Genomic DNA, 144,179 nt, shown 5'->3' on the forward strand with positions numbered 1-144,179 from the left:
AGCGTTACTCGAGTTTGCCTAGGGTGCTCGGGTATGCACAGGGTATCGCGGGTGCTCGAGTTACGAGTCCTCGCAGCTGCATGTTTCGCGGCTGTTGGACAATCACCAAACATGCGGCCGTGGGGACACAAACGTGTCAATCGAGCACCCACGATACTCGGAGCATACCCGAGCACCCTGGCCAAACTTGATTAATGAGCTCTTGTGCTCATCACTACTTTTAACGATTCACTAAGTCAGTTTTTAATCACGTGATGTCGAAGAACTAATGGAAAAGAGAATAATTAGCTGGGTAAAATGAGCAATTGTAAGTACACAGTGCTATACAATATGATTCCAATATATTAAGAGGATAAAAGTTGATGGGAGCACTTCTTCAAAGGGGTTATCCGCTACTAGGACAACCCCTTCTTAAACTAAATGTATGGCCCAGATAAACAAACAAACCTCGCGGTCCCAGGGCTATGATGCGGTGTAATGACACGTGACGCCCAATCAGCGCTGGTATCTCTGTCCCCGCCTTCGTACAAACTGAACATGAAGCGGAAGTCCGGCTGCAGCTGATCCTGGACTTCCTCTTCATGATCATTTCGACAGGAGGTGGGGACAGTGACACCAGGCATCACGTGTCATTCCACCACATCACAGCACTGGGACAGAGTACAGATACCACTGGAACAGAGCCAGCATGGGAGGCGAGTAAAGGTTTATTTTATCGGGGCTGAACATTAAGAAGGGGTTGTCCTAGTAGTGGACAACCCCATTAAGCTGAACTTGCGGCGGCGATCGTGCAGGCATAGCTCAAGTCAAGAACCCCTTCCAGACCATGACGTAAACTTACAGCCATTATATAGTACGTAGCAGCATTTGATGTGTCTGACCAAGTAGGAAGATGGTCAGCACATATTGCAATTCCTGGCCAAGGAAGGAAGAATAAGCGATTATACAGATGACATAACTATGGTTTGCAGCTGCTGCTTTCTGCGAGGTAAAACATTGCCCCTATGTTTTATCATAGAAGTGAGTGTTTTTGCCCAAATCACTAGTCTCCAGAGTTATTTATTATTATAGCGCCATTTATTCCATGGCGCTTTACATGTGAAAAAGCAGTATAATACAAGAACAATTACAATAAACTTGAACACAATGTGACAGCGACTGGTACAGGAGAAGCGAGGACCCTGCCCGCAAGGGCTCACAATCTACAAGGGATGGGTGAGTATACAGTAGGTGAGGGTAGAGCTGGTCGTGCAGCGGTATGGTGGAGCGAGGACCCTGCCCGCGAGGGCTCACAATCTACAAGGGATGGGTGAGGATACAGTAGGTGAGGGTAGAGCTGGTCGTGCAGCGGTATGGTGGAGCGAGGACCCTGCCCGCAAGGGCTCACAATCTACAAGGGATGGGCGAGTATACAGTAGGTGACGGTAGAGCTGGTCGTGCAGCGGTGGTTACTGCAGGTTGTAGGCTTGTCGGAAGAGGTGGGTCTTCAGGTTCCTTTTGAAGGTTTCCACGGTAGGCGAGAGTCTGATACGTTGGGGTAGAGAGTTCCAGAGTAGGGGGGGATGCACAGGAGAAATCTTGTATACGGTTGTGGGAGGAGGAGATCAGAGGGGAGTAGAGAAGGACATCTTGTGAGGATCGGAGGTTGCGTGCGGGTATGTATCGGGAGACTAGGTCAGAGATATATGGAGGAGACAGGTTGTGAATGGCTTTGTATGTCATGGTTATGGTTTTGAACTGGAGTCTCTGAGCAATGGGGAGCCAGTGGAGAGATTGACAGAGAGGAAAGGCCGGGGAATAGCGCGGTGGGGGGGAGACGACAGGTGGATTAGTCGGGCAGCAGAGCTTAGGATAGATTGGAGGGGTGCGAGAGTGTTAGAGGGGAGGTCACAGAGTAAGAGGTTGCAGTAGTCAAGGCGGGAGATGAGGAGGGCGTGCACTAGTTTTTTTGCAGATGCATGGTTTATCAATGTGCGGATCCGGGAGATATTTTGGAGTTGGAATCGGCAGGAAGTGGAAAGGGCTTGGATATGTGGTTTGAAGGAGAGTTGAGTCCAGGGTTACCCCAAGGCAGTGAGCTTGAGGGACTGGGGAGAGTGGGCAGCCATTGACGTTGATAGATAGGTCAGTTGGGGGGGTTGAATGAGATGGCGGAAAGATGATGAATTCCATTTTGTCCATGTTAAGTTTTAGAAATCTGGCAGAGAAGAAGGATGAGATAGCAGACAGACATTGTGGGATTTTGGTTAGTAAGGAGGTGATATCGGGTCCAGAGAGGTAGATCTGTGTGTCATCAGCATAGAGGTGATAATGAAAGCCATGAGATTCTATGAGCTGTCCCAGGCCTAAGGTGTAGATGGAGAAGAGCAGCGGTCCTAGAACTGAACCTTGGGGGACACCGACAGATAGGGGGCGAGATAAGGAGGTGGTGTGTGAGTGGGAGACACTGAATGTCCTGTCTGTTAGGTATGAGGAGATCCAGGATAGGGCCAAGTCTGTGATGCCGAGAGATGAGAGAGTGTAGTAATATGGAATGGTCCACTGTGTCAAAGGCAGATGACAGGTCTAGGAGGAGGAGGACAGAGTAGTGTCGCTTAGCTTTGGCGGTTAGTAGGTCATTGGTGACTTTAGTCAGTGCAGTTTCAGTAGAATGGTGCGGTCGGAAACCAGATTGTAGGCGGTCGAACAGGGAGCAGGAGGAGAGGTGGGAGGACAGCTCAGAGTGGACATGTTGTTCCAGTAGTTTTGAGGCATAGGGGAGAAGTGATATGGGGCGATAGCTAGACACAGAGGATGGGTCAAGGGAGGGTTTTTTGAGGATGGGTGAGATTGAGGCATGTTTGAAGCATGAGGGGAAGACACCAGTTGTTAGTGACAGGTTGAAGAGGTGGGCTAGGGTTGGGATGAAGATAGTGGTAAGGTTTGGGATGAGGTGGGATGGGATTGGGTCAAGTTCACAGGTGGTGAGGTGTGATTTGGAGAGTAAAGAGGAAAGTTTATCTTCAGAAATGGTGGAGAAGGTGGTTTTGGAGGAAGAGGGTTGAGTAGGTGTGGGGAGGGGCTGTCGGGGCTTTAGGCAAGAGCTTTGTCTGATGGTGTCAATCTTCTACTTAAAGAATGAGGCAAAGTCTTTGGCTGAAATAAGAGGAGAGGGAGGAGGCACTGGGGGAGGAGAGAGTTGAAGGTGATCAATAGTTGTTTAGGGTTGTGAGACAGGGAAGATATGAGAAGTATGTTTGTTTTGCTGCAGTGAATGTGGACTTGAAGGTAGTGAGGGACTGTTTGAATGCGATGAAGTGCTCATTGGACTGGGACCTTTTCCATCTACGTTCAGCAACCCTGGAGGCCCGTCGCAGTTCTTCAGTTAGGCTGGTGTGCCACGGTTGTCTGTTGATTGTGCGAGCCTTGGTATGTGTGAGGGGGGGCGACCGAATCGAGAGCTGCAGCGGTTGTGGTGTTGTATAAAGTGGCAGCAACATCTGCATCATGTAAGGAACTAATGTCTGTGAGAGGGAGGAGGGATTCAGAGAGTGAGTGTAGGTCAAGGTGTTTGAGATGTCTGCGAGGGTATGCAACTTTGTGGAGTGGGGATTGTTGCCCTGGAGAGGAGAGAGAAGAGAATGTGAGTAGGTTGTGGTCAGAAAGAGGGAGAGGTGAGCTAGAGAGGTTAGATAGGGAACAGAGGCGGGTGAAGATGAGGTCCAGTGTGTGGCCGTCTTTGTGCGTGGGTGTGGAGTTCATCATAAATCAAGTAAGCTGACATTAGGTGTCACTGACTTGATTTCCAATATGAGCAGAGTGCTAGAGACGCAGCAAAAGAACTGATTCCTGTAATAAAACAGGTAAGGAAATGTTTTGCCTCACAAAAAGAATCCGCTGCAATCCCATGCTGTCCTGTCCGTATACTTTTTTGTATCCTTCCCTAGCAAGGTGCTGTGGTATGATCAGACACAGCCATTTAATAGTATGTAGCAGGTGCACATTTATAAGATTATCTCAGCACAGGAACATTTTAACAAATCAAATTGTGGAACTTATTATTATACCAATAGACATTGATTAAAATACACTTTGTTTATGGGACAATCTTGTAAGTATTTTTGTAAGTATTTTTGAAGAGTTATTGAAGTGTTTTGAAAACTTTTACTTTGTTGCAGCTATTTGATTCACAGTGTCTAGTAGTTTGGATCGGATGTCATCAGAAGCCACTTCAAAAGTAGTGTCATGCACTTTTATTCCACCAAACATTTTTTAAAACCTGAAGCGGAAAAAAACTGCATATAGAAACAGTAAACCGGTTCTACAATAGAAATGAATAGGAAGAGTCTCAAGCATTTAAGTGATATTGCAGGTTTTTTTTAATGGACCAACTTTCAAAAACCGTGTGAATGTTCCTTTAAAATGTAGCAGACTTTCTGTGCACAAAATAACACATCAGAAAAAATGCAACATTTACATTAAGTGGATTTATGGCCTTTGCCTTAAAAAGGTCAAGGATGCAGTAAATTTCAGAGAGTCATTATGGAAAACAATGATTAAGTTAAGAAAATGAAACTGAGTTTTATAATAAAAGTAAAATATTGTTAATTCTCTCATTTATTTAACATATTAAGAAGCTATAGATACATTTTTTACAAAACGATACAAAATAGAAAAAATGTCTGGGAAGAAAATTCTAATGAAATATTAAACTTCAAGCTTTTAAGACCATTTACAATAATTTATATAAATTATTCTTCCCAGTGAGCCGATTTTAATATTTTACACAGTTTATTTTATTTTACACAGCACATTAAAATCAACAACGTTCATCAATCATCTGATGTTCCTGCGATTGACTGGTTTTGATATAATTTTCCTTCTCCTGGTTTTCCTGGACTGCTTTCGATCAGAAGCTTTAGATTTTAAAGATGAAGGCTTTGTACTTTCTGAATCACCAGTTGCCTTTTCTGGGGGTGACAGCAGCTGAATCTTTATAGGAGGGTGATCTTCTGCCCTATAATATTCCAGAAGTAACAAGTTGAAGTGCACAGGAGTAGTAAGTACATTACATGCCTATAGTGAACAACGATGTGTTAACATTTTCTATGTATACAGGTATGGCTCTGCATCACGGATTGCCATAGCAGACACATAGTAGACACAGGACGAATAACTCTGCATGCAGCACTATCAAAAGTGAGGAACACCACAACAGTGCCCATTAGAAATCAACAAGGCCAGTGGGGGGTGCTATTGAGGTCAAATAAATAATCTGACACTGGGTAGTGGTTGCAGTTACTTATGGAAACTGCACCACAGATGTGAAAAAAGTCACATCTGAATATCCTTTACTGTGCCCCTTCTAAAACTTATTAGCCAAAACTTACTATGTTCAATGTGTCTAAAATGCAAATATATACAGAATCATATCAAACGAGCCCTTTGACGTTTCTGGTAAAGACAGCAGAGTAGGTCCATATAGCTCATACATTTGGAGAAAGTAGTGTGGAGGACAGAGAGCAAACCATTTCATTAAGTTCATTAAAGGGGATATCTGGGACATTAAAAATAGGAATGAAGTTGCTGAATCAGGCTACTACCTGCCTGTTGTACCCGGCGCCGGTCATTGACCGCTCCTGCTGGAGAGTCTGCTTCCCCCTGTCAGCAGAGCAGCAGTTTCTCCTCCTGTTGACAGGACGGGACCACTGGTGTCATGCTGATTGACGGCCGGCTTCCCCCAAATAGGCAGCAGAGCGCCAGCTGTCAATCAGCATGACACCAGTGGTCCCGTCCAGTCAACAGGAGGAGAAACTGCTGCTCTGCTGCGGTGACCTCAGTAGAAGCCTGTGACTGCTTTGGGCACAACAGAAAGGTACATCGCAACTACCTGCCTGTCCGTGGTTAGGCACTTTTTTTTTTCGAATCCCGTATCCCCTTTGTCATATTGGTGAGCACCATCTCTCAATACTGCGTCAAACTACCAAATTTACATCCAGATGTTAGTTCACTTAGTACATAAGTGTTCCCAAAACTGTAAAATGTTAGTGTATGCATACCGTGAGAGTCTCAGAGCAGAAATCCCACCTTTGTTATTAAACTATTCACATTAGCATATACCACTTAGAATAAATATAGAATAAATGAGAAAAAAAGGGGGAGAAAAGGGTCTGGTAGTAAAGAAAGTGAATAAAATGAAAGTTATTTTGTTAATTAAATAAAATATTAAAATACGGTATTTTTCGGACTATAAGGGTATGTGCCCATGATGCAGACTTTAAGCAGAAATTTCCTGAGCGTTTTTTCCTCTCCCTGGCAGAAAAAGGCATACAGATTTTACATGCGGTTTTTCTGCCAGGGAGAAGCGTTTAAGCGTTTTTACATGCGCTTTTCCAAGCGATTTTAAGCATCACTTGATATCTATAATATAACACTACAAGTGTCCCTCTGTCTGAAGCCTCGATAGACTGTGCAAGCGCGACACGCCTGTGCAGTCTGGCTCCAGACAGAAGAACGCATCCAGCCGTTACAGGTAAGAGGAGGGTATGGCACCGGAGATCACGGTATGCGTAGACACTGAGCACATACCACGATCTTCAGCGCCATATTTACCTGACCGGGAGGAGCGCTGCTGCGGCGCCTCTCTTGACCCAGAGATCGGGGCAGGAGTGAGGCATCGGAATCGGCACATGCGCATAGAGCTATCCGGCGGCATTTTACTGAAGACACATTTACAGTGTGTCTACAGCAAAATGGCGCCGGACAGCGCGGTATGGGCACGCGCCGCACTCCTCCACCGGCCTCCGGCAGAACAGGACACAGCAGCGCTGGAGCACAAGGAAGAAAGGCGAGTATAAGTGTTTATTTTTTTGTATGCGTACAGCGTGAAACTGATGAGGGGTAACACGAATACAAAGATTGGGGGGGGGGGGGGGTGAGGGGTACCATGCATACAAAGATTGGGGGGGTGAGGGGTACCATGCATACAAAGATTGGGGGGGGGGGTGAGGGGACCATGCATACCAGGATTGGGGGGCGAGGGGACCATGCATACCAGGATTGGGGGGCGAGGGGACCATGCATACCAGGATTGGGGGGCGAGGGGACCATGCATACCAGGATTGGGGGGCGAGGGGACCATGCATACCAGGATTGGGGGGCGAGGGGACCATGCATACCAGGATTGGGGGGCGAAGGGACCATGCATACCAGGATTGGGGGGCGAAGGGACCATGCATACCAGGATTGGGGGGCGAGGGGACCATGCATACCAGGATTGGGGGGGTGAGGGGTGCCATGCATAACGGGACTGGGGGGCGAGGGGTGCCATGCATACCAGGACTGGGGGGCGAGGGGACCATGCATACCAGGATTGGGGGGCGAGGGGACCATGCATACCAGGATTGGGGGGCGAGGGGACCATGCATACCAGGATTGGGGGGCGAGGGGACAATGCATACTAGGATTGGGGGCGAGGGGACCATGCATACCAGGATTGGGGGGGTGAGGGGTACCATACATATATACCAGGATTGGGGGATGAGGGGTGCCATGCATACCAGGATTGGGGGATGAGGGGTGCCATGCATACCAGGATTGGGGGATGAGGGGGACCATGCATACCAGGATTGGGGGGCGAGGGGACCATGCATACCAGGATTGGGGGGCGAGGGGACCATGCATACCAGGATTGGGGGGCGAGGGGACCATGCATACCAGGATTGGGGGGCGAGGGGACCATGCATACCAGGATTGGGGGGGTGAGGGGTGCCATGCATAACGGGACTGGGGGATGAGGGGTGCCATGCATACCAGGACTGGGGGGCGAGGGGTGCCATGCATACCAGGACTGGGGGGCGAGGGGACCATGCATACCAGGATTGGGGGGCGAGGGGACCATGCATACCAGGATTGGGGGGCAAGGGGACCATGCATACCAGGATTGGGGGGCGAGGGGACCATGCATACCAGGATTGGGGGCGAGGGGACCATGCATACCAGGATTGGGGGGGTGAGGGGTGCCATGCATACCAGGATTGGGGGTGAGGAGTGCCATGCATACCAGGATAGGATGGTGGGGACAGGAGGGGGCAGGACATACCAGCATGGGAGACCATATACCAATAAAAATGCTCGCCACCAGGGCGTAGAACGGGTTCAATAGCTAGTGTGTATTGATCCTTTAAAGGATAGCAATATGATTGAGACAGTTATTGAAGTGCCACCCAATAGAGAACAATGTTGCACTTTATTTCCTACAAATTGAAATGTTCAGGAACTTTGATACAGTGTATTATATGGAGAAATCTGTATAAGAAGCATGAGTGAATATATTACAGTATTAATGATATACTATATCCAGACTTTGAACAACAAAATAAGTTTAAGTAGTATAGAGGAAGTCCCCGACTTCCAAACATCCAACTTACGTATGACCCCTAATTACGTATGCCTGTTAAACAAAAACATACATGATTAAAGCTGACCTCTCCGGCTATTGTCTGATCCTCCTCTTTTTGCCATTGCGCGTTGCTTCTAAGGCCTTTTCATTATGGATTAGGACTTCATGACACATCCAGACCGCAGGTCACTGCATGTCATAAGGTCTTGTATGGAATTACTGGTCTATGGTGAAGAGACCGGAGAAACAGCACGCAGCGATGCAGAAAAGTGAATCGGATGGTGGGTGCCGAAGTGGTCAGGTATGACTGAGACTGCAGACTTGTGAATCCTCCCAGGGCACGCACTGTGTGCTGCGAAGATTCGCCGTTCTCTGCTCCGGGAACAGCGGTCAGGTATGTAATATGCATGCTTCCAGGCTGAACCAGTCTAGTGGGCGCGACCTCGCTCAATACAACTGTATTGAGCGAGGTCGCGCCCACTAGATGGGTTTTGCCATGGAGAATGCATGTAGAGTACCTTACCGCCGTTTCCGGGGCAGGAAACGACGAATCCTCACAACACACAGTGCGTGCCCTGGGAGGATTCACAAGTCTGCAGTCGCACAGAGTGACTGCACACTTTTCATTTTAAACCAGACAATCCCTTTAATGGAATTAATAAATAGGTGTTCATAAAAAACTGTCAAAATTGAAACATTTATTTTCTGCAAACCTATTCCTTGTATTTTTTCCCTCTTCCCCTTTATTCTATAATCCGTAAATTTTCAGCAATCAGGTCAGACCACCTAGATATTTTGCTCCTATTAAATAGACGTCAATCAGTAATGCCAGATTCTACTGGTAAAGCAGATCCCTAGGTGATATCCTAATAGTCCTTTTTTCTTAGCAGTGGTTTAGTTGCTTTAAGTCCATAATCAGTTTAATAATTTTATTATAGCTTTCTATAGACTTCTCTATATAACTTGGTGAAGGGTGATGTTTGAAATGCCAGACATGAACACTGACGGCGCCCAACAGTATAAGGTAATGGACATTGCTCCTAAAGCCACTGACTATAAAAAAAGATGAGGAGTGGAAAAGTAGACTAACACGCAAGACTGCTGTCAATCACCAATGTGCCTTATTGAAGCCATCCCATGGAGGTGGCACAAATATATTTTAGCATCTGCTGTTAAGCATACTTACCCTGTCAGAATAAAGGGCCAGATTCATTAAAACTGGAATTTTGTACACCAGTCTTAATGATGGGTGTGCAGAATTAAAATGTGCAAACCCCTTATGAATTCGGTACACCTCATCACGGACATGCATCTTGCCAAATATGCTACTCCAGCCAGCAATCATGCCAATACGTTCTCATGGATTACTGCGCATTTTATACTGTTTATATACTCAAAGCAGTAATCAATCATTGAAGAAAAGCGTAGGGCTTTATCTCCAGTGCCAATGTTTGAATGTGCTAGTCTGTTCTTACATAGGAAGTGATCAGGGAGTTCATAACTGGATCACTCTCAATGCTACATATTTACTAGCCAACCAATAATGATCCACTGATGAGAGTGCGATATGGGAATAGATGGTCTCACAACTGAGACTGGTTGATTAGATAACGTATAGAATTAAATAATATAGGACCCACTAACTATTAATGGGAACAAACTTTTAAAAAAGGGAGTTAATGTTAGTCGCTCATGGGAGAAGACTTTCATAATTGAGACTAATATTTAATACAGCATTCACAGACTACATTTGGTACAACATTTCTAGATATTTGTGATTCAGAATCACCTTATTTCTTAATAGAACTAATAATAGTTAGATTTTAATAATATGACTCCAATTGGATTAGATCGCGAATCCAGACAAACTGAAGTAACATTTCTGCTGTAAGGTATGAGCAATTTGTAATAAATTTGTCAAGCAGGTGTTGCAATATTCTGTCTCGCCCCAGTTCCAAGTAATTTGGTGTAGCGGCCAAAACTGCTGTGAAAACTGCAACATCTAAGGTATTTTAAGGCTGAATTCTGGTGGTTACACATTGATGAATCAGGCCCAAAAGTGTGTATATATGTAACAGGTTAGATGATTTTACCGAAATTAAGAAGGAATGAAAACACTACAACAAATACTTACTGGTCGTCTTCCTTTACTCGGCATTTTGAAGGTCTGCCTCTTGGTCGCTTTAGTTCTGGTGTGTCAGGAACATAAGGAGTCGCATGAAATAGCTCAACAGTTACATCCTAAAAATTAGGGAAACGCATAATTAGGGCTTAAGATTTTCTGCAATGTAAAAGGAAAGGAAAGCCCAGCAACATAAAACAATGATATCCGACCTTTTCTTCCAGCATTACACTGGTAGAGAGTTTTGTCCTTGTTGTCCTCCTTGTACTTCGAGATGGTGGAGAAAACAGGTACTCTGAAGCTATTGGTGCTGGCGTCTTAGTGGGAGAAATAAGGAGAGCTGTTTGCTGAGCTGCAGAGGGAACAAACAAGTTCATTACGTGAGAAATAGCTGTTCAGTTATTGTTACAAGTATGTCCATGTTTTTTAAAGTACTGGAAAGCTAAAAATGTGCCCATGGAGCACAAAGATTGAAATTTATGAAAACAGCAACACAGCGGCTTTTTTTCTAGTTTATTTGTTGGACCTGAAGACACAAGATTGGAACAAACTGGTTTCTTCCACATCAGGTTTCACAAATTAATGTAGCCAGAAGTGTAGGTTCACCCATTATTGATAACATAAGAAAAGTTTGGTTTGTAAATGCCACTTAATTATCCCGATTATTGATCCAGAGTTACATTCTACATAAATGAGCGGCACTCAAATAGCTAGAGTTCTGCTCACATGCAGCAGATATGTAGTAGGTGTCGGAGGCATCAAATCTGCTCCATAAAGCTTCCTGGGGCGGCTTCTCCAGTGTGAACATGGAGTTTTACACACAATTTAGATGAGGCTATGTTCACACATTGCGTTTTTTGCTGCGTGGTTTTTTTTTCTGCAGCAAAACCTGATCTCTTGCCAGGAGGTTTGTTCAGGATTTTCTTGCTTTTTTGCTTGTTTTTTGGTGCGCTTTTTTCACTGTCCTTTTGTCTCTTATGCATGTACATAAAATTCAGTGAAAAAATGACAGCACAGAACTAGCTGAGCCGTTAGTGCGGCTCTGGGTGATGATGCAGAGTAACTGGGAATCAGCACACAAATGTAACATTGATCATTCTAACTGTAAGATAATGTTTAAACAAAACTATGCTAAACCTAAAACTTGGTGCCTTAGATGAACCAGTAAAGTCTCATTCAGACATCTGTTTAACATGGTCTCCATAATCACAAATAGATCATGCAGCCATAAGTGTATGTGCACACGTTCAGTATTTGGGTGCAGATATTTCTGCATCTCTTGGCAGAAAAAAAGCACGGTTTTTGCATGCGCTTTTTTTTACAGCAAGGAATGCCTTTTGGAGCTAAAGATATTTGAAAAAAGATACGTGGGACATCGCTTTAACCCTTCTCTGGTTTTGCGCACCTTATTCCATGAGCCATAACTTTTATTTTTTTTCAACATGTCCATGTGAGGGCTTGTGTTTTGCAAGACGAGTTGCACTTTTGAACGACACCATTGGTTTTACCATATTGTGTACTGAAAAACAGGAAAAAAATTCCAAGTGCGGCGAAATTGCAAAAAAGTGCAATTCCGCCTTTTTTTTTTACCATGTTCACTCAAAGCTAAAACTCACTTGCCATTATGATTCTACAGGTCAATACGAGTTCGTAGATACCAAATATGTATATGTTCTCTTATTTGAGTGGAAAAAAAAATCCAAACTTTGTTATAAAAAAAAAAAAAAAAAAAGGCGCCATTTTCCGAGACCAGTCGAGACTATTTTTCGTGGACTGGGTGAGGGCTTATTTTTTGTGCATCGAGCTGATGTTTTTATTGATACCACTTTGGTGTAGATACGATCTTTTGATAACCTGTTATTGCATTTTATTGCAATGTTGCGGCGACTAAAAAAAATTTCATTGTGGCATTTGGATTTTTGTTCTCGTTACGCCATTTACCGATCTGATGAACACTTTTTTTATATTGATAGATCGGGCGCTTCTGAAAGCGGGATACCAAATATGTGTATATTTGATTTTTTTTATGGTTTTATTTTGAATAGGGCAAAAGTGGGGGTGGGAGTGATTTAAACTTTTAAAAACATTTTTTTTCTACTTTTTACTTGCTTCAATAGTCTCCATCTTCCGATCACCTGTGTTACACATAGCAGGGCATTAGTCCCGCTATGTGTAACAAAACTGCTCATCGGCTGTGAACGCCGACCGCCGCTCATAGCAGATTGGCTATGACAACCACAGAGGTCGCCTGTAGACTCCGGGTTGTCATGACAACCCATCGGAGACCCCCGATCATGTGACACGCTTCCGGCATGATCATGTTAAATGCTTTTGTCAGAATTTGACAGCGGCATTTATCATGTTAACAGCTGCGGGTAGATCGCGATTCCACCTGCGGCTGTTAGGGGCATGTCCAGATCAGCGGTCATTTGCCCGGAAAGGTGCAGGCTCAGCACCGGAGCCCGCACCAAAAGGGGAGACACGACATGCGCTGTACATGTACGGAGCATGTCGTGAAGGGGTTAAAGAAAGTGTTTTATTCTTGGCGTGTGTGTTTATTTCACTGTTTACTTACAAGTTTAGTAATAAGGGTGTCTGGCTGACACCTCTTCATTACTAAACCTTGGGCTTTATGTCAGCGACACCTAATCCCATTACCCTGATGCATCAGGAAGAATCTGGGCTAAGTGCCAGAATTGGAACATTAAATATGAAGTGTCATTTCTGGGGCAGCGGAGGGCTGGTATTTTTTAGCTTAGAAAAAGCTATTAGGCCAATATGTCCCCTGGCTATTAACAGCTCACAGCTGTTTGGTTAAGCCTTTAGGGCACGTCCCCACGATCAGGAACCAGCAGCGCGCTTGGACTACGCCCAAAATGCTGCATTCTAATGCTGCACTTGTTTTGTCAGTACATGTGGATCCACTGCATGTAATGACATTTCAATCGGTCAAAATCTGCAAATTGACATGCTGCGGGTGAGTTTACACAGCGTCAAAAACAAGCAGTGGGCATGGGATTTCTTATGAAATAAAATGAATTAAGTAAAATAAATGGTGTGGGCACCCGCGTCATTTTCATATCCAGCAGAGGGAAACCTGGGGGCTGATATTACTAGCCAGGGAAGGGGCAATTAGCCAAAAATGTTCCCTGCCTATTAACAGCCCACAGCTGTTACCTTCGCGTTTACTGGCTAGATACAAGAGGGACCAATGAAAAAAATTGACGTAGGGTCCCCATATAAAATCTGACCAGCAAAGGCTAAACCGACAGCTGTGAGCAGATATTAATAGCCAAGGAAGGGGCCATGGATACTGGCTCCCTCCGAGGCTAATAGTATCAGCCCTCAGCGGCCCTAGAAATTGCGCATCCGTAAGATGCGCCAAATCTGGTGCTTAGTCTCCGCTCTTCCCACTTGCCCTGTGGCGGTGGCAAGTGGGGTAATAATGTTGGGGTTCATGTCAGCCTTGCATTAGCAGCTGGCATGAAGCCCAGGTTAGTAATACCGGGCGTCTATAAGACACCCCCATTACTAACCACATAGTATGGTTTTGAAAAACACACGGACTGAAAAAAATCCTTTATTTGAAATAAAAGTCCACACGGTTTTAATCATTTATTTAAAAATAAACAGTTATATTTACCTAACGCCTAATCCCCTGAAGCCATTGTCATCTGTAAAAGAAACAGAAAATAAAAATACTCACCTAACGTCCAATCCGCTGAAGCCAGTCACCTGAAAAAAATAAAATAAAACCACAACCATATCCCTCATCTGTTCGAGGTGATGACATTATCCACAGTGTCCCACGAAGATTTGGGTCAGTTCTAGAGCAGTCACAGCAGGCTATACATGGACACAGGAGTATAAAATCGCTCCTGTGAGTGCACAGCACTGAGCTGCAGGGAGAGAAGTCACCGGAGTTCAATCAGCTGATAAGCTCTGGTGACCTCACGGCACCACTGCTGCATGAGAATTTTCTGACACAGCAACGGTGCAGTAAGTGAGGTCACTGGAGCTCATCAGCTGATTGAACTCTGGTGACCTCTCTCCCGGCAGATCAGCGCTATACACTGCCGGGAGCGATCACACTCCTGTCAGTGTATCGCTGGCTGCTGGATGATCTGATTGCCGTGGGACACTCGGGATTATGGCAGATATGTGAGTATATAGTGGTTTATTATTGTTTACAAGTGACATGGGCAAAGGGAATTAGGCAAAACCACACAAAGTTGACATGCAGCAGTTTTAAACGCATTGCAAATCCTGACTAGCGTTTTTTGCCCAATTCTTAGCGGAAAAAATGTTGCTAAAACGAACAGTGTGCACACAGCCTAAGGGTATTTGGTGCAGAAAATTCTGTATCTCTTGGCAGGAAAACGCAGCATCAAAAATGTTGCGATTTTGCCTAGTTTTTTCAGTGCATTCAATGGTTGAAAAACGCAGGCAAAAAAGCACAGAGAATTGACATGCTGCAGATTATTTTCTATACTCAACATGTGCATGACAGTTCAGGTTTCTCATTCACTTTGCTAGCACCAGGTTTTATCACAAATTTGCGCACAAAAAAACCTGCAACAAAAAAAAAGCACTAAATCTGCAACATGTGCACACAGCCTAGGGGTATGTGCACACGGTTGGGACTGGCAACACTTTGAAAGCAGCATACTTTATGCTGCGTCCAAATCGCTGCACGCAGGTGAATCCGCATGTGTAAATTGAACCATGCGGATTCACCGCAATCAATAAATTGTAGTGATCTAATTTCTGTTGCGGAGACTAGCCTGCTCTGCAAGAGAAATTAACATGCTGTGGTCTGGAAAGACGCACCGCATGTCCGAGGGTGATCCGCAGGTGCACAGAGACGCATAGTGGGAATGGGATATCTTGAAATCCCATCCACTATACTGTAACATCTGGCCACTCCGGATTGCACGCAGCGCTAGTGCGCTGCTTCCAATCCGCAGCGATTGCTGATTGTGCGCACGTACCCTTACACTGAAATAATTGACATGCTGCAGATTTAAAGCTGCACCAAATCTGCAAGTCACAAATAAGCAATGTCTGCATGAGACTTCAGGATTCTCATTCACTTTGCTGGCTTCAGGAAATCCTTCAGGTTGTGACAAATCTGCACTGAAAAACGCAGCAAAAATGGCAACATATGCACATAGCCTAATAGTCTATGGTGAGGATCACGTTTTTGTGTGTCTGATTTTGTTTAAAATCACGGATAAAATCCAATCAATACAAATATATGGATCTGAAAATGCTATCAATATGCAGTTTTTAACATTTGGAAGGTAGAAAAGGCTGTGATTTTTTTAATGCATACAAGAAAATTACTGCTGAAACACTGACTGTAAAAAGGGACATAATGACCAAAAACTGAGGAATGTCCGATTCAAAATGCTGATGAAATAAAACAGACATTTAAAGGGAACCTGTCACCCCCTGGGCGATATCAGCCCTCAACTATGGGCATACCGGGTATAGAAAAATAAATCTATACATACCTGTATGGCCCATAGCAGAGGTCTGATGGGAATCTGTCACCCCCCCTGGGCGATATCAGACCTCAACTATGGGCATGCAGGTTATAGAAAAGTAACTCTATACTACCTGTATGGCCCATAGTAGAGGTCTGATGGGAGTCTGTCACCCCCCCCCGGTGATATCAGACCTCTACTATGGGCATGCAGGTGATAGAAAAGTAACTCTATACATACCTGTATGGCCATAGTAGAGGTCTGATGGGAATCTGTCACCCCCTGGGAGATATCAGACCTCTACTATGGGCATGCAGGTTATAGAAAAGTAACTCTATACTACCTGTATGGCCATAGTAGAGGTCTGATGGGAATCTGTCCCCCCTGGGAGATATGAGACCTCTACTATGGGCATGCAGGTTATAGAAAAGTAACTCTATACTACCTGTATGGCCCATAGTAGAGGTCTGATGGGAACCTCTCACCCCCCCCGGTGATATCAGACCTCTACTATGGGCATGCAGGGTATAGAAAAGTAACTCTATACTACCTGTATGGCCATAGTAGAGGTCTGATGGGAATCTGTCACCCCCCCCCCCTCCCGGTGATATCAGACCTCTACTATGGGCATGCAGGTGATAGAAAAGTAACTCTATACTACCTGTATGGCCCATAGTAGAGGTCTGATGGGAACCTGTCACCCCCTGGGCGATATCAGACCTCAACTATGGGCATACAGGGTATAGAAAAATAAATCTATGCATACCTGTATGGCCCATAGCAGAGGTCTGATTGCAAAGAAAACCACTTTAATCAATTCTATTTTGTACAGGCTTGGTGTCTGGGGAACGCCAAGCAATCCCCACCGATCTGCTTATTATTCTCCAAAATTCCCGCCTCTCTGCTTAATTATCATATCCCCCCACTCCCCTGCACGTCACAGGACTCTGTGTGGTGCACTGTGCTCCCTGACTTCCGGGCACGCGCAGAGGGCCGCTCACATAGAGCACGCTTTGCTTCATCCCGGCCTCGACTCTCCGTGCACTGTGCTGCAGGGTTCTATTGCGCAGGCGCCGGGGGTCACTGTCACTTTCCGGCACCTGCGCAATATAAACCTGCGGCACAGAGCACAGGTAGACGGGGCCGGGATGAAGCAAAGCGTGCTCTATGTGAGCGGCCCTCTGCGCGTGCCCGGAAGTCAGGGAGCACAGTGCACGTCACAGGGTCTGTCACAGGGCCCTGTGACGTGCAGGGGAGGGGGGATATGATAATTAAGCAGAGAGGTGGGGATTTGGGGGAATAATAAGCAGATAGGCGGGGATTGCTTGGTGTCCCCCGGACACCAAGCCTGTGGAAAAAAGAATTTATTAAAGTGCTTTTCTCTGCAATCAGACCTCTGCTATGGGCCATACAGGTATTTATAGATTCACTTTTCTATAACCTGTATGCCCATAGTAGAGGTCTGATATCGCCCAGGGGGTGACAGGTTCCCTTTAAGGCCTTATACTTCTCTAGCAACTAAAACGCAATACATCTTCTGTGGTCAAGTTGCATCTTGCGTCTCGTTTCGTAACTACAGCCATGGATGAAGAGTAGGAGCCCACCAATATCGCAAATGTTCCTCTAGCAAAGCTTTAAATGATTAAATGAATGCAGCGTGTCTATGAAACAATATATGTGTGGGATTTCTGCACCCATGTGTTGTGCTACAGGTAGTTCCCACATGCACAGAACTGCTGTAACAGTTAGGAATTGCTATTAGCTGCAAATACACAGTTTTAAAACCTCAACTGAAGGATACAATTTAACAGGCCATACTTTAGTATATATACAAGTAGACAAGCTTTCCCCTACAAATTAACAGTAAACTTTACATCCAATGCTTTGTAAACCATACATGTTTCAGACACCCAAAAGAAAGAAGTGAAACACTAATGGTTTCACTGCATTTTCAGGTGACCTTTCAGAACAAACTGATGAGGGTACAGTACATTAGGAACACTATTTCTAGCCATTATGACTTGCACAGGCATTTTCAGCAGTTTTTACCTCTGAACTAGAAGATGCAGCAATTTCCCATGTGCTTTTCGGCTTTTATTTCCCTACAGTTTCCCTTGCCTGCCCTTTTATAACAGCAAGTGTAATTTGTTATCTCACCACAGACAGATCAGTATTGAGAATACATCAGTGCTGGGAAACAAAGTGGCTGATAAGTGGAGAAAGAATCATTTTTCTCTAATAAGATATATTACAAAAAGTTTCTGATCTCCATTTTTACTTTTGATTCATGAAACAAATAAGTGGTTTTAAAAATCAATGTATTTTCCAAATGGTCCTTTTGGAACGCAATTTTTCCTCCAAGCAAGAGAAGACTCTTTATATGATGTTTTATTACTTTGCCAGAATTCTTTTAATCTATACCTCATTCTATGTTGTTTTTGCACTTGCTATGTGAACACTGTGGTGCAATTATGTTAAGACGATCTTCCTCATTTCCTTTTTTTCCCCCTCTCTTTTTCTTTACTCTTCCTCCCTACCCCATTTTCTCTTTCCCTTTATTTGGTTGCCTTTCCTTTCCCTTCATCCCTTTCCAGACCCCTTGTTCGCTATACTGTAAAAATTTCCTAATAAAAAGAATTTTAAAGAAAAAATGTATTTGTCTAGAAGCCGGATATCATGGAGAATATCAGATGGCTGAAATACTCCTGCACGTTAGGGACTATGTCACAGGTTCAGCACCTATACATAGTATGAGTCTACTAAACCATGATGTTTCTATGGGGATCAGAGTTTTACCCAGTAGTACCATGATCCACATGTTGCGTCAACATTAAAGTTTCTTAGCATGGAACCATTATTTTAACAGGAAACGGAGGTCTAAACAAACCTTTTGGTTTTCTTCCACGTCTTGGTGTAAGTGATGAGAATGCAAATTCAACAGGAGTGGCATCTGGCATTGTAACAATGTTAGCTTTAGTCCTTGTTGAACGGGTTGTTCTCTTCTGCTCTTCATCGACATCAGCAGAAGCCTCTATATCTGTTTTACCAATAGACTTTTTTGCAGTTTTTCTAGAATTGACTGTGATCACCTCTTGTGCTGTGACAATATTGTCATCTGTATCTTTTTTATCAATCTGATTTTCTGATTTGACTCTAGACCATCTTAAGAGTAGCCTTTTAGGAGAATGAGGAGGGCTGGAGTCAGGTTTGTTGGAAGCCTGTGAGGCACCAAGCTCAAAGTGTTTGACCAACTCATTCACAACTTGTTTGTTCCTTAGTCCCCTTGTACGTGTAGAAACAAGTGGTTCAGTCTCAACATTCTCAATGTTTGATTCACTTTCCCTCTCTTGTAGTACTTTGGACGATCTAGTAATTCTAGTAGGTGTTGTCGGCATTACAGTTTTTACATCCACAATATCTCCTGTATTTATGTGGTTATCCAATGCTGCAGCTTTTCCTCTGCGGGTTCTAGCAGGAGAGGCTGGCATCTTTGTTACAATTTCTTCTGTAACAGTGGTTTCCCTTTCTGTGGACTGAGTTTGATCAGAAGCAGAATTTTTAGTTCTTCTAGAAATTCTTGTGGTAGTAATGGATGGTTGGTCCTCTTGTTGGATTGATAATGTTGTACTTAAGTTTTCAGGATTATCCTTGGTTTTTCTACTGCCTCTTTTAGGGGTTGTAGGAAGTGGAAGGGTATTGTTGGTATTGTCAGATACCTTAGTAGTTCTCCTGATACTTCTGCGAGGGGTTGGAGGCTTTATTAGTATAGTAGATTTGCCTTCAGTTGGAGAAGTCTGAAATTCATCCAGATTAAGCTTCTGCTCATCTACTTTTTCAGGGGGTGTTATCCTTAGAACTGTGTTAGAGTTTGTTTGCTTAACCTTGTTTACAGGTGTCCTAGCGATATCGTGTGCATTTCTGAGTTTCCTTTCAGTTTCATTTTCAGAAACTGAATCACTATTAACTTCTTCCGTAAAATCCTTATCCCTATTTTCTTTAAGAGCATCGAGCACGTTTTCTGCAATGGCTGCATTGATAGGTTCAGGCATAAAAGGCAGTGTTTCAGTAACCTTAGTCCCTTCCTCAGTGCCAAGAGCCAAGGCATTATCACAAGTTTCATCACTGCTAACTGTAGCTGTCAAATTGACCTTTTCATCACTGAGATCACATGGATCCATTGACGGTGCTTTTAAGGTTTTTAAGGCAGATTCATAATTGTTGCAATAATAACGGTCAGCATTATTCTCCCCATTAGGGTCCTCAACGGCTGAACTTATTTGTTGATATGTCACCTCTGGTTCAGGGTCTTTAATATTCACGGTGTAATCCAAATCCTGAGAAAAAAACAACTTATAGTGTTTATAACACATAGTGACAGTTGATAAGTAAAAGAAAAGACAAGTTAGCAGTCATTTTGCTTTGCTGTCTGCAGGAGAGGAACTTGGTGTCATCCGGTTGTCTAGATCAGTGGTCCCCAACCTTTTTTGCACCAGGGACCGGCTTGAAGCAAGATCATTTTTCCATGGCCCAGCAAGGAGGGGGTGGGGTGGGCAGGGCTTTGGTCATATGGGGGCGGGGTAATGGAGGGATTTGGAGTTTAGTGCATACTTATCATATAGTGTAGACCAGGTCCCCGCCAGGAGCTATGCCAGGAGCCCCACATAATGTGCTGTGCCAGGAGCCGCATCACTGAGGCCCCATCACGCCCTGCAGCAGGACAGGGCAGCTGTCCTGACAGCTGCTGTTCAGCTGCATTTACTTCATCCCAGGGGCGGACACAGACTGTAGTGGGCCCCTGTGCAAGAAATTTTTGGGGGCCCCCCCCGCCCTTCATAAGGCAACAAAGTTATGTAAACATAACCCCCCATGTGCATCTCTCACCCCCCCATGTGCAGCTCACCCCCGTGCATCTCTCATCCCCCTCCGTGCATCTCTCATCCCCCTCCGTGCATCTCTCATCTCTCCCCTCCCTCCCATGTGCATCTCTCATCTCTCCCCTCCCCCCATGTGCATCTCTCATCTCTCCCCTCCCTCCCATGTGCATCTCTCCCCTCCCCCCCATGTGGATCTCTCATCTCTCCCCTCCCCCATGTGCATCTCTCATCTCTCCCCTCCCCCCCATGTGGATCTCTCATCTCTCCCCTCCCCCATGTGCATCTCTCATCTCTCCCCTCCCCCCCATGTGGATCTCTCATCTCTCCCCTCCCCCATGTGCATCTCTCATCTCTCCCCTCCCCCATGTGCATCTCTCATCTCTCCCCTCCCCCCATGTGCATCTCCCATTCCCCCCACTCCTAGTTAATTGTATTTAAAAAAAAATAAAACTTGTTATACTTACCCCCATGCGATCCCTGCAGAATCCTGGCGCTCGTCCAAATCGCTGACACCAGGTTCTCCTGACTTCCGGCCATGTGACGGCGCCGTCACATGACCGGAAGTCAGGGGAATCATGAAGGTGCTGCCGCAGCAGCGCAGCGCTAAGATGTCCCGGACCCGGCGCTTAGCATGCTGGAGTCAGGGCAGTCATGCCCTGATGGCGGCCCTGCTGGAGGCTGGAGGGGCCCCCTCTCCCCGCGGACCGGCTGAAAAACCCCAACGGCCCGGTCCTGGTCCGCGGACCGGCGGTTGGGGACCTCTGGTCTAGATGACTACTTGCTCTTCCTTATAAGTGGAAATATAATTCAAAGTCAACAAGTATATGAAATTATTCATGCAATACAGAGGCGTAACAGAATATTGGTCTTGGCCACAAAAAAAGTAAAACCATACCTTTATGTCCCCTGATTGCAAAGCATTTTTTTGTTTGCACCTCTGTTAACATTACTCATTCATTTGTCTGATGAATGTAGTGCAGAGTGTCAAAGAAGCATGAAAAAGACGCTGACAATCATCATAGCAGCGCCAGCAGAGTAATATTTTGACATTTAGACTATTTTGTGTCCTCTTAGGACATCAGAACAAAGCAATTTAGCAGAAGACATAGAAGATTTGGATGCCACCAAGGAGAATCAAAAGCTCCAGGTACAGATAAAATAATCTTACGATAACGATTTCACGGGATGACACTACTGAGGCCAGTTGGACAGTCCCCATACTGACGGGTGAAAACTGTCCTGTTGCCAATTCAATCAAAATTATGTCATTAGATCTGCAAACAAATGGGGCTGCAGCAGAAGAACAGAGGCAAGCAAGAGAAAAATAATGGTCTGCAATCAGAGTAAAGGAATAAAGGTGTGGTGCTAGGTAACAGAAAATAGCAGCTAATATCAGTAACACAATACAACATAAGAACACTATAATAATGGAAACTCTTGTAGATACACTTATGACAACCAGCACTGCACACCAGAAAGCTAGCATTATATGAATACAAGGTCGTTGTAGGTTAAACCACAGCGGTAAGGTTTGATTTTATTTAAATATTATAGTGTTTAAAGGGAAGCGGTCACCAGTGAATCGGGCTCTATGATTGCAGTCAGGTATGTTCTTCCAGTAACTGCTCTGACATTTCAGAGCCGGCTTCTCCTCCTACTGGTTTAGTTGATTGAAAGGCACACAGATGGGAAAGTTCAATCGACGAGAGCAGCGCAAGGAGAAGTCGGCTGGGGCATGGCGTCGTACTAGTCAGGTCTCTCCTTATGGTCCCTGACTGGCTCTTCAAACTAATTGTTCTCTCAAACACCATTGTGTTTAAAAGAATGACATACCTGGCTGTAATACAAACGGAAAGCTCTAGGTAAAATGGTTTTGTTTAATAAAAAATGAACAAAAAAACCCTGTTAGAAACAAATTTTACATAAAAAAAAACAACAACAAAAAAGATAGACAATGCATCGAAGCCTAACTTTTTCTCACACTTCTACAGTAAGCTTAGAAGCAAACTGTGGTAACCATCATTACCTGAATCTCCGCAAAGTGAGAAAATAGGGGTGCGATAGAAGGAATTTCCTTAACAATTAGAACATTCTCCTCCATAATTTGCAGCTCAGATTCATGCGCTTTCTTTTCTTGACCAAGATTTTCAGAATGGGTACTCTCAATTTCTTCACTATCATGAATACTAATCACAGCTGAAGAAAAGAAATATATATAATTTTTATTTTTTTTTTTTCAAAAAAAGGGCCGCCATTCAAATACATACAAGCTGTTAATACTGAGAAGTGCAGATACCCCTGTCCATTTTACCATTTTCATTTCCAATCTGGTAGAACAGGGTTCCCCAACTCCAGTCCTTAAGGCCCACCAGCAGATCATGTTTTCAGGATTTCCTTACTATTATTTTGACCGATTGTAGTGTCATTATATGCGGTGGTTTCACATGTACAGACAACAAAAATGCGGTATTAGAACACAGCGTTTTGGACGCAACAAAAATATGCTGCATTCAAAGTGCTGCTGAGTGCTGATCGGAGGGACGTAGCGGCTAATGAACCAGCAGTGAGCTGTTATTTAATGGCCAGGGACCAGGCACCTTCCCAGGCTAAAAATACCAGCTCACAGCAGCCGCATAATTTACATGAATAGAAATGCTAATTAAGACTGGGTGAATGTGACTAGCTTTTGAAGTACAAAAACGTTGTAAAAAACGCATGTAAAACACCAAAGTTACTTATCGGTAGCCGGTTTTTCCTGAACCCATGACAGCACACCTTGAGAGGGTTCCGCCCCACCAAGGACAGGAAACAGTCTGAAATAAAAGGGAGGTACCTCTCTCTCGCTTCAGTTGGTTTCCTGTTCTTGATGGGAACCAGTCTGTGGAAGAAAAGAATGCTGTACCTGGATCTGTTCCGGTGTAAAAGAGTGGGCACCGGCCTGTGCACCGGGTTCCAGGCTTCAGAAGCGCCGTCCAAGGCGCAGTGGTCTGCGGGGAACCGGAGCCCTGCTCACCGCCTGCGCACGCTCGGACACGGCCCCAGGGAACCATGGACGGCGCTTCTGGAGCCTGGAACCCGGTGCACAGGCCGGCGCCCGCTCTTTCACACTGGAACAGACCCAGGTACAGCATTCTTTTCTTCCACAGACCGGTTCCCTTCAAGGACAGGAGACCAACTGAAGCGATGGAGAGGTACCGCCCTTTTATTTCAGACAGTTTCCTGTCCTTGGTGGGGCGGATCCCTCTCAAGGTGTGCTGTCATGGGTGAGGGGAAAAAACGCATGTAAAATCTGCATGTAAAATCCGCATGCGATTTATCTGCCAAGGAGAGACAAAAACGCTCAGGAAATTTCAGCTTCAAATCCGCATCGTGCGCAAATACCCTTACACAGGTGATGGAATTACTGCCTGTGCAGGTAATGTAATTATCACCTGAGCAATACTAATGAAATCCTGAAAACGTGACCTGTTGGTGGGCCTTGAGCACTTCAGTTTGGGGAAGACTGTTGTAGAACATAAACCCTGAATCGAGTTTGCACTGCATAGATAGTTGTAGATAAAATAGGCCATACGCTTCAGGTTCTAGATGGCTGGAAAAGCCCATTAAGATTAAACTCCATTTAGATGCCTTTTTATGACAGCTGAAGATTGAATGCAGATATCTTAAGAAAAATGCAAGTAAGTTTTGGATTTTTTGAGGGGATGTTGTTGGGTGCTGGCTGTAGTTGAAAAGTGTTTCGATGGCAGATCTGCATCGCATAAATTTATGCTGACACTAGGCCACAGATAACAGCAGAGAATGCATCATATTTTATAAATACAAATTGCTGATCAATCTTCTAAAACGACCATCTTTACAGTGCAACCATGACAGACGAGCCATTCAGGATATCCCTAATGGTTTGCTTTAGTGTTCTTTGAGGGTCAGCTCGCATATGATCACATGCATTCAAGAAATGGCAAGTGTAAGGGGAAATGACATGGTCTTATCATGCACAGCCACACTTTGCACATTGTATTGACAGGCTGATTTTACAGAGGACCCAGCATATCTGCTTAGTATCTGCAACAAAATGGACATGCTGTGCATTTCATTACTCAAAGACTGTCCTCAAATCAACACCATTCCTCTGCAAAGTGTGAATAGGGCTTTAACCCCTTTACAACCCAAGGTGGTTTGCACATTAATCACCAGGCCAATTTTTACAATTCTGACCACTGTCACTTTATGAGGTAATTACTCTGGAACGCTTCAACGGATCCCACTGATTCGGAGATTGTTTTTTCGTGACATATTGTACTTCATGATAGTGGTAAAAATTCTTCGATATCACTTGCGTTTATTTGTGAAAAAAATGGAAATTTGGCAAAAATTTTGAAAATTTAGCAGTTTTCAAAATTTGAATTTTTATGCCCTTAAATCAGAGCGATATGTCACACAAAATAGTTAATAAATAACATTTCCCACATGTCTACTTTACATCAGCACAATTTTGGAACCAAAATTTTTTTTATTGGGGAGCTATAAGGGTTAAAAGTTGACCAGCGATTTCTCATTTTTCAAACAAAATTGACAAAATCATTTTTTTAGGGACCACATCATATTTAAAGTCACTTTGAGGGGTCTTTATGACAGAAAATACCCAAAAGTGACACCATTCTAAAAACTGCACCCCTCAAGGTGCTCAAAACCACATTCAAGAACTTTATTAACCCTTCAGGTGCTTCACAGGAATTTTTGGAATGTGGTTGAAAAAAAATTAACATTTAACTTTTTTCACAAAAATGTTACTTTAGACCCAATTTTTTTTTATTTTCGCAGGGGTAACAGGAAAAAATGGACCCCAAAATTTGTTGTGCAGTTTCTCCTGAGTAAGCAGATACCCCATATGTGGGGGAAAACCACTGTTTGGGCGCACGGCAGGGTTCGGAAGGGAAGGAGCGCCATTTGACTTTTTGAATGTAAAATTTGCTTGAATAATTAGTGGATGCCATGTTGCATTTGGAGAGCCCCTGATGTGCCTAAACAGTGGAAACCCCCCACAAGTGACACCATTTTGGAAACTAGAGCCCTCAGGGAACTTATCTAGATGTGTGGTGAGCACCTTGAACCCCCAGGTGCTTCACAGAAGTTTATAACATTGAGCCGTAAAAATAAAATTTTCACATTTTTCCCACAAAAATGTTTTTCAGACCCAATTTTTGCATTTTCATAAGGGTAACAGAAGAAATTGCACTATGCAGTTTGTTGTGCAATTTCTCCTGAGTTAGCAGATACCCCATATGTGGGGGAAAACCACCGTTTGGGCGCGCGGCAGGGTTCGGAAGGGAAGGAGCGCCATTTGACTTTTTGATTGTAAAATTAGCTTGAATAATTAGCGGATGTGCCCCTGATGTGCCTAAATAGTGGAAACCCCCCACAAGTGACACCATTTTGGAAACTAGACCCCTCAGGGAACTTATCTAGATGTGTGGTGAGCACCTTGAATCCCCAAGTCCTTTACAGAAGTTTATAACATGGAGCCATGAAAATAAAAAAAATCAAACTTTTTCCACAAAAAGGATGTTTTAGCCCCAATTTTTTTATTTTCACAAGGGTAGGAGGAGAAAATGGACCCCAAAAACTTTTGTGCAATTTCTCCTGAGTACACCAATACCCCATATGTGGGGAAAATACAGTGTTTGGGCGCACGGCAGAGTTCAGAAGGGAAGGAGCACTGTGTGACTTTTTGAACGCAAAATCGGCTGGAATCGAGAGCGGACCCCATGTCGCGTTTGGAGAGCCCCTGATGTGCCTAAATAGTGGAAACCCCCCACAAGTGACACCATTTGGGAAACTACACTCCTCAAGGATTTTATCAAGGGGTATAGTGAACATTTTGAACCCAGAGGTACGAGACAGAATTTGATGACATTAGGTCATCATATTGAATAAGTTGTCATTAGTCTTGAGCGCAAGGGCTCGCTGCTTGAGTTTGCATCGGGTACTCGGGTATGCACCATGTATCACGGGTGCTCAAGTGAAATGCTCGAGTCCCTGCCCGCATGTTTCACGGTTATTAGACACCCCCAAAAAAACATGCTGGGATCGCTCGTGCATGGCAGGCAATCCCCACAAGGTTTTTTTGGCCACGAAGTATGTGGGGCGGAGACTCGAGCACCCGCGATACTCAATGCATACCCGAGCACCCAATGCAAACTCAAGTAGCGACCACTTGCGTTCAACACTAGTTGCCATATCGTCATTTTTTTTTTTCTTTTGAAAAAAAAAAAAAAACAACCCTAACATTAGCACAACCCTAACCTCAACCCCAACCCCAGCGTTTATTTTTCACGCCGTTCCTAGTGCGGTATAAGTGATTAGACGACTTTATTCTTTGGGTCGGTGCGACTACAGAGATACCAGAATCATATCGGGTTTTTATGATTGACAGCTGTCACACACTAAAAGACACATTTTGTAAAATCTAGTTTTTGCATCGCCATATTTTGAGAGCTATAATTTTTCCATATTTTGGTCGGCAGTCATGTGACTGCTTGCTTTTTGCGGGATGAGTTGACGTTTTTTATTGGTACCATTTTCAGGCACGTGCCATTTTTTGATCGCTTTCTATTCCAGCTTTTGGGAGGCAGAATAAACAAAAACCAACAATTCAGGAATTGTTTTTTTTTTTAATTTTTTTTTATTCTACTCCGGGTGTGGTAAAATTGATAAGGCAGCTTTATTCTTCAGCTCCATACTTACTCCATACTCCATATTTATTCAGCTCCATACATCTAGTGACGCAGCCGTCCAGTGAGCGCAGCCTTACTTCATACACTTGTATGCAGCGAGGCCGCGCCTCATCTAGTGATGCAGCTGTCCAGTGGACGCAGCCTTGCTTCATACACTTATATGGAGTGAGGCTGTGCCTCGTCTAGTGACGCAGCCGTTCAGTGGGCGCAGCCTTGCTTCATACACTTATATGGAGCGAAGCCGCGCCTCGTCTAGTGACGCAGCCGTCCAGTGGGCGCAGCCTTGCTTCATACACTTGTATGGAGCGAGGCCGCGCCTCGTGTAGTGACGCAGCCGTTCAGTGGGCGCAGCCTTGTTTCATACACTTATATGGAGTGAGGCCGCGCCTCGTCTAGTGACGCAGCCGTCCAGTGGGCGCAGCCTTGCTTCATACACTTGTATGGAGCAAAGCCGCGCCTCGTCTAGTGACGCAGCTGTCCAGTGGGCGCAGCCTTGCTTCATACACTTGTATGGAGCGAAGCCGCGCCTCGTCTAGTGACGCAGTCTTCCAGTGGGTGCAGCCTTGCTTCATACACTTGTATAGAGCGAAGCCGCGCCTCGTCTAGTGACGCAGCTGTCCAGTGGGCGCAGCCTTGCTTCATACACTTGTATGGAGCGAAGCCGCTCCTCGTCTAGTGACGCAGCTGTCCAGTGGGTGCAGCCTTGCTTCATACACTTGTATGGAGCGAAGCCGCGCCTCGTCTAGTGACGCAGCTGTCCAGTGGGCGCAGCCTTGCTTCATACACTTGTATGGAGCGAGGCCGCGCCTCGTCTAGTGACGCAGCCGTCCAGTGGGCGCAGCCTTGCTTCATACACTTGTATGGAGCGAGGCCGCGCCTCGTCTAGTGACGCAGCCGTTCAGTGGGCGCAGCCTTGCTTCATACACTTGTATGGAGCGAAGCCGCGCCTCGTCTAGTGACGCAGTCTTCCAGTGGGTGCAGCCTTGCTTCATACACTTGTATGGAGCGAAGCCGCGCCTCGTCTAGTGACGCAGCTGTCCAGTGGGCGCAGCCTTGCTTCATACACTTGTATGGAGCGAAGCCGCGCCTCGTCTAGTGACGCAGCTGTCCAGTGGGTGCAGCCTTGCTTCATACACTTGTATGGAGCGAGGCCTCGTCTAGTGACGCAGCTGTCCAGTGGGCGCAGCCTTGCTTCATACACTTGTATGCAGCGAGGCCGCGCCTCATCTAGTGATGCAGCCGCTCTGACCGTGAGTAAGCATAACACCCATTGTAGTCGATGAGCATGCTGACATCAATTTTTTTGTGGACCGATTGCCTGCAAAAAAAAATTGAAGACAAATATACGAATAGAAACATGTCTGCTTCTGATCTAATTTGTACATCAAATTCGTCCCCTAAATGGATCCATACAAAATAAAAGCGAACCCTCGGATCCATGTGCTCTAAATGGATGAGAATTGAAACAAACTGATGTAGTCTGGCTTTTTTTGTGCACAAAAAAAAAGAGGGGGACTCTAAATTAATTCTTAGTCTTATTTAATGCTCATGCAGAGGTTCTTGAAACTTGGTCTGAGCGCAGACCATAATGCACAAGTTATCTGCGGGTCTCACACCTTGATATGAACAACCTCATAGGCATAAATGTGGCAGAGGAGATATAATTACATTGCTAATTATGGTAAAGATTTCCTCCAAAGCCACATGTCAATCTCTGCCGCCTCTATACAATGGTGTGTGAGTATTTTATGCGCTGCTCTACCTGCAATCAAACATGAGCACACACAGGACATCATGGATGTGACATACCTTTCTCTGGTGTCTCCAGGGCTTCCACAATTGGGTGGTGGACATCTCCAGTTACTAGCACACGGTCCAGCTCAGCATGTGGCTGCTGTTCACTACCTGAAGAATTCACAGTTGTTGAAACCACCTTGTCCTCAGGTGTTGGAGCATCATGATACTCTAGTGTTGTCTGGTTAGACCTTGCAGACACATGGCTTGCGTCTTGGCTAGCCTCCATTTTGCTTGGGCTTCCATCTTGAATTCCAGATGAAGATTCATCCATTTCATCATTGTCTGTATTGGCATCATTTTCGGTAAGCATAGCCACTCTTTCTGCCCACATAGTGTCTCGACCAGACTTCAGAACAGGAGAAATTCTGGGCTCTTCTTGCTCAGTTGACAAAATCTGTTAGTAAAATATTGCTTAGTATTAAAAAAAAATGATGCGACAAAAAAAGAACTAGAGGAAAACTATTTAAGGTGTTAACGAACACAATTTTTTTTTTTTAACATGACATAAAAAGGTGCTCAATTCATAAATGTTAAAAACAGTGTAATATACTTACGTTAAGCATGCCCACATCAAATCAGACCACTATGCATAATGCGAGACTTACCCCTTTACTAAATTTCTTGCTAATTTGCTCCATAAAAGAGATTTTTAGTTGTCTGGACCGTAAAGGAGGTGCAATTGATCTTCCAGGGGAAACTGAAGGAGAGGCCAAAGGAGTTGTGTGTGTACTGGACCTCAGAACAGATTGGCGAGTGCGTGCAATATAGTCAGAAGCCCTTGTGCTTGCCATCAAGGCTTTTGCCTTCTAGAGAGAAACGCACAAAAAAAACGTTACTACAATAAGATTTGATGAGCAGCATCAACAAATGAACAGACCGTAGAACAAATGTTAGGACTCAAAGCCCGAGTAATTAATGGAGTAGAGCATAAAGCTATTATGCGATGCATCTCAATCCTTTGCTAAACAAAGTAAAAATGTATGATGCTGAACCCTTACCTTTACCACCAGAGGTGTCTGCAGCAAGCTAAACTCCGATGCTTTGGAAAGGTTTTTTATCGGTGTAGATTTGAGAAGACTTGATTGGACAGGGCTGGAAGTCAGCAGGAAAGATCTGCAAGGTGTTTTGTAACCGACATTTGCAAAATCTGTGCCAAAGGAGGGTTCTGCCAGGACAGGGTGGACGGGAGAGTCCAACAGCCTGTAACATACAAACAACTAGGTTTATAAAAGGCATCACAATTACACATGATAAAAAAAATGCTATAACAATTAACAAGGTTGGTCCACACAGGACATAACTGATTACGGACGGGGAGCCCTTCTGTGTGTACAAACCAATCCAAAAGCACAGTAGGCAGCAGCATGGAAAAAAATGTACCACTAACCTGGAGTCTCTTCTAGTTTTCAATATTGGTTTACCAACAAAAGCATCATGTATTTCCATTTTGGCATCTTGAGAAACTGGACTTGGGCTTTCATCTGTCAAACTGAAGAGCAGAAAAATCACATTCAGCTATTTCCATCTCTAATAGGGTTATGGAATGGAAAAGTAATTAAAGAGTTTTTTCATGAATGGACAACCCACTATTAAATGGTCCCAGAATGGTGCTGCACAAAAGGAAAAAATCTTTTTTTTCTATTTCTATTTTATTATTATTTCCGCTTATTTTTCTACTCCCTTTCTTTTACCTTCTGGTATTTTCTCGGCTTTATTTTACCTTGGCATTCTATCTTTTCATTGCTTCCCCTACACAACTCATTCCACATATCCACATACACATGCCAGGAAAATATTCTCCATTCTCTCCTGTGGGAGGATCTCACTGCAGGGGGCATCTTCTTAAGTGACCACTTGAGACATAGTGATATGTCACCTCTGGTCACATGATCTCCACCTAATGCTCCATTAAGGCGACACGTGTTGTGCTGGAGCGCAACGTCACATGTCATTAGAGGTCACACGCCTTAAACATGGCGCGGCCCACATTATCAGCTTTCTAGATAAAGCAGCAGATAACACTTTGCGCTCTACGCACTGAAAGTTATGCCATTCCTCAGCGCTGTTGCCACAGACCTTGTGCTATGTCTTTTCTCTCAGTCCTGCAATCTAGTAAAATAATAATAATCTTTACTTATATAGCGCCAACCTATTCTGCAGCGCTTTACAATTCAGAGGTTCACACACAACAGTCATAAGTAACATAGCTAAACATAATACAATAATTAAAGCAAAAATAATAATGACCCTGCTCGTAAGAGCTTACAATCTACAATGAGGTGGGGGGTGACACAAAGTGCAGGGGCCTATTCACAATAATCGTCCAGCCATCTTGAGGGGATGAGCGATAGATAAAGGCTGCATGAGCTCGTCAACAGCCAGAATCTGTAGAGCTTTTGGGTTCGGTGGAGACTTATGTTTGGAGAAATAATGAATGGGCTATAAAAATATAAAAACACTTCGATTAGGGAACGAGATAGGCCACCCTAAACAGGTGTGTTTTTAGGAAGCACCTAAAACCGTGTAAGTTGTGGCTCGTCCTAATTTCTTGGGGTAGAGCATTCCAAAGAATAGGTGCAGCTTGGGAGAAGTCTTGGAGCCGGGAGTGGGACGTATGGATTAGTGCGGATGTTAGTCGATGGTCGCTTGCGGAGCGTAGAGAACGAGTAAGCTGATAAACAGAAATGAGGGAGGAGATGTAGGGGGGTGCTGCACTGTGTAGAGCTTTGCGGGTGAGAATAAGCAATTTAAATTGGATCCTATAATGTATAGGCAGCCAGTGCAATGACTGGCATAGAGCGGAAGAATCTGAGTAACGATTAGCCAGATAGATGACCCTGGCTGCAGCATTAAGGATGGACTGGAGAGGGGAAAGTTGAGTGAGGGGGGGGCCAATTAATAGAGAATTACAGAAGTCAAGGCGGGAGTGGATCAGGGCAAAAGTGAGGGTTTTTGTGGTTTCCAAGGAGAGAAAGGGGCGGATTCTAAAGATGTTCTTCAGGTGCAAGCGACAAGACCGGGCAAGAAATTGTATATGGAAGGTGAAGGAAAGATTGGTGTCAAACACAACGCCCAGACAGCGCGTCTGCTGGCTCAGCGTCATTGTGGTGCCACACACGGAGAGGGATATGTCAGATTTAGGGAGGTGAGTAAAAAGTGGGAGCAGAAGTTGTTCAGTTTTAGAAAGGTTGAGTTTCAGATAAAGAGCGAACATGATGTTGGAAACTGTGGACAGACAGGATGAGGTGTATAGTTGTGTGTCATCAGGATAAAGATGTTACTGAAAGCCAAATTTGCTGAAGGTCTTTCCAATTGGGGCAGTGTAGAGAGAGAAGAGAAGTGGGCCAAGGACTGAACCCTGAGGAACCCAAAAAGCAAGAGGAAGGGGGGGGAAGAAGTGGAGCCAGCGAATGATACACAAAGAGCGGTCAGATAGATAAGAGGAGAACCAGGAGAAAGCAGTGTTTTTTTAAGCCAATTCAGTGGAGCATAGAGAGGAGGTGGTGGTCAACGGTGTCGAAAGCTGCAGAAAAGTCAAGAAGAATGAGCAGAGAGTAGTCACCGTTACGTTTTGCTGTCAGAAGGTTCATTGGTTACTTTGAGGAGTGCAGTTTCTGTAGAATGTAGAGGGCAGAAGCCGGTCTGTGATGGGTCTAGAAGAGAGTGAATGGAGAGGTAAAGGGTAAGGCGGGAGTAGACCAGGCGCTCCAAGAGTTTAGAGATAAAGGGGAGATTGGAGACTGGTCTGTAGTAGTTTGTGCAGGAAGGGTCAAGAGAGGGCTCTTTTAATAATGGAGTAATGATGACATGTTTGAAGGAGAAGGGGAAATTACCAGATGAGAGGGAGAGGTTGAAGATTTTAGTTAGGCGAGTAGTGATGACTGAAGAGAGAGACTGGAGTAGGCGAGAGAGAATAGGGTGCATGGACTGGCATGAGAAGAAGAAGAGGAGCCTGGAGACTACTTCTTCTGTGACTGGGTCAAATGTGGAGAGTGATCCAGAGGAGATGTGGGGAGGGATGGGAGTCACGGAACATGGTGGCTGGTAGCTGATTTCCTGATAAATGTTCTCTGCGAAGTAGGAGGCCAGGTCGTCAGCACAAATGTCTGTGATAGGGGCCAGCACTTTAGGACTGAGGAGGGAGTGAAAGGTGTCGAAGAGTTTTTTTGGGTTGTTGGATAGTGAAGAGATCAGGGTGGTGAAGTATGTCTGTTTGGCAACATGAAGAGTTATAGGTTTTTAACAAATTCATAGTGGATAAAGTTTTCTAGTGTGCGAGTTTTCCTCCATAGGCGTTCAGCATTCCTAGAGCATGTAGTGCCGGCGTCCCTGCCCTCTGCTAGGCAGGGACGCTGTTCCCCTCACCGCTCTGCTCCGTGCCCGGCGTCCCTCTCCCGCTCTGCTGGCAGCGCGCGCTCCTTCCCGGCCAATGTGCTTAGGGCGCGCGCGCGCGCCCTCCCTCCCTCTTAAAGGGGCCGCGCGCGCCGTCCTAAGGAGTCCCCGGCCAATGGCCGGAGGACTTTACCATATATAAGGCACCTCCTCCAAAATGGAGGTGCCCGAGCAATGTTGTTTGCACCTGTGTCTCACCTGTGCTTCAGCCCTCAGGTCCCGTTGCCAGTTACCTGCCAGATTCCTGCCAGATTACTTGCTACCTGCCTGCTTGCCTGTGGTCCGACGGTCTGCCTTCCAACTCCTGTCAGTCTGTCTATGGACCAGCTTGCCCGCTCACCTGGGAGCGCATATCTGCTACCTGCCTGCTAGCCTACCTGGAGGCTCCGCCGTCACGTGCTGTGACCACCTGCCTGTCCAGTGACTCCTGCCCGCTCACCTGGGAGCGCTCATCTGCTACCAGTCTGCTTGCCTACCCGGAGGCTCTGCCGTCACGTGCTGTGACCACCCGCCTGTCCAGAGACTTCTGCCCGCTCACCTGGGAGCGCTCATCTGTCGCCTGTCCGCTGGTCTTCCTGGAGGCTCCGCCGTCACATGCTGTGACCACCCGTTCATCCAGAGACTCTCGCCTGCTCACCTGGGAGCTCACGTCTATCTTCAGCCGCCACAGGTCGTACCAACCCTATACCTAGAGACTGCCCCGGTCACTTGCCGTGACCTCCAGCCCGTTCACTCAGAGACTGTCCCGTTCACTCAGAGACTGTCCCGTTCACTCAGAGACTGTCCCGTTCACCTGCTGAGACTTCCAGCCCGTCTTCCCTGGTCGCCACCCGCTCCTTTACAAGGACCGCCCCCTTGTATAGTAGCTCAGAGGTTCCGCCTCCCAGACCCGTTACAGAGCATCGCTGGAGAAATCGGGTTTGCGGTGTCAGCCAGGGCTGTTTTACTTTGTGTTTAGAGGTTCTGAGGGTGAGGGGCGCTTGTTGGTCCAGGGTGCTTCTGAGAGTGTCATTGTAGTGATTTACAGCCAGATAAGGACAGGAAAAAGAGGAGATTGGGGACAGTGATGAGTGAAGGGAGTCTATGAGGGTTAATGGCTTGTAAATTTCTGAATGTGTGATAGGTAGGAGTGTGCTGGGGTGGGCAAGGATTTGTGAGCGTGAAGGAGAGACTTATGATCAGAGAGGGGAAGAGGGGAGTTATCTAGGTAGGGGATTGAACAAAGCCGTACAAAGACCAGATCAAGGGAGTTTCCGTTGTTTTGTTTCTCAGAGGATGATATTCAGATGCGATTCCAACTTATTCTTTGATTCATGTGTTTCTGGCAATTCTGGTTGTTCTATATATGCTCTGTTTCTGGATGATGTGACTGGCATAGCTCATAGCAAGCTACAAAAACATTAATCTACAGTGGGTACGGAAAGTATTCAGACCCCTTTACATTTTTCACTCTGTTTCATTGCAGCCATTTGGTAAATTCTAAAAAGTAATTTTTTTTTTCTCTCATTAACCCCTTAAGCCCCACGGGTGGTTTGCACGTTAATGACCAGGCCAATTTTTACAATTCTGACCACTGTCACTTTATGAGGTAATTACTCTGGAACGCTTCAACGGTTCCCCCTGATTCTGAGATTGTTTTTTTGTGACATATTGTACTTCATGATTGTGGAAAAATTTCTTCGACATCACTTGCGTTTATTTGTGAAAAAAACAGAAATTTGGCGAAAATTTTGAAAATTTTGCAATTTTCAAAATTTGAATTTTTAAGCCCTGAAATCAGAGCGATATGTCACACAAAAGAGTTAATAAATAACATTTCCCACATGTCTACTTTACATCAGCACAATTTTGGAACCAAAATTTTTTTTTGTTAGGGAGCTATAAGGGTTAAAAGTTGACCAGCGATTTCTCATTTTTCCAACAAAATTGACAAAACCATTTTTTTTAGGGACCACATCACATTTGAAGTCACTTGGAGAGGTCTTTATGACAGAAAATACCCAAAAGTGACGCCATTCTAAAAACTGCACCCCTCAAGGTGCTCAAAACCACATTCAAGAACTTTATTAACCCTTCAGGTGCTTCACAGGAATTTTTTGAATGTGGAAGAAAAAAATGAACATTTAACTTTTTTCACAAAAATGTTACTTTAGACCCAATTTTTTTTATTTTCACAGGGGTAACAAGAAAAAATGGACCCCAAAATTTGTTGTGCAATTTCCCCTGGGCACGCAGATACCCAATATTTGGGGAAAAAACACTGTTTGGGCGCACGGCAGGGCTCGGAAGGGAAGGAGCGCCATTTGACTTTTTGATTGTAAAATTTGCTTGAATAATTAGCGGACGCCATGTTGTGTTTGGAGAGCCCCTGTGTGCCCAAACTTTGGAGCTCCCCCACAAGTGACCCCATTTTGGAAACTAGACCCCCCAAGGCACCTATCTAGATTCATAGTGAGCACTTGGAACCCCAGGTGCTTCACAAATTGATTCATAAAAATGAAAAAGTGTTTTTTTTTTCACTTTTTCATTTTTACGAATCAATTTGTGAAGCACCTAGGGGTTCCAAGTGCTCACTATGCATCTAGATAGGTGCCTTGGGGGGGTCTAGTTTCCAAAATGGGGTCACTTGTGGGGGAGCTCCAATGTTTGGGCACACAGTGGCTCTCCAAACGCAACATGGCGTCCGCTAACAATTTGAGCCGATTTTCCATTCAATTTGTTACCGGACACCATGTCGCGTTTGGAGAGCCCGTGATGTGCCTAAACAGTGGAGCTCCCCCACAAGTGTCCCCATTTTGGAAACTATACCCCTCAAGGATTTTATTAAGGTGTATAGTGAACATTTTGAACCCAGAGGTACGGCACAGAATTTGTTTACATTAGGTCATCATATCGAATAAGTTGTCATTATTCTTGAGCGCAAGTGCTCGCTACTTGAGTTTGCATCGGGTACTCAGGTATGCACCATGTACAGCGTGTGCTCGAGTGACATGCTCGAGTCCCTGCTCCGCATGTTTCACGGTTATTAGACACCCAAAAAAAACATGCGGGGATCGCTCGTGCATGGCAGGCAATCCCCGTAAAGTTTTTTGGCAGCGAAGCATATGGGGCAGAGACTCGAGCATGTCACTCAAATACCCACGATACTCAATGCATACCAGAGCACCCGATGCAAACTCAAGTAGCGAGCACTTGCTCTCAACACTAGTCGCCATATCGTCATCTTTTTTTCTTACTTTTGAAAAAAATCCCAGCCCCAGCACAACCCTAGCCCCAGCACAACCCTAGCCCCAAACCCAGCCCTAACCCTAGCCCAATCCTAACCCAAGAGTTTATTTTTGACGCCGTTCCTTGTGCGGTATAAGTGATTAGACGACTTTATTCTTCGGGTCGGTGTGATTACAGCAATGCCAGAATCATATGGGGTTTTTATGACTGACAGCTGTCACACACTAAAAGACGCATTTTTTGTAAAATCTAGTTTTTGCATCGCCATATTTTGAGAGCTATAATTTTTCCAGATTTTGGCAGACAGTCATGTGACGGCTCGTTTTTTGCGGGATGACTTGACGTTGTTATTGGTGCCATTTTCAGGCACGTGACATTTTTTGATCGCTTTCTATTCCGATTTTTGGGAGGCAGAATAAACAAAAACCAACAATTCAGGAATTTTTTTTTTTTTTTTTATTCTGTTCCGCGTGTGGTAAAATTGATGAGGTAGCTTTATTCTTCGGGTCAGGACGTTTACAGCGGTACCACATTTGTATCATTTTTCTATGTTTTGGCGCTTATACACAATAAAAGCTATTTTATAGAAAAAAATATTTTTTAGCATAGCTTTATTCTGAGAGCTATAACTTTTTTATTTTTCGGCTGATGGAGCTGTATGGCGGCTTGTTTTTTGCGGGACGAGATGACGTTTTCAGCGGTATCATTTTTATTTATATGCGTCTTTTTGATCGCGTGTTATTCCACTTTTTGTTTGGCGGTATGGTGATAAAGCATTGTTTTTTGCTTCGTTTTTTTTTTTTACCGTGTTCACTGAAGGGGTTAACTAGTGGGACAGTTTTATAGGTCAGGTTGTTCCGGACGTGGCGATACCAAATATGTGTGCTTTTATTGTTTTTTTTTTTGTTTTTTTTTTTATAATAATATTTATTGATGGGTACATTATATTTTTATTTTTGGTGTATTATTTTTTTTATAATATTTTTGCACATTTTTTTTTTTTTTTTTTTTTTCCCACTTTCACACAGTTTATACACTTTATTACTTTGTCCCACTCTGGGACTTTCACTTTTTTTTTTCTGATCGCCTGCATGGCACAGGAATGAAGCACCATCCCTATGCCATGAAGGCTGTCAGAAGTGCACAGTGTGAAGATTGCTTGGAGATGCACTGCGCATGCCCAAGCAATCTTCCTGCTCTCTGGTAACCCGGATGTTGTCATGACGACATTGGGTCGTCATGGCAACACCCGGGAAGCCTTTGCAGACTGCGCTGGAAGCCGGAAGAGGAGGTGAGTATCGCCGATCACCTCCCCTTGCCCCCGCAATGCCGCGATCGACTTCGATCGCAGCATCGCGGGGGTTAATGTGCTGGGAGCGGTGCAGGACCGCTCCCTGCACATAGTACCGGGTGTCAGCTGTGACAATCAGCTGACACCCGGCGGCGATCGTGCCCGCACAACCTGTGTGCGCGCGCGATCGCCATGACGTACTAATACGGGTCTGGCTCTTAAGTCCCAGGGCACAGACGCGTATTAGTACGTCAGATGTTATTAAGGGGTTAAAAGTACTCTCTGCACCCCACTCTCTGCACGGAAAAAAAAATCAGAAATTAATAAATTTGCAAAAATTTCTAAAAGAAAAACTGAAATATCTCATGGTCATAAGTATTCAGACCCTTTGCGCAGTATTCAGTAGAAGCACCCTTTTGAGCTAGTACAGCCATAAGTCTTCTTGGGAATGATGCAACAAGTTTTCACACCTGGATTTGGGGATCCTCTGCCATTCTTCCTTGCAGATCCTCTCCAGTTCCGTCAGCTTGGATGGTGAACGTTGGTGGACAACCATTTTCAGGTCTCCCCAGAGATGCTCAATTGGGTTTAGGTCAGGGCTCTGGCTGGGCCAGTCAAGAATGGTCACAGAGTTGTTCTGAAGCCACTCCTTTGTTATTTTAGCTGTGTTCTTACGGTCATTGTCTTGTTGGAAGGTGAACCTTCGGCCAAGTCTGAGGTCCAGAGCACTATGGAAGAGGTTTTCATCCAGGATCTCTCTGTACTTGGCCGCATTCATGTTTCCTTTAATTGCAACCAGTCGTCCTGTCCCTGCAGCTGAAAAACACCCCCAAAGCATGATGCTGCCACCACCATGTTTCACTGTTGGGATTGTATTGGGCAGGTGATGAGCAATGTCTGGTTTTCTCCACACGTACCGCTTAGAATTATCACCAAAAAGTTCTATCTTCATCTCATCAGACCAGAGAATCTTATTTCTCATAGCCTGGGAGTCTTTCATGGGTTTTCGAGCAAACTCTATGCAGGCTTTCCTATGTCTTGCACTGAGGAGAGGCTTCCGTCGGGCCACTCTGCCATAAAGGTCCGACTGGTGGAGGGCTGCAGTGATAGTTGACTTTGTGGAACTTTCTCCCATCTTCCTACTGCATCTCTGGAGCTCAGCCACAGTGATCTTGGGGTTATTCTTTACCTCTCTCACCATGGCTCTTCTCCCATGATTGCTCAGTATGGCTGGACGGCCAGGTCTAGGAAGACTTCTGGTGGTCCCAAACTTCTTCCATTTAAGGATTATGGAAACCACTGTACTCTAAGGAACCTTGAGTAATGCAGAAATTCTTTTGTAACCTTGGCCAGATCTGTGACTTGCCACAATTCTGTTTTTGAGCTCCTTGGGTAGTTCCTTTGAGCTCATGATTCTCATTTGGTCTGACATGCACTGTGAGCTGTGAGGTCTTATATAGACAGGCGTGTGCCTATCCAAATCAAGTCCTATCAGTTTAATTAAACACAGCTGGACTCCAATTAAGGAGTAGAACCATCTCAAGGAGGATCACAAGGAAATGGACAGCATGCGACTTAAATGAGCAAAGGGTCTGAATACTTATCACCATGTGATATTTCAATTTTTCTTTAATAAATTTGCAAAAAATTCTACATTTCTATTTTTTTCAGTCAAGATGTTGTGCAGAGTACTTTAATGAGAAAAAAAATTTACTTTTTAGAATTTACCAAATGGCTGCAATGAAACAAAGTGAAAAATTTAAAGGGGTCTGAATACTTTCCGTACCCACTGTACATGATACACTATAATTTATGGGATTTATACCCTACCATGCTATTAAAATACTCTGCCTCCCTATTTAATAGTCTACTGAGCTACCACTGGGCGATAGTATGTAATAGTAATGTACTTTTTAATTATTATTCTACCGCATCCCAAAGCCAATTGGGAATTATGTTCTTACATTCCTTTGTATCTCATGCATACCAGGTTTATACTTATACTTGTTATGCCTAAATTGTTAAATTTTTGATTATTTTGTTTTCTTTTGTATCTTTCAGTATTGATAAATGTCTAATTTTAGACTGAAGTGTCAATTTTATTTTTTTTTTACAGTGGATAGCTTTTCTAAATAAAAAGTATAGTTCATCAGCATTTACCCTGGAGTGCCAAGTTCTTTGTAACACTGTTCACTAAATGTACTTCGCTTTTCTTTTTCCCCCACACTTACTCTACCACCATGCTTGTATATACCCTTACAGTTTTTGTTCCACTAATCCTCACTCCTTTGCTATCCCCAAACCCCAGCATCCTCTATCCAAATAATAATCTCTCAATCCCTCTTACCTCCCACCTGACCTCATCTGCAGACCTGCTCCTCAACCTCAGATCTCGCCTACTAAAACATAAAACAAGCCGGCCTCTTTCCTTTCACCTGCTTTCTTGCACTCTGCTTGTCCTCACTGCTGGCGACATATCTCCCAATCCTGGACCCCCACACAGCTGCTACCTCCCTCTTATGCCCCCTCATATCGCTGCCTACCTAATATGAACTTCCGCAATCTCTCCTACATTAAACACGTCTCAACGTCCACCCCCCTGCTCCCCCTCTCTGGAGCACTCTGGAATGCCTGCTCTGTCTACAATAAGCTCCATGTGATTCATGACCTCTTTAACTCTCGCAATCTATCCTTCCTGGGCTGACACCCTCCGACACTGCCTCCCCTGCTGCGCTGTGCTACAGCAGCCTCCACTTCACCCATACTCCTCACCCTGGTAACAGGCATGGTGGAGGAGTGGGTCTTCTTTCTACCAACTGGACCTTCAACCCAATATCACCTCTACAGTCCCTAAACCTCCCTTCTTTTAAAGTCCACACTGTCCGCATCTACTCTCTTTCCAACCTCCAAGTGGCCGTCATATACCGACCTCCCGGCCCTGCCACTGCCTTTATTGAACAATTCTCCACCTGGCTTCTTCACTTTTTCTCTGCTGACATTCCCACCATCATCATGGGTAACTTCAACATCCCCACCGACACCCGCCAGTCAGCAGTCTCCAAACTCCTGTCGCTTACTTCATCTTTTGGACTTTGTCCTCCTGAGCCACCCACACAGACGGACACACACTAGACCTCATCTTCACTCGACTCTGCTCCCTATCTAACCTCACAACCTCCCCTCTCCCCTTATCTGGCCACCATCTACTCACGTTCTCATCCCTGTCCTCTTCACCTGTCAGCCATGTCCAGCAACCATAACACCCCCCGCAGAAACCTCGCACATCTAGACACTCACACACTCTGACTCTATTCTACCACTAGCATCCATATCTTCACTCCACGACACAGTCAGCGCCACTGCTTTCTACAATGCCACTCTCACATCAGCTATTGTCGCGGTCGCCCTACTCGTGCATGGCAGAGTGCGACAAATCAAAAGAAAACCCTGACACAATAACCTCACTAAAAAGATTCGGCAAGTGTCCAGGGTTGCGGAGCGGTGTTGGAGGAAAACACATTCGAAAGAGGACTTCACTGCATTCAAACACGCAACACTCGCACTCAAATCAGCCCTCACCTCTGCTAAACAGGCCCACTTTACATCCCTTGTATCTTCCTTATTCTACAAACCCAAACAGTTATTCAACACTTAACTCCCCTCCTCCGTCCAGCACTGTCCCCTCCGACCTCCCTAATCGCTGCTGAGGACTTTGCCACACACTGCAAAAATAAGATTGACCAAACAAGGCAAGTCTTTATTGTTCGACCACCACAAACTCCTTTGCATACCAGACTAATGCCCTTATGCCATAACCACCCTCTCGATCATCAATGAAGGTGAACTTCCTCATCTCCTCTCCAAATCACACCTCACTACTTGTGCACTTTACCCCATCGCATTCCACCTCCTCCCCAATCTCACCACCACACTTATTCCATCCCTAACCCATCTCTTCAACCTATCACTAACATCTGCTACCTTCCCCTCTGCTTTCAAACATGCCACAATCACGTCTATCCTCAAATAAACATTGCTCGACCCAACTGCTAAGTCCAGCTATCGCTCCATATTGCTGCTCCCATTCGCCTCCAAACTCCTTGAACAGCAGTTCACGCTGAACTTTCCTCTCATCTAACTCTCTTCGACGACCTACAATCTGGCTTCTGTCCTCACCTTTCTACTGAAAAGGCCCTGACCAAAATCACTAACTTACTTATAGCCAAAGCTAACAGACAATTATCAATACTCCTCCTTGATTTGTCATCTGCCTTCGACACAGTTGACCACTGCCATCTACTACAAATCCTCTCTTCCTTTGGCATCAAAGACCTTGCCCTCACCTCATACCTTTCCAACCACACATTTAGAATCTCCCACTCTACCTCCTCATCCGGCCCTCACTCTGTTGAAGTCCCTCAAGGCTCTGTCCTAGGACCCCTACTCTTCTCCATCTATACCCTTGGCTGGAGACCACTCAAATTCCCATGGCTTCCAGTAGCATCTGCATGCTGACGACACTCAGATCCACCTCTGCTGTCCAGAATCCCTGAGTATCTATTTGCCATATCCTCCTCCTCTCACTTCAAGCTTAATGTGGATAAATCTGAACTCATTATCTTTCCTCCATCTCACATATCTTCCCCACCTGATCTATCTGTAGTAATAAACTACATCAAGCTTCCCCCCGTACCGGAAATCCGCTGCCTCAGAGTAACCCTTGAATCTGCCCTATCCTTCAAACAGCACATCCAAGCTCTCGCCACCTCCTGTTGCCTCCAGCTTAAAAATATTTCCAGAATCCGTCCTTTCCTAAACCCTCAATCTACTACATGCTTGTGCATACCCCATCATCGCCCGCCTCAACTACTGCAACATCCTCCTCTGTGGCCTACCTGCTAACACTCTTGTACCTCTCCAGTCCATCCTTAACTCTGCTGCCTGACTAGTTTATCTCTCTCCTCGCTACTCTTCTGCTTCCCCTCTTTGCAAGTCCCTTTACTGGCTCCCAATTCCCCAGCATATCCAGTTCAAACTTCTACTAACACTGACCTACAAAGGCATCCATAACCTTTCTCCTCCGTACATCTCCAAACTAATATCCCGATATCTTCCCTCACGTAAACTCCAGTCCTCCCAAGACCACCTTCTCTCCTCCACACTCATTAGTTTTTCACCCAATCGCCTAAAAGACTTGTCCCCAATATTCCCCATCCTCTGGAAATCTGGCCCCAACACGTTTGATTAGCCATCACATTCGGATCCTTCAGACAGAACCTGAAAACCCATCTTTTCAAGAAAGCTTACAGGCTGCCATGACCTTGCTGCCACCTCACCAACACCAGAGCTACTGCAACCCCTCAACCTACTGTCTCCTTCCCCATCATCCTGTAGAATGTAAGCCGCAAGGGCAGGGCCCTCTTCCTCCTGTACCAGTCTATCATTGTTAGCTTCTTTACTGTAAGTGATATGTATTTTGCATGTAACACCTTCTCATGTACAGCACCATGGAATCAATGTTGCTATATAAATATTTAGGGTAGAATCCTACTTGAGCACACACGAAGCAGGACGGACACTCATCTTCATGTCTCCTGAGGTCACATGACTGCCGCAGTCAATCGGTGGCTGCAGACTGACAGCAGCCTTCACATTTCTATCCTGAGGCGAATAAACTTTTTGCAAAGATGTAATTATGAAGATTGTAGTCAATCAGTGGCTTACATGAGTCATGAGACATTATTGTTCATCAAGACACTGGCGGAGTACACAATCTATGAGCAATGCAGATCCAGGAAGTAGAGAATTTTTTAATTTATGGGGCCAGCAATAAAGGAGTCTTTTAATGGGCAACCACTTTAAAAAAAAAACAAAAAAAAACTTTTGTTTTAAACAAGTCAGTTAAAGGGGTTGTCCGGTATTGGAAAAAATATATATTTGCAATGCATGTATGCACTTAAAATATGTATTTAAAAAAAAAAGGCATACTCACTTTCCAGCACATTACATGTCCAGGCTGACTGCTGCAGTCAGGGGACCAAGAGCACTTCATAAGAGAAACATACTTAAATGATATTTCTATATCAGACAACCCTTTAATGTCTCACTATTCTATTAATTTATACCATTTGAGTTTTACATGACTAAGCAGAACAAGACAAGTCTCTTGACTACAGCTACAGAACTCTACAGAAATGGTCTCCTACCAAAAGCATTTTAATGTCACTGTGCCACAAAAGATACATTGGTTCAAACATAGAAGAGCTTAAGTACTGTGTAGGAATGGGAGTACCATAAATGGATTCTCAGATGAAAGCCCAGGCACATTTCTTACCTTTTATAAGGAGAGAAGTCTCTACTCTCACTAGCTGCAGACACTTCCTTTATTTTCAGCAGCACGTTACGGATAAAGTCAGCTTCGGTAATCACACTCCCTGAGGGAGCCGGTTTTGCAACAGTAGATAAAGGTTTGGGTCTTGTCACTAGAATAAACAAGAAACTGTTGCTTAGTGTTGAATATTTTGGATATGTATTTGTATTTTAACAATGGTAGAGTAGTCAAACCTACAGACATTACAGGCCGCTATCCGGTGACAACTCTGCTGCCCGCTAGAACTGTCTGCCGTCACCATGTAACTGAAGACTGCCGAATCATGACTGAGTGCAATCAGCACAAATTAACAATTCTCCTATATTCTAAACAAGAGTGGGTGGTCATGTGCCAACTTCATTGAGAGTAGTGGCCGAGAGAGTCAAACCGGCTGCAACTATGCAAATTGTATAAATACCCAATTGAAAGGGAAATTGTGGCAGTGTGCACATTGTAAACTTATCACAATTCGGCAGTGTGCAGTCACAGACTGCAGAATTCTTTTTAGCCTGGAAAACTCCTTTAATACTATTTCATCTACACTGACAAATCATCTGAAGAATGATGAATAATGAAGCCTCTTTTCTGGCCTTCATAGGACACCATAGTCAGCAGCTATGACGTCACCAGCTCCTTCCGCCCGTGTGGTTACCAGGGATGCTACCGGACGGAGTGCCCTGGCTCTACATAGCACTTAGGAGATTACAGCTCCCTGCTTTACGGCATGGCCCAGGACCTGACAGCAGGTAACTGTGGGCTTCGGAGTACGTACAGGGGAGTAGACACCCCGCACTCTTTACTTACCAGGAATTCACGCCTCTAATCAAGGGACCAGCCCCACTAACTGTATGCTTTTACTAAGCACCGTGTATTCATTCTTACAGACTATGAGCTATTTAGCGGCATAGCAGGCACGTTTCCAATAGCAGCAGCATTTCTTACCATGCAAATGGACGTTAAACAGAGAAACATTATATTTATTAACGCTTTGCCTAAATATCATATATAGCTTGTCTCCTTAGGAATATTATTTTATTGTCCAAGTTAATTTCCATTGTGAAATTTGTTTAATATAAATTCTAGATATTACTTTCTGTTTTGCGTGCTCCTCTTTTCTATTCTCTGCTACCTCCAATCAGTGCGACAGTACCATCTATTTATGACTATTTACAGGCCGTCACACAGGACCCGTGCTTCTGGCTGCAGCCTAGTATTTCTTCCTTACCATCTCCTTTGGCGCTAGTATATGTTGATACTACATTTCTGTTTATTTTATGCATTCATTTTTGTATTAATAGGCAGACGACAATCCATAATGTTCCTGTCTTGGCATTTACACATTGGTCTATGGGCAGAACTTTTGCACATAAGAATTGAACACTATTTATCAAGCTGGAGATCAAGGTCATATGCGCAGTCCCACTATATATCGCTTTCTTTTCACTGAATACGCATTGCTCTTACCTGTACATTATACATTTACATTTGGTACTTCCATTAGTCATCTCTGACACATGCATATTGTTTTTATTTGTACGTCACACGTCGGTGCCCCTAACAGACCCATGTGGTGTATTGATCGGTCATTTCTTACAGAGCTCAGATCAGACCTGGAGCGAGGGGTGGAACATTTGAGGCTTTATATTACTTATGTGCATCAGTGCAGAGCCAGATGTCAGTCAAAGTGCTGTGAGCGGTGACTGGCCGGGCACACCTGTCTGTATGGCTTAAAGTCAGCGACTCCCTGGAGTAATATAGTTCATTTTCTCTAAGAAGCTGCACTTTCAGGACAAAGTAGCTTTAAAGGGGTTATCCACTACTTTACATTGATGCCCTATCCGTAGGATAGAGCATCAATGTATGATTGGCTGGGGTCCCGCACGCGGCACCCCTGCCGATCGGCTGTTATCGGTGTCAGGTGTCGCCAGCCGGAAGTCTCTACCTGCAGTGCCCGCCGCTTGTAACTGAACATCGGCCTCCCGATGAATGGGAGGAGGATGTGCAGTTACAAGCGGCGGCCACTACAGACAGACAGCCAAGCACCGCAGGCAAGGACTTCCGGCCGGCGGCCGCTGCACCGATAACAGCTGGTCGGTGGGGATGCCGCGGGCGGGACCCTGGCCGATCATACATTCATGCCCTATCCTATGGATAGGGCATCAATGTTAAAGCAGTGGGCAACTCCTTTAAGTCCTGCCCAGCCTAACTTGCAGATTAACGCTATATTGCCAGGTTTGTACCATTATTAAACGTGACAGTATCCCTTTAAATGTTTTTTAAACAGCTGTAATAGAAAGTAAGCAAAGTAACCTCAAGTTCATCTGACTTGAAAACTATGAATTTCCAGCAAATGCCAAAGCAATTCCAATATCTGTCCCCTCAAAATTAATGAAGGTGAAGTTAATAAGATATTACATACAGCCGAAAGCTACAACTTTCAGTTACCTTTCTTCCAAACAATAGAAGGATAGGATCTGGCCAGAGTTTGCTGCACACTTGGGAGTATTTTGACATAGTGATCCACTATAGAGTTTCTGGCAGCTCCTCTTTCCAGCTGGCATCTGTCAAAATCATTCTGCACAGAAAAGAAAAAGTATAAAAATACATCCATAGCTGAACACATTTTTCAGATACTCTCCTCACGAAATGCAACGTAATCTTTACATAGCAAAATGACTATGGGGGATTGCTTTAGCCAACAATTATTACATAATTAATAACCTGCTGATTGCCAAAATTGTCTGTGAGGTCTGCATATGACTCTGCAATTTAGTTTTGGAACATCCTTGCAGAATCAGCAGCTGCATGGAGATGTGCAGCAGCAGGAATGGAGAACTCCCCGTAAAGAAGGCAGAAATTACACGATCGCTGTATACATTGCTGAAAAAAGCAATGTATACAGATCAAACAAAAAGTTTATAAATTAAATGAAAAAAAGGGGTGATACGAGCGTTGCAGAGTATGACAGGCAGGTAAAGTCATCAACAGAAATTATTAAAGGAATACAAGGCTACATGTTTCAACATTGGACTGATTTCTTACTCAAGTCAGGGATGTATGCCATTTAGGAAGCCGTAATATCCCATTACACTTTGATCCCAGCGATTATATGACCAATTAGTGTCAGGAAGGAGCCAGACCAGATCGAGATGAGCTTTACAATGCATTGATGCGATAGATTTGCTCTGTAATGGGGGATAATATGCCAAGCCAACAATTAAAAAAAGAAAATCTTTTTTAATGATGTTAAAAAAATGTGTGAAACACAAAATAAAAAGATATTTTACATAATTACATAGGTTGCAAAAAAGACCTAGGTCCATCAACCTTCTTCCACCAATTGTACATTTTGTCACTAAATTAACTATAACCCACAAAGTTACGTGTATCAAGGAAATCATCCAGCCGTGTATAAAAGCTGTTATAGTGTCTGCCATTACTACCTCTTGTGGTCGGGCATTCCACAGTCTGACTGCTCTGACTGTAAAGAACCCTTTCCTATGTTTCCTGAAAACAGACACCTCCAACTGGGGGTGAAGCTGCAAGCATCTATATACTGTATTTAAAAGGGGCATTATAAGGCATGTATTCGGCGCTGGCACCTCACCATCTCAGTGTTCAGACAGAACAGTCAGAGAAACTATTTTTGAAAAGGAGAGATAGCCCTTCCAGTCCTTAAAAGACAGAACTATGGAATCACTTTCACTTATTGTTATTACTTACATATATATTCATGATACTCTTTAAAATGAAACAGAGGACTTACTAGGTGATAATTGTTCAGTGACTGGTTTAGCCGCAAAGCTGGTATGTAATTTGCTCTCTGTAAATGATGTACCAACAAGATCTCTTGATTTTGAATACCTCCGTTTGTGCGCAAATATGTATGCAAGTAATCCTATAATAAAAATAAAGATTTATTAAAGCATAAGGCAAAAGGAAACCTTCACGTTCTGTCTGAATCACTGTTCCTACCGGAACAAAAGTGACAATTCTAAAAGAAACGTCGTATAATCGCACAGGAAAATGTCCTACAATTTGTGGCAGTTAACCTTTTCCTGTCACTGCCAGTTTTAGCATTTCTGAATAGGCCATATAAAGGGTTTTTCGTGACACTGTGCTTTATTTCAGGGGTAAATTTAGGTGGATATGTCTTGAAAACAGCTGAAACTTTAACCCCTTAACGACTGCCGATACGTATTAGAACGGCAGTTGTAAAGGGGCCTTATTCCTGATTTGTTTTAAAACGGCGATTGGGAATAAGATTGTAGCGCTGCCCGTCGGCTGTATGCGACAGCTGACACCCTGCTATAATCGGCCCTGGCCGCTTTTGTAACTGATCGGGCAAATTAACCCCTCAAATACTGCTGTCAATCGCAACAGAGCTATTTAAATGGTTGTAAGGGGGTTGCAAGATCCCCTTTGTAACCATGGGACCCACAAAATGAAAACTGCGGGTACCGATGGTTATCATGGTACCTAGAGGTCATCTGATGACCCCAGGGTACGATGGTCCGTAAGATCTAGCTATAAGCCTGGTCTCACAAGCACACTCCGTGACTCACTGACCGTCTCATGCACTGCAGTACACGAAAAATGTCCCACAGTGGGACGAAGTACAAAGAAAAGTGAAAAAGTAAAATAAAATATGTAAAAAACACCCAAAAAAGCACACCCAAATCACAAAAAGTCATTTTGCCACTCAAAAAGCAGTGTTTGTGAAAAAAAACAACCCAAAAACCCCCACAATTGTTAACACCGTATCCAGAACGACCCACTTTATAAAACTGGTCCGTTATTTATTCCTTACGGCTAACGGCGTTAAGAAAATAAAAAAACCACCAAAAATGTCACTTTTTCATCAGACTGACTCACAAAAATTTTCAATAAAAAGCTTTCAAAAAGTTATATGAAGAAAAAAAGAATGGTATAAATTAAAATCGCCAAACCGTCCCGCAAAACAAAAACTGCAATATGGCTCATTCAGCAAAAAAAAAAAAAGTTACAGTTCTCAGAATATGGCAATGTAAAAACTAATTCATTTTTGTAAAACATTGTTTTTAGTGTATAAAAATAGCAAAGCATAAAAAAAAACAATATAAATCTGGTATCTCTGTAATCGTACCGACCCAATGGACAAATCAGTCTTATCACTTACCACACAGTGAACGGCGCAAAAAATAAAAAACATAAATAACTAAATTACTGTTTTTTGTTCATTGTGTCTGAATATCTGAATAAAAAGCAATCATAAAACATTATGTGCCCCAAAATGGCAACAAAAAAATCTGTAACTCGTCCCGCAAAAGAGGGATTTTTGGTACTCACCGTAAAAGCTCTTTCTTTGAGCCTTTATTGGTGGACACAGGTAGCCATGAGTGTATGCATCTGTCGCTGGGAGGCCGCTAGGCAAAAAAAGAATTAGCTCCTCCTCAGCAGTATACACCCATCGACTGGCACAAAGCTCGTCAGTTAGTGAACAAGCAGTAAGAGAAGCAACAAACAACCGAACTATATACAGGCCCAACAGAGGCACATAGGCCCAACATAGGCATAAACCAGGGAGGATGCTGTGTCCCCCAGTGAAGGCTCTAAGAAAGATTTTACAGTGAGTACAAAAAATCCTTCTTTCGTTATTGCTTCATTGGGGGACACAGGTAACCATGGGATGTCCTAAATCAGTCCCAAGGAGGGAATAGAATAACTGCCAAATCAGCTTGGACGGCAGGCGACCACCGCTTGCAGAATCTTCATACCTAGGCCAGCATAGACCAAGGCGTAGATATCTACTCTGTAGAACCTTGTGAAAGTGTAACGAGATGACCAGGTATCAGCTTTGCAAATCTGGGTTGCAGAGGCCTGTTGGCAAACAGTCCAAGAAGCCCCCAACGCTTGGGTGGAGAGCGCTCTTACTCCCAGAAGGGGTAGCCTGTGTGTAGCGCGATATGCCTCCAGTATAGCCGAGCGAATTCAGCGATGGTTAGATTTTGTAGCAGGGAGATCCTTGCGATGACCCTCAGATGACAAACAAGGTGTCAGAACATCTGAATGAAGCGGTCCTTGATAGGTAGACACAGAGCTCTGCTCAGGTCCAGCTTGTGAAGGGATCTTTCAAGGGGATGAACCAGAGATGACCAGAAAGAAGGCAGAACAATGTCCTCGTTGATGTGGAATGAGGAGACTACCTTAAGAAAGGAGGAACTGGTCTGAAAACTACCTTGTCCTGATGGAGAATGAGAAAAGGAGAGCGACTAGAGAGCTGCCAGCTCAAACTCTTCTGAAGGACGTGATGGCTACCAAAAAGGCAACCTTCCAGGAAAGGAATGACGACAAGATGTCATGGATAGGTTCGAAGGGGGCTTGCTGAAGGATGCTTAGACCAGATTAAAGGTCCCAAGAGCCTACAGGAGGGCAATATGGCAAAGCCAGGCGAGCAACTCCATGGAGGAAGGTCTTGAGCTTGGGACGAGAAGCCAAATTCCGTTGAAAAAGAATTGAGAGTGCAGAGATCTGAACCTTGAGAGTACTGATAGAAAGCCCAGAGTCGAGTCCCAACTGGAGAAAAGCCAAGATGGATGGAAGAGAAAAAGACATGTGAGCAGAAAAGGTTGTTTTCACACCATCAAAAAAAAAAAAAAGAAAAAAAAAAGGCCTTCCAAGTCCGATGTTAAATGCGTGAGGACGCGGGCTTTCTTGCTCTGACCATGGTCTGTATGACCTGGGATGAAAAACATGCTTCTCTCAAAACCAATGCCATTAAATTCAGAGACAGAGAATTCTGGTGGAAGAGGGGACCCTGAGAGAGAGAGAGTAGGTCCCTTCTGGGCCAGTCTACAGCCACCATGATTACTGGGACTCCCTCTGCCTTGGTCTTCTTGATGACTCTCGGGATCAGTGGCAGAGGCAGAAAGAGGTAAGGAAGATGAAAATGAAATCATGGAATGAGGAGGGTGTCATAACCGACTGCCAGAGGGGTAGCGAGACCTGGCTACGAAGTGAGGCACCATTAGATAGACGTCGGTGGTGCCCCATCTGTGACAGATCTTATCGAACACGATGGGGTTGAGTGTCCACTCGCCCGAGGAGAGTCTGATGACTAAGGAAGTCGGCGGCCCAATTGTCCACCCCCAGAATGTGTACTGACGATATTGCTGGCACGTGTCACTCGGCCCAGACCAGAATCCATGAGACCGCCGTGATAACGGATTTGCGGCTTGTTAAGCCCTGTCGGTGTATGTATGCCACGGCTGTGGCGTTGTCTGATTGAATGCATACTGGATAACCAGCTAGGAGATTCTACCAGTGGAGAAGGGAGATGTAGAAGACTCCATCAGCCAAAAAATAAAAAAAGTTATAGGTCACAGAAAAAAGCGATACAAAATTTTTTTTTCAATAAAACACTCTTTATTGTGTAAAAGCGCCAAAACATAAAAAAAATATATAAATGTGGCACTGATGTAAACGTACTGACCCAAAGAATAACGCTGCCTTATCAATTTTACCACATGCGGAAATGCATTAAAAAAAACAAACAAACAAAAAAAAAAAAAAACAATTCCTGAATTGTTGGTTTTTGTTTATTCTGCCTCCTAAAAATCGGAAGAAAAAAGCGATCACAAAATGTCACGTGCCCAAAAATGGTACCAATAAAAACATTCACTTGTCCCATAAAAAACAAGCCATCACATGACTGTCGGCCAAAATATGGAAAAATAATAGCTCTCAAAATATGGCGATGCTAAAACTAGTCTATGCAAAAAAAAAAAAAAAAAAAAAGCACCTTTTCGTGTGTGACAGCTGTCAATCATAAAAATCTGATATGGATCTGGTATCGCTGAAATCGCACCAACCCGAAGAATAAGGTCGTCTAATCACTTATACCGCACGAGGAACGGTGTAAAAAATAAACGCTAGGGTTAGGGTTGGGATTTTTTTAAAAGTGAAAAAAAAAAAAAAAGACGATATGGTGACTAGTGTTGAGCGGAAGTGCTCACTACTTGAGTCTGCATCGGGTGCTCAGGTATGCGCTGAGTATCGCGGATGCTCGAGTGACATGCTCAAGTCTCCGCCCCATATGATTCGTTGCCAAAAAAAAAAAAGTTGCGTGGATTGCCTGCCATGCACGAGTGGTCCAAGCATGTTTTTTTTTTTTTGGGTGTCTAACAACCATGAAACATGCGAGTGGAGACTCGAACATGTCACTCGAGCACCCGCGATACATGGTGCATACCCGAGTACTCAAGTAGCGAGCACTTGCACTCAAGACTAATGACAACTTGATGACCTAATGTTATCAAATTCTGTGTCGTACCTCTAAGTTCAAAATGTTCACTATACCCCTTGATAAAATCCTTGAGGGGTCTAGTTTTTAAAATGGGGTCACTTGTGGGGGGTTTCCACTATTTAGGCACATCAGGGGCTCTCCAAACGCGACATGGCTTCCACTCTCAATTCCAGCCAATTTTGTGTTCCTTCCTTTCTGAACCATGCCGTGCGCCAAAACAGTCTATTTTCCCCACATATGGGGTATCGGTGCACTCAGGAGAAATTGCACAACACTTTCTGGGGTCAATTTTCACCTCTTACCTTTGTGAAAATGAAAAATTTGGGGCTAAAAGATAATTTTTGTGGAAAAAGTTAGATTTTTTTATTTTTACGGCTCCATGTTCTAAACTACTGTGAAGCACCTTGGGGTTCATGGTGCTCACCACACATCTAGATAAGTTCCCTGAGGGGTCTAGTTTCCAAAATTGTGTCACTTGTGGGAAGTTTCCACTGTTTAGGCACATCAGGGGCTCTCCAAACACGACATGGCGTCTGCTAATTATTCAAGCAAATTTTACATTCAAAAACTCAAATGGCGCTCCTTTCTTTCTGAATCCTGCCGTGCGCCCAAACAGTGGTTTTCCCCCACATAATGGGTATCGGCGTGCTGAGGAGAAAATTGCACAACAAATTTTGGGCTTTATTTTTTCTGTTACACTTGCGAAAATAAAAATTGTGGTCTAAAGTAAAATTTTTGTGAAAAAAAAAAAATGTTCATTTTTTTCTTCCACATTCCAAAAATTTGTGTGAAGCACCTGAAGGGTTAATAAACTTCTTGAATGTGGTTTTGAGCACGTTGAGGGGTGCAGTTTTTAGAATGGTGTCCCTTTTGAGTATTTTCTGTCATAAAGGCCCTTCAAAGTCACTTCAAATGTGATGTGGTCCCTAAAAAAATGGTTCTGTAAATTTTGTTGGAAAAAAGAGAAATCACTGGTCAACTTTTAACCCTTATAACTTCCTAACAAAAAAAAAAATTGGTTCTAAAATTGTGCTGATGTAAAAGTCGACACGTGGGAAATGTAAAAGTCGACACGTGGGAAATGTAAAAGTCGACACGTGGGAAATGTAAAAGTCGACACGTGGGAAATGTAAAAGTAGACACGTGGGAAATGTAAAAGTAGAAACGTGGGAAATGTTATTTATTAACTATATTGTGCTACATATCGCTCTGATTTAAGGGCATGAAAATTCAAAGTTTGAAAATGTCTTTTTTTTTTTTTTACAAATAAATGCAAGTCATACTGAAGAAATTTTACCACAATCATGAAGTACAATATGTCATGAAAAAACATTCTCAGAATCAGGGGGATCCGTTGAAGCGTTCCAGAGTTATTACCTCATAAAGTGACAGTGGTCAGAATTGTAAAAACTGGCCTGGTCATTAATGAGCCGACCACCCTCGGGGGGTTAAAGAATCTGTCACCAAATTTTTGCTATGTAATCTGAGAGCAGCATGACTTAGAATTTGGAAAATTAGAAATTTTGAAACTCAGAATTTACTGTCATGGAGCCAGATAGCTAGGTCACAAAAAAATAGTTAAGCATTTAAGACGTTAACATAATTTTTCCAACATTTCTTTATTTTGCTTGGCTGTTAGAAGGCTTAAAAGTTAAGCAGCAATTTTTTATAGACATTTACAAAATCTATTTTTGAAGTGACTGAGGGGCATTTATATTGGAAACCCTCAAAAAGTCATGGTGTCCCCTTCCTGACCAGGCAACATTTTTCAATTCTGACCGATGTGTGGCAATAATTCTGGAATGCGACATCATATCTCAGTAATTATGACACATATTAGTGGTAAATTTAGGTCAATATGCTTTGTGTTTATGAAAAGATTGGAAATTTGACAAGTTAAAAAAAAAGTCAAACTTTTCATTTTTATGCCTTTAAAAAAAGATGGTCATACCACTAAAAATAAATAAACTAATATTTGCCACATGTCTACTTTACAAAAGCAACTTTTTTTAAAAAAATTTTTTTGTTACGTTACAATTGTTAAAAGTTTATCAGCAATTTTTCATTTTTCCAACAAAATAAAAAATGTTGGTTTTGTAAATTAAGTGACTTTGAGGTGCCTATGTGACAGAAAATACCCAAAAGTAACACCTTTTAAAAACTGCACCCCTCAAAGTCTTCAAAGCCACATTCAAGAAGTTTATTAACTCTTTAGGTGCTTCGCCGGAATTAAAGCAATATGGAAGAAAGAATAAATACAATTTTACATTTTTCCCACAAAAATGTTGCTGTGGTCCCAAATGTTTCATTTAAATCGAGAAAAAGGAAAGAATGTACCCCAAAATTTGTTGCAATTTCTCCCAAGTACACAGATACTCCATATGTGGAGGAAAACTACTATTTGGGCGCACGGCAGGGCTTGGAAGGGATAGAGCACCATTTGACTACAAAATTGCCTTCAATAGATAGTTAACTCCATGTCGTGTTTGCAGAGCCCCTATGTGCCTAAACAGTGGAATCCCCCTGACAAGTGACCCAAGTTTGGAAATTACACACCTCAATGAATATTTCTAGAGGTTTGGTGAGCACCTTGAACCCAGAAGTGCTTCACAGAATTTTATAACGCTAACCCGTGAAAATGAAAGATCACATTTTTCCATCAAATATGTTGGTTTTGCCCCAAACTTTTCATTTTCACAAGAGAAGCAGGAGTAATTGGGCAACAAAATTTGTTGTGCAATTTCTCCCGAGTACGTCGATAACCCATATTTAGGGAAAAACTACAGGCAGTGCTCGGAAGTAAAGGAGACATATTTGAATTTTGGTGTGCCATTTTGACTGGAATTTATTGGAGAAACCCCCCACAAGTGACCCCATTTTGGAAACTACACCACTTGAGAAATTCATCTAGGGGTGAAATGAGCATTTTTAACCCTCAGGTGACTCACAGAATTGTATAATATTGGACTGAGTAAATTGAAGAAATTGATTAACAAATTGGATAAATTTTTCGAGTTTGCCAATACCCCATATGTGGTTGAAAGCTAGTTTTAAGGCAGAGTGCAAGGCTCAGAAGGGAAGGAGCACCATAGGAGTGCAGATTTGCTGGAATGGTTTGAGGGTGCCATGTTTCATTGGCAGTGTCCCTTACATTGCCAGTTAAACAGACACCACCAATAAATTTCCACACATTACAAACTACACCCCTCAATAAATTCATGCAAGGGTGCAGTTAACATGTGGACATCACATGTGTCTCACAGCATTTTATACCATTGGGTGGTGAAGAAACAATTATCACATTTTTAACACTATAATGTTGTTTTAGCCTTAAATTTTACATTTTTATAAGAATTAATAGGAAAAATTGCACAACTACCTGTGAGGTCCATTTTTCCCCCAGAGCACCAATACCCAACATGTAGCAGGAACTACATTTCAGGCACAGTGGAAAGCTCAGAAGGGAAAGAGCACCATATTGTAGTACAGATTTTACTGTTATGATTTACGGGTGCCATGACCCACTGGAAGAGCCCCTGAGGTGCCAGAACAGCAGAACCTTACCAATAGTGACCCACATTTTACAAACTACACTTCAGTGAATTCACCCTACACCACGGGTGTGTCACAGAATTTTATACCATTGAGCAGTGAAGAAAAATAATTTAATTTTCCATTTTCACACAGGAAAATGGGTAAAAATGGTACCAAAATTTGCCACACAATTTCTTCTGAATGTGGCAATACAGCACTGCTTAGCCATACAGCGAGACTCAGGATGGAAGGAGCATTATTTGTCTCTCTGTGAACAAGTTATAGTAGAATGTGTCACAGAATAATACCTAATGAAGACACCCGAGCAGTCTCAAAAGATTGCTATTTGTTACCATCTTTTCAGTTAGCAATTAAAAGGCATCAACCACTGAGGACTCTTAAATTTGAATATTTTTCTATCTACTGTCTAACACAGTAAAAAGATATTTTTTATCCTGTATTCATACCACAAAAATGTTGTTTTACGAGGGAAAATGGGTAGAAATGGTACCAAAGTTTATCACACAATTTCTGCTGACCAAGCAATACCTCATATGTGGCTATACAGTACTGCTTACCCACATGGTGAGACTCGGGGGGAGGAAGCGCTAGGACTCTTTGAGAATAAATTATTGTAGAATAGTTTGTGGACTCCACATACAGAGCCCAACGTACCAGAAGGGCAGAACCTCCCCCTCGAGTAACCCTATTTTGGAAATTACACCCAATTGGGAATTTATTTACAGGTGTAGTGACAATTTTAATGGATGATGCAGAGTTAAAAATGCAAACCTGCCATTGTAGTGCCCATACATTATGCCCAACCTGTGCTTCCGGAAACATGTACCCCGTAATTTAAGCGGGCCCTCAACGCTACAGAAGTGCCAAATTTGTGGACGCTAAACGTGGTTTAGGCACATTGTGCAGCTTAGACGGAGGGGGGCATTTGGATCTGGGAGTGCAGAATTTGCTGGATTTCTTTTGCGGTGAGCAATTTCACTTTTCCAGAGCCTTTGTGCAACCAGTAAGGTGGAAACCCTCTATATTTCCACTGACAGGTGACGGACCTGAGTGGGGACTTGTTTTTTTGTGAATTAAATCAAAGCTTTTATTGGGAACATTTTACATAACATTTGGGATCACATCTATACTGTGCTCTACGTTGAGCACTTACATTGGGGTTTCCATCTAAATCTCCGAATGATGTGATTCAGATGAAACCCCTGAGGGATCCATTCTCCTCCATGATGATGCAACAGAGTTCCTCTGTACTCGGTCTGGTCTCTCATCATAGAGAGCAGGATAAATGTGAGCTGAGCCTTACTTAAATCTTTAGGAGGCAAAGTGAACAAATCAACAGAATTGGTTTTATTTTTAACGCCTTCACTGTGGGTCAGCATGATTACAGAGACACCAGGTTTATTACTTTTTTTGTGTTTGGCCACTTTTGCGCCCTAAACCCCCCCCCCCCTTTTATTAAAAAAAAACACAACAGTTTTTGCATCCCCATATTTTGAGAACTATAATGTTTGTATATTTCTGCTGACAGTCATGTGAGGACTATAGCTTTTTTTTTTTTTTTTATTTCTCCACTGATGAAGCTGTATGGCGTCTATTTTTTGAGGGAGAAGATGACGACGTTACCAGCTATTTAAATACGTCTTTTTTATTGCATTTTGTTCCACTTTTTTCAATGGTATGATGAAAAAGCATAGTTTGCCATTTTATGGTGTTCACTGAAGGGGTTAAATAGTGAGTTTTATAGTTCGGGTCGTTTTGGATGTGGTAATACAAAATGAGCACTTTTTCGTTTCTCTTTACAGACATATACATATTTATTGAATTATTTTTAATTTTTTGTTCTTATTTAAAATATTTTTTCAATTTTTTTTTTTTTTTTTTTTTACTTTACTTCATTCCTTTATGGGATTTTACCTTTTATTACTCTGATCACTGGGATAATGCATTACACCTGTCAGTGTTACACAAACAAAAGACTTTTAGGCCATCCTTCTTGCATGGTCTAACAGGCCACTGTAGCTGGCAGACAGAGGTCATTATTTGACCTCAGATTGCCATGACTGCCATCAGGAGCCCGTGTTTGTGTCGCAGGGGTGCTGATTGGGTGGGAGAGGGCTTCTAAAAGCTGCGATAGCGAGAACGAGACAGACAGAGTAAAGAAACTTTCTACAGTCATGGTTATGCTGGCTTTATGGCCTCTTACTTGTTCAGAATCTGTGAAGGCAAGCTTCAGCAAATCTTCCACAAGCCCCATTTCTTGACATGTTTCATACATATGTTTCAGCAGCTCTTCAACATTCAATCGGCTGGAGTGGAGCTTTTGCAGATTCCAGGCCTCAAAAATGTGCCTACAAATTGTGATAGGTCATTAAATATACAGCCAGTGGATACCATAAACCTATCGCTGTGCCCCAATTCATCATGATTCTTTAATTGTCTAAAGACAACTAGAAATTAACATGTGACAAAGGCAACAAAACTTACCTGTTTTCTAAAAATACAGTCATGTGACGTTTGACCTCTGCACTGTTGAATATTGGAGGCTTCATAGCTAGAATATAGCGTAGGGCCAGTCTGTGGTCTCCATGGCACATTAAGGTCTCTATAATCAGATTGTGCTGCCATGGCATTACCTTACTTGTGGCAGGATGGAGCAGACAGTCCACTGAATTCTAGAAGTGGAAAAAAGATCTGTTATTCTTTCTTAAAGGGAACCTATCACCTCCAAAAAACATATTTCTCTGCAAAATGAGTGGTAATAATGGCCCTCTGCAGACTGACTGGCTGCTCTGCAGAGCGTCAACTGCAGGGACAGTGATTCCAGTCACGCTCACTGTATGGACTAGCAGCTCCCTGCACCATCCTATGGAAGAGAGCAAAGAAAAAGGAAAAAAATCTACAATAAAACTTAACCCTTTCAGGGCATGGTGATTTTTTTATTTTTGCAGTCATTTTTTTTACCTTTCGCCATCAAAAAATGTATGAGGGCTTATTTTTTACAGGACAAATTTTAATTTTGAATAGTGCCATTCATTTTACCACACAATATACTGAATAATGGTAAAACAAGCTTCAAGTGGGTTCAAATGGAGGAAAAAAAATGCATCCCAATCCTCCATTATTGGATTTTATTTTTTTTGAGGGTGTTCATTTGGCGGTTGACGGCAGTCCGATTACAGTGATACCAAACATGCAGCAATTTCTCTATATTTAACTAGAGACTTTGAGAACATGTTTCATGTGTAACTGGACACAATGGTTGCAGTGAGGAATAAATATGGTTTTTTTCTCATTTTGGCTCTGTTGCGATGATATTAGCAATGTATTTTGCACCTAACAAGTTAACAATTGTTAAGTGCAAGGGGGTTGTGCACTTTTCCTCCAATCATAAGCAGGCAGCAACAAAGCATATAAAGAACACCCCCCACCATAGCTTAGAGCAGGTTTCTCAGTGTGCGATGCACCTCTTCTAGCCTAACCTCCTGCATGAGTGGCAGTGTGCAGGGAGGGGCAGTACAGCGGAGTTTAAAGGGAATCTGCCACCCCCTGGGAGATAGCAGACCTCTAATATGGCCATACAGGGGATAGAAAACGTGCTTTTATAAAAACACATATCTCTGCAATCAGACCTCTACTATGGGCCATACAGGTAGTATAGAGTTACTTTTCTATAACTTGCATGCCCATAGTAGAGGTCTGATATCACCGGGGGGGTGACAGATTCCCATCAGACCTCTACTATGGGCCATACAGGTAGTATGGAGTTACTTTTCTATAACCTGCATGCCCATAGTAGAGGTCTGATATCACCGGGGGGGTGACAGATTCCCATCAGACCTCTACTATGGGCCATACAGGTAGTATAGAGTTACTTTTCTATCACCTGCATGCCCATAGTAGAGGTCTGATATCACCGGGGGGGTGACAGATTCCCATCAGACCTCTACTATGGGCCATACAGGTAGTATAGAGTTACTTTTCTATACCCTGCATGCCCATAGTAGAGGTCTGATATCACCGGGGGGGGTTGCCGGATTTCCCATCAGACCTCTACTATGGGCCATACAGGTAGTATAGAGTTACTTTTCTATAACCTGCATGCCCATAGTAGAGGTCTGATATCTCCCAGGGGGGACAGATTCCCATCAGACCTCTACTATGGGCCATACAGGTAGTATAGAGTTACTTTTCTATCACCTGTATGCCCATAGTAGAGGTCTGATATCACCGGGGGGGTGACCGGTTCCCATCAGACCTCTACTATGGGCCATACAGGTAGGTATAGAGTTACATTTCTATCACCTGTATGCCCATAGTAGAGGTCTGATATCACCGGGGGGGACAGATTCCCATCAGACCTCTACTATGGGCCATACAGGTAGTATAGAGTTACTTTTCTATCACCTGCATGCCCATAGTAGAGGTCTGATCTCACCAGGGGGGGGGGGGGGGGGGGAGAGTGACAGGTTCCCATCAGACCTCTACTATGGGCCATACAGGTAGTATAGATTTACTTTTCTATACCCTGTATGGCCATAGTAGAGGTCAGATATCTCCCAGGGGGGGACAGATTCCCATCAGACCTCTACTATGGGCCATACAGGTAGTATAGATTTACTTTTCTATACCCTGTATGGCCATAGTAGAGGTCAGATATCTCCCAGGGGGGGACAGATTCCCATCAGACCTCTACTATGGGCCATACAGGTAGTATAGAGTTACTTTTCTATCACCTGCATGCCCATAGTAGAGGTCTGATATCACCGGGGGGGGTGACCGGTTCCCTTTAAATGTGTCCCATAAACCCTTCTGTCAGCTCTTTTCTAATCACTGATCGCACTGCAGACATAAACGGGATTACATCCTACTCACTGACAAACCTGCTCTACGCTATGGTGGGGCGTGTTTGCTATGTTGCTGCCGGCTTATGGATTGGTCAGCATCATACAGGTGTAAGAACCATACGTCACCAGTGACATCTCTGTGATAACTCATTAGGGGTAAAATTTAAGAAAAAAAAAAAAAAGAGGAAAAAAACACAAAACAAACATTTTATACTGCTCTGCAACCATTATTATATCCAGTTGAACATGGAAAATTTGGTGACCGGTCCTCTAAGTGGTCTTAGAAAGCAAAACATTATTTTGTGTTGCCATTTTCCTAGACTCTTGTGTGCTATCCTGACATTTTTATTGAAACCAATTTTGTGTACATATAATGCACGGTTTGCTTATTAATTACTTTTTTTCAGGTTGGTGAGGTGACCCAAAAAAATGAAATTCTAGCTTTTTTTTTTTATGGGTTAATGGGTTAATTCGTTACGTATTTTAATGGACTGTACTTTTATGAATGCAGCAACAACAAATGTTTTTGTTCCTTTATTTTTAAACTGAGGAAAAGGGGGCGATTTTAATTTATTCAACTTTTAAAAACTTTTTATTCACATTTTTGTGAAACCGGTGATCGTTTATAGCACATACAGTAATGCAGTATATACAGTGGGGAAAAAGTATTTAGTCACCAATTGTGCAAGTTCTCCCACTTAATAAGATGAGAGGCCTGTAATTGACATCATAGGTCGACCTCAACTATGAGAGACAACATGACAAAACAAATCCTGAAAATCACATTGTCTGATTTGGAAAGATTTTTTTTTTCACATTTTGGTGGAAAATAAGTATTTGTCAATTACAAACAAGCAAGATTTCTGGCTCTCACAGACCTGTAACTTCTTCTTTAAGAGGCTCCTCTGTCCTCCACTCATTACCTGTAGTACTGGCTCCTGTTTGAACTTGTTATCATTATAAAAGACACCTGTCCATAACCTCAAACAGTCACACTCCAAACTTCACTACGGTGAAGACGAAAGAGCTGGCGAAGGACACCAGAAACAAAATTGTAGCCCTGCACTAGGCTGGGAAGACTGAATCTGCAATAGGCAAGCAGCTTGGTGTGAAGAAATCAACTGTGGGAGCAATAATCAGAAAACGGAACACATACAAAGACCACGGATATTCTCCCTCCATCTGGGGCTCCACACAAGATCTCACCCCATGGGGTTAAAATGATCTCCAGAATGGTGAGCAAAAATCCCAGAACCACACGGGGGGACCTAGTGAATGACCTGCAGATAGCTGGGACCAACTTTACAGGCTACCATCAGTAACACACTACGCCACCAGGGACTCAGATCCTGAAGTGCCAGACGTGTCCCCCTGCATAAGCCATTACATGTCCGGGCCCGTCTGAAGTTTGCTAGAGAGCATTTGGATGATCCAGAAGAGTATTGGGAGAATGTCATATGGTCATCTGAAACCAAAGTAGAACTGTTTGGTAGAAGCACAACTCAGCGTGTTTGGAGGAGAAAGAATGTGGAGTTGCATCCAAAGAACACCATACCTACTGTGAAGCATGGGGGTTGCAACGTCATGCTTTGGGGCTGTTTCTCTGCCAAGGGACCAGGGCGACTGATCTGTGTACAAGAAAGAATGAATGGGGCCAAGTATCATGAGATTTTGAGTGAAAACCTCCTTCCATCAGCAAGGGCATTGAAGATGAAACGTGGCTGGGTCTTTCAGCATGACCATGATACTAAGCACACCGCCAGGGCAAAGAAGAAGTTTCTTCGTAAGAAGCATTTTTAAAGGTCCTGGAGTGGCCTAGCCAGTCTCCAGATCTAAACTCTATAGAAAATCTTTGGAGGGAGTTGAAAGTCCGTGTTGCCCAGCGACAGCCCCAAAACATCACTGCTCTAGAGGAGATCTGCATGGAGGAAAGGGCCAACATACCAGCAACAGTGTGTGCCAACCTTGTGAAGACTTACAGAAAACGTTTGACCTCTGTCATTGCCAACAAAGGATATATAACAAAGTATTGAGATGAACTTTTGTTATTGACCAAATATTTATTTTCTCATAGTTGAGGTCTACCTATGATGACAATTACAGGCCTCTCGCATCTTTTTAAGTGGGAGAACTTGCACAATTGGTGGCTGACTAAATACTTTTTTTCCCCACTGTAGTTGAGATCGTGGTATTAAGAGGACAATGACAGAATCTTCAGCATACCACCGGCTGTCATAGTAACTAATCGGTCCCCACCAGATTGGCAGCAGTGTTTAAATTGGTAACCATCGCAACGGAAACTTCTCTCCGGCAGCGGCTGTTAGAGACTGATGTCAGCTATGTCTTACAGCCAGCATTAGCCAAGTGTGGAAGACGCTCAGCTCCTAAGTCCCCTCCACACATGCGGACCCCTTCCTAGGATGTGAATTCATGTCCTAATTCTGGAAAATTAACTTTTTTTCATCCCTTTCTCCAGTAAGCTTTCCAGACATGATTCCATAGCCACTTACCTGCAGATTACCACTATATATGCAGATAAATAGCATATTTTTTTGGAGGTGACAGGTTACCTTAAAGATGTGCAGAAGCCGGCAGCTCAGAGAAATGAGTAATAAAATCCTTAAAAGCAGTTGTCTGGGACTTTGCTAGTGACGGATTATCGTTACGATAGGTCATCAATATCTGAATGCTGGGGGTGTGACATTTAACTCCCCCCCACCAATCAGATGCTTTAAGTGTCAGCTGTGGAGCTGCACAGCGCCATCAACTGTAAAGTGGCCACAACCTGGTACTACACATTTGCCGCCTGTACAGTACACGGAAGAGACTACTGTGCAGTTGTCGGACTGTGTAATTCCGCTTCACAACTGAGTACGTCTGGCTGCCACTGGCAACTGGAAGAGCTGATAAGTGGGGGTGTGGAGAGTCTCACCCCCAATGATTGGAAACTGGTGACCTATCCTAAAGATTGTGAATCAATATTAAAGTCCCAAACCCTTTAACATACATATCAATTATAGACTATATATACATAGACACACACTGTATATTCAATTGCCGCAGCGCCTTGAGCAATGACGATGCTGTAGTTCCCAGCGGGTGACAGGTTGATGTGGACACAAGACAAGAATCGCAGACGTCTGCTCTGACAAAATAGTAAAGGCTGCAGTCAATACGCTGCGGATTTGCTGCGGCAGTCATGTGAAACAACAATGTCACCTGCCAGGAATAGCAGCGCCTATCTCGCTTGACTGCCAACCGTTGCGGAAGACTAATATACATTACTTTTCATTTCTAGGGGGAATGGAGTTAAGGGTTTGTCGGTAGTGGACAACCCCTGTAAATGAAGTGTGTATCTGAAGTAAAATGGTATGGATTGTGTGGAAGGACAAAACTCTAAATTCCCCGTTTTCTATTAGAGCCAGATCAGCTACATGACAGCATTTCTGAAGGGGTTTCTTCTTTATAAAGCAAAGTGAAAAGGTATTTTTACTGAACCGGTTGAGTTCAGTAGAATTACCAGGATGATATTACCAGCCCAGATATCTACACAACCTTAAGGGTACTATAATAATTAAAAATACAAGTAAACAGTAAAAACAATACCTGATAATCATTGTGATCCAGAAGCCAAAAGCCTTGAGTAAGTTTTATTAGACCACAAGGGATGGAAAAAGCTGCGGGAAATGATTCTATGGAAGAATCCGGCTTATCTGAGAACGAGTACATGACATCCAACAAAAAATAGACCATCTGGTATACAAGTGGTTAAGGTTATTTGCAATACATAGTCTTGTAAATAATTATAAATGTTTTGCACAAAACTATATGTTTTGGTTTAGACAAGAGAACTCTAGCTTAATTTGTGAAAGAAATTGGTGAACTTTTGGCCCACAGTGTTGCACTTTAAGCCAGGCCTTTTCCACTAAACCATACGCCTTTGTCTGGCATAAATCACAAATATGGTGGAAATCATGAGACCTTTTTGTTTTAGGTCATCTGGTAAACGGAAAAAGGATACAATTGTGTGTTTGTTTATTTCATCTGTATCTTCTAGTAGATACACGTCTAGAAGTGCCTGCAACACACAGTGTTAAAGATCAGTTAGCAAGAACGAAAAAAGTTAAAAAGGGGTATTCCCATCTCAAAGATCAAGCAGTAGTTATAATATTAGCAAATACCTCCAATTAAAAATTAAGTATAGTTCTTCAGATTCACTATGTCGCTTACCTCATGTGCATCCATGGATAATACCACTAGCAACTAACTCACTATATGATTTATCATAACCATAGATACCCAAGTTACTGGAATGACAACTGACAACGTGCAGGGATGGTCAGCTGTAAGAGACAGCAGCCATCGTGATTCAGCGCAGTGACAGGACCTCGCAGCGGCGTACATGAACAGCAGTTTGCGGGAATGCACTACCCTAAGTGCCGTACATATATGGCAGATGTTGTGAAGGGGTAAATAATACCATATCGTATATCATTCTTCTTCCGAGTTAAGTTGTATGACTATCATATTTTCTGTGCATGATTATAGGGGCAGCCATCCGATATGATGCTCCATTTCTAATCGGGGATAAATGTTCCTCTTTGGGAATGAAAGTTCCACGTTGGTGTGGGTCCCAACACCCAGACACCAACCGATTAGCAAGTCATCACCCATACTGCAAATAAGTGATAAAGGGGCTGTCCGGTTAAAACTAGTTGAGAGAGATGCTTTAGGGAGATAAAAAGTAGCATAGGACTATTATGAAGAAATTGAACATTTGTAAGTTTCAGCTTTACTTTTTTTTTAAATTTTTCATACTACTATATTGAAAGAATAAGAAAAAAAATCAAAAAAGATGTTCAACATACCATATAAAGTACTGAAAAATGGGAAGACAACAGCAATGTGACCCAGTATATTCAATGAGAAAGGGATTTTACAGTAAGAAAAATGCAATTTTCACAATTCTATAATTGCGAGTTACAGGACCGTGAGCATCCCAGAGAACGCCCAATGGTTGGGGAAAAACAACAAATAACAAACCGCATACCAGACTGCAGCACCATATATCACAAGTTGGCAGAAGCCATAGTGTAAATCTTGTAAAATTTTACAAAAAGTGTGGACAGAGGCCAGATAGCAGCCAACCAGACTGCCCAGGAGGCTCCGACCAACCTTGTGGAATCAGCAGTAATCTTGAACAGTGGAGATTTAAGCCCCCGTCTCACATAGCGAGATCGCTAGCGATATCGCTGCTGAGTCACGGTTTTGGTGACTCACCAGCGACCTCACCAGCGATGTCGCTGTGTGTGACACTTTGCAACGATCAGGCCCCTGCTGTGAGGTCGCTGATCGTTGCAAAGTGTCCTGGACCATTTTTTGGTCGTTGGCCTCCCGCTGGCCAGCACACATCGCTGTGTGTGACCAGCGGGACCAACGATCTGGCTGGTAACTATGGTAAACATCGGGTTACTAGGGGCACGCGCGCACTTAGTAACCCGCTGTTTACCATGGATACCACTCTGCTACGGTGCACGGAGGCTCCCGCGCACCGTAGCAGAGTGGTATCCATGGTAAACAGCGGGTTACTAGGGGCACACGCGCACTTAGTAACCCGATGTTTACCATAGTTACCAGCCTGCTCCTGCTTGCAGCAGGCTGGTAACGGGAGCAGGACATCGTGGAACGATTCTTTCCACGATATCGCTGCTCCCCTGATCGCTGGTGAGCCTGCCTGTTTGACAGCTCACCAGCGATGTATTAGCGATGCAGCAACGATCCCTGACAGGTCGTATTGTTGTCGGGATCGCTGCTGCATCGCTTAGTGTGACGGGGCCCTTACCCTTGGTCTTGTTAGCTTGCATAATAGCGAAACTGATCAATATGGGAATGGTTGTCTTGGAGGTTGACCAGCCTAGTGTGACCCATCAGGGATCACAAAAAGAGAATTGGATCTCTGGAAGATTTCCATAAGAAAGATAGGCCCTAATGGCTCTGACCATATCTAGACAGAGGGAAAACACTCACTGGGACCAGCAGGAGGATAGGCACAAGGAGGGGAGAACAATGTTATCATTAATGGGGAATGACTTGATCAACTTTTGGAAAACAATGTAGCACAGAGAACAAGAACAGCTTGTCCTGATAGGGAACAAAATAAGAGAGCCCCGCAGGAAAGGGAAGTGTGCTCAGGCACGCTATCAATGGAGGTTATTGCCACAAGAAATCACACCTTTTGTAAAGAAATACGAGACACGCCACAGAAGCATGACATCAACTTGCTGCCACTTTTTAGAGTCCTGAACTTTTATCTGAGGGATACTGAATGAGAGAAGAGCAAGGTAGTGGCTCTAGACACTAGCTACCTGGGCTTCAACAGAGGGAGGTATAGAAAATTTGACAACTAATTACTCTGCAAGGAGAAAATTACCTCAAACCTCCTGGAGGAAGGCACGAGTCAGTCCGTACGGCCATTCTTTGGTAAGAGAATCACCAATTCTTCATGGTTGGATAAGAGAATGGTTGCCGGACTTGACGGAAGGAAACTACTTTTTGGGAAGGAGAGGAGGACACTACTTACTTGCCTTCGAGGGTGGCCCTCATTGCCCAGCAAAGGTCATGCAATGCAGAGGCTAGCTTAGTATTCTGCTCAGACTCAGAATCACTCAGAGGTAACCCCTGGAGAATCAGACTGGGCAGGGGCAGACGCAATCTCATCCGCGGTGGCACTGTCCGAGGAATGCCAGAGGATGTGTGGGAAGAAATCCTATGTCTTGTGAAAGCATCTGTGCATAGGGAAGTATGCGCCTCAATTTCTATGTGAGACAGGGCAGAATTACTCGACTTAGGAAAGAAAACATTGACACGCAAGTTGGGCTAGCAAGCGATCTAGAGAAATCAACTGTGGACTGGGAGAGGGTGGCCAGGTTACTTTGAGCCAAAGTCAAAGATCTGGCACATGCTGCTCAGTTCTTTAGGGGAATCTAAGGGGTTGTGAGTAGGCGAAGCGTTAAGGCAGCCTCACTGACCACATGATAAACATTTGTCACAGAGCAAACAAACAAAATAGGTGACCAGTGCAACAGGGGGAAAGCTTCCTAAAATAAGTTCTCCCTTGGAAAAGGACATGGCACATAGAAAAAAATTAAAAAGGACCAGGACGACGCCTAAAAGTACCAGGGAGAGGTTCAAGAGCCGTAAAATCACAGAACTGCGTCCCAAAATTATGTTGGCAGCAGAAAGGTGGCTGGAGCTGTAGAAAGGAGGTGTAGACGAACAGGAAGATCAGATGGAGGCAAAGGAGAAGCCCAGGACTGAAAGCCAGTAAAAAAAAAAAGTGACCGTCCCACAAACAGCGTGAAAAGTGCCCATTGACAACAAAAAGTCAAGCCTCAGATTATCCCGAGCAGGGAGAGCGAGATAAAATAGTTTTATGATATAGCACTACAAATTACATTTTGAAAATTAGGAAATAAAAAGGAGACAATCCCCAAACAAACCCAGGAGGAAGCCCCTAAGGCAGAGGTTTGGAGGAGCAATTCAGTCGGCAACAGTGCGATTTTGGGGAGGGTGGGTTATAATACTCATCCTTCCAATTTTTTTTGGAAGTCAACAGGCTAAACCCTTCAGGAACCTCTATGGATTAGGGGCTCAATAGCACTCCACTGCAGCATCAGCCTTGGTGGATCGATGACCGGCGGAGATGGATGAGGAATAAAAGTTATTTCATTGAGTTGCTGGACAACCTTCTGTTGCCCGCTAAGCATTAGGAACTTTACATCAACTTCAGAGGCAGACATTTGAAATAGTAGCGATATATCCAATAACTTTTGTTAAAGCTACCGGATAAAGTATAAAGGTCTAAAACTGCAATGGAAAAATGTTCCAGCTTCTAACATCCAAGAATTTATTGAAGTAATCGATAAAAAGATGGTATGAAAATGTTTTCAAACGCTTAAAGAGGACCACACACCAGAACCTTTACTGATCATAATGAAGAGTCCACAGCAGAAACAGATCAGATACTTTCCATGCTGTTTTACACTCAACATGCATTTCAATGAGGTTCAGTTGTAAGTTCCACTTCAGCACCCAATTAGCATTAACACTTTGGAAGAGAAAGAACTTGGCCTGTGATGTATAGTTAAATGGGTTTGAAGTGATTGGAACAGTACTAAACAGTTATGGCATAAACATAAGATTGCCTTATTGGTTTTTCTTACATGCAAGGTAGCAGGTGGATATTTGCCTGAGCCACCGTCTCTCTTCCATAAATGCTCAACTCTTTCTCCAAGCCGAGAAATCAGGTTATCGATCATCAAGGTAGAATTCCATTTACCTCTGTAACATAGGAAACATAAAAAGTGTTACCTTTATACCCCTAAAAGCAATAAAAAAAATGTTGCGCAATATTATTAATCAGTTTGTATAACTCCTTAAAGGCAAGGGTCACGTTTGGCCTTCAGAACAATTTTTTAATTTTGTAATCTCTGCCTTCCGAAAATGTCTGAGAAGTTTTATTCATCTGTTATCATGGCCATATACATTTACAAATTTAAAATGTTTTCTTATATTTAATTAAATGTTACTTTTTTTCTCCCCCTTAACAGTCTCAGATTTGGATGTTGTCAATAAGTATTCAGCCCAGGGTCATTTATATACGGTCAGACCTGGACACTCCAGCGCTTCTAGAACCTTGTAATTGTGGCTTTCCAGCAGCACAAAGTAACATGTAGGTCGGACAGCAATTAACAGCCTCTGATCTATACAGAAGAACCTAATCCAATCCGGTCCCAATGATGGCATTTACACCAAAAGCTCTCTGCTCCAACTAAAACGTGTGCACTTTCATGCGGCAGAAATGGGGTGATGGAGAAGGATGAATGTGTTACCTAGCATGCAATTTTTGGGGAATAAATCCAATAAAAGGAGCAAGACTCTTTCCTTTAGATTTTTCAATTTTGTGTCAAGGGAAAAAAAAAAAAAAACCACCATCAGCAAAGGGCTTATTCAGACGTCTAAGCACAGACGCTAATGCACAGACTGGCTGCGGGTCTCCAGACCCAAGCGTGACAGCTTCATGTATTTCTATGAGCCGGTCACTCTCGAGTCTGGAGAGCAGTGGCCAGAATGTGCATTGCAGCTCCATCTCAGACAGTTTTTATGGACGTCTGAATGAGCTCCAATAGGGATTTCTGACAAACTGACTAGAAAAAGTGGTAGGGAACTGAAGTCCGTATTACAGAAAACAGAGCAACATTTTCACTACCTAGACAAATGCTCCAGCTTTTTCCGACGCTCAGCATAGTAGTGCTGAACCAGTTGATAATTGTAGTATGGCCTGGTCAACTGCACGGCTCCATCTGACCAAATGAACAAGGAAAAAAAAGGGAGAATAAACACAAGTATATAGCAAAATGAAAAACAAAAAGTACATTCATTTTGTTTTGGTCAAGAAAATCGTGACAATTGCAGCAAAACATTTATTAGTTAAGGGGGTTGTTCGGTCACAACAAATTTGATGACCTATCCAACAAGGCCATTGGCTAATTAAAAAAAAAAAATTCTTGCTCTAGATCAAAAGTGCATAATCTGTGGCCCAGGATACCCTTCTGTGTGCCCTCAACCATGTGCTTGGTCATATGTATTTTATATGTCATGGAGAAGACCAGCGAGGCATAGCACTGAAAGGGAAGGTAATTATGGTGTGCTGTGGGGTCATTTCTGGGGGAGCCGTATTGTGGCAGAATGTGCGAATCCTGATTCCTGTAGCACAGAAAGGAGTAGATCAGATGAAGAAATGTCACATGCGTGAATGGCCCTTATATGCATTGTAGATGATGGGAGAAGGGAAACACTCGACTGTTTTAGTGTCCTACACACAGTACAGACAAAAAGTTTGGACACACCTTCTCATTGAAAGATTTTTCTGTATTTTCATGACTATGAAAATTGTCCATTCACACTGAAGGCATCAACAGGACAATGACCCCAAACACATCTCCAGGCTGTGTAAGGGTTATTTGACCAAGAAGGAGAGTGATGGGGTGCTACGCCAGATGACCTGGCCTCCACATTCACCAGACCTGAACCCAATCGAGATGGTTTGGGGTGAGCTGGACCGCAGAGTGAAGGCAAAAGGACCAACAAGTGCTAAGCATCTCTGGGAACTCCTTCAAGATTGTTGGAAGACCATTTCCGGTGACTACCTCTTGAAGCTCATCAAGAGAATGTCAAGAGTGTGCAAAGCAGTCATCAAAGCAAAAGGTGGCTACTTTGAAGAACCTAGAATATAAGACATATTTTCAGTTGTTTCACACTTTTTTGTTAAGTATATAATTCCACATGTGTTAATTCATAGTTTTGATGCCTTCAGTGTGAATGTACAATTTTCATAGTCATGAAAATACAGAAAAATCTTTAAATGAGAAGGTGTGTCCAAACTTTTGGTCTGTACTGTATACTACAATGTATAGAGCTGAATGCATGGTCTCTTACTTTCTGGTCAGCAAACCAATTAGAATGGTACCTCTATTTTCCTCACGAGTGGGAGCTCTATAAATTGATCCAGCAACTAGTTGTTATTTATGGCACATACTTTCAATATAAAGTAAATGTCTCAGAAGGTAAGTCTTTAGTACTATTGCAGGCCATGGAGTTGGTTCGATCAGACCATGTTGTTCTCGGACCCAAAAAGGCTGTGCATTGGAGATGTTTTCTGCCCTGAAGGTTTATGCCGGGGTCCCACTAGCTTATGGCATCAGAAATGCTAATGAGTGTGGGCTCCTGCTCTGCTGGGAGCGTTAGCTGAGTGTCAGTGCCCGGATTCTCTCGCATGAGGGGATCGCAGCACAGCTGGAGAGGGGACGGAGAAAGTCATTTCTCCATCTCCTGTTGCCGGCGGGAATCGCACTGCACTCGGGTGATATCCAAGTGCAGTGTGATGTTTCACACGCACCCATAGACTTATATGGGCGCGTACAATCCAATTCTCGGGTACAATCGTTTTCGCATGAGAAAATAATCGCAGATGTGAGCTACACCATAGGGTAACATTGGGGTGAGTGCAATCTGATTTTTTTATTGGATTGAACAGCAAGTGGGAGCAAGCCCTTACCTGGGTTATCTGGCAGAAGACCACAACGACAAAACCAAAGGACTACAGAGGCATAGTGACTTAAGAGCTTGGTCACTGAAAGCTTATTGGTTAAGTTAACTAATCCTAATGAAGGAAAATAGGAAATGTTCAAGTCAAATAATGTAGGAAATACGTTAAAATATTTTGCTGTATTTGATACACATTACTTATTTGATGATACTGCCTAGGGCAAAAATCCGCTGACAAATGAAAACTGCATTAGACTGGGTAGAAGCCAAGAAGAATAATTGTCAACTTGATTTCCTTAACTTCTGGGTACTAGAAAAACTCAATGAAATGCACCCCATGGTGAGGGAAAGGGTCTATGTAGAAAAAGTTACGTTTTTGTAGGGTTCTTAGCATTTTGTCCTAATCACAAACTAATTCAAATGTTGATACTGATTGAGAAACCTGCTGACATGGAAGAAGTTTGGATCTGAAAGGATGGTGGCAGCTCAGCACTTGTAGCACTTCAGCTGTGACTGCCCGGCCTCTGACTCCACTTGCAAATCCAGCAACAGACACTCACTGCTGAGTGGTCACTGCTCTCAAAACCGAACAAATTCCCATTTGTTTCATCCGTCGATAGTTTTTATAAGTTTTAGATTTCGTGATGATAGGCAAACTTAAAATTCTAGCTTGTTTATATTATTATAATTAGAGTTGTTATGAAAAAACAAAGAAAAACAAAACACAGATGCGTTAGGTAGACCTTTGTGTACCTTGTTTTGTAAGCTCTTTGGCCTCTTTCCTAAAACAGTTCAAGACAATTGTAAGGTTACTGAGGCGGAGCTGACAGTGGTGTAGAGACTGGAGTGTCTGAGAATCAATGAAATGGCATGAACCATCAAAAAGCTGAGCACCTGCGGGAGAGAGAACACGTTAGCTGATGATCGGCCTTATGAATGTTTACCATAGAAGGCTTATTCCAGTTCTGCACTACGATCACACACGGGCTTAGTTTGATACAATAGAAATATCACAGCTTTGTCATATGTGCTCAGTGTGAACCTGCTTTCATCTGTGAAGAGCACAGGGCGCCAGTGGCCACTTTGCTAATCCTGGTGTTCTGTGGCAAATGCCAAGCGTCCTGCACGGTGTTGGGCTGTGAGCACAACCCCCATCTGTGCATGTCGGGCCCTCATACCACCCTCATGGAGTTGGTTTCTGACCGTTTGTGCAGACACATGCACATTTGTGGCCTGCTGGAGGTCATTTTGCAGGGCTCTGGCAGTGCTCCTCCTGTTCCTTCTTGCACAAAGGCGGAGGTAGCGGTCTTGCTGCTGGGTTGTTGCCCTCCTACGGCTCCCTCCACATCTCCTGGTGTACTGGCCTGTCTCCTGGTAGCGCCTCCAGCCTCTGGCCACTACGCTGACAGACACAGCAAACCTTCTTGCCACAGCTTGTATTGATGTGCCATCCTGGATGAGCTGCACTACCTGAGCAACTTCTGTGGGTTATAGAGTACGTCTCATGCTACAATGAGTGTGAAAGCACAACCAACATTCAAAAGTGACCAAAACATCAGCCAGAAAGCATTGGTACTGAGATGTGGTCTGTGGTCCCCACCTGCAGAACCACTCCTTTATTGAGTGTGTCTTGATAATTGGCAATAATTTCCATCTATTGTCTATTCCATTTGCACAACAGCATGTGAAATTGATTGTCAATCAGTGTGGCTTCATAAGTGGACAGTTTGATTTCACAGAAGTTTGATTTACTTGGCGTTATATTCTGTTCTTTAAGTGTTCCCTTTATTTTTTTGAGAAGTGTGTGTGTGTGTGTGTGTGTGTGTGTGCGTGTGTGTGAGAGTGAGAGTGTGTGTGAGAGTGTGTGTGTATGTGTGCGTGTGTGTGAGAGTGAGAGTGTGTGTGAGAGTGTGTGTGTATGTGTGTACATACACACATACACATGCTGTGCTCCCCATCAACCTGCTCAGAGCACAGCAGGGAGATCATCAAGCTGTTGTGCTCTGATCAAAACACACAGAACAGGAAGCCGTGCTGCATGGGCGCACAGGGAAGGTAAACACAAGTGTTTTTTTTCTATATGCATTGTATAGATGGGGGCCATTTACACCAGGATGGAGGGGCACTATGTGGGGACATCACCCCGTAGGGAGGGGCACTATGTGGGGCCATTATACTGTATGGAGCACTAAATGGACCATTATTGTAAATAAGCCCCTGTACTTTGTGTTACCCACACCTCATTGTAGATTGTAAGCTCTTACGAGCAGGGTCGTCATTATTTTTGCTTTAATTATTGTATTATCTTTAACCATGTTACTTATGACTGTTGTATATGTCCCTCTGAATTGTAAAGCGCTGCGGAATATGTTGGCGCTATATAAAGCTTATTATTATTATATGGGGCCATTATACTGTATGGAGCACTATGTGACTGATGAGCGGTGTAGTTACATCACCGCTCATCACAGCCGCCGGGTCTCGTGGAGCACATGGGGACCTGGAGTGGCTGCTGCTACAGCCTATGGAGCGTTGCCATGGACTACGTCGGACCTGCATGGGAACTTTTTTTTTTAAATAAATTGGTGAACGAGGGCCAATGTCTTATCTATTTCTCTCTTTATTTTCTTCAGGTTTCCATTTGTGGACTACGGAGGATTCCCTGGACTACAGCGGACCAGCATGGAGTCCCCCCCCACCACCCCAAAATAGATTGGTGAACCAGAGAAAGTGCCGGGGAATGTTTTTTTCAAATTAAATGTACTTCTCTGTCTGTGTTTTTGTCTTTCTGGGTTAGTAGTGGGGGTGTCTGATAGACACGTCTCCATTACTAACACCAGGGCTTGATGCCAGATGTGATTTTTGACAAATCACAGCTGTCAAACTCAACTACCATAACCCTGATTGCCACCGCACCAGGGCAGTCGGGAAGAGCTGGGCAAACCACTATAATTGGCGCATCTAATGTGATGCAACACTTTTACGGCGGCTGTGGGCTGGTATTTTTAGGCTGGGAAGGGCCCAATAACCAGGAACCTTCCCAGGCTGATAATATCAGCACGCAGCTGCCTGCTTTACCTTGGCTGGTTACCAATAATAAGAGGAACCCCACGTCGTTTTCTTCATTTATTAGGGTAAACACCCTTTAGTGCCAAACGAAAGGCACTAAAGGGTGTAAGTTTATTATATGTAGAGAGCTTGTGAAATTATATATTTACAGGACATTTATCCATTCTATTACACCACTGCTCCCATAGATGTGGACAGAGCAGGGGTACACATTTCTAAGGGAGTAGAGGTGTAATGTGTGACCGTGCTCCGTCCGCTTCTATAGGAGCAGTGGTTTAATGTGTGACCCTGCTCCATTCACTATATTACTGCTCCCATACAAGTAAATAGAGCAGGGTCACACATTACACCATTGCTCATATAGAAGTGGATGGAGCAGGTTCACACATTTCTAAGGGAGCAGTGGTGTAATACAAGACCCCGCTCCGTCCACTTCTATGGCAGCAGTGGTGGCAAGCGTGACCCCGTTCCGTCCACTTCTATGGCAAAAGGGTCACATATCTATCTCCAGCTTATGATACAGCGAGCAGCACCAACTAACAGAATCGGAGCTGCCGGCCATCCTCGGTGACAGTCTACTTGTCAGTATCACTGACAGTGAGCAACAAAATGTGAGATACGCTCCAGACCGGTGTATCTAATCTAATCATGCACAATACACCCCAGACCGGTGTATCCAATCCCATCACGCGCAATACGCCCCACAGTGATGCATCCAATCCCATCATGCACAATACATCCCACTCCGGTGTATCTATTCCTATCATGCACAGTACACCCCAGACCTGTGTATCCAATTCAATCATGCGCAATACGACCCAGACTGGTGTATCTAATCCCATCATGCATCCTTGTACTTTTTAATGACACCATTCTACCACATAGTGTACTGGAAAACGAGTCAAAAACTGCAAATACGGAGAAACTGCAAAAAAAAAAGTACAATTCCACAATTGTTTTTTTTATTTACCATGTTCCCTATATATTGTAAAACTGACCTAGCAATATGATTCCCCAGATCAATACAAGTACGCAGCTACCAAACATGCAGGTTTTTTTTTTTTCCTAAACTGGAAATTTTTTTAAAAAAAAAACAAAAATAATATCACTTGTCGCCATTTTCAGAGACTTGTAATGTTTTCTTCATTTTTCGGGATCTGGGGCTGGGTGTTGGCTTATTTTTGCGCTCTGGGCTGATGTTTTCATTGATACCATTTTGGGTTAGACGCGATGCTTTGATTGCCTCTTATTGCATATTTTTGCAGTGCTCCAGCATGTATTGCGGAAATGATGATTCTCCTATGAGTGATGGCCACGAGACAATGGTCACAGGATATTCACACTGTCAGGCACGTGGGTCAGCAGACCCCCGGCTGTCATGGCAACCCATTGGCACCTCGCGATCACATGACATGCTTGTGGTGGGCAAGTGTTAAATCCCACTATCAGCGATTGTCGGCGGGATTTAACAGGTTAACAGCCGTGGGTGGAGAACCGCTGCATCTGCGGAGGCACTTGATGGCTGATTAAATCAGCCATCAAGTGCAGGGAAAGATGAGAGCTCAGCATGCGATCTCACATTAAAGGCAGGGACACTACCATTGACATATATATAAGAGCCATTACCTCATGTACAGTATATACTTACAAAAAAACAATACAAAAACTTACCAATTCTGTCAAAATTGGTTTTCGTAAGGACCACTTTATCCCACGTCCATTCAAGCACAAAGCGAAGGTTTGGAGCTGACCTGGGTTTCTCTTCAAAGTGAATTACACAAGTCAGAACCAGGTGAGAAAAGTCAAAATAGTGTATTTTGCACAAATAGAAATGTGAATACATTTTTTGTTGTTTACACTTACCTTCTACAATCCATTGCTTGATACAACGAGTTAAAAGACTGATGGAGCTAGTTTCAATGGCAGCTGATAACACAGCTTGTAGCTGTTCTTCCTAGATATCAGATAAAAGCTGTAAAGGCTGAATTTTATAGGAAGTGAAATACAACATGGCAGTAAGGGGAGCTTACCCGAGTCAGGCTGGAAGGCTGAACATCAGCAAGGCTTGGAGACAGGAGACCAGCTACTAAGCATCTGGTATAACCATCTGCAATCTCTTCATTCAAAGATGATCCAATATTCTTTAAGTAGTGCAGAGTCTTAAAACAAATAATGCAGTATGATATCTTCACTGCTAGGACAACCAACATTGTAACTAAGTATATACCTAGAGTTCACCATCACTTTATATTGGAAATGAATCTACATGAAGCATTAAAAGCACCAATTCATCAAGACTGGCGTTTTTCACGCTTGTCTTGATGGAACACCATAAGCTCATCATAAATTTTACAAACAGGGGGGGGGGGTTGCCAAACTCCGTCTCTCCAACCTTTTGTAGCTGGTAGATTTGGGTGTGAAAATGACAAAAGTTGCTAAATTTTTGAGCAGCCTCGTGTTGTACAAAAATGTTGCGACTTTTCAAGGCTTTTTACACCAGACTTAGAGTGAAGGTTTAGTTACTCATTATAGGGACCCTGTCAACAGGTTTTTACCATATGAGGTAAGACCACCACCTTCCAGCCCTGATATACAGCAGTATAACAATGCTGTATACATGCCCCTAACTCAGCCTGCAAGACAAGTAGGCATTAGTCCTACCGGTAATAGTGTTGTCATGATGGACTCCTGGAAAACCTATCAGGAGGTCGTCCTTCGTATCCTTGATAGGGACAGGAACACACAAGAGGATAAAAGGCTCTCCCTCCACCCAAACCCCAGTAATTTTCCAAGTACCACACCATGACGGACGCACTCTATTTTATTTAGTTTCCTTCTATCTATGTTACCTTCACAGACGCAGACTGGAATGTTAGGGAGGGAATGTAATAGGTGCTGTCATGATGGACTCCTGGAAAACCTATTACCAGTGGACTAATGCCTACTTTCCAGAATGTCCCTCCTGACATCACCATCAGGAGAATACCAGAGTATACATTCAGGGTGGGACTACTACTTTGAGGACTTTCTTCTGAAGGCCATTTTTTGGCCTGATAGAATGTCCAGTTTATAGTGTCTGCAAAACATGTTCAGGCTTGTCCATGTTGCAGCTCTGCAAATCTGGTCCACAGAGGCCCCTGCTCGTTCCGCCCGTGATGTGGCTACTAGTGTTGAGCCACCCCCGTAGTGTTCGGGTTCGGTTCGGTTCGTCGAACACCGGGATGTTCGAGGAACTGTTCGTCGAACACCTTAGAACACCGTCGAACACAGTTAAAACCAATGGCAGGCAAACAAAAACACATAGAAACACATAGAAAACACCTGCAAAGGTGTCCAAAAGCTGACAAACTGCTCAGAAGACACTCTCTTTAAAAAAGCCGGCCGGCAAATTCAGCAGCGGCATACACCGGTACCCGACAATTTAGACAAGAAGGAATAGAGCATCACACATAGATTAGATAGATAGAAACATGTCAGTCACACATATAAGAAGCACAGTGACAGTGTTGGTTACTGCACTTGTCATTTAGTGTAAAGGATTTATTAAAAAAAATATTAGTGTTTTCATGCACCGTCTCTTTAAAAAAGCCGGCCGGCAATTCAGCATCGGTACCCGACAATTTAGAACAGAAAGAATAGAGCTTCACACATAGATTAGATAGATAGAAACATGTCAGTCACATATATAATAAGTACAGTGACAGTGTTGCTTACTGTACTTGTCATTTAGTGTAAAGGATTTATTTAAAAAAATAATAGTGTTTTCATGCACTGTCTCTTTAAAAAAGCCGGCCGGCAATTCAGCAGCGGTACCCGACAATTTAGAACAGAAAGATAGAGCATCACACATAGATTAGATATATAGAAACATGTCAGTCACATATATATGAAGTACAGTGATAGTGTTGGTTACTGTACTTGTCATTTAGTATTAAAATAAAGGATTTATTATTAAAAAAATTGGCGTGGGGTTCCCCTTAATTTTAGGCTCTAGCGGAGGTTAAGCAGACGGCTGGGGCAGATGTTTGAAGCCTGGGAAGGGGGTAATACCCACGGAGCTTCCCAGGCTACTAATATCAGCCCCCAGCTGAATACATAGCCTTTACTAGCTATTAAAATGGGGGACCCCCCAAAAAAATGACGTGGGGTCCCCCCTAATGTAATAGCTAGCAAAGGCTAGGCAGACAGCTGGGGGCTGATATTAATAGCCCAGGAAGGGTGCCATGAATATTGGCCCCCTCCCAGGCTAGAAACACCAGCCGTCAGCCGCCCCAGAAATGGCGCATTCATAGGATGCGCCAATTCTGGCACTTAGCCTCGCTCTTCCACGCTGCCCTGGTGCGGTGGCAGGGGGTAATAGGGTTGGGGTTGATGTCAGCTTATAATGCCAGCTGACATCAAGCCCAGGTTAGTAATGGAGAGGCGTCTATAAGACACCCCCATTACTAACCCCATAGTCAAAGTTAAAAAAAACACAAACACCCAGAATAAAGTCCTTTAATTGAAATAAAGACACAATCCTTTATTGTTCTAAATTAAACCATACTTACCATCACGCCCATTCCAGCTGAAGCCAACGATCTCCTGCAATAAAAGAAAAATAATAAAGCAACCTCATCCTTACCTTTCCATGGTTCCCAGGACAGCTTCAGCTCTGCTACATCGAGATGACAGGCTGGACCGCAGCAGAACGCCGCCATCCAGCCTGTCATCCAGCAGACACTGAGAAGCGCAGGCTTGCTTGCGCTGCTCAGCGTCTCTCTGTGACGACATCCAGATGAGCAGAGTTCATGTCCAATGAACTCGGCTCACCTCATGCACGTCACTGACAGCGTGGGAAAATTCTCACGCTGAAGCGCTGATTGCAGGAGAATTTTCCCACGCTGTCAGTGACGTGCAGGAGGTGAGCTGAGTTCATTGGACATGAGCTCACCTCATGCACATCACTGACAGCGTGGGAGAATTCTCCTGCACTCAGCACTTCAGCGTGAGAATTTTCCCACGCTGTCAGTGACGTGCATGAGGTGAGCCGAGTTCATTGGACATGACCTCGGCTCATCTGGATGCCGTCACAGCGAGACAGTGAGGAGCGCAAGCATGCCTGCGCTTCTCAGTGTCTGCGGGATGACAGACTGGATGGCAGCGTTCTGCTGCGGTCCAGCCAGTCATCTCGATGTAGCAGAGCTGAAGCTGTCGTGGGAACCATGGAAAGGTAAGGATGAGGTTGGTTTATTATTTTTCTTTTATTGCAGGAGATCGTTGGCTTCAGCTGGAATGGGTGTGATGGTAAGTATGGTTTAATTTAGAACAATAAAGAATTGTGTCTTTATTTCAATTAAAGGACTTTATTCTGGGTGTTGTGTTTTTTTTAAATACTTTACTAGAAATTCATGGCGGTCATGTCTAATACTGGCGTGACCCCATGAATTTTGGGCTTGGGGCCAGCTGATAATACCAAGCTGGCCCTAACCCCTTTATTACCCAGTGAGCCACCGCACCAGGGCCCTGGATGAGTTGGGTACAGCGCCAGAAGATGGCGCTTCTATGAACGCGCCATTTTCCGGGGTGGCTGCGGACTGCAATTTGTAGCGGGGGGGGCCCAGAAAGCTTGGGCCTCCCTGCGCTGCAGATTCCAGCCCCCAGCTGCCTAGTTGTACCTGGCTGGACACAAAAATAGGGCGAAGCCCCACGTACTTTTTTTTTAATTATTTCATGAAATTCATGAAATAATTAAGAAAAAAAGGGCTTCCCTATATTGTTGTGTCCGGCCAGGTACAAATAGGCAGCTGGTGGATGGGGGCAGCCCGTTCCTGCCTGCTGTACCTGGCTGGACACAAATATAGTGCGAAGCCCCACATCAATTTTTTTTAATTATTTCATGAATTTCCTGAAATAATTTAAAAAAAATTGACGTGGGGCTTCGCACTATATTTGTGTCCAGCCAGGTACAGCAGGCAGGAACGGGCTGCCCCCAACCACCAGCTGCCTATTTGTACCTGGCCGGACACAACAATATAGGGAAGCCCTTTTTTTCTTAATTATTTCATGAAATAATTTAAAGAAAATTGACGTGGGGCTTCGCCCTGTTTTTGTGTCCAGCCAGGTACAACTAGGCAGCTGGGGGCTGGAATCCGCAGCGCAGGGAGGCCCAAGCTTTCTGGGCCACCCCCGCTGCAAATTGCAGTCCGCAGCCACCCCGGAAAATGGCGCGTTCATAGAAGCGCCATCTTCTGGCGCTGTACCCAACTCATCCAGGGCCCTGATGCGGTGGCTCACTGGGTAATAAAGGGGTTAGGGCCAGCTTGGCATTATCAGCTGGCCCTAAGCCCGAAATTCATGGGGTCACGCCAATATTAGACATGACCACCATGAATTTCTAGTAAAGTATTTAAAAAAAACACAACACCCAGAATAAAGTCCTTTAATTGAAATAAACACACAATTCTTTATTGTTCTAAATTAAACCATACTTACCATCACGCCCATTCCAGCTGAAGCCAACAATCTCCTGAAATAAAAGAAAAATAATAAAGCAACATCATCCTTACCTTTCCATGGTTCCCATGACAGCTTCAGCTCTGCTACATCGAGATGACAGGCTGGACCGCAGCAGAACGCTGCCATCCAGCCTGTCATCCCGCAGACACTGAGAAGCGCAGGCTTGCTTGCGCTCCACAGTGTCTCTCTGTGAGGGCATCCAGATGAGCAGAGTTAATGTCCAATGAACTCGGCTCACCTCATGCACGTCACTGACAGCGTGGGAAAATTCTCCTGCACTCAGCGCTTCAGCGTGGGAGAATTCTCACACTGAAGCGCTGAGTGCAGGATAATTCTCCCACGCTGTCAGTGACGTGCAGGAGGTGAGCTGAGTTCATTGGACATGAGCTCACCTTATGCACGTCACTGACAGCGTGGGAAAATTCTCCTGCACTCAGCGCTTCAGCGTGGGAGAATTCTCACGCTGAAGCGCTGAGTGCAGGAGAATTCTCCCACGCTGTCAGTGACGTGCAGGAGGTGAGCTGAGTTCATTGGACATGAGCTCACCTTATGCACGTCACTGACAGCGTGGGAGAATTCTCCTGCACTCAGCGCTTCAGCGTGGGAGAATTCTCACGCTGAAGCGCTGAGTGCAGGAGAATTTTCCCACGCTGTCAGTGACGTGCATGAGGTGAGCCGAGTTCATTGGACATGAACTCGGCTCATCTGGATGTCGTCACAGAGAGACGCTGAGCAGCGCAAGCAAGCCTGCGCTTCTCAGTGTCTGCGGGATGAGAGGCTGGATGGCAGCGTTCTGCTGCGGTCCAGCCTGTCATCTCGATGTAGCAGAGCTGAAGCTGTCGTGGGAACCATGGAAAGGTAAGGATGAGGTTGCTTTATTATTTTTCTTTTATTGCAGGAGATCGTTGGCTTCAGCTGGAATGGGCGTGATGGTAAGTATGGTTTAATTTAGAACAATAAAGGATTGTGTCTTTATTTCAATTAAAGGACTTTATTCTGGGTGTTTGTGGTTTTTTTAACTTTGACTATGGGGTTAGTAATGGGGGTGTCTTATAGACGCCTCTCCATTACTAACCTGGGCTTGATGTCAGCTGGCATTATAAGCTGACATCAACCCCAACCCTATTACCCCCTGCCACCGCACCAGGGCAGCGTGGAAGAGCGAGGCTAAGTGCCAGAATTGGCGCATCCTATGAATGCGCCATTTCTGGGGCGGCTGACGGCTGGTGTTTCTAGCCTGGGAGGGGGCCAATATTCATGGCTCCCTTCCTGGGCTATTAATATCAGCCCCCAGCTGTCTGCCTAGCCTTTGCTAGCTATTAAATTAGGGGGGACCCCACGTCATTTTTTTTGGGGGGTCCCCCATTTTAATAGCTAGTAAAGGCTATGTATTCAGCTGGGGGCTGATATTAGTAGCCTGGGAAGCTCCGTGGGTATTACCCCCTTCCCAGGCTTCAAACATCTGCCCCAGCCGTCTGCTTAACCTCCGCTAGAGCCTAAAATTAAGGGGAACCCCACGCCAATTTTTTTAATAATAAATCCTTTATTTTAATACTAAATGACAAGTACAGTAACCAACACTATCACTGTACTTCATATATATGTGACTGACATGTTTCTATCTATCTAATCTATGTGTGAAGCTCTATTCTGTCTGTTATAAATTGTCGGGTACCGCTGCTGAATTGCAGGCCGGCTTTCTTAAAGAGACGGTGCATGAAAACACTAATATTTTTTTAAATAAATCCTTTACACTAAATGACAAGTACAGTAAGCAACACTGTCACTGTACTTCTTATATATGTGGCTGACATGTTTCTATCTATCTAATCTATGTGTGAAGCTCTATTCTTTCTGTTATAAATTGTCGGGTAACGCTGCTGAATTGCCGGCCGGCTTTTTTAAAGAGACAGTGCATGAAAACACTATTATTTTTTTTGATAAATCCTTTACGCTAAATGACAAGTACAGTAATCAACACTGTCACTGTACTTCATATATATGTGACTGACATGTTTATATCTATCTAATCTATGTGTGAAGCTCTATTCTTTCGGTTCTAAATTGTCGGGTACAGGTGTATGCCGCTGCTGAATTGCCGGCTTTTCATGTTTCACTGTTGGCACTGTTCCCATCGATTTGGGCAATCACTGTAATGCCACAACCACCATGAGTGGCAGACAATCCCTGCATGATTGGTGCTCTAAATAGCGCCAGACATGCAGGACAAGCTTTTGGTGCACGAACAGTTATCGAACATAACCTCGAACAGCCGAATTTTTTGCAAATCGTTCGGGTTCGTCGAACAACTCGAACACCGCCCAAAACAGCTCGAATTTGAGATTGGCGAACAGTTCGAGTAGAACAACGCTCATCTCTAGTGGCTACTGCTTTAGCCAAATGGGCCCTGATGTTATCCGGAGAGGATCTTCCTTCAGACGAACAGGTCAGACTTCTCACTGACCTAACCCACCTTGCCAGCACTGTTTTTGATGTCTTTTTCCCCTGGTTTTTGCCTGCAAACTGTACGAACAGGTTAGGGTCTACTCGCCAGTCCTTTGTTGTCTCCAAGTAATGGAGGACTACTCTCCTGACATCCAGGGAGTGAAGTCAGTTCTTGATTATTTTTATGGCCTTGGCAAAAAGAGGGTAAGACTATTTCCTTGCTCATATGAAAAGTTACTACTTTTGGTAAAAAAAAAGCTGGATCTAGCCTGACGGTAATGCAGTCGTCTAGAGCCTTAGGTATGGATCGTTGACGATGCTTGTATTTCTCCCATCCGCCTTGGTGTTATTGGTGGTTTAATAAAGTATTGCCACACTGTTTTACTCTCACCCTGTGTTGTCTGAGTAGTATTATGCCCATGAAAGACCCAGTGTCTCCACAGGCTGCAATTTGCACTTTTAGGGTGCTAGCTCTTAGGCCTTTATGAAATCCAGTCTGTAGAATCTCTAGTATATTTAGAATGTTAGGACTAGAAATCTGTCAGTTTCTTGATACTGTGCACAATTTTTTCCACAGATTTTCGTGTATATTGCTGATGTTACTGGCTTTCTACTATTTTGCATAGTTGATTTGACGGAATCTGAACGATCTTTAGATCTCAAGATCTGCCTCTCAGGATGCAGGTTGGAGGAACTTTACGTTGGGATGGTATATCAGCCCCTGGATCAGCAGATCCAGTCTCTCTGGAAGAACGATTGGATCTTTTAGGGACATTTTTTCAGTAAAGGAAACCAGCTTCTCCTGGGCCAAAAAGGGTAATATTACTATTACCTTGGCTTGGTCTTCCAGTATCTTCCTTAGCACTGCTGGAATTAAGAGCAAGTGAGGAAAGGCATATGCCAAGTCCATGTCCCATTTCTGGGACAAAGCATCTACCCCTGTTAGCCTGTCTTTTGGATCGAGGAAGAAGAATTTGGCTGTTTGTGCGTTTTTCCTTGTGATGAACAGATACCACTGAGTATCCCATCGATGTATTATGCGATGGAATTCTTCCCACTTTAGTTCCCATTCTGACTGTTGCACTGTTTCCCGACTGAGGAAATCTGTCACGGAGTTCTGAGACCCCTTCAGGTGTATTGCACTTACTGATAGTACTGTTTCTTCTACCCACTAAAAAATCTTTCCTGCTAAATCTTGCAGATGGTGATGTCTTGATTCCCCTTAATGTCTGAGAAAGGCCACTGTTGTGATATTGTCTGACAGGATTCTGATGTATTGGTTCTTTAGGTCTGCCCGACATCTTTTTAATGTTTCCCAGACTGCCTGGAGTTGAGGTTTGATGATCTGGGAAGGTTTCGCCCCTACCAGGTACCTTGTAGGTACTGATCGTTTATATGGACCCCACCAGCCACTGTTGCTTGCGTCGGTGGTGACTGTTACAAATGGAGACAACTTCCACATAATCCCCTTCTGTAGGTTGGCCCTGGAAGTCCACCATGTTAATGACTTCCTGGTTATCACAGACAAGCTTATTTTCTTGTCTAGACCGTCCATCTTCCTGTTTCAGGTTGTTAGAATCTGATGTAGTTGTCTCGAGTGGAATTGGCTCCACTGAACTCTGGGTATAGAAGCTGTCATTAATCCTAAAATTTTCATGCTTTCCCAGATGGAGATTTGTGATTTCCTTCCGAAAGAGAGGACTCTGTCTCTAAGTTTGTTTTTATGACTGGTAAAAGGGATATTTTTAGTTTTGAGTCTAGGAGGATTCCTAGGAAGATGTTTCTTCTTCTTCCTGGTATAAGATCTGATTTCTTCCAGTTTACAATCCATCCCAGATTTTTTTTTATAATCAAGACGGTTGAAGTTAGGCTGAGTTCACACGATGCGTTTTTCATGCGTTTCCGCGGCGTTTTTGCAGTTGCGGAAACGCATGAAAAACGCATGGTAGAAGGGCAGCAATGTTCCCCAATGGAAATCCGCATGTGCTGTGCCCATGATGCGGATTTTTCCGCAGCGTAAACGCTGCGGTCAAAAATCCGCAGCATGTCAATTAATTTTGCGGAAACGCTGCTCTTTTGCCGCCATTGACTTGCATTAGACCGCATGGAATCCGCATCACTGTATATGTTGATGCGCTTTTCATGCGGTCTAATGTGCGGATGGTACCCGGGTGTGAATGAGAGGACTCTCATCCAGACCCAGGTACCATTAAAAAAAAAAGAATAAAATAAAAAATATATATATTCTCACCTTCTGACGGCCCGCGCTGCGTCCTGCTGGCTTCCCGGGCACTTCGCGGTTGAATGAAGGACCTTCGCTGACGTCAGAGTCATGTGACGGGTCACGTGACGCTGACGTCGGAAGGTCCTAAAGTCTTCACTGCCGGCAGCCGGGACCGATGAAGCAGGACACCGGGGGCCATCAGAGGGTAAAGTATAGATTTATTTTTTATTTTTTGACATTCACACACTATATAAATCCATGCCGGTTGCATGGATTTATATAGTGGAAAGTTGACAAGCACTTTCCAAGTGATGCTAAAATCGCTTGGGAAGCGCTTGTCAACCCGCATGCGGAAATGAAAGTGAAGACCGCTTCATTTCCGCATGTCCCTGGCAGGAAACCGCATGTACAATCCGCATGCGTTTTTTCCTGCCAGAGAGATGCAGAAACGCTCAGGAAAAAATCCTGAGCATTTCTGCATCGTGTGCACATACCCTTATACTGGCTTTTAGTCGCTGGGGTGACTCTGCAATTAATAGGAAATCGTCCAAATACTGGACAATTAATACTCCCTGCTCTCTCAGGAAAGCCATAACTTCTGCCACTAGTTTGGTGAAGATACGTGGGGCTGAGGATAGACCAAATAGGAGGCATCTGAACTGATAATGCAGAATGTTCTCCCCCTTTTTCAGTGCAAATCTTAGATATTTTTGACTGTGAGGGTGAATGGGTACATGATAATAGATCTATCGTACACATCATCATGTTTTATTAGTGGAATCGTTGATCTTATCGACTCCATCTTGAATTTATTGTATGCCACTGACATGTTTAGAGAATTTATATTTATAAATCGCCCCCCCCGTTTTTTTTTTTTATTGAAAATAGGTTTGAATAGTATTCCACAAGCCATTCTGCTTCTGGCACTGGTATTACTACTCTGAATCCACCAATTTTTCCACATCCGTCATTAGCTTTCTGGAGACCTGCGGGGACTGCGTAGATAGGTGGAATCTTCCCTACGAAAGCTCTTCTGCATCCCTCTGCAATTGATTGGAGTATCCATGGATTGTTGGATACTTCTGTCCATGCTTTAAGTATTGGAGTCTCCCAACTACTCTCTTCGCATCATTGTCTACACGTGCCATTTCCTGCACTGGCAAAGATATTCCTTCTATTACCTCCCTTCGGGTAGCTCCATCTTCCCAGTATATTCTGGTCTTTGATAGGAACGAGGCCTCAGAAAGGATGATACTTTAGGTTTTTCTTCTGGAAACCCCTTTTTTTCCTCTGAGGCTTTTTATACCATATCGCCCAGAACTGGACCGAATACTCAAAGGCCAGAAAAGGGGATGGAACACAGTTTGTTCTTTGAGTGGCTATCACCTGACCAAGTTTTTAGCCATATTGCTCGCCTAGCCATGGTGGAAAGTGCCCCATTCCTTGCGGCAAATCTAACTGACTCGGCTGAGGAGTCAGCCATAAATCCCATTGCCATTTTTAGTAATGAAATGGATTCTAGGACCTCATCTCTGGAAGTCTTCTTCCTCAGATGACCTTCTGATTGCTTTAACTATATATTCATGTACCTTGCTACCGAGGTAGCTGCTATTTAAGCTTTTATTATTGTAGCAGAGGTCTCCCAGGTCTTTTTGAGAAGACAGTCTGCTTTCCTGTCCATAGGGTCTTTCAAACATGAGGAGTTCTCAAATAGGGTGGATGCTTTCTTCTCTACTCTGGATATCGGGATATCAATTTTAGTGATTTGTTTCCATAATTTTAATTGCCTCTGGTTCAAACGGTAGACGTGATTTGAAACTTCTGGGAATAAATTAGTGTATTTTTCATGTCTTTCCACTCCTCTAGTATCATGGCTTTAATATGATTATTAACGGGGAATACTCTGTTCATACGGCTTCTCAAACCTCGATCGTTTTATCCTGTACCGGGGAGGGCTGGTGAGTGTCCTCGACTTTCATGGTGTTTCTCACGGCTGATAGAAGTACATCAGTATCTTCCCAGGAAAAAAGATTTATTTTTATCCTTTGGGGAAACGGAGATAGATCCTTCTCTTTCCTCTTGTTCAGGATCAGAGTAACCTGACAATTCTTCCTCCTCAGAACTAGATTCTTCCCACATTATGGTGCTTATATCAGTCATAAAAGAGGAATGTTCCTCCTTAACCACCTTGGCAATACAGTCAGTGCATAATTGTTTCCCATATGTATCCGGTAGCTTTGTGTTACAGATGGAAAATCATTTCCCTCTTTTCTTAGTGGCCAAAGGCATCACAGATATTTCAGGGATCACCTTGTCCTATAAGAACAAGGGATCATAGAATAAAAATACTAAAGAAGACAGATGGAATCAGTAAGTGAAACAGAAAGGGAGTAATCCCCAGATAACTGACTTGTACTGGTGGTTCAGCAGGTGTATCAGAGCGACCAGTGGTTTGTCCTTCCATAGCGGTCATTCTGGATGCACTGGTAACCTCAGCTCCCCTCTAACAATACTTAAATAGTATTATCACACCCGTTTTCCATCAGAATCATCAAAAAGGCATTTCACCTTAAATTTAGGATTTGGCACCATTTAAAAAAAAAAAAAAAAAAAAGAAGCAGTGCGTTCCACGGTGGAACGCTCACCGGGCACTAGAGGTCTGCATGTCGCTACCTTTATAACCGGAAGTGCTGCAAATTCAATCTTCAGGACGCATAGGAGTTGCACGCAGGGCTTGAGCAGCGTGAACTGAGAGCCCCCCGAGGGGGAAGCAGTTTTCCTCGGGAGCATTGGCTCAACCGGACAGGCTGAGGGACCCCTTGATCAGCAAGATGTCGGCCTCCGGACCACGGCAAAAGGAAAGAGGAATGCGAAGAATCCCGATCCTCTCGAGCCCGACATCAGGAGGTCCTGATCACTGGAAAATTTGTGGAGGGGTGTCGCTCGTCTTGGTTCGGTGCCTCCCTTCTTGCGATGTCATCCTCCTCCTTGCTTTGCGTGGATGACGCGTCCCGTATGTCATCTATACAGTCCCCTGCCATTGCGCTCCTGTGCACGCCTACTTCTCTGCCCTGTCGAGGGCAGAGCAAAGTACTGCAGTGCATGTGCCAGAACAGGTCAAAGAGCCCAGGCGCATGCGCACTGCACTACTGTACTCTGCCCTCATCAGGACAGAGAAGTATGCCTGTGTAGGAGCACGATGCCGGGAGAATCTGTGGATGACGTACAGGACGAGTCATCCACACAAAGCAAGGAGGACAACGACGCTGGACAAGGACGGGCGACACCCCTCGGACCAGACTCGACCGCCACGCAGGGAAGTATAATAAAACATCTTTTTATTGTCTTGCAGGCCGGCTTGGGGGCATATACCCTGCATTATAGAATGCTGTATATCAGGGCTGAACGGTGGTGGCCATATCTTATATGGGACAAACCTTGTGACAGGTTCACTTTAATGATTTCCATTGACAAGCAGAAACATAAATGTTCAGACATTGCATTTTTGCTGCAAATGCTTCTGCCCCAAAACAAAGCGTTGGAAAAAAAAACACTCCGTACAACCGTGCATTTTGTTGTATGTATGTATGTATGTATGTATGTATGTATGTATGTATGTATGTATGTATGCATGCATGTATGTATGCATGCATGTATGTATGTATGGTGTAAGTATGTATGGTGTATGTATGTATGTATGTATGGTGTATGTACGTACGTACGTACGTACGTACGTACGTACGTACGTACGTAAAACGTTATTTTTCCCATTCATTTGAGTAGGTGAAAAGTGTTGCAAAAACAAAGTGCATCTACTGTATATAAACTGTTCCAAGAAGATTTAATTATCAAAGGGAATCTCTCAGCAGATTATTGCTACCTCCTCTAAGCAGCCTGATGTAGGTAAAGAGACCCTGAATCCAACGATGTACCACTTTGATTACTGGGCGCAGTAGTAGGGACACAATTTTTAGGTTTAGCAATGCAGCAGAGATGAGAAAGCTGCCCCTGCCCACACCAGGCTCTCTACAGACAGTGAGGTGCTTATCACAGAAGGGGGCTGAGTTGGACGATTGCCTGCCGGCCGGCCGGATCCTCACAGCAATGTTAATCAAGGTGATTAAAGTGTAACACCACCACACAGCGTGGACATATGACACCATTGAGTTTAGTGCTTTATCCCCGTCATGCTGTCCTTAATTTACATAGCAAAAACATGCTGACAGATTCCTTTTAAAGAAAAAAATTATAATTTTCAATAAATAAAAATCTCAAGCAAATTTGTCAATTTTAGATAGGAAAGATTTCATTGTTCTTTTACCTCTTTATGAAAGCCAGTGCATGTGATGTGGATAACTCCGGAATTCAACAAGCAAGTAGCATCTTCAATATGACAGAAAACAAAAAAAATATCGTCAGAAAACTCATTAAACCTAAATTAGTTTTTAATTTTTTTAAAAAGTTTAAAATATCCAAGAAATTTCGTTCCACTTCATGATTGTGTTCCACTGGTTGTTGGTTCTTCCCCAAAAAATTAGAATTTTATATCTTCATGTTTGAAGCCAGAAATGTGGCAAAAGGTAGAAAAGTTCAAGGGGGCCAAATACTTTCACAATGCACTGTGTGTCCTGCTAATAAGGCGTGGGATGGAGAGATGGCACATCATTCCTACTGATCACAGGTGAGGACGGGAGAGGGACAGACAAGGGGTGCATCATTCCTGATGACAGGTGGGATGGAGAAGTGGCATTTGTTCTTGGTGATATATAGGGATGAGATGTGGAATGGACAGATGGCACATTATTGCTGCTGAAAGGGTGAGGAGGAGATGGGTGAGGTGGAACACTGTACCTGTTTATGACAGGGAATCAACTTACAGTGTCCATTTTAGGACATGATCAGACATCAAAGTCAAACATCAGAATTATGCCAGTTTGAGGCTAAATACCTTGTCTGAGAACTGACTGACATGTGATAAAAAAAAAGTCACTATTCGCTGGGACTTGAACCCAAAACTTTGTCCAGAAGCCAGTGCACTTACCATTGAGCTATTCACTCAATTGATGAAAGAAGTTTTTCTTGGCTTATGAGATCAACCATGAAAATACCCGAGGTGTCTAAAAGTACCCGAGGTGTCTAAAAGTCACTGTGATTCTGATGTTTGAAGAAAGTCAGATATCAGAATCACATATCAAAGTCACACATCATTTATATTTGGCTTGGAGGAGGTATGTGTGAAAGTCCCAATGAGTTGCAGACTGGTTTGCACTGAAAATCATATAACCAAATAGAACGCCTAGATTTATTCAGTGTATAGCTCAATGGCTACTGCACTGGCTTCTAGACAGCTTTCAGTTCAAATCCCAGAAGCGAACAATGACTAATAATGGCACAAAATCAGGGTGCCGTAATAATGCCAGAGCAAGTACTATCACAGGGTCAAACTGTAGCAGGAGGGGTACATAAACATTATTATATTAAAATAGGTCTAATTTATATAGGAAAAAATATATATAAATTAATTTACTATTCAAGGCCATCAATAATAATTAAAAATAATCATTACCAAAATTATAGGTGCTTGGAAAGTAGAACTGTTCTGGTGGTGGATATGCAGGTGGAACACCTCTACTCAAACTACGTTCATGTACAAGAACATCAAAGATGGTGTCATCAGTCATGTTTGTCAAGGCTTCAAGAGACCAAAATGCAACATATGAACAGTTTCTAAGAAACTGACCAGGCCTGTGAGAGAAAGAAAATAATTGGAGTATACAATGAAAGGAATGCCATTACTCTCCTCTCCCACAAAAAAAAAATCTTACCTTAAAGAATCCGGCATCTGTGCTTGAGACCAACGATTTATATCAAACACTCCCATGTAAATTGAAGGCTTATTTTGTCCATACGTATTAACTTGCCAGCTAAATATTGACACACTGGTATCAGGCGATGTAACTGAAAAGAAATCATATTGCTAGAAATATGTACAAAAACATTATTTGCAGTCTATAATAATACCCTAGAGGGCTTTCCATTTCATTGACAAATCTTGAAATAAGTTTTAACCTGCAGGTCACAATTTTTATTAGAAGATTTTAAAACTCCACAAAGTACATGCATATAAGGTACTGCATTTTCAGACAGACGCCGTCTTTAAATGGGTTGTCCACTACTTGGACAACCCCATCTCAATCCTTGTTTGGCCCAGTAAAATAACACCCATAGGGCAGAGTGAAGCAAGCGCTGATTGGCCGCAAGGATCGTATGACAATGTTATGCGAGCCCTGGGAGACCCCGTGTCGACACCTCGGGAACAGCACCGGCAACAGAGGTGAGTATATGTATTATTTTACAAGGGGAAAACATAGGGATTGAGGAGGGGGTTTCCCCGAGTGGTGAACAATCCTTTTAACTGCAGTATAAAAGTAATACATTTTAACTGGATTGGAAACCTTGTGTGTTAGTATCACAAAACCTATTTAGATGTTCTATTGCATGTGTTTTTAATGACGTAGAAGTGAATCTTACATAAAATATTACATATGTTGCATTTGATAAAATACATAATCACTGTTGCAGTTACTTTTCATTAAAATTTGCATCTGTTCTCCTGATATTAAAGGGAACCTGTCACCATGAAAATGCAGTCCTATCTGCAGGCATCATGTTATTGAGAAGGAAAATCAAATTAGATTGATCTATAGTTTACTAAAAAAAAGGTCCGTATAACCCGTATTTTCATCACAAACCTCTGCCTTTTGAGATTTTCTGTCCAGTTGGCGGTCCTATCAGTGATTGACAACTTTCTCTGTACAAGTGTACTTACAGTGATAGATGTCAATCATTGACAGGACTGCCCACTGGACTGAAAGTCTCAGAAAGAACAGATTTAGGTGATGAAAACAGCTTATACTGAATTTTTTTTTCCACAAAACTATATATCAATCTAATCTGTTCCTCCTCCTCCTCAATAACATGATGCCTGCAGATAGGACTGCATTTTCATGGCGACAGGTTACTTAAAAATTTTCTTTTTTTATTGTTTACAGCTTATTGCCAAAGGAACCGGCCACAAATGCAGTCTAGCAGCAGTAGCCGAACACACACAGTACGTGCAAGCGCTTTACAGTGAACCTGACATCTGACACTTCATGCCCAATCCACTAACTGATCTCAGCCACTGCCTGAATCATGCCACCCTCAGATTGGGCAGCAAGTATCAGATGTCAGATTCCCTTTAATAGCAGGTCATAAGCACTTAATTGAATCGGTTGGAAAAAATCTAAACATCTTATTCGGAATCATAAAAGGGCGAATCCCAATAAATAAAAAAAAAAACGCAAACCCACATTGGGTAGAGATGAAACTTCTAGATAAAGATGGGTCTGGCTCTGAAGGGTCGTGCTTAAGGGTCTTAATCTGAAATAAGCCGGAAGTAGGCCAGAAGGTAGGAGTAACTATTTACTAATTGTGCTTAGTTTCTCTCTCTCATTCACACTTAAACCTTCATTATGCTTACATACGCCCTTGCTGTCTTTGCACCACTAATCCTTACTCTCCTTCGCTATCCCCCAAACCCCAGCACTCTCTAACCAAATAATAATCTCTCCTTCCCGCTTACCCCCTCACCTGACCTCATCTGCACACCTGCTCCTCAACCTCAGATCTATCTATAAACATAAAACAAGCCGGACACTCTCCTTCTCCCAATCCTGGAGCCCCATAATTCACAACTCCCACCAATTCCTCCTCCTATCGCTTCCAACCAACTGCAAACTACCGCAACCTCTCCCAAATAAAACCCGTGCCCCTAACGCCCACCCCCCTGCTCCCTCTCTCTGGAGCACTTTGGAACGCCCACTCTGTCTGCAACAAGCTCTATTTTGTCCACGACCTCTTTACCTCTCAGAGAGGCCCATCTCTCCTTCCTGGGCATCACAGAGACATGGTTGACACACGCCAACACTGTCTCCCCTGCTGCGCTGTGTTATAGTGGGCTCCACTTCACCCACACTCCTCGCCCTGGTAACAGACATGGTGGAAGAGTAGGTCTTTTCCCTTCTACCAACTACACCTTTATCCCTATCCCACCTCTACCCTCCCTTCTTTTGAAGTCCACTCTGTCCGCATCTACTCTCCCTCGAAGTGGCTGTCATACCGACCTGAGAGCCCGGTCACTGCCTTTATTGACCAATTCTCCTCTTGGCTTCTTTACTTTCTCTCTGCTGACATTCCCACAATCAACATGGGTGATTTCAACATCCCCACTGACATTCGCCAGTCAACAGCATCTAAACTCCTGTCGCTTACTTCATCCTTTGGACTTCGTCCTCCTGAGCTACCCACACAGACGGACACACACTAGACCTCACCTTCATCCGACTCTGCTCCCGATCTAACCTCAAAACCTCCCCCTTACCCTTATCTGACCACCATATACTCTCTCATCCCAGTTCTCCTCACCTGCCACCCATGCCCAGCAACTAGCACACCCCCGCAGAAACCTTGCACATCTAGACACTCGTACACTCTCTGACTCTATTCTACCACTGATATCCATATCCTCACTCCACGACACCGTCAACGCCACTGCTTTCTACAATGCCATTCTCACATCAGCTATTGACTCGGTCGCCCTCGACACTCATTCCCCACACTCATCCCATCCCTTACCCATCTCTTCAGCCAATCACTAACTTCTGGTACCTTCCCCGCTGCCTTCATGCATTCCACAATCATGCCCATCCTCAAAAAGCCATCCCTCGACCCAACCGCCTTGTCTAGCTACCGCCCTATATCGTTGCTCCCATTTGCCTCCAAAAGCCTTGTGCAACACGTTCACGCTGAACTTTCCTCTCACTTCTCATCTAACCCTCTTCGACAACTAACAATCTGGCTTCCACCCACACCATTCCACCGAAACTGCCCTTATCAAAATTACTAATTACTTACAGCCAAAGCTGACAATTCTGTTCTCCTTCTTGACCTGTCCTCAGCCTTTGACACAGTAGACCACTGCCAGTCCTACTACAGATCCTCTCTTCCTTTGGCATCAAAAACTTGCCCTATCTTGGATCTCCTGATACCTTTTTAACCGCACATTTAGCATCTCCCACGCTACCTCCTCATCCCGCCCCCACTCTGGGAGTCTCTCAAGGCTCTGTCCTAGGACCACTACGCTTCTCAATCTATACCCTTGGCCTGGGACAGCTCAAAATCTCACTGCTTCCAATACCATTTGTACGCTGATGACACCCAGATCTACCTCTCTGGCACAGATGTCACCGCTCTGCTGTCCAGAATTCCAGCATGTCTATCAGCCATATCCTCCTTTTCTCCTCTTGCTTCCTAAAGCTCAATGTGGACAAAACTGAACTCATCTTTCCCCCATCTTGCGTATCTTCCCCACCTGATATTTCTATCACAATAAATGACGCCACACTTTCCCCAGTACCGGCAATCCGCTGCCTCGGAGTAACCCTTGAATCTTCCCCGTCCTTCAAACCCCATATCCAAGCTCTCGCCACCTCTTGTTGCCTGCAGCTCAAAAATTTCCAGAATCCCTCCATCTACTAAACTGGTTGTGCATGCCCTCATCATCTCCCGCCTCGACAACAACAGCATGCTCCTCTGTGGCCTACCTGCTACCACTCTCACACCCCTCCAGTCCATCCTCAACTCTGCTGCGTGACTGGTTCATCTCTCGCATCGCTACTCCTCCGCTACCCCCCTTTGCAAATCTCTTCACTGGCCCCCAATTGCGCAGAATATCCAGTTGAAACTACAAACACTGACCTACAAAGCCATCCATAACCTTTCCTCTCTGTACATCTCTGAACTAATCTCCCGATATATTTCCTCACGTAATCTCCAGTCCTCCAAAGGCCACCTCCTCTCCTACACACTAATTCGTTCCTCACCCAATCGCCTCCAAGATTTCTCCCCATCCTATGGAATTCTGTGCCTCAACACGTCTGATTAGCCTCCACATTTGGATCCTTCAGACGGAACCTGAAAACCCATCTCTTCAAACAAGCTTACAGCCTGCCATGACCTTGCTTGCTGCAACCTCAACACCAAAGCTACTGCAACCACCCCCAACCTACTGTCTCCTTCCCCGTTCCTGTAGAATGTCAAGAAATCCCTGCCTATGTGCTTATTATTCCCCTAAATCCCCGCCTCTGTTTAGTTATCATATCCCCCCCTCCCCTGCACATCACAGGGCCCTGTGACAAATATACATATGGATAGAGATATAGATATATATATACATACACACATACATATATTATATATACAGTACAGACCAAACGTTTGGACACACCTTCTCATTTAATGATTTTTATGTATTTTCATAACTATGAAAATTGTACATTCACACTGAAGGCATCAAAACTATGAATTAACACATGTGGAATTATATACTTAACAAAAAAGTGTGAAACAACTGAAAATATGTCCTATATTCTAGGTTCTTCAAAGTAGCCACCTTTTGCTATGATGACTGCTTTGCACACTCTTGGCATTCTCTTGATGAGCTTCAAGAGGTAGTCACCGGAAATGGTTTTCAATTCACAGGTGTGCCCTGTCAGGTTTAATAAGTGGGATTTCTTGCCTTATTAATGGGGTTGGGACCATCAGTTGTGTTGTGCAGAAGTCTGGTGGATACACAGCTGATAGTCCTACTGAATAGACTATTAGAATTTGTATTATGGCAAGAAAAAAGCAGCGAAGAAAAACGAGTGGCCATCATTACTTTAAGAAATGAAGGTCAGTCAGTGCGAAAAATTGGGAAAACTTTGAAAGTGTCCCCAAGTGCAGTTGCAAAAACCATCAAGCGCTACAAAGAAACTGGCTCACATGAGGACTGCCCCAGTAAAGGAAGACCAAGAGTCACCTCTGCTTCTGAGGATCAGTTTATCTGAGTCACCAGCCTCAGAAATCGCATGTTAACAGCAGCTCAGATTAGAGACCAGGTCAATGCCACACAGAGTTCTAGCAGCAGATACATCTCTTCAACAACTGTTAAGAGGAGACTTTGTGCAGCAGGCCTTCATAGTAAAATAGCTGCTAGGAAACCACTGCTAAGGACAGGCAACAAGCAGAAGAGACTTGTTTGGGCTAAAGAACACAAGGAATGGACATTAGACCAGTGGAAATCTGTGCTTGGTCTGAGGAGTCCAAATTTGAGATCTTTGGTTCCAACCACCGTGTCTTTGTGCGACGCAGAAAAGGTGAACGAATGGACTCTACATGCCTGGTTCCCACCGTGAAGCATGGAGGTGGTGTGATGGTGTGGGGGTGCTTTGCTGGTGACACTGTTGGGGATTTATTCAAAATTGAAGGCATACTGAACCAGCATGGCTACCACAGCATCTTGCAGCGGCATGCTATTCCATCCGGTTTGCATTTAGTTGGACAATCATTTATTTTGTCAACAGGACAATGACCCCAAACACACCTCCAGGCTGTGTAAGGGCTATTTGACCAAGAAGGAGAGTGATGGGGTGCTACGCCAGATGACCTGGCCTCCACATTCACCAGACCTGAACCCAATCGAGATGGTTTGGGGTGAGCTGGACCGCAGAGTGAAGGCAAAAGGGCCAACAAGTGCTAAGCATCTCTGGGAACTCCTTCAAGATTGTTGGAAGACCATTTCCGGTGACTACCTCTTGAAGCTCATCAAGAGAATGCCAAGAGTGTGCAAAGCAGTCATCAAAGCAAAAGGTGGCTACTTTGAAGAACCTAGAATATAAGACATATTTTCAGTTGTTTCACACTTTTTTGTTAAGTATATAATTCCACATGTGTTAATTTACATACATACACACACAAATATATCTATCCATCAAACTATACACTGTAGCTCACAAATCAGTTATATGGATGTCTGGCACAAAAATACCACTGCTAAGTGCCACATTGCGTAACTGCAGGGCAGTTTGATTAGCACATATGCATATATAGTAGCTCTATACAGCTACTCCACTGACGTCTCAACCTCAGTCACCTTACTGATTTAATAAATGTAACCAGGGCTGTGGAGTCGGTCTCCATTTAGGTGGAGTCGGTATAAAATGGACCGACTCTGAAAATATATAATAAATTGGGTACAGTAGTATAATGCAGGATGTGCTGTAAATGTTTTCCTAAGAATTTGGGAAAGTTATGAAATGTCCTATAAATGTCTGTTCTGTTCCTGATGTAAGGGTCTCTGATTAGGTGAGATGAATCTGTGCTGCACTTTATGTACACGCTCAGTAGTGAGGCCGTGCTGTGGAGTCGGAGGTTTAGCTTACCATGTTGGATTTACCAATCTGTCGGCGTTGCACCTCTGCCCTCAGCCCTGTGTACTCTGCCGATCTCCTGGCATGAACAAATGTCACATGACCACGGCAGCAATTATGGGATATTTGTATGTTAAGAGACAAGCGGGGAACAGAAGGCTAAAAACAGAAGAGCAACATCATATTGCTTTTTTTCACCATTATTAATTTAGATAGCAACTTGGTCCATTATTAAAGGGAATCTGTCACCCCCTGGCCCTTATCTGACCTCTAATATTGGCATACAGGTGATAGAAATGTAAATGTATACCTACCGCTATGGCCCAGAGTAGAGGTCTAGTTGATTTAAAATGTCTTTTTATTCAATCCGTATACTGATGCTTGGGGTGAAGAAATCCCCGCCTACTTTGTGAATTACAATGTTACCCAACCCCACTCCCCTGCATGTGACGTGCAGTCTCATCTTCCAGGTCCCGCGCACGCTCACCTCACCTTTAAAGGGAATGTGTCACCCCCCTGGGCGATATCAGACCTCTGGGCATAAAGGACTTTAATCAATTCTTTTTTCCATAGGCTTGGTGTCCGGGAGACGCCTAGCAATCCCCGCCTGTGTGCTTATTATTCCCCCAAATCCCCGCCTCTCTGCTTAATTATCATATCCCCCCTCCCCTGCACGTCACAGGGCCCTGTGACAGACCCTGTGACGTGCACTGTGCTCCCTGACTTCCGGGCATGCGCAGAGGGCCGCTCACATAGAGCGCGCTTTGCTTCATCCAGGCCCGTCTACCTGTGCTCTGCGCTGCAGGTTTATATTGCGCAGGTGCCGGAAAGTGACGGTGACTCCCGGCGCCTGCGCAATAGAACCCTGCAGCACAGTGCACGGAGAGTCGAGGCCGGGATGAAGCAAAGCGCGCTCTATGTGAGCGGCCCTCTGCGCATGCCCGGAAGTCAGGGAGCACAGTGCACCACACAGGGTCCTGTGACATGCAGGGGAGTGGGGGGATATGACAATTAAGCAGAGAGGCGGGGATTTAGGGGAATAATAAGCACATAAGCGGGGTTTGCTTCAAGCCTGTGGAAAAAATAATTAATTAAAGTGCTTTTCTCTGCAATCAGACCTCAGCTATGGGCCATGCAGGTATGTATAGATTAAGGCTGTGTGCCCACTATGCGTTTTTCAAGAGCTTTTGCCGTGGAATTTCCGCAGCGAAAACGCTTAAAAAACGCTTGGTAATATGTGCCCCATGATCCCCAATGATAATCCGCATGTGCTGTGCGGAAATTTCCGCTGCGGATTATCAATGCGGAAAAATACGCAGCATGTCCATTAATTTTGCGGACACGCAGCGTAATTGTAAAATGGTACCTGTAAAAAAAAAGAATTTAAAATAAAAAAATAAAGATTATACTTACCTTCTGATGTCCTCCCGGTCTCCTCAGCGATGCGTGCGGTGTGTTGGGCGGCTCGCGGTGGTGTGAGGACCTGACATGACGTAATTGAGTCATGAGACAGGTCACGCGACCACTGACGTCGGCGGTCGCGTGACCTGTCACATGACTCAATGACGTCATCGCAGGTCCTTCACACCACCACGAGACACAGGGGAAACTGGACACATCAGAGAAGAAGACCACGGGCCATCGGAAGGCAAGTACAATCTTTATTTTTTACTTTTCACCATTCTTATTTTATTCATTTATTTTTATTTTCCTTTTTAACTATTACTTGGTCACACTATATATGCCGGTTGCATGGATTTATATAGTGTGACCAAGTTGTCAAGCACTTTCCAAGTGATGCTAAAATTGCTTTGAAAAGCGCTTAATAACCCGCATGTAGAAATGCATGCAAAAACGCTTGACAATGCTTCTACCTGGCGGGAAAAACGCATGTAAAATCCGCATGCATTTCTGCATCGTGGGCACATAGCCTTACTTTTCTATAACCTGTATGGCCATAGTAGTGGTATGATATCACCCGGGGGGGCCACAGATTCCCTTTAACACGAGTCACACTTTTTTCTCCCGGTTATGTTTCCAGCAGTGATCTTGTGAGCAGACGCCAGGGAGTCACATAGCTAGGAGAAAAAAAAAGTGCGCCTTGTGTTAAAGGTGATGTGAGCAGGAGCGGGACTTGGAAGACGAGACTGCATGTCACAGGGCAAGGGAGTGGGTGTGGGGGACATTGTAATTCATAAAGTAGGCGGGGATTTCTTCCCGTCCCCCAAGGATCAGTAAACAGATTGAATAAAAAGACATTTCAAACCAACCAGACCTCTAATATGAGGCATACAGGTATGTATAGATTTACATTTCTATCACCTGTATGCCCATATTAGAGGTCTGAAAAGTCCCAGGGGGTGACAGTTTCCCTTTAAGAGGTTGTCCAGCAGTGGTCACCCCCTTTAATTTCATCTAATGCACAGCATCTAGTGCTCTGAAAGAGTAAATCTACTAAACAGCAGAAAAGGTTTAAACATTTAGATTTTTTTTAATGCTTTTGCGGAATATAGTTACATACAGTTAGGTCCATATATATATTTGGACAGAGACAACATTTTTTCTAATTTTAGTTCTAGACATTACCACAATGAATTTTAAACAAAACAATTCAGATGCAGTTGAAGTTCAGACTTTCAGCTTTCATTTGAGGGTATCCACATTAAAATTGGATGAAGGGTTTAGGAGTTTCAGCTCCTTAACATGTGCCACCCTGTTTTTAAAGGGACCAAAAGTAATTGGACAGATTAAATAATTGTAAATAAAATGTTCATTTCTAGTACTTGGTTGAAAACCCTTTGTTGGCAATGACTGCCTGAAGTCTTGAACTCATGGACATCACCAGACGCTGTGTTTCCTCCTTTTTGATGCTCTGCCAGGCCTTCACTCCGGTGGTTTTCAGTTGCTGTTTGTTTGTGGGCCTTTCTGTCTGAAGTTTAGTCTTTAACCAGTGAAATGCATGCTCAATTGGGTTGAGTTCAGGTGACTGACTTGGCCATTCAAGAATATTCCACTTCTTTGCTTTAATAAACTCCTTGGTTGCTTTGGCTTTATGTTTTGGGTCATTGTCCATCTGTAGTATGAAACGACGACCAATCAGTTTGGCTGCATTTGGCTGGATCTGAGCACACAGTATGGCTCTGAATACATCAGAATTCATTCGGCTACTTCTGTCCTGTGTCACATCATCAATAAACACTAGTGACCCAGTGCCACTGGCAGCCATGCATGCCCAAGCCATCACACTGCCTCCGCCGTGTTTTACAGATGATGCGGTATGCTTTGGATCATGAGCTGTACCACGCCTTCACCATACTTTTCTCTTTCCATCATTCTGGTAGAGGTTGATCTTGGTTTCATCTGTCCAAAGAATGTTCTTCCAGAACTGTGCTGGCTTTTTTAGATGTTTTTAGCAAAGTCCAGTCTAGCCTTTTTATTCTTGATGCTTATGAGTGGCTTGCACCGTGCAGTGAACCCTCTGTATTTACTTTCATGCAGTCTTCTCTTTATGGTAGATTTGGATATTGAAACGCCTACCTCCTGGAGAGTGTTGTTCACTTGGTTGGCTGTTGTGAAGGGGTTTCTCTTCACCATGGAGATTATTCTAAGATCATCCACCACTGTTGTCTTCCGTGGGCGCCCAGGTCTTTTTGCATTGATGAGTTCACCAGTGCTTTCTTTCTTTCTCAGGATGTACCAAACTGTCGATTTTGCCACTCCTAATATTGTAGCAATTTCTTGGATGTTTTTTTTTCCTGTTTTTGCAGCTTAAGGATGGCTTGTTTCACCTGCATGGAGAGCACCTTTGACCGCATGTTTACTTCACAGCAAAACCTTCCAAATGCAAGCACTACACCTCAAATCAACTCCAGGCCTTTTATCTGCTTAATTGAGAATGACATAACGAAGGGATTGCCCACACCTGTCCATGAAATAGCCTTGGAGTCAATTGTCCAATTACTTTTGGTCCCTTTAAAAACAGGGTGGCACATGTTAAGGAGCTGAAACTCCTAAACCCTTCATCCAATTTTAATGTGGATACCCTCAAATGAAAGCTGAAAGTCTGAACTTCAACTGCATCAGAATTGTTTTGTTTGAAATTCATTGTGGTAATGTCTAGAACCAAAATTAGAAAAATGTCGTCTCTGTCCAAATATATATGGACCTAACTGTAGATTCAATTATGTAGAAAAAAGTACTTCTGGGGATTGAAAACATTCTCTCCTTAACTCAAACTGATGTATAAAACCGTCATGATCAGGTCACTTTGTGCACTGCTTGAGGGATCTGTACGGTACAGCCTCTGCATCAGAGCAGCAGGAGCTCAATTGATATACACAGCCAGGATTCTGATGTGTTCTCACCAGGTTTAGCAGTTCAATCTGATATGCCGATAGTGACAACAGCACACAAAGAATCTGACCAAAAAAAAAGAGCGCTCCCTTTGTCAGACCATCATCAGCACCTCTAATGTGCGCAGCGGTGCCAATGGACTATGGCAACCAAGAGCCCGAAAATGGCCTTTTGGTCTGCCATACAGTACAGTTTAACAGATACTGCCAGAGTCGGGGTTTGATAGGTTGACGGGGATAAATTAGGTAATTCACTGTAGCGATGTGCGTTAACAATATGATCATGAGATTTTATGTTCAAGTTCCCTTAGGGTACTAATATTGTAGTGTAAAAAATATATATATATCCTTTGAAAAACATTCCATATCTCTGATTACTATAATGATATCAACATTTATGCGAAGCTGCATGGTGAACAATGCAAAGTGTATGTATATATGTGTGTTTTATATACACACATACATACACATATATACATACATTTGTAATTTTTTCTATTTCCACCTATAAATACAATTCATTCCACAAAAGACAAGCCCTCATTCAGCTATATCTTCAAAAAATGTGATGGAAAAAAAATATATATTTGTCCTAAAGACCCCAAAATTAAGGGGTTAAAGGGATTTTCCAATTTTTGAAAGTGATCGTATACAATAGCGTGTACAGACAGACCAGGATGGTCCAAATATTTTACATTTGAAGAAACTTAATCTAGTCGGCTTCTGATTAACAATGATGTATGAGATAAGACTTTGTTGTACTCTACATAGTCAAATTTCAGATCAGTTTCTGTATATGCCTTGCAAACATAATAAAAGACATGAAAGAGAAAAATACAGAAAAACAAACCATCATGGAGACCGTCTTCTCTTTCGCTATGAGCATGGAATTTTTCTATAGTCTGACAGCCCAGTAACTTCATGCTGTTTGTTTGACCTCTTAAAAATAGGGTATTCGCTGAAAGATCCAGGTTATACCTTTCCTCACAGTATTCCAAGTTCTGTAAAAAAAAATAAAGAAAGAATAATTGACATATAGATAGATAGATTTATATTATAGGAATAGATATACCTAGTCTAGCCTCTCCCTGCCCCACTCCAGGTGGTTGACAGGTCTGTACCATGTGTGTGTACATAGGAGGAGACCTGTCAAAATCAATCAACTGGAGCGGGCAGGAACAAGTGAGCCAAGGACCATGCCGGATTTGTCAGGTCTATTTCTATAGTCCATGGCTGGCTTTTCAAACAAATTTTTCTCTGAAATGCTGCGGGGTTCCAGTGAAAAGTGTACACGGCTGTAATCGTACAACCACGATGTTTCATGCCGTCTGTAATTCAGGCAGTGTGAATCTAGTGGCAGCTCATCAAGCCTCACATTTGAATCAATTTGAAGCCCTATAGGCTCTGTTTTGGCAGATGGTGCAAAGGGTTAAAACTTAGCCCTACAGATTCTGATTAAGTGCACCTGGATTTCTCTGCATATAGCCAGGCTAGGTGTTCACCTTAGTCAGTCAGCTGGGGAAGACTAAGCAGAGTGGGTTGTGTTGGAGATGTTAGAGAGAGACAAGCCAGAATTCCACTCTGAGAAGAGACTGCACAGGCCATGTGCGCCAAACTGCAAATATGAGTGGTTGCTTTGGACAATAGCAGTTTTGTTTGACCAAACTTGGACTAGCTGAGTCGTGTATGAGTAGCCAAGGTCTATTTTGTTCAGTTAGTGCCTGGACAAGGCTAGGGATTTTGTGTTTATGGTTTTGTTTTCTTTAAAAAATAAAATCCAGTGCCTGTGTAAAAGCCGTCTACTGCCGAGCATGAATCCCTACACAATATATGCAAGGACTTAAACATAACCAAAGACAGCAAGGGACACAGGAGAGATGTAGTGGAAAGTGAACAGTGACCACCAGCTGGAGGTGGGTGAAGATCCTAAAGCAGTCAAATGTGTATACATCCATAATGTAAATAAAGTGGTAACAGAACAAACAATGACAGTGTGAATGTTGTAATAAAACAAAGCTCCTGACCAGAAGTGTCACTCGAGGAGGAGCACTCACCAAGGAAGTAAGGAGGGTTCAGAGCTGTGAGGTGCTCTACAGACAACTTGAGAATGCCCCCTTTACATTACAAACCATACAGAATAAAAATATACAGACATCTTACCTCATACATAATTTGTCCTGATGGTAAACGTTTTCTGTCCCCAAAAGCCAACTGCAGCAAATGAAAGCTTAAATCTCTACCACTATAGTAGAAAAGATTAAAAGGTTATGATGAGAACATAACTGGAGAGCTAAAGAAATGACAAAATACAGAACTCTTAATTTTGAAATGTAAAATAATTTGGGGAAAGGATGCAATGTTAGTAATTGGATTTTAACAATTACCTTTGACTTGTTTGAACAGCCCAAAGGTAACAGCAGTTTCGGGGGTCATTCTCAGGTTCTTGAAAAGTGACGGAGAAAACAGGAACTCTGCCCCCTTCAATTTGAACATGGTATCTGAAAAAATATATATATATACACACACATTAAGTCATTAAAATGTCCTACACAAAGCGACATACAATTATGATTTATCCCAGATGATAACTGCATGCAGAGCTGCTATAATAACACATCACGGCTTCTGGATATCCGGCCTGTACAAACATGATGCAGCCCACCACACTAAGCGCCGGCAAGCACATTTCACACCGGTTAAAGAGAACCTGCCAGCAGATTTTAGTCCTATAAACTAAAGGCATGGCCATAATAGCACGGCGATGCTGATTAATATGATACCTGGTGTGAAGGGATGCGCTCAGTGGCTGCTGATTACTCATCTTATAAAGTTTTCATAAAATGGTGTCTTGTGCTTCAGGACAGGGCGTGGGGGCTGGGTCGTCTTCTGGTTCTCCACCCCTCCACACCAGACTCCTCTATTTCTGGAGCAGGTAACAGATTATTCAGGGACTCGCATACTTTATAAAATTCCACAACGCAGCCATCACTGCATATGCACCGCCTCTGACGCACACAAGACGTCATTTTCTGAAAACGTCATAAAGGTGAGTATTCAACAGCCACTGAGCGGATCCCTTCACATCAGGTATCAGTAATCAGCACCACAGTGCTATTATCGCCATGCCTTTAATTTAAAGGGCTAAATCCTGCTGACAGGTTCGCTTTAATCATTGTGGTCAGATGTTTGATTGAGTCTGTAGCAAAATATCAAAGTGCTCTACATAGCGCCTGCAGTGAAAATCATTTTTGGTGCTCATTCTGGTTTTTCCAAATTCTCAAAATCATTACATTAAAATGTTCAGATTTTTTAACCCCTTTCTAACATTGTGCGTAATAATACGTCCCTGTGCCCTGGACCTTATGGACCAGGTAAGTGTTATTACTTCTCGGCGATCGCGCCCACACAAGTTGTGCAGCCGCGGTTGCCGGCGGGTGCCAGCTGATACCTGGAACCCAGAGCCAGGAGCAGTGTCCGCACCGCTCCCAGCACTTTAACCCCTTAAATGCTGCGATCGCAACATTTAGCGAGCGAGCAGAAAAACAAATGCCGCTCTGCTCTTGAATCGGAGACCCAGTGACATCATTGCCATGGTGTGGAAAGAAGGAGAAAGAGCCACAGGTACAAAGAGCCAGGCACCCAAATATTTGTATTACAAAAATATATAACATTTTATTGAACAGAAGTTTGACAAAAAGACATTAGACCACACAAAAAACATTAAAAGCATTTAAAAAAGGAAAGCAAAACCATGTGAGGGCGTAATATCCCACACATGCACCAACAGGTTAACTAGAATAGAAAAATCAGTCATCATTCAAGACATGTGTCATAGTGACCATAAAGAAAGTCATAAATAGCCCAAGATAGAAAAGTACATGATCATAAGGTTCAATAGTGAATGACTATAAAGTGCAGTAGTATATAGAATATTGATACAATACAAGATGCATAAATAGGATCAATCAAAAGAGAGGAGGACATCTAATAATATCGCCTAAACATCCTGATCATAATGTTAATCATAAACCATCTACTATGCAGGCACTCATAGAGTTCAAAAGTATACAGAGTGTAATATAATAACTGTATGCGCTATTAAGAGGTCAAAGTTAGTATACCTGTTGTGGTCACCCACGCGTATCGCTGCCCACTAGCAGCTTCGTCAGGGGTCACATGACTGTCGGCTAAAATATGGAAAACTTATAGCTCTCAAAATATAGTGATGCAAAAAAACAAAAATGTTTTTAGTGTGTGACAGCTACCAAAGATAAAAACCCGATCTAATCACTCACACCGCATGAGGAACGGCGTAAAAAATTAAAACAATTCTTCATCTGCTGCTTTGTTCATTCTGCCTCCCAAAGATCGCAGTATGGCTCGGCTCACATTTATCCTGCGCTCTGTGCTGAGCGCTTACGCTAGGGCTTCCATGTAAGTATGCGATTCAGAAGGAACCCCCAGCGGAAGATTCCCTGTAATGAGGCAGATGGAGGCACCGTGGACGCCGTCTGGCCTGTGATCCAACATTGTCAGTCTTTTTATTAGGCGTGCATAAAAGTGCTGTCGGGCACAGTTTTGTTAACGACTGAAAAACAGGACACAGCTAAAGAGAGGCCAGACTGAGTCCAGAGTAAGGCCGGTTTCACGCGTCTTGATATTTCCGGTAAAGGAAATACTGGTACCGGAGATAACCGTGTCCGTGTGTACCTGTGTGACATACGTGTGGCAACTGTGTGCCGCATCAGGAGCACACGAACTGGCACCTGGGAATCAGTGGCAAAGTTAACGCTGTTCCCAAGCGCTGGGTGATCAATGCTGCCCTCATCATTATCCCATGCCGATGCATCAGCACGAGCAAGGAACAATGTTGACAGTAGTATTCTGCTTCAGGTGTGTCCTGGTGTAAAAATAAAATTTTACATTCAAATAGCCAAGTCAGGGCCCCTTCCCTTCCGAGCCCCACCATGCCCCTAAACAGTGGTTTTCCCTCACATTTGGGGTATCTGCGTGCTCAGGAGAAAGTGCACAACAAACTTTGGGATCCATTTTATCCTGTTACGCTTGCAAAAATGAAAAAAAAAAAATTGGGTCTAAAGTAGAATGTTCAGTGTTTTCTTCCACATTCCAACAATTCCTGTGAAGCACCTGAAGGGTTAATAAATCTATTGAATGTGGTTTTGAGCACCTTGAGGGGTACAATGTTTAGAATGGTGTCCCTTTTGGGTATTTTCTGTCATAAAGGCCCCTCAAGGTCACTTCAAATGTGATGTGGTCCCTAAACAAATAGTTTTGTAAATTTTGTTGTAAAAATGAGAAAACACTGGTCAACTTTTAACCCTTCTAACAAAGAAAAATGTTGGTTTTAAAATTGTGCTGATGTAAAGTAGACATGTGGGAAATGTTATGTATTAACTATTTTGTGTGACACATCTCTCTGATTTAAGGGCATAAAAATTCAAAGTTTGAAAATTGCAAAATTTTCTAAGTTATCGCCAAATTTCGAATTTTTTCACAAATAAACGTAAATCATATCAAATAAATGTTACCACTATCACAAATTGCAATATGTCATGAAAAAAAACAAATCTCAGAATCAGTGGGATCCGTTGAAGCGTTCCAGAGTTATTGCATGAAAGGGAGACTGGTCAGAGTTGTAAAAATTGCGCTGGTGATTAACGTTCAAACAAGCTTCGGGGGTAAAGGGGTTAAGCATTTCCCACCTCCCATTGGCTTTCAATGCAACTTGGACAGAATAAAAAAATATATATATATATAAGCCTTGAATTTTACCACAAAAAACTGGGAAAATGTATTGACTTGGGTATAAGCCTAGGGTGGGAAATGCAGCAGCTACTGGTAAATTTCCCCATCCTGGTGTGCATATCATCCTCATCCCCAATCCTGGTATGCATGGCCCCCCATCAATGCACACATGAAAAAAAATGACACACTTCTACTCACCTTCCCTCTGCTCCAGTGCTGCGTCCTGTTCTTCCAGCAGCTGATGAGCGCATGACGCCACTGCCATGCGCCCTCAGACGCTGAGGTGAGCTGCCGGGATATTCAATTTTCTCCACGCCGGGACTATGGGTGTGGAGTGGAGTGAATATTCATTTTCTTTAATAGCGCAGTGTCAGTCGCAGCAGTCTGTTTCCTGCAGCAGCTCAGCGATACGGTGTGCTCCAATAGCATGCACAGAGGATAACGGAGCCAGTGGCTGCGACTGACAGTGTGCGCTATTAAAGAAAATGAATATTCACTCCTCTCCACCCCCATGGGCGTGGAGAAGAGTGAATATTAATTTTCTTTAGCAGCAGGCACACATGGTAGCTGCAGCAGCCGGCTACCGACTGTGCACCGCTCTTCCGCCGCAACCTCTCCCACCCCACAGCCAGAATGTAAGTATATACTCGAGTATAAGCCGAGGGTTTTTTTTTTTTCAGCATAAAAAAAAATGTGCTGAAAAAGTCAGCTTATACACGAGTATATGCCGTAGCTTTGAAAAAAATCATTATATACACACATTTTAATCAAAGTTATATATTAAATTACTATGTACAATAATGTGTGGCCAGAAAAAAATACCAATTTTCCCTAATAAAACAAGCTTAATACAGCCACGTGAGGGAAAATCTTGAAATGTATCTAAGAATGAAGTAATGCATTTGAATATGGAAAAATAAACAAAACTTTACTTACTCTCGTCTTAAAGTTTTCATGTTCCATAAAGAGAGGTATCCATCAGAGAATCCTACAGCCAGGTGATTAGTTCTAGCTATATAGCTGACTGTGGTGACCATGGCTCCAGAAGGTGCAAGCAGCTGAAGACCTATGTGTCGTCTCTCTCGATTAGCCGCTTTTCGGAGTTTAGGGATTTCTGCAGGTATCCCACTAATGACTTCAAGGTCTATAAATAAATTGACAGAAACAAGCATTTCAACATTAAAAGGGGTTGTCACTAACACCTTCTTAAAACTAAACGTTCAGCCCTGATAAAAAAAACAAACAAAAAAAACAACTTGTACTCGCCTCCCATGCCGGCTCCATTCCAGCGGTGTCAGCACTCGCGGTCCCGGGTCTGTGATGCGGTGGAATGACCTGTGATGCCCGGCGCCCAATCAGTGCTGGCGTCAGAGTCCCGGCCTTCAGACAAACTAAACATGAAGAAGAAATCTGGGATCCTCCATGTTCAGTTTGTACGAAGGCGCAGACTGACGCCAGCACTGATTGGGCGCCGGGCATCACAGGTCATTCCACCGCATCACAGACCCGGGACCGCGAGTGCTGACATCGCTGGAACGGAGCCGGCACGGGATGTGAATATAGGGGTTTTTTTATTGGGGGGCCGAACATTTCGTTTAAGGGGTTGTCCCAGTAGTGGACAACCCCTTTAAGTCTATTTGCCTGTAATTACATAAGCTGTCGTGTTTGTACATGAGGAACAAACATTTGTTACATTTCCTCTCTGATTTTCAGTGGAATAAGTTGTTAAGTAAAGACTAGCTATGATGTGTCCTATACAGACCTGAGGGGCTCCTGCTCTCCTGCCCCTATGCAGAACACAGAGAAAAGTAGCATGGCTATAATACAGCAGTACAACCAGCAGTAAGGTGATATAAAACACATTTTAGCTGTGGTTTTTTTTTTCAGAGGGAATGGCGAGTTTTGGAAAAAAAAATCTCATCACTCTCAGATCTCACTTCCAGCATTTACAGTCATTACAAGGGCCAGGAACCCCCTGGAAAACCCCTAGGAGAAGAGCTACGCTGTCATGTCATTACATCCAACACAACCTATCCCAGGTACAGGGGAATAATACCAACAGCCGCAGAACGTTTGTTAAAAGGGAAAATAAAAAAAACTACATTTTAGTCAGCTCTTCAGCCACTTTATCAGGAGGCAGCAAGTTAAACATGCAAAAAGCGATGAGCGGTTTGTAGTATTGATTTCAGCGTTGGTTATAGAATCAGTGACCACTTAAAAGGAGTTTTGAATAACAATTGGGAATCTGAAAAAGGTCTGTCCGTATTAAGAACATTGGAGTAAAGCCCGCTCCTAGATACCCATTTTGTTCTGGACATTTTAAAATGCCCAAACTGAAGCAAAACCGAAGTCCACCCTCGCCACCTCCCTGCACCATCTTGATTTGTGCTTCTCCTTACACCAAGTCTCATTATGTCCTACCAAAAGACAGATCCTACAACAAATATAAGGACAGGAGGGAGGAGCGGAGGGTAGAAAAACAATAGGAATATTTGACACATTTTACATCGTGCAGTCTGTCCTATCCATTTTGGGTCTTCTCTATGCTGATGTCTGACTAATTCCCAAACTAAGTGAGCAAGTGCTATAATGTGTAAATGAAAGATACCACTGCAGCAAATCCCTCGCCTCTCTTTACTGTTTTACACTAGATTAAATTTACTTCTTCCCTTAAATATATTACGGTTTCTTTAAATACAAGTTATACAATATTTTAATAGACTTTCTACATTAATTCTCTACAGTTTTCAATACCTCCATTTGATGTAATTGAATAGAAACCTTTAATTTGCCTAGTGAAAGTCAGTCTTTGTAATACAAGACACATACGGGCATAGCTCATAACTACAGGTGCTTCTCACAAAATTACAATATCATCAAAAAGTTAATTTATTTCAGTTCTTCAAAACAGAAAGTTAAACTTATACTGTATATTATATAGAGTCATTACACACAGAGGGATCTATTATATAGAGTCATTACACACAGAGGGATCTATTATATAGAGTCATTACAGACAGAGGGATCTATTATATAGAGTCATTACACACAGAGTGATCTATTATATAGAGTCATTACACACAGAGGGATCTATTATATAGAGTCATTACACACAGAGTGATCTATTATATAGAGTCATTACAAACAGAGTGATTATATAGAGTCATTACAAACAGAGTGATCTATTATATAGAGTCATTACAGACAGAGTGATCTATTATATAGAGTCATTACACACAGAGTGATCTATTTCAAGTGTTTATTTCTGTTAATGTTGATGATTATGACTTACAGCCAATGAAAACACAAAAGTCAGTATCTCAGTATATTAGAATACTTTATAACAGCTTGAAAAATGAAATAAAATCCGAAATGTTGGCCTATTGAAATGTATGTTCAGTAAATGCACTCAGTACTTGGTTGGGGCTCCTTTTGCATCAATTACTGCATCAATGCGGCAATGTGGCATGGAGGCGATCAGCCTGTGGCACTGCTGAGGTGTTATGGAAGTCCAGGTTGCTTTGATAGCAGCCTTCAGCTCGTCTGCATTGTTGGGTCTGGTGTCTCTCATCTTCCTCTTGACAATACCCCATAAATTCTCTATGGGGTTAAGGTCGGGCGAGTTTGCTGGCCAATCAAGCACAGTCATACTATGGCTTTTAAACCAGGTATTGGTACTTTTGGCAGTGTGGACAGGTGCCAAGTCCTGCTGAAGAATGAAATTTCCATCTCCAAAAAACTTGTCCGCAGAGGGAAGCATGAAGTGCTGTAAAATGTCCTGGTAGACGGCTGCGCTGACTTTGGTCTTGATAAAACACAGTGGACCTACACCAGCAGATGACATGGCTCCCCAAACCATCACTGATTGTGGAAACCTCACACTAGACCTCCAGCAGCTTGGATTGTGGCCTCTCCACTCTTCCTACAGACTCTCAGACCTTGATTTCCAAATGAAATGCAAAATTTACTTTCATCTGAAACCACCACCTTGGACCACTGAGCATCAGTCCAGGTCTTTTTCTCCTTGCCCAGGTAAGACTCTTCTGGCATTGTCTATTGGTCATAAGTGGCTTGACACAAGGATTGTGGCACTTGTAGCCCATGTCCTGGATACGTCCGTGCGGTGGCAGCTCTTGAAGCAATGACTCCAGCAGCAGTCCACTCCATGTGAATCTCCCCCTATTTTTTTGAACGGCCTTTTCTTAGCAATCCTTTCAAGGCTGTGGTTATCTCGGTTGCTTGTGCACCTTTTCCTACCACACTTTTTCCTTCTGCTCAACTTTCCATTAATATGCTTTGATACAGCACTCTGAACAGCCAGCTTCCTTAGCAATGACCTTATGTGGCTTACCCTCCTTGTGGAGTGTGTCAATGACTGCCTTCTGGACATCTGTCAAGTCAGCAGTCTTCCCCATGATTGTGGAGCCTACTGAAACAGACTAAAGGGACCTTTTTAAATGCTTAGGAAGCCTTTGCAGGTGTTTTTTAATTCTAATTTACTGAGATAATGACTTTTGTGCTTTCATTGGCTGGAGGCCATAATCATCAACATTAACAGAAATAAACACTTGAAATAGATCACTGTTTGTAATGACTCTATATAATATATGAGTTTCACTTTTTCTATTGAAGAACTGAAATAACATTTTTGATGATATTGTAATTTAGTGAGAAGCACGTGTGTACACAGCGCTGTAGCTATGTGCCCATCACATGACCAGTGCAAAATGTTTATCCACCAGAAGCAAACAATGAATATTACTAATAAAGGACAGCAAGCAGACATCTTAAAAACCACGAGGAATGAATACAGACAGTATATCGCAAAGGCACTAAAGAGGTTAATGGCATTATGTTGTTTTGTGAAATCATAAAGGGAATTCCAAATCAAGTAAATAGCATAATGCTGATATGTGATATGCCATCACTTGATCTCTGGGGCCCCAAACCAATTTGGGTGGGGGGGGGGGCGCATTTCAGGCTCTTAATTTTTTTTCTGCACAAAGGTGGTCGTGATATCTGAACTGTGCTGGGAAAGGCAAAGAGCCCCATCCACTTGAATGAAGAAGTGCCGCAGCAGGTGGCCTCACACCAATGTTCAGAAGGGAAATGTTATTCCTAGGATTGTTGGGTGCTCTAGAGGTCAGACCCCTTGTGTTTATTGTGTGCTGACAAATCCTAGTAATATGCCATCAATTACTAAAATGTGGTCACCCCTTTAACACAACTTGATTTAGTTTTGTTAAAATACATTTTAAAAATCCTGATTTATTAAGAAAAATACCTGACGCTTCCAACTCATCTTGATTGCAAGAGATATCATCTAAACATAGATCAATAAGAAGAACATGCCCAACATCTGTAACCACAGCTGCCACGCCAAAGAACCATCTTAGACTCTGGTGTAAATGCTGAGTACTTGCATTGGCTCCGCCATCATTCACTAAGGGTTCAACAGCCGTTACCTGAAAGCACAAAAAAGTATATAAATTATAACAGTTTCCCAAAAAGGATCGAGCAAATCAATCAAGTTTAGAAGTGCTTACCGAGCCAGGGAGCGCCACTGCTTTAACAACTTTTGAAATGCCGACATCATACAAGCAAAGAACACTGCCTTCTGCTTCAAGCAGACCCACAAGAAGTCCTGTCTTCTTCTGCCATGAAAACTCTTTGACAGCGACAACAGTGGGAGGTCTCTCAGTCACTGAGCTAAAACAGTATGCAGAAAGTCTTTCACCCGTTACTGAATTGGTAACTTCAAGCTGGGGTCCACATGCGAGCCAAGCAAGCCCAGCTCTCCCTTTACAGAAAAGAGAAATAAATTACACACATGCACTGCCAACCTTTTCTGAGCCTATAACTTCATATTTGTAAAAACAGATTAAAGATATAAGTTTTTACAAGAAACACTGGGCATATGCCCCCACAACAGAGAGTTAGCTGCATAGTATAGGGGATAACTGTTAGATCGGTGTAAGGCAGGGCTCGCACAACTGTATTTTACAGTCCGTATATGAAGCACAAGGTCCAAAACGTACCGCTTCAGACCCGAGGCTGTAAGCTAAGGTTGGGAAGCCGGCCACGAGGTCAGGCGATGCAGCCCGTATACGGACCACAAGATACGCTTGTATGAACTCCACTTTAGTCCTACTTTTACCCCACCAATCTAACAATCATCACTTATCAGAAAAGATTAAAGAAGACTGGAAAAAAAAACCTTTACCATTCATTTGGTAAAACAATGAGCAAACAGACCATCGTTCTATTAGATGTTACATATTTCTTACCTGGGGTAAACTTTGCACGCAAGACAGATTCCAGGTTAATTTCATCCTCCTGGAGAGCTTCTATTGTGATCTCCGGAAATTGCAGCAAGCTGCTAGTTACTTGGGCCTCAAGATTCGGCATCTTATTTTTCTTTCAGAGGAAAAACAAGAATTTGAAATTAAACAAAGTAAATGAAAACACAGTAATATTACACCAGTATATATATATATATATAAATAAGCACAGAAAGGACACTCCAGTCATATGCACCCATACACAATACAGGTGCTTACATGGCCAATAGAAAAATGCTAGATTATTTCCCATAATGGGCCACTTTGCACTGAAAGGTATAGTCACCATATACCCACTGAACGTATGCCAAGCAGGGCTGTGGAGTCAGTAAGCCAAACCTTCGCCCCCTTGATGTCCGTCTTCACAGCACGGCCTCACTACTGAGCGTGTACATAAAGTGCAGCACAGATTCATCTCACCTAAGCAGAGACCCTTACATCAGGAACAGAACAGACATTTATAGGACATTTCACAACTTTCCCAAATTCTTATGAAAACATTTACAGCACATCCTGCATTGTACTACTGTACCCAATTTATTATATATTTTAGGAATCGGTCCATTTTATACCGACTCCACAGCCCTGAGGCCAAGACAACAAACTTGGTAACAACCTATGGATTTATTTTGTCCATACGCTTGGTGTATTTGCAGTACATGCAAAATATACAGTGTTACAAACTTAAGGAAAAGTCTTTACATATGCCACCTATTCAAGGCTTCGTTGACCTTTAGCCATGATTATAACTGGATACAATTTTGATTTTACAAAAATCTTTGCCGAATAGGCATAAAGGGCGAATTCTGAAAACCTGCGCACTTGATCTTAGCAATCAGACTCAATTTCTCAGAAATGACAAATGGTAAGGTTTTTAATATTAGAGTTAGGACTGTCCCATAAGGGTTGCCGTGAAGTGGCGGGATGGCTTTCACATTATTTTGATCAAAATTATGTTAACTAAATACCCTTTATTATTTATTATTATTTTTGCACTGTGCGATTTATACATCTACTTTCAGTTATTTGGGTATTTTTCTTGTTCTTGGCTTCTCTAAATTTCTCAGAAGCCCATATGATAATTAAGGAAGCAAACTAATTGCTATAGCAATTATTCCATTGCACCAGTTTTCCTAAATCTCTGTCATCTCTGAATCCGGCGGTCTTACTTTCCATTACTAGGTACAACATTTCTTTTAAAAGGGAGAAAGAAAATGCAAATCTGAAACTCCCTGCTGCGCTGCGGGGGGCACAAGCCACATTCTTCTGCCAGGTGCAGCAGCTGAACTCAGATTACTGTACCGTGTCTCCCATCAGTAATGTGCTATTTCATCTATTTATGGAGATCCTGTACATTACAACATAGATCAGAGACGTCAAACACACAGAGGGCCAAAATGAAAAACGTGGACAATGTCGCAGGCCAACCAGTATACAATATGGGGCCCACACAGTCCTCCGCACAGTACAATGGGGGCCCACACAGTCCTCCGCACAGTACAATGGGGGCCCACACAGTCCTCCGCACAGTACAATGGGGGCCCACACAGTCCTCCGCACAGTACAATGGGGGCCCACACAGTCCTCCGCACAGTACAATGGGGGCCCACACAGTCCTCCGCACAGTACAATGGGGGCCCACACAGTCCTCCGCACAGTACAATGGGGGCCCACACAGTCCTCCGCACAGTACAATGGGGGCCCACACAGTCCTCCGCACAGTACAATGGGGGCCCACACAGTCCTCCGCACAGTACAATGGGGGCCCACACAGTCCTCCGCACAGTACAATGGGGGCCCACACAGTCCTCCGCACAGTACAATGGGGGCCCACACAGTCCTCCGCACAGTACAATGGGGGCCCACACAGTCCTCCGCACAGTACAATGGGGGCCCACACAGTCCTCCGCACAGTACAATGGGGGCCCACACAGTCCTCCGCACAGTACAATGGGGGCCCACACAGTCCTCCGCACAGTACAATGGGGGCCCACACAGTCCTCCGCACAGTACAATGGGGGCCCACACAGTCCTCCGCACAGTACAATGGGGGCCCACACAGTCCTCCGCACAGTACAATGGGGGCCCACACAGTCCTCCGCACAGTACAATGGGGGCCCACACAGTCCTCCGCACAGTACAATGGGGGCCCACACAGTCCTCCGCACAGTACAATGGGGGCCCACACAGTCCTCCGCACAGTACAATGGGGGCCCACACAGTCCTCCGCACAGTACAATGGGGGCCCACACAGTCCTCCGCACAGTACAATGGGGGCCCACACAGTCCTCCGCACAGTACAATGGGGGCCCACACAGTCCTCCGCACAGTACAATGGGGGCCCACACAGTCCTCCGCACAGTACAATGGGGGCCCACACAGTCCTCCGCACAGTACAATGGGGGCCCACACAGTCCTCCGCACAGTACAATGGGGGCCCACACAGTCCTCCGCACAGTACAATGGGGGCCCACACAGTCCTCCGCACAGTACAATGGGGGCCCACACAGTCCTCCGCACAGTACAATGGGGGCCCACACAGTCCTCCGCACAGTACAATGGGGGCCCACACAGTCCTCCGCACAGTACAATGGGGGCCCACACAGTCCTCCGCACAGTACAATGGGGGCCCACACAGTCCTCCGCACAGTACAATGGGGGCCCACACAGTCCTCCGCACAGTACAATGGGGGCCCACACAGTCCTCCGCACAGTACAATGGGGGCCCACACAGTCCTCCGCACAGTACAATGGGGGCCCACACAGTCCTCCGCACAGTACAATGGGGGCCCACACAGTCCTCCGCACAGTACAATGGGGGCCCACACAGTCCTCCGCACAGTACAATGGGGGCCCACACAGTCCTCCGCACAGTACAATGGGGCCCACACAGTCCTCCGCACAGTACAATGGGGCCCACACAGTCCTCCACACAGTATAATGGGGCCCACACAGTCCTCCACACAGTATAATGGGGCCCACATAGTCCTCCACACAGTATAATGGGGCCCACATAGTCCTCCACACAGTATAATGGGGCCCACATAGTCCTCCACACAGTATAATGGGGCCCACATAGTCCTCCACACAGTATAATGGGGCCCACATAGTCCTCCACACAGTATAATGGGGCCCACATAGTCCTCCACACAGTATAATGGGGCCCACATAGTCCTCCACACAGTATAATGGGGCCCACATAGTCCTCCACACAGTATAATGGGGCCCACATAGTCCTCCACACAGTATAATGGGGCCCACATAGTCCTCCATACAGTATAATGGGGCCCACATAGTCCTCCATACAGTATAATGGGGCCCACATAGTCCTCCATACAGTATAATGGGGCCCACATAGTCCTCCATACAGTATAATGGGGCCCACATAGTCCTCCATACAGTATAATGGGGCCCACATAGTCCTCCATACAGTATAACGGGGCCCACATAGTCCTCCATACAGTATAACGGGGCCCACATAGTCCTCCATACAGTATAACGGGGCCCACATAGTCCTCCATACAGTATAACGGGGCCCACATAGTCCTCCATACAGTATAACGGGGCCCACATAGTCCTCCATACAGTATAACGGGGCCCACATAGTCCTCCATACAGTATAATGGGGCCCACATAGTCCTCCATACAGTATAATGGGGCCCACATAGGGGTGGTGGTTCTGGTGTCACGGGCCAAATAAAATCACCCTGAGGGCCAGATTTCGCCCACAGGACAGAGTTTGACACGTATGACAGATATTCAGCCACCTGTAAGGATTACAGCTTTTGGAGTCACTCACAGCACAGCTACTACTAACAATCTAGAGATGATGGGGAATCCACCATTCCTTCTCACTACACAATGTCAGGGAGGAGGAGTTAGAAGGAAGAGCATGCCCATTGCTTCTCCATTCACGGACTAGAGTACAGCACTCTGGCCATTTCTTTCAGCTCCACAGACATGACCATTCCAATGGCAAGGGTCCCAGACTACTTAAAAAATCTATAAAATGAAGGCTATTTTCTCCTCCGTTAAGTTATGTGATCTTATGACCATTGCTGAGAAGTACCATGTTATCTAATGGAGGTCACCATTTCAGTCACCAGACCATGCTGCATAATGAGTCTAATGTAACCTTTTCCAAAAGGTAGAAACAAACTCCTATCATAGTAATGATGATGGCTACACAGCTCCAGTTAGCCAGCTACAATAAAGATGATGACCATTCAGACTCTGTAAACTGATAATCTATTTGGTCACTGATGAGAATAGTGTATGAGATGATAAGTTATTACAGAAGGCAGAAGTGGTACTAGTTCTAGCTGATTACATGATGCACAGAATGAATGGCTAGGTTTACAAAGTTTATTTCTGGAGGATTTTGAAACAGATCTGCTCCAAATTCTTCCTTAAAGAATGGAATTCTTTACATGTAGCGCAGACAATGAAATAATCAGGTGTTGGTGAATTTATAAAGAAAAACAACTACAGTAATTCTTCAGAGAAGATGCCGAGTTTTAGAATTCGGTACATGCAAGTCTGTTCCTAAGGGTAAAGTCCCACGATGTGCTGCCACATGTGACAAAAACCCATACCCACCTCGGGGGCCACTGTGACGCGGTGCCGTCAGTCGGCAGGGGGACGCGGTGCCGTCAGTCGGCAGGGGGACGCGGTGCCGTCAGTCGGCAGGGGGACGCGGTGCCGTCAGTCGGCAGGGGACGCGGTGCCGTCAGTCGGTAGAGGACGCGGTGCCGTCAGTCGGTAGAGGACGCGGTGCCGTCAGTCGGTAGAGGACGCGGTGCCGTCAGTCGGTAGAGGACGCGGTGCCGTCAGTCGGTAGGGTACGCGGTGCCGTCAGTCGGTAGAGTACGCGGTGCCGTCAGTCAGTAGAATACGCGGTGCCGTCAGTCAGTAGAGTACGCGGTGCCGTCAGTCAGTAGAGTACGCGGTGCCGTCAGTCAGTAGAGTACGCGGTGCCGTCAGTCAGTAGAGGACGCGGTGCCGTCAGTCAGTAGAGGACGCGGTGCCGTCAGTCAGTAGAGGACGCGGTGCCGTCAGTCAGTAGAGGACGCGGTGCCGTCAGTCAGTAGAGGACGCGGTGCCGTCAGTCAGTAGAGGACGCGGTGCCGTCAGTCAGTAGAGGACGCGGTGCCGTCAGTCAGTAGAGGACGCGGTGCCGTCAGTCAGTAGAGGACGCGGTGCTGTCAGTCAGTAGAGGACGCGGTGCTGTCAGTCAGTAGAGGACGCGGTGCTGTCAGTCAGTAGAGGACGCGGTGCTGTCAGTCAGGGCAATGGCCCCATGTACAGGACAGTCAGCAGCGGGTGATGCCAGCCCTGCACTCATAGCGGTGGTGTCTGGCACTCCCCCTACAGGGCGGATATAGAATGCAGAGTCCGGGACCCCCGTGGCCGGGGAGATGTGACAGCTTTCACTGTGGTCTTTCCCGTCTGGAGAGCAGACCTCGCAGTGAGCAGCCTGCCATGACTGAGCCAGTGCACGGCCCCGGCCAGCAGCGCGCACGCTGCCTACACGGCCAGTCAGGCTCCGCTCTTTTTCCAGGCAGTGACACGCACGATAAAGCGGGCACGATGTTCCGTCTGCTCACCGTGAAGACCATCGCAGTCGCCGGGCTCAGCTTCTCTCCCCAGCGTCACACTGCGAGCAGGCCTGCGGGATCATCACGGCCACCATCTCTGATCACCAAGCGCCACCGGTTCCTCTTCCTTCCCACTGAGTACGTCACAGAGCCGTGCGTGCGCCGTAACAAAGGGGCGTGAGTTCTGTTCTGTCATTGGTTGGTTTGTGTTTAGGGGCGGTTCCCTTTTGCGGACGTCACAGATTGCGTGTTCCCGTCACGTTACGTCACACTTCTCAGTTATAGGCTATGTGCCCACGATGCAGAAATGAAGCAGAAAATTTCTGCTGCATTTCTGCATCTCCCTGGCAGAAAAAACGCATGCAGATTGTGCATGCGTTTTCCCTGCAGAATACATGCGGATCCACATGCGTTTCCGCATGCAGATTGACAAGCACTTTCCAGGCGATAGCATCACTTGGAAAGTGCTTGACAACTAGGTCACACTATATAAATCCATGCAAACGGCATGGATTAAGGCTGCGTGCCCACATAGCGTTTTTCAAGCGTTTATGCTGCGGAATTTCCGCAGTGGAAACGCTTGTGAAACGCTAGGTAATCCGCACCCCATGGTCCCCAAGGGGATTCCGCATGTTCTATGCACATGCTGTGGATTTTTCCGCAGCGTTTCTGCAGCGCTCATAAATCTGCAGCATGTCAATTAATTTTGCGGAAGTGCAGCGGAACTCCCGCCATTGACTTGCATTGAGACGCACAGAAACCGCGACTGTACATTTTTACAAGCGACTTCTATGCGTCTCTATGTGCGGATGGTACCCAGTTCTGGAGGAGAGGAGACTCTCATCCAGACCTGGGTACCATTGTACCTGTAAAAAAAGAATAAAATAACAAATAAAGTTATACTCACCTGTCCGAAGGTTTCTCTCTGAAAGCCGGCATCACTTGAGGACCTGCGGTGACGTCACAGTCATGTGACCGCAGGCCCTTCACCGCTCTGTCTCGCGATATGCCGGCAGCCGGGAACCAGACAGGAAGCAGCGCTGCAGCCACGCCAGGGCCTCGGGGGTGAGCATAGCTTTATTTGTTTTAATTTTTACGGTCACACTATATAAATCCATGCTGTTTGCATGGATTTATACAGTGTGACCTAGTTGTCAAGCACTTTCCAAGTTACCTGCCAGATCTCTGCTTGATTCCTACCTGATTTCTGTCTATCTGCTTGCATTCCTGCGCTCCGACAGTCTGCCTTCCAACACCTGTCAGTCTGTCTATGGATCTGCCCGCCCGCTCACCTGGGAGCGCTCACCTGCTACCTGCCTGCTAGCCTACCTGGAGGCTCTGCCGTCACTTGCCGTGACCACCTGCCCGTCCAGAGACTATTGCCTGCTCACCTGGGAGCGCTCACCTGCTACCTGCCTGCTAGCCTACCTGGAGGCTCTGCCGTCACTTGCCGTGACCACCTGCCAGTCCAGAGACTTTTGCCCGCTCACCTGGGAGCGCTCACCTGCTACCTGCCTGCTAGCCTACCTGGAGGCTCTGCCGTCACTTGCCGTGACCACCTGCCCGTCCAGAGACTATTGCCTGCTCACCTGGGAGCGCTCACCTGCTACCTGCCTGCTAGCCTACCTGGAGGCTCTGCCGTCACTTGCCGTGACCACCTGCCAGTCCAGAGACTTTTGCCCGCTCACCTGGGAGCGCTCACCTGCTACCTGCCTGCTAGCCTACCTGGAGGCTCTGCCGTCACTTGCCGTGACCACCTGCCCGTCCAGAGACTATTGCCTGCTCACCTGGGAGCGCTCACCTGCTACCTGCCTGCTAGCCTACCTGGAGGCTCTGCCGTCACTTGCAGTGACCACGTGCCTGTCCAGAGACTTTTGCCCGCTCACCTGGGAGCGCTCACCTGCTACCTGCCTGCTAGCCTACCTGGAGGCTCTGCCGTCACTTGCCGTGACCACCTGCCAGTCCAGAGACTCTTGCCCGCTCACCTGGGAGCGCTCACCTGCTACCTGCCTGCTAGCCTACCTGGAGGCTCTGCCGTCACTTGCCGTGACCACCTGCCTGTCTAGAGACTCTTATCCTGCTGTCACTTGCCATGACCACCTGCCTGTCTAGAGACTCTTATCCTGCTGTCACTTGCCGTGACCACCTGCCTGTCTAGAGACTCTTACCCTGCTGTCACTTGCCGTGACCATCCGCCTGTCAAGAGACTGTCCCCGTCACTTGCCGTGACCTCCTGCCCTTCTACCCAGAGACTGTCCCTGTCACTTGCCGTGACTACCTGCCCCTCTACCCAGAGACTGTCCCTGTCACTGGCCGTGACTACCTGCCCGCCTTCCCTGGGAGCCACCCGCTTCCTTACAAGGACTGCCCTTTGTATAGTTGCTCTGAGGTTCCACCTCCCAGACCCGTTACACCTACTATGAGGGGCCCCTCAGATTTGGGCATTTTCCTTGTCCTCACAAGCTCCAGAACAGCCTTCTGTTGATGCCTTCTTTGACACCTGAAGGTTGACATATGATAAACCTGAGAGGATCCAGGTCACAGAGGCAAAGATTATGAACTGACACGGGGTCCGCTCTGCAGAGGACTATAGTTGAGTTCTAGCAATGGTCCAATTCCACAGAAGCGTGTCTGATACACTGGCTTTGCATACTTTTCCCTTTCGAGAGGTTATGATCCAGGCCATTCGGATGGATCGCAGGATTCGGGAGAAACGTGAAGAGCGACAGTAGGTTTCGGCCATTATTGCCGAATTGGTCGACTTATGTAAAGCAGAACCAATGTAGGTTGGAGCTACCAGTTCTCGGACCAGTGAGAGAAGATGGCGGTGCGATCTCGCAGTCTGCTTCTACTGTGGTCACGCTGGACATATTCTTAAGAACTTCTCAATAAGCTCTCAGGCGCACAGGCTGTCGAGAAAAGCCTAAGTCTGGGTGATTGTTGAGGTCACTCAGACTTCCATGTACCCTTTTACTCCTCAGATAAGCTACTTCTAAATGTATTTTCTAAGAATCAGTTGATACCAATGTTAGCTCGCATTTACTGAGGGTCTGCCACCAACTTCATGAAATCAGGACTGGTTCAGAAATTAGTAATAGGGACAGTTAGGTTGGACAGACCCATTAAAATTTTTACCATTGATAGGACACCGTTACTCCAGAACCTTGTCTAGCTGGTAACAGTGGAGTTTACACTTAGAGTGGGAACACTTCATTCTGAGTCCATCTCATGCTTTGTGTTGGAATTTGTCTGCTGGGTTGGTATTGGGGTTTCCATGGCTACATATACATAATCTAGAAGGATGTTGTTAAGTGGAGCCCCAATTGTCATAAAAATTGTGTTAGTTTTATACAAATTTGTTCCGCTAGTCTGGAGGGTCTGCCGGGGTACCTGAAAGAATCCGGAGATGTGTTTTCAGAGAAAGAGGCAGAGATATTATCTCCCCATCGACCTTATGATTGTGCTATAAATCTTGTCCCTAATGCCAAATTACTGAAAGCTCACCTGCTCAATTTGTCGGGACCTGAACGTACTGCCATGAAAGACTATGTAAATGAAAGTTTAAGGAAGGGTCATATCTGTCCTTCTTACTTGCCTGTGGCTGTTAGGTTTTTCTTTGTTAAAAAGAAAGATGGTGGTCTCCGTCCTTCCGATTTTCGTGAAGTAAACAAAATTACAGTTAAGAATACTTACCCACTTCCACTCATCCCTGACCTATATAATCCGCTTATGTGGGCTAAATGGTTTTCTAAACTTGACCTTAGAGGGGCTTATAATTTGATAGGTTTCCAGCAGGGTGAGGAGTGGAAAATGGGGTTTTTAATGTCGGAGGGTCTATTTGAAAATCTTGTCATGCTTTTTGGGTTAACAAATGCACCAGCAGTTTGTCTTTTGTAGGTTTTGCATCTTTTTGCTAGTGTGAACATGCTCTTATTTCTTGCATGTGTACCATCTTAGACCTCAGTTCACATTGCTTGGTTTTTTGTCTTGTTTGCATTCTGTGCAAATTAGGGGTGTGGCATCCCCCTTGTTGAGCTGGTTAGTATATATGTAGCTTCCCACGGGCTTAGGTGGTCTGATATTGGGACCCGGTTCTATTTGTCTACCCTTTTATATGCATTACTTCAACTTTGATATACAGTAAGGTTTTTAATATAGACAGTGTAGGACCGTCCCAATTTAGGGTCACCTTGTCACTGGTGGGACGGCTTGTATACTTTTTTTGATCAAAAATAGTTCACTAAATACCCTATATTTCATATGCAACTTTGCTTTACATATATATAATGATGATAGGGTATGAGATATTTTTTGTAGGTTTTGCATCTTTTTGCTAGTGTGAACATGCTCTTATTTCTTGCATGTGTACCATCTTAGACCTCAGTTCACATTGCTTGGTTTTTTGTCTTGTTTGCATTCTGTGCAAATTAGGGGTGTGGCATCCCCCTTGTTGAGCTGGTTAGTATATATGTAGCTTCCCACGGGCTTAGTTGGTCTGATATTGGGACCCGGTTCTATTTGTCTACCCTTTTATATGCATTACTTCAACTTTGATATACAGTGAGGTTTTTAATATAGACAGTGTAGGACCGTCCCAATTTAGGGTCACCTTGTCGCTGGTGGGACGGCTTGTATACTTTTTTTGATCAAAAATAGTTCACTAAGTACCCTATATTTCATATGCAACTTTGCTTTACTTTTATATATAATGATGATAGAGTATGAGATATTTTTTGTCTTTTGTAGGTTTTGCATCTTTTTGCTAGTGTGAACATGCTCTTATTTCTTGCATGTGTACCATCTTAGACCTCAGTTCACATTGCTTGTTTTTTTGTCTTGTTTGCATTCTGTGCAAATTAGGGGTGTGGCATCCCCCTTGTTAAGCTGGTTAGTATATATGTAGCTTCCCACGGGCTTAGGTGGTCTGGTATTGGGACCCGGTTCTATTTGTCTACCCTTTTATATGCATTACTTCAACTTTGATATACAGTAAGGTTTTTAATATAGACAGTGTAGGACCGTCCCAATTTAGGGTCACCTTGTCACTGGTGGGACGGCTTGTATACTTTTTTTGATCAAAAATAGTTCACTAAGTACCCTATATTTCATATGCAACTTTGCTTTACATTTATATATAATGATGATAGGGTATGAGATATTTTTTGTCGTTTGTAGGTTTTGCATTATGAGTGATATATTTTTGATTGTATTGGATAGTTTATTGTGGTATATCTTGATGTTATTCTTATTTTCTCGCCTGAACTAGATTCACGCTATCAACCTGACCTTTTTGTTTTACAAAAACTTGGAGAAATGTACTTTTTTGTTCAAGAAATATCGTTCTTGGGGTTCATTGTATTGGCTGAAGGGTTTAAAATGGATCCTGGGAAGGTACAGGCCATAATTGATTGGGTTCAACCCCGTGACCATAAAGCGTTACAACGTTTTTTAGGATTTGCCAGTTACTATAGGACATCTATTAGGGTTTTTTCCCAGATCGTTAAACCTCTTTCTGATCTCACACATTAGGGGCTGGATCTTAAAGTTTGGTCACCAGATGCAATTGGGGCTATCGGGGCTTTTGATAAATTGAAAGAGTGTTTCATGTCTACTCCTGTTTTAATCGAACCTGATCTCCAGAGTCGGTTCATTGTGGAGGTGGATGTTTCAAAGGTCAAGGTAGGGGCTGTATTATCTAAAAGTTCCAAAACTCTGACCAACTTATGGCCATGTGCATTTTTCTCTAGGAAATTTTCATCTCCTGAGAGAAATTATGATGTTGGGAATTGCGAGCTTCTTGCTGTCAAATTAGCTTTTGAACAATGGCGACATTTTTTGGAGGGAGAAGTACATCAAGTCACGGTGGTGACGGTTCATAAAAAATTAGCTTACATTAAATAAGCTAAACAGTTGACACCAATACAAGCTAGATGGTCCCTCTTTTTCTCAGGATTACATTTTTTTATTATGTTCAGACCGGGGTCCAAGAATGTGAGGGTAGATGCATTACCACGCAGCCTTGACTCCGTTTCTCCTCCTGAACCTCCATCCTCCATTCTTCCCCAATGCATTGTGGTTTCCATGCTATCCTCGGAGTTGGAAGCAGAGATACATAGAGTCCAGTCATGGGCTCCTCCCACTACTCCTAGGACCAAATTATTTGTAATGGTGTACCTAAGATTGCGTCTGTTACAAGAGTTTCATGATTCTGTCTTGAGTGGTCACCCTGGAGTCACAGCTACGCAAAAGCCATTGCAAGGCTTTTTTTGGTGGCCATCAATATATATTGATATTGGAGATTTTGTTTCTGTTTGTGATGTTTGCGCATGCGCTAAAGTCTGTCATAACCGGCTGGCCGGGGAATTGGCTCCATTATCAATTCCAGAAAGACCATGGACTGTTATTTAGGTGGTTGTTGACCAATTCAGTAAACAAGCCCATTTTGTTTCTTTATTGGGGCTACCAATTGCTGAAATACTTTCCATGTTGTTTATCAATCATGTGGGGAGGCTGCATGGAATCCCTCTGAACATTGTATCTGATAGGGCGGTTCAATTTGTCCCCAAATTCTGGAGAGCATTTTATAGAAAATTGGGGATTGATTTGTAATTTTCCTCTGCCTACCACTCTGAAACCAATGGTCAGACAGAAAGGACTAATCAGTTGTTGGAACAAATTTTAAGGTGTTTTGTTGCATCTCAGCAGGAGGACTGGTCCTCAAATTTACCTCTTGCTGAGTTCGCCTATAACAGTCAGATCAATCAGTCTACTGGAACCTCACTTTTTTTGTAATTAAGGTTTTCATTCCCATATTGGTGAATTTTCTAGGCTGAGCTCTGGGTGTCCTTGAGTACAGGTGGCCATATAGAAACTTTGTGATGTCTGGAGGGAGGTCCAAAAGAATATTGGGGTGGCTCAGCTTCTCCAAAAATGGAAGGCTGATAGGAAACTTTAGGCGGGTCCCATATTCAGGCTAGGTGATAAGGTTTAGTTATCATAAAAAAAAAATATTAAGCTGAAGGTACCTTCGTTGAAGTTGGGTCCTAAATTTATTGGCCCGTATGAGATTCTGGAGGTAAGCATCTCAGTTGTCTTTAGATTGAAACTTCCTCCCTCACTTCATATTCCGAATGTTTTTCACAAGTCCTCTGTTGTTATCTCTTCTGTTTGGATCCCTCATCTCCACTTCCTACAGTTTCCGTTGATAGAAGGTTAGAGTACGAGGTGCAAAGGATTGTGGATTCTCGAAGGGTCCGAAATTCCCTCCAATATCTTTTTCATTAGAGGTGATACGGACCCAAAAAGAGATCCTGGGTTACGGCTCATTCCGTGAAGGCCAATCATCTGGTCAGGGCCTTCCAACTTCGGTTTCCTGGAAAACCAGTTGGTCTGTTGGCCCCCTAGAAGACAGGGTAATGTCACGATCCCGCCATTCGCTGTGTCCTAGGGATGCTGTGAGTGACCGATCAGCCACCCTTTAAATAGCAAGGGCGTGTCAGGCTGTGAGTGACAGCTCAGCCGCCCGCCCTATGGATAGCAGAAACATGTAGGGCTGTTTTCCTTTCTGGATAATTGCCAGGCTGTTTAACTGGCTGGCAATGTTAGATCATTGTCAATTGTAGCCTCAGCTCAGTGATGTATTTACTCTGTGCTCTGATATTCTGATCTTTTGTTGCCGGACCTTGGATTTGCTTTTTGACTACCCATTTGTACAACCCCTTATCCCTTTGTCTTTGACGTACCTTCCTGGCTTTTGACCTTAGACCTCTTGACCACTCTGCCTCACGGCTAGTCCATGAGTAGTGGCTAGCGTCTCAAATGGCTGTAGCAAGAAGGGATTAATATAAAAAAAAATATTGACGGAAGTGTCCATTTAAACTTTTTGCTGCTTTTCATTTTAGTTGTAAAAGTGTACTTGTCATTTCAGGTAACTTTATAGAATATGTGTGAATTGTGTGCTAATGAGGAATAACACTATTTTTGGCTGTTATATAACTTGTTTACTCTCTGCAAGCGCTATCTCCAATTTTGTGTTCTCTCTGACTTAGTGTGTGGAGACTAGCTACTATAATGTTTTTCATACATAGAAAACACAGAAATATGGGTTCCTGATCTTCTTTCTCTGTAACACATTTATAAGCAGCATGTGGGCTGGTATACAGCAGTATTGATTGCTTTGGATTTCTGTCCAGTTCTGGGTAAGGTAAATTACTTGCTAGAAGCTGCAGCATGGATCCATTTTTCTGCCTGTGTTAGTGATTCTGTCTGCTCTTCCTTCCTCCACTATCCTTTCGCCTTAGAGTTTAAAGGGAACCTGTCATGTCCTATCTACTATGTAAACTGCCCCCATTGCTTTATAACACTCTTTTTTCATTAAAATTGGGTTATGAGTCATCATGAGTATGTAGCATTTTATATACTTATATCATACCTGCTCGTTTAGTCATAGGGGTGGAATCCTCGCACTCTGGAAACCACAGGCAAGTAGGAAACGTTCCTGTTGACCACACGCAAGCAGACGGGATGCTGGAAACCACTGTCAGGCGGGGAACGTCAAGGAGATCACAGACAGGTAGCAGACAAAATTCCGGAGTAACAAGAAAGTCTAATACCATGGAATCTGCACATACCCAGGAGGATGCGCTGAAAACCACAGGCAGACAAATAGAAGAGGTCCTACAAGACCAGGAACAGGTAGCACACAGAAGTCCAGAGAAACTAGACAGTCTGAACAACTTGGTAGCCCCAGACAGCAAGGAAGATGTCCTGGGAACTGCAGTCCGGTTGCGATACTGGAAACTGCAGGCAAATAAGTAGCAATACTGGAAACTGCATGCAAGCAGGTGAGGTCCTCCACTGACGGGTAGCAAGGTTACTGGAAACCGCAGACAAGTAGGTGACGTCCTCCTCTGACAGGTAGAAAGTTTACTGGAAACCGCAGACAAGTAGCTCATGGATGGGAAACTACAGAAAGCCAGGAGACATCCTGATGACTGTGTACTTCAATTGTACACAGACAACTAAGAGAGTTACTAGCAAATCTTAGAGCAAATCCAAGACACAGGTGTGTGTCTTGGAAGGCCTTATATAGGCCTAGGATATATAACACATGGGAGCATGCCAGGCTACTTGCAAAGCTTAACGTGGAACGCAAGAAAATCAAACGGACCAGGGCATGTGCATATCCACTGCAAGACACGATAGAACAAGATGTAGCAGCTGCAGTAGATGTGGAGGCTGGATTAGTTGAGCATAAAGTTTTTTTTTGTGTGAGTTCTGGTGAGCTGTGGTGTCCATAATACTGTGGGGGTCATCATACAGTATTTTGGCTGTGTGGGGTAATATTATACTATATGGGGGCTGTAAAGGGGTTCATAATAATATATGGGGGCTGTAGAGGACCATCATGATCTATTGGGGCTTTAAGGGGGACCCTAATATTATATGGGAACTGTGGGGTACCATCGTACAGTATTGGGCATGTGAGAGGGACCCTCATATTATATGGTGGCTATGAGGGACAGTCATACTGTATTGGGGCTGTCTGTGGGACCCTCATAATGTATGGGTGCTGTGGGGACCATCATACTCTATTGGGGCTGCAAGGGGGACCCTCTTAATATATGGGGCTGTGTGGGACCATCATACTGTATTGGGGCTGTGAGGGGGACTTTTATACTATATGGGGACTGTGGGGGACCATCATACTGTATTGGGGCTTTGAGGGGGACTCTCATATTACATGGGAACTGTGGGGTACCATCGTACAGTATTGGGCATGTGAGAGGGACCCTCATAGTATATGGTGGCTATGAGGGACAGTCATACTGTATTGGGGCTGTCTGTGGGACCCTCATACTGTATGGGTGCTGTGGGGACCATCATACTCTATTGGGGCTGCAAGGGGGACCCTCTTAATATATGGGGCTGTGTGGGACCATCATACTGTATTGGGGCTGTGAGGGGGACCATCATACTATATAGGGACTGTGGGGGACCATGATACTATATGCAGGGCTGTGGGGGGACAATCATACTGTATTGGGGCTGTGGGTGACCATTATAGTATATGGGCGACAGTGGGTTGTCCATCCCGCTGTATTGGAGCTGTAGTGGGACCATCATACTATATTTGGGGACCATCAATCTGTGTGGAGCAATGTGGGGGAACCGTATTACTGTGTGGGGGGGCTGTGGAAACCATCATACTGTATAGTGGACTGTGGTGGAACCATCATACTTTGTGTCGGGCTGTGGAAAACATCATGCTGTGGGGGACCTTCATACTGTAGTGGAATCATAATACTGTGTGGTTGAATCATCACACTGTGTGAGTGAGCTGTGGAGACCATCATACTGTGTGAGGGACTGTGGTGGGACCATCACCTTCTGTGGAGGAATTATCAAATTGTGGATGGTTATGGAGACCACCATGCTGTGGGGGGACCATCATACCGTGTGTGGGGCACTAGTGACTATCAATGTATTGGGGCTGTTGGGATCATCTTACTATGTGGAGGGCTGTGGGGGGACCATCATACTGTGGGGGGCTGTGGTTGGGGTAAACATTATATTGTGTGGGGTACCATCATACTGTGTTGGGGGCTGAAGATAGCAACATGCTGTGGAGTGACCATTAAACTGTGTGGAAGCTGTGGTTAACATTATACTGTGTGGGGGTCAGTGGTGGCAATCATAATGTGTGAGGGGCTGTTGTGACCATCATAATCTGTGGGGAGCTGGAGTAACCATCTTATTGTATGAGGTTTGTTGGGGGCATCATGCTGGGTAGGTGGAAAAATGTGGGAACATCATTCTGTATGGATGATTTTTTTGGGGGGCATCATACTCTATGGGGGCATTGAAGGGGTACCATAGTGTGAGAGAACACTAAGGGGCTTCAGTAGTGGCAAAATAACTCCGGCAACACATATTCCTTTCCATGTATTAAAAGTTTGGAGGTATGACCTGTGACTGCGCCTATATGCCATAATAGGGAAAACCATGGCACCACTGGAAAGGGGGCTCAAGTAGGGTCAAATTCCATTAATAATGTTAGCAAAAAACTTGGCACTCAGTCTGTGAATTAATTTAAATAATTTTTATTCACAGTTCAAAAATTGTACATACAGACGTATGATGAAGGTCTGATATAGACCGAAACGTCTGTATGTACAATTTTCGGACTGTGATTAAAAATTATAAAAATTATTTAAATTAATTCACAAACTGAGTGCCAAGTTATTTGCTAACATGCTCTTATGTGTCGTCACAGGACTGCTCAGGGGCATTATTGTAAGGAATGCCAGCAAGAATGGGACCTAAAACTTACCCTTTAATATATAACAACTAAAATGGTCTCCTCACAGACCAACATCAAGAAGATACATACAGTATATAAACGCTTTAAAAATAAAACCAGTACTACACCGTTTGTGGGTGTAAGATCAATCAAAGATATAAATATCTCAAATATCCATCACAGTCTGTCATCGGTAAGCCAGACAGGGAAGTATGAAAGAACTGTGACAGAGTAATAAATAGTGTTGAGCCACCCCCGTAGTGTTCGAGTTCGGTTCGGTTCGTCGAACACCCGTGTGTTCGCCGAACTGTTCGTCGAACTGTTCGTCGAACACCTTCGAACACCGTTAAAACCAATGGCAGGCAAACAAAAATACATAGAAACACATAGAAAACACCTTCAAAGGTGTCCAAAAGCTGACAAACTGCTCAGAAGACACAACTAACACATGGAAAAGTGACAAGTACATATAGTCATGCGAAAAGAAAAGAGGTGGAGGTGTAAAAGGAGGGGGAGACACAGATATAGGCATGTCATGCCCTTCTAAAATCCAAAAAGTGAGAAGCCGACACGTTCAGTCCGCTCCTGCCCGTGCCACCTCCGTGTCGCCGGGTTTGTGCCAGAGCCGCGGTGAACCCTGACGGCCAGCCCCCCTCTCCCAATACTGGTGCCTGTCCGCTGGTGGGTCGAGCGAGCCCCCCTGTGGTGGAGGCAGCTCTAAGCTTTTTAATTTAAATTGTCTCTCTAATTTGAATGAATACACTTTAAATCCATTTACAAGAATCTATTGGAGGGCAAGTTTCATGCCAGCAGCCGCGTAATTCCAGCTCCAGTAGCGTCCACTAAAGCTGCTGCAGTTAAAAAGCTTTTATAAGGATCGAGCTCGGCTGTCCACCGCAAGGCATCCTACTGCCAGTCCCAGCCCCTATGCCTTGGGGTGCCTCCTGATGCTCTTCACTGAGTATCCCGTGGTCCCGAAGCATTTCCTTTGAAAAAATTAAGTGTCCAAACTACAGGTGGTGTAGCTTGCTTAACAGCCGGGATAATCCGCTGACTAGCAGACACTGCTACTAGGCACAAAGTATTTCCTGGGCTAGATGCAGTTAAAAATTTGTAATTAGATACTCTCGTTGGATGCTGAGAAAGCATTCCATAGAGTCTCCTGGCACGCCATATATGATTCTCTTAAAAAGCTTGGGGTAGGGGTCTAGGGGACCCTTTTATAGCCAAAATCACGGCCCTGTATCACAATACGTCACCTAGGCTGAAGGTAAATGGAACTGTAGCACCCTGAGGGCTCGGTTGCTACAGAGGTATTGCACCTCACCCAGAGGTGTGATATCTCACTCTCAGGTAAGGATGGAGTGTGGATCAGGACCCGACACCTGCATGCATTACACCACATTGCCATGGGGCAGGGCGACCAATATGCCTCTGAGATGGGCACGACAGTCCCTGTCCCTGGCTGGAGTGGGGGGAGGGAACACTGAGGAAGGGGAACCCTGTAGTGCAGGAGCAGGGAGGAAGCAGTTCCTGGGTGCATTGAGAAGGGAGTATAAAAGGTGGGCACCATCTTAGTTCAGTGCAGAGAAGTCTGAGCAGAAGTGGCAGGGAGCAGGGGCTCTGCATGAGCTCTGCTCCGGAGGCGGGCCTAGTAACAGAGGCCCAGGCCTGGAAGAGGGAGAAGGAAGGAAGAGGAGCGGAGAAGGCTCCAGGAACGAGGAATGAAGTGATCCCAGGGGTGCGGACGGGCGAGTCGCCACCGCACGCCCGAATCCACCTGCGTGGAGGGGTCAGGCCAAAGGGGGAGACCGGTCCCCGAAACTAGTGGAGGCACGAAACGACCCTCAGCTAGAAACCGGAGGCTGTGACATTTTATGTGGCGCAGCCCCTCGCTACACCCGCTAGGAAGGCACCACATAGGGTCAGGGAAACTGGCGCCAAGTTTACCAAGAGGAGGCCCGAGGCAGCCGGACAGAAGGGTTGGTAAGAAAGGCTAGACAAAGGACACACAAAGGGGGTCCTGTGAAGCGCTCCAAAGTTATCTGGGAGTTGTCTGAGCCCCTCACCTGGTGAGCACAGTACGACGTGAGCAGCCGTTACCTGCAGACGTGGTCTGGATAATAAGAACTGTGAGTAAAGGCCCTGGACTGCATCACTGACTCCGTGTCGTTACTGCTGCTGCCCTGCACCATCACCCCCATCCTCCGCATACACTGCCCTGAGGCTATACTCCTCCCGTGAGGAGTTATGCTACGCTCTGCTGCACCCACAACACCAGCCTCAGCGGTCTGCCCTGGAGCGGCGGTTCACTCTGACCGCAATCCACAGGTGGCGTAGTCGGACATTTAAACATCAAAACCACATAAATAGTTCCGCCACTGGTTTGACCACCCTGAGCCACGGAACCGGGTCGCCGCCACAAAGACTACAACCACCAGCATCCACCAAAAAGGGTCCGGCTCCGGGTGTCCCAAGGCCCAGGGGGTGCATCAGAACATTTTCATCACCTTTCACAATCACTAATGGGACAAGGCAGGGATGTCCTCTGTCCCCTCTCTTATACATCCTAGTGACGGAGCACCTGCTCTCATCAATTCGCCATAACCCCAATATTAGGTGGATTGAGGTGGGAGGCACCGAGTACAAGTGCTCTCTATTTGCTGATGATGTCCTAGTATATTTCACTCAATCACATATATCCATCCATGCTGTTATGGCTGAAATAGATCACTTTGTTACATGGTCAAATTTTAAAATCAATGCAGCGAAGTCTGAGGCCCTCGATGTCTCCCTCCCCAAATCCATATAGGATTCCATCCAGTCCAACTTTCCCTTTGCCTGGCCCTCACAGGGTATCAAATACTTAGGAATTCCTATTCATAGAGACCTCTCCCATCTATGTTATCTTAATTTTGGGCCCTTTATTGAACAACTCCATACAGACCACGGTTGGCAAGTTAGAACTGTAAGATTCACTACGTGAACCACTGGTGTTTTGTGGAAAAGCACATGTACACTGTGTTCCAAATTATTATGCAAAAAGTGTTTAGGAGTGATAAGGGAAGAATTTGTTTGTTTGTCAGTTAAACTCATTGATGGTGATGTGTGTCAGGGCTCTTTATATCACTGTAAGCAATTGCAGACACCTGTGCTAATTAGTTTGGCAGGTGTGTCCAATGAAAGGCAAGACTACTTAAGAAGGCTGTCTCACATTATTAAGCAGCCTACATTTTCTGCCAAAATGGGAAAGAAAAAGGATGTGTCGGCTGCTGAGAAGCAACAAATTGTGGAGTGTTTAGGTCAAGGCATGACTACAATCAACATTGTGCGATGATCAGGATGAAGTGTCTTGGCAATCAAGAAGTATGTAGCTGATTCACAGTACACACGTGTGCGTGCTGATAAGGGCAAATTGAGGACTCTTTCCTACAGGCAATTACGTCAGGTTAAAAGAGCAGCGGCAAAAAAGCCTTGTCATAGCAGCAGACAAGTTTTTGAAGCTGCTGGTGCCTCCAACGTCCCCCGAACAACAAGATGCAGGGTCCTTCAGAGGTTTGCAGCTGTGCATACGCCATCCTGTCGATCTCCTCTATCCACTTCACACAAGCAGAAACGGCTCCAGTGGGCCAAACATTACATGAAGACTGATTTCAAAACTGTTTTGTTCATGGATGAGTGCCGTGCAGCGCTCGATGGTCCAGATGGATGGAGTGGAGGATGGCTGGTTGATGGACACCCCACGCAAACACGGCTACAGCGCCAACAAGGAGGAGGTGGAGTAATGTTTTGGGCTGGAATCATGGGGAGAGAGATTTTCGGCCCCTTTAGGATCCCTGAAGGCGCTAAAGATGAACTCCATAATGTATGTGAATTTTCTCAAACAGCACTTCCTGCCATGGTTCAAGAAGAAGAACCATGTATTTCACAGCAAGATCATTTTTTTGCATGATAATGCACCATCTCATGCTGCACATAAAACATCTGCATCTCTGGCTGATATGGGCATAAAAGGGGACAAACTTATGGTGTGACCCCCATGCTCCCCTGACCTCTACCCCATTCAGAACCTCTGGAGCATCATCAAAAGGAGTGTCTATGATGGCGGGAGGCAGTTCACATCTAAGCAACAGCTCTGGGAGGGTATTCTGTCCTCATGCAAAACAATTGAAGCAGAAACCATCCAAAACCTGACAAATTCAATGGACGAGAGAGTTCAGAAGCTCCTTTCGAACAAGGGGTCCTATGTGAAAATGTAACATCCCCTAGAATAAAGTTTTGAGTTGAAAACTGTTTGATTTCAGTTTCTAATAACCTGCTAATGCTTATAATTTCAAAAATGACCATTTTTTTGGTCTTTATTAAAATGAAAAGGTTGATCGAAAAGTTTGGGGGATCTAAGAGTGTGGCAACCCAGTAGTCATGATTACTTCGAATTCTGACAATATGAGGGTCATGTTGCAGGTAGTGCAGCAAGAAGGCACTTATGTGTCTTCCGCATCTCGGAGCCCCAAAATTATTTTCCGGGCTAGATGCAGCTAAAAATTATTATTAATTTTAAATCTGGTGGAGCTTAGTATAGATGGCCTAATAGGATCAGTGCTGCACACTGCTACAAAGCCCAAATTATTTTCCAGTCAAGATACAGATAAACATGATTAGTAATTTTAAATCTGGTGGAGCTTATTATAGATGGCCTAATAGAATCAGTGCTGCACACTGCTACAAAGCCCAAATTATTTTCCAGCCAAGATACAGATAAACATGATTAGTAATTTGAAAGCTTAAAACGGTTGGTAGGGTGATTTTAACGAATCATCAAGCTTTTACTCTCCCCAGGATGACACAGGGGTAGAAAAGTCGTTTCGGATCCATGATTTGTTCATCTTTATGAACGTGAGTCTGTCTACATTATCAGTGGAGAGCCGCGTGCGCTTATCTGTCAGCACACCACCAGCAGCGCTGAACACACGTTCAGACAGAACGCTGGCTGCGGGGCATGACAAGATCTCCAAGGCGTAAGTGGCTAGCTCCGGCCATTTATCCAGATTGGAAGCCCAAAAAGAGCAAGGGTCCAGTGACACAGTCATGGCTTCAATGTTTACTTGGAGATACTCCTGTACCATCGTCTCTAAGCGTTGACTATGTGTCAGACTTCTTGTCTCCTGTGGCCTTGTAAAGGATGGGCTAAAAAAGTGGTGAAATGATTCCGCAAAATTGATGTTACCAGCAGATACTGTGGTTCTGTTACGGTTTGAGTGCTGAACACTTGACGGTCCCACGGTTGGCAAGTTGGAACTGTGAGATTCACTACGTGCACCACTGGTGTTTTGTGGAAAAGCACATGTAAGATTCTGCAACAGTCTCTGCTGATACTCCTGCATGCGTGCATCCCTTTCTATGGCAGGAATAATTTCTGCAAATTTACTTTTGTACCGGGGATCTAACAGTGTGGCAACCCAGTAGTCAGGATTATTTCTAATTCTCACAATTCGAGGGTCATGTTGCAGGTAGTGCAGCAAGAAGGCACTCATGTGTGTTGCGCATCCAGGAGCACCAAGTCCCTGTTGTGTTGGTGGCGAGGTAACAATCATGCTTCCTTCCTCTGTCCTCTCCCCCCAACCTCGCACAACAGAAATGTGATCAAGTTCTCCCTCATCTGATGAGTCTTCCATCAGTTCGTCCTCCACTTCTTCCTGGGCTCCTGCAACTTCCTCACTAGTTTGGCTGCTACCATGCGCCCTGGTAAAACCATCTCCCCCACCCTCACATGCCTGCCGCCTTGGTGCTGCCGACCGTCTGGACCTTGCAGATGTTAGCCCTTCCGCATACAACTCCTCCTCCTCTACTTCCTCCACCTCCTCTTGTGCCACCACCTGACTCCGAATTCTGTTTAACATCTGCTCCAGCATGTAAATCACCGGAATAGTCATGCTGATAATGGCATCGTCAGCACTAAACATCTTCGTCGCCATTTCAAAACTGTGCAGAAGGGTGCATAGGTCCCTGATCTGAGACCACTCCTCCAGCGTGATTTGCCCCACCTCTGGATCTCGTTGGCCCAGGCTATACGTCAGAACGTATTGCACCAGGGCTTGTCGGTGCTGCCACAGTCGCTGCAACATGTGCAGAGTTGAATTCCACCGGGTAGGCACATCGCATTTTAGCCGGTGAAGTGGCAGGCCCAACGACTTCTGTAGAGATGTAAGTCGCTGAGCTGCGGGATGCGAACGGCGGAAGTGAGCACACAGCGACCGTGCCCTCTGCAGAAGGCCATCTAGTCTGGGATAGTGGGCTAAAAATTGCTGGACAACCAGGTTCAACACGTGAGCCATACAAGGCACGTGTGTGACATTGCCCCGGCGAAGGGCCGCACCCAGGTTTGCAGCATTGTCGCACACGGCCTTCCCTGGTTTCAGGTCCAGTGGAGACAACCATTCATGAAATTGGTTCTCCAGAGCTGACCACAACTCCTCAGCTGTGTGACTCACATTTCCCAGACATTTCAAAGTAAAAACCGCCTGATGACGTTGAGCCCTACTGCCAGCATAGTAAGGAGGTGTGCAGGATCCCTTCTGCGCAGTTAGAAAGCTTGTGGCATGACCAGACAGGCTTTGGGTGCAGGTGGAAGACCGAGAGGAGGTTGAGGAGGCAGAAGCAGTGGAGGAACTTTGACATAAAGAGGATTGACGCACAACTCGTGGGGACGGCAAGACTTGGACAGCATTCCCTTGTCCTGCTGTCACCATAGTTACCCAGTGCCCAGTCAGCGACATGTAACGCCCCTGTCCATGCCTACTCGTCCAAGTGTCTGTGGTGAAATGCACCCTGTCACACACAGAGTTTCTCAAAGAAGCGGTGATGTTGTGTGCGATATGCTGGTGGAGCGCAGGCACACCTTTCTTTGAGAAGTAGTGCTGACTGGGCATCTGGTACTGGGGCACTGCGACGGACATAAGGTCTCGAAAATCCTCTGTGTCCACCAGGCGGAAAGGCAGCATTTCTGTAGCCAAGAGCTTGCAGATGGTGAAATTCAACCTCTTAGCTTTCTCATGGCTAGGAGGAAATGGTCTTTTACTTGTCCACATCTGAGGGACCGAGGGCTGGCTATTGTGCTTAGACAGGGTTGATAAGGGTGTCCCCGGCAAACTGCCGGTCTGTGAGGAAGATGCAGGCGGACATGTTAGGTTGCCTTGATCCAAAGGTGGTGCTATCGATGTCGGACAGCGCTCAACACCAGCTGGTGTTACCACCTCCAAAGAAAATGATGACCTGCCAATCACGCTGGCTGTTGCGGGTAAAGAGGTGGCAGGTCTGCGCCCCAAAACAGGTGTGACTGCTGTCCTCCCAGTCACAGAGGATGAAGAGGCCGCGGATGCACAAGATATGGCAGACGGTGGTTGGCCCGGCCGGCTAGGCCGCATTGTAGCACACTGAGCTTCCCACTGCAACTTATGCTTCATGTCGATGTGCCGGTTCATGCATGAAGTACTCAAACTATGTATTTTTTGGCCTCTACTTTTGCTGACAAATGTTACAGATAACACGAGTTGGGTCATCTTTATCGATCTGAAAAAATGCCCAGGCTATGCAAGGCTTAGCACCCATGCGACCTGAAGAGCCACCACGACTTGTGGTGAGAGGCAGAGTTGTGTTTGAGGATGCAGTTGTTGACGTGCTTCCAGTACTACGTCTCTCTCCAGGAAGGCGCAACCTGACCTCGTCGTCACTAGCATCTTCCTCCACCTCCTCTGCTGACCTCATCTCTTGGCTGACTGTAGGTTGACAGTAAGTGGGATCTCCAACCTCATCATCATCACCCTGTGCGTTATCACAAACGTCGTCCTCAGAGCCAACCTGTTCCTGCCCTGACAAAAAACTAAAGTTGTCGCTCCAATCAGGTATTTGAGTCTCATCATCGTCTTCCTCATTGTCTCCACCAACAGGAGTTACAGTTTGGGAATGAGGGTCTACATTATGGTCAGAACCTTCTGCGTCTGGTCCTGGATCCGACTCATAAAGATTCTGGGCATCAGTGCAGATCATTTCCTCGTCTGGATTCACAGAAGCGCTGGAGTCGACCTCTGATTCCCAGGCTATAGTATGAGTAAACAGCTCTGCAGACTCAACCATCTGTTCTACCTCATACTCAGACGGGCAGCTGGAGATTTGGGAGCTGTGAGGAAGCAAGTGCGATTGGGGTGACACCTTTGAGGACTGGAGTATTTGTGATGTTGAAGTTGATGTGGAGGAAAGCCCACTTAAAGGAGCACTTGATATCCGTTGAAGCACCTGCTGTTTTTGTGCCTCATCTGGAATTTGTAGCGATTGGCGTGGCCGTAAGAAAGGGATCTTATCACATTGTCCTCTAAAAGAAGTAGACATTTTAGTTTGGCTGGAAGATGGTCTTTCTTCTGCAGATGTTACTGTTGCTTTAACACCTACCCCACGGACACAACCTTTTTTCCCCTTCCCAACACGCCTATTCCCCTTTCCACCAGCAGCAGGCCTTTTTCCACTCATTTTGGTGGTTAACTAATTCACAACTCTGGAGTTGTTTGCACAAAAAAACAATGGATGGGAACCGAGCAGAGCTGAGTGGCCAAACTGTGGTATTAGGCCAAAACTATTGGCTGGGTTAGATGCAGAAAAAAATTATATTCAATTTGCAACCTGATGGAGGTCAGTATAGATGGACTAATAGAACAAGTCCCACACACAGCTAGAAGCCCAAATATTTTTTCAGAGGTAGATGCAGAAAAAAATTGTATTCAGTTTGCAACCTGATGGAGGTCAGTATAGATGGACTAATAGAACAAGTCCTACACACAGCTAGAAGCCCAAATATTTTTTCAGAGTTAGATGCAGAAAAAAAATATATTCAGCTTGCAACCTGATGGAGATCAGTATAGATGGACTAATAGAGAAAGTCCCACACACTGCTAGAAGGCCAAATATTTTTTCAGAGCTAGATGCAGACAAAAAATTATTTTTAATTTGCAACCTGATGGAGGTCAGTATAGATGGACTAATAGAGAAAGTCCCACACACTGCTAGAAGGCCAAATATTTTTTCAGAGCTAGATGCAGATATAAATTATTTTTAATTTGCAACCTGATGGAGGTCAGTATAGATGGACTAATAGAGAAAGTCCCACACACTGCTAGTAGGCCAAATATTTTTTCAGAGCTAGATGCAGAAAAAAATTATATTCAGTTTGCAACCTGATGGAGGTCAGTATAGATGGACTAATAGAACAAGTCCCACACACAGCTAGAAGGCCAAATATTTTTTCAGAGGTAGATGCAGATAAAAATTATTTTTAATTTACAGCCTGATGGAGGTCAGTATAGATGGACTAATAGAGAAAGTCCCACACACTGCTAGAAGGCCAAATATTTTTTCAGAGCTAGATGCAGACAAAAAATTATTTTGAATTTGCAACCTGATGGAGGTCAGTATAGATGGACTAATAGAGAAAGTCCCACACACTGCTAGAAGGCCAAATATTTTTTCAGAGCTAGATGCAGACAAAAAATTATTTTTAATTTGCAACCTGATGGAGGTCAGTATAGATGGACTAATAGAGAAAGTCCCACACACTGCTAGAAGGCCAAATATTTTTTCAGAGCTAGATGCAGATAAAAATTATTTTTAATTTGCAACCTTATGGAGGTCAGTATAGATGGACTAATAGAGAAAGTCCCACACACTGCTAGAAGGCCAAATATTTTTTCAGAGCTAGATGAAAAAAATTATATTCAGTTTGCAACCTGATGGAGGTCAGTATAGATGGACTAATAGAACAAGTCCCACACACAGCTAGAAGCCCAAATATTTTTTCAGAGGTAGATGCAGAAAAAAAATTATATTCAGTTTGCAACCTGATGGAGGTCTGTATAGATGGATTAATAGAACAAGTCCCACACACAGCTAGAAGCCCAAATATTTTTTCAGAGGTAGATGCAGAAAAAAAATATATTCAGTTTGCAACCTGATGGAGGTCTGTATAGATGGATTAATAGAACAAGTCCCACACACAGCTAGAAGCCCAATATTTTTTCAGAGGTAGATGCAGAAAAAAATATATTCAGTTCGCAACCTGATGGAGGTCAGTATAGATGGACTAATAGAGAAAGTCCCACACACTGCTAGAAGGCCAAATATTTTTTCAGAGCTAGATGCAGACAAAAAATTATTTTTAATTTGCAACCTGATGGAGGTCAGTATAGATGGAGTAATAGAGAAAGTCCCACACACAGCTAGAAGGCCAAATATTTTTTCAGAGCTAGATGCAGATATAAATTATTTTTAATTTGCAACCTGATGGAGGTCAGTATAGATGGACTAATAGAGAAAGTCCCACACACTGCTAGAAGGCCAAATATTTTTTCAGAGCTAGATGCAGACAAAAAATTATTTTGAATTTGCAGCGTGATGGAGGTCAGTATAGATGGACTAATAGAACAAGTCCCACACACAGCTAGAAGGCCAAATATTTTTTCAGAGGTAGATGCAGATAAAAATTATTTTTAATTTGCAGCCTGATGGAGGTCAGTATAGATGGACTAATAGAGAAAGTCCCACACACTGCTAGAAGGCCAAATATTTTTTCAGAGCTAGATGCAGACAAAAAATTATTTTGAATTTGCAACCTGATGGAGGTCAGTATAGATGGACTAATAGAGAAAGTCCCACACACTGCTAGAAGGCCAAATATTTTTTCAGAGCTAGATGCAGAAAAAAATTGTATTCAGTTTGCAACCTGATGGAGGTCAGTATAGATGGACTAATAGAACAAGTCCCACACACTGCTAGAAGCCCAAATATTTTTTCAGAGCTAGATGCAGAAAAAAATTATATTCAATTTGCAACCTGATGGAGGTCAGTATAGATGGACTAATAGAATGATGCTATGCCCAAAAGATTTTACTTCACTAGGTGCAGTAAAAAAATTTGTATTCTATACACAGGTGGTATATCTTGCAACACAGATAGGCTACTCCACTGACTAACACACTCTGCAATAGGCCAAAAAGGATTAGCTTTGCTAGATTCAGCCAAATGCTGTGAAAAAAACTTGCACAGCACTGGCACAGACCTGCCTGGCAAAAACTGATAGGAACTGATGTAACCTAGTCCTGAAAAGGACTGCAATTACAATTAGTCTTTACTCCCACAATCTATCTATTTAAGAGCACAGACCTGCCTGATAAAAGTCATAGGAAATGCTGTAACCTAGTCCTTAAAAGGACTGCAATCACAACTATTCCCTAATCCCAAGCTATCTGTAGATTTGTGCGAAAATTGGCTTGAAATTAACAAGGTATAGCGCACACAGCAACAGCGGTGCCGTCTAACACGCAGCTGCAGCAGTGAGAAAATGGTGGCAACGGGGAAAATGGCTTGGTCTTATAGGGCAAGGACATGTGACATACACTGCCAATGACACATGCCCTTGCTTGTGTGAAAAAAAGCACTTCGCTCCGTGTGTGCGCTGCTGATAGGCTGACAGATTGCACCTCCCCACTGTAAATGCGGGAAAGAGAAAAAAAAATGGAGATCTTCATTATTCCTGCAGAGATCCATCCCCTGCCCCTCCCCCCACCCCGCTGTACACTCAAACTGCGTATTAACATTAATTTTCATCATTACTGAGAAAAAATCCAGTTATGATTTTGGTGCACGAACAGTTATCGAACATAACCTCGAACAGCCGAATTTTTCTCAAATCGTTCGTGTTCGCCGAACGGCTCGAACACCGCCCAAAACAGCTCGAATTTGAGATTGGCGAACAGTTCGAGTCGAACAACGCTCATCTCTAGTAAT

At 44.2% G+C, this 144,179-nt stretch overlaps 1 protein-coding gene across 1 annotated transcript; it reads right to left on the minus strand.

Moving 5' to 3' along the window:
* Positions 1–1,043: 1,043 nt before the first annotated feature.
* Positions 1,044–121,217, minus strand: LOC141221657 (protein ELYS-like). Its single transcript, XM_073666554.1, has 34 exons — positions 121,058–121,217; positions 115,398–115,527; positions 114,657–114,910; positions 114,395–114,575; positions 110,047–110,254; positions 105,729–105,842; positions 105,505–105,586; positions 104,195–104,345; positions 92,528–92,660; positions 92,269–92,447; positions 91,024–91,085; positions 77,566–77,694; positions 77,399–77,489; positions 77,207–77,296; positions 73,220–73,360; positions 72,477–72,581; positions 70,629–70,722; positions 69,583–69,700; positions 65,382–65,438; positions 64,967–65,113; positions 59,001–59,188; positions 58,720–58,864; positions 48,444–48,575; positions 47,123–47,252; positions 44,642–44,789; positions 30,784–30,885; positions 30,395–30,596; positions 30,002–30,202; positions 29,409–29,790; positions 22,892–23,061; positions 18,879–20,325; positions 10,715–10,854; positions 10,515–10,621; positions 1,044–4,996 (listed from the first exon to the last, which is right to left on the minus strand). Exons 1-34 carry the CDS (start codon positions 121,067–121,069, stop codon positions 4,816–4,818), a joined length of 6,153 nt encoding a protein of 2,050 aa, XP_073522655.1. The 5' UTR covers positions 121,070–121,217; the 3' UTR covers positions 1,044–4,815.
* Positions 121,218–144,179: the final 22,962 nt, after the last annotated feature.

The sequence above is a fragment of the Phyllobates terribilis genome, unplaced genomic scaffold (assembly GCF_046119375.1).
Source record: "Phyllobates terribilis strain yellow unplaced genomic scaffold, ASM4611937v1 Scaffold_327__1_contigs__length_2127877, whole genome shotgun sequence".
Classification (NCBI taxonomy): domain Eukaryota; kingdom Metazoa; phylum Chordata; class Amphibia; order Anura; family Dendrobatidae; genus Phyllobates; species Phyllobates terribilis.

Excerpts from the sequence above, each read along its gene's own strand:
- LOC141221657 (XM_073666554.1), bottom strand. Across the intron at positions 105,843-110,046 it reads ATGAAAACTTTAAGACGAGA|ATACCATGTTCAAATTGAAG; the intron begins GTAAGTAAAGTT and ends ATATTTTTTCAG. Across the intron at positions 20,326-22,891 it reads CTCACTTTGCGGAGATTCAG|GATTTGGATTACACCGTGAA; the intron begins GTAATGATGGTT and ends TTTTTTTCTCAG.